Source organism: Oncorhynchus mykiss, chromosome 6 (assembly GCF_057628025.1).
Source record: "Oncorhynchus mykiss isolate SJ-2025 chromosome 6, ASM5762802v1, whole genome shotgun sequence".
Lineage (NCBI taxonomy): Eukaryota > Metazoa > Chordata > Actinopteri > Salmoniformes > Salmonidae > Oncorhynchus > Oncorhynchus mykiss.
In genome coordinates, this window is record NC_143027.1 from 61,389,132 (window position 1) to 61,533,310 (window position 144,179).

A 144,179-nucleotide genomic window follows, 5' to 3' on the forward strand; every position below is an offset into this window, starting at 1 on the left:
AATGAAAGACATACAAGACCACTGATAATCTCCCTCGATCTGGGGCTCCACGCAAGATCTCACCCCGTGGAGTCAAAATGATCACAAGAACGGTGAGCAAAAATCCCAGAACCACACGGGGGGACCTATTGAATGACCTGCAGAGAACTGGGACCAAAGTAACAAAGCCTACCATCAGTAACACACTACGCCACCTGGGACTCAAATCCTGCAGTGCCAGACGTGTCCCCCTGTTTACTTGACCCAACTTTACATGCACACTAGCACGCAATGTGCCCAAGGAGCAGCGCGAGGAGAGACGACGTCACGTCATTCAAAATCATGGCAGACAGTGGATGAATGTAACATTTTTTATTTTTTTTATCAGCCTCAGCAACGATTATATGAATAATATTAGGAATTTCTCAATCGGACTTCTCTGTGGGGCAGTCTATGGGAGATGTCTTTCTGAGCCGGTTGTCGGTTAAGTTGCAGTACCGAAACAAGACTGTAGTCGAAAGCGTGCTTCCAGACCAGAACTCTGGCACCATGGGAGTGGTTTTGCTGAATGGAATCATGGGAGTTTGAACCTTGAACAACAACAAAAATATTGGTGTTAGCTGACTATAAATATCATTATATAGGTTTTTTATTCATTCAAATAAAGATATTATCAGATGAAGACAACCAGAGCAACATACAGTATAGCAGGGAGTTCCAATATGATCAGAAAACGACAGACAGGTTATATAGATTGCTGAAAATGTTCAGAATTAATTTTATTAGTCATCTCAGGGATCCTACTTGAAAACGTCACAGAGAAGCAATTTCCAGTTTTGCACATCACTAAACAGTCAATAGACATGAAATCATGAAATTACACTAAAACTGTGTAGGACATTACTCATTTCTTCTTAACAACAACCCAAAAGTTTAAAGTGGTGGAGTTACCCTTTAATATTCCTCTGGACAGGGACTGACAGAGGAGGCCATTAATTGAATATGTACTATAGTTTTGTGCATGGATAGTATTGTGTATTCATATTGCTTGTATGTATAATTACATATGAATATATGGATTTGTTACTGTAACATCATTGCACAAACAACTAACATTGTTCCACCTGGCATAATAAATGTACAGGAATTAAAAGGACTCAGTCTGTATCATTATATGCGTATAGGTTGTTTTTTCCCCCACTGAAATGCAATGTCACACAAAAGCTCTGTAAATGAGCCAGAAGAGGCTCTTTGACCTCATTGTGCTATCCACTGAAATGTTCATCTGACACCAAAGAGAGGACAAGAAAAACAGGTAAATTCTGGCCTTTTGATCTTACTGTATCCCTCTACAGTGCATGTGTGTTCAAAAGCATCAGGAGTCATTAAAAATCACCAGCATTGCTGTGAGTCTCTGTGCTGTTGAGATGAGAAACCAAGGTTACAGGAGAGCACTGGATTGTCAGGCCCCAGCCTTTACTCAAATGGGCTTTGAGGGCTCAGAAGATGAAGGACCACATCTACCAGGTTGTATGCCATTTTTACAGACCCAAACATTCAACATGCACAAATTGAAGGAAATGTATTGATGTTTATAATATAATGTGGGTATAATAATATAGAAATGCAGTTAATGTAGCAATTAAAAGTAAGTGGATCATCAACATCAAGTGTGTTTGAAACATGAGCCTTTTTGCTTTGCCTTGTTATTCGTTATATGGTTAAATGTCACTAGAATGACCCTTTCTTGGGATCGATCAAAAAGATTGATCGATCCCAAGATCCATTACTTTTTCTACCAGAATTGCATTAATGGTGTGCAAAGGTAATGGGGGTCAATGAGCAATCTAAAAAGCCATAATCTTTCTCATGCATATTTGAATTGTGAACATGTAATACGAGAGTAAAATATTTCCACATTCATTTATTTTCTGACGTGAGAAAAAAGTATATCATTCATCAATGGTGTTACATTAAGATCTCAAAGTGCCATGTAGCCTACAGATGTAGGATCTTAATTTGAGCCAGTTTGCTACAGCAGGAAAATAATTTAGCAGCAACAGGAAATGTGAATTATTATGTGGATTATAATTAATGGACATATTTTTCGTTAGGGCAAATCAAGTCTGACATTTTAAATGGAAATTACAAACTTTAGAAGCCTTTTTAAACTTTAAATAGACAAGTTTGCATTTTCTGCTGGCAGGAACATTCTCAGTAACAAAAAAGCTATCAAATTAAGATCCTACATCTATCTCTATGTTACTGGGTCAACCTTTCAGTTGAATATCAATGTTTTTCCATATACTATGGTTGTTGTTGCTGGCATAATTAGTATTTTAACCACTAAAAGCATACAGTTTCACTCTGAAGAGGAAAAGTAGCTATATGAAAAGTTATTTGAAATATGTAAGTATGAGCCAAATCTCTTGAGCTCTGAAAAGTGTTACAGGTGCCTTGGTGTGTGAGTAACAGCTAGCATTAAAGTGCTTTCCCTCCAAGCAATAACTTTGGAATTGTAGACATAGTTGGATGTTGAATGCTCTATGAATTTCAATCATTGTGCCTTCTGCAAGTCCATCTCTTCTATTACCTTATGTACTGTATGTCTGAAATATAAATCTCATATGAATGGCAGTGGTCTTTTGGTGTAATCGGCATGAAGGGCTGTCCATTTTCAAAGGTTTCCATTCAAAGGTTCTTAAAGGACTTCAAACCTTCACTCTAAAATAAAAATAAAGCTCAGTAAAAAATAAAATAAAAAAAAGACAGTGCAGTCCTATATTCACAATTTACAACGTGGTCTTGAATTATCAACAAAAAAAAATCTGCTATTAACGTTTCACTGAAGAATTAGAGGGTTGGGATGGAGAAAGATGGAAATAGAAGTGCAAAGTGATTAACTCATCAATGTATGTCTGTGAATGTATGTCTTCTTGTACTCACAGACTGCAACACATGCGTTCTACATAGTACACCTGCAAACTTTTAGCAACCTATAGATTGCTCAAAGGATTCAAAGGATTTGAGGCCTGAGGAAACCAAGGGTTGCAACATATACTGCAAAATATAGGCTACCGCCTATAGGTAGGGACAGATTTAACCAATCTCCATGGCATCTTAGTTGACACAACTGCTGCTTTGGCACACTATCTACAGATATCTGCCAAATAAAGGAAACACTTGCGTAAATGAGGGATACAAAGTATATTGAAAGCAGATGTTTCCACACAGGTGTAGATCCTGAGTTAATTTAGCAATTAACATCTCATCATGCTTAGGGTCATGTACAGAAATGCCAAGTTTCCCATTATTTTGGCTACCATGGCTAGAAAAAGAGATCTCAGTGACTTTGAGGTGTCTCAAAGGAGCATGGGTGGTTTAAAGGGTGTGGGTGTGCGCGTGCGTGTGCATGTGCATGTGCGTGTGCGTGTGTGTGTGTGTGTGTTTGTGGTAGTGTGTGTGTGTGCGTTAGCATGCGTGTGTGCATGTGTCTCTCAGTCACCAGATGTCATCCCAATTGAATGCGCATGGGAGATTCTGTAGCGGCGTCTGAGACAGTGCTTTACACCACCATCAACAAAACACCAAATGATGGAATGTCTCATGGAAGAATGGTGTTGCATGCCTCCAATAGAGTTCCAGACACTTGTAGAATCTATGCAAGGCGCATTGAAACTGTTCTGGTGGCCCAATTAAGACACTCTATGTGGCTTTATTTTGTTAGTTACCTGTACATGCTGGCCAAAACACACTGGAACTCCAGAGTAAGGGTATGTTCCAATTCAGCAAAAGGGATCTGCACAGGCCACACGTCACTGATATGCCTTATTCAGGTGTGATCTGATCCGTGGGGACTTCACAATGTTTAGTTAGTATGTAATAACCTGGCTGTTACCACACGGATCAACCAGTATTCCTCACTAGACAGGAAGTCATTTCCCAGTGGTCAGTCTGAATGAGTGGGGCTGGTATATAGATTTGTCTAACTTGTTCTGACTTGTTTAGCCTTTTTGAAGCTATCAGATCAGATATACAGTGGGGCAAAAAAGTATTTAGTCAGTCACCAATTGTGCAAGTTCTCCCACTTAAAAAGATGAGGCCTGTAATTTTCATCATAGTTACACTTCAATTATGACAGACAAAATGAGGAAAAAAAATCCAGAAAACCACATTGTAGGATTTTTTATTAATTTATTTGCAAATTATGATGGAAAATAAGTACTTGGTCACCTACAAACCAGCAAGATTTCTGGCTCTCACAGACCTGTAACTTCTTCTTTAAGAGGCTCCTCTGTCCTCCACTCGTTGCCTGTATTAATGGCACCTGTTTGAACTTGTTATCAGTATAAAAGACACCTGTCCACAACCTCAAACAGTCACACTCCAAACTCCACTATGGCCAAGACCAAAGAGCTGTCAAAGGACACCAGAAACAAAATTGTAGACCTGCACCCAGCTGGGAAGACAGAATCTGCTATAGGTAAGCAGCTTGGTTTGAAGAAATCAACTGTGGGAGCAATTATTAGGAAATGGAAGACATACAAGACCACTGATAATCTCCCTCGATCTGGGGCTCCACGCAAGATCTCACCCCGTGGAGTCAAAATGATCACAAGAACGGTGAGCAAAAATCCCAGAACCACACGGGGGACCTATTGAATGACCTGCAGAGAGCTGGGACCAAAGTAACAAAGCCTACCATCAGTAACACACTACGCCACCTGGGACTCAAATCCTGCAGTGCCAGATGTGTCCCCCTGCTTAAGCCAGTACATGTCCAGGCCCGTCTGAAGTTTGCTAGAGAGCATTTGGATGATCCAGAAGAAGATTGGGAGAATGTCATATGGTCAGATGAAACCAAAATATAACTTTTTGGTAAAAACTCAACTCGTCGTGTTTGGAGGACAAAGAATGCTGAGTTGCATCCAAAGAACACCATACCTACTGTGAAGCATGGGGGTGGAAACATCATGCTTTGGGACTGTTTTTCTGCAAAGGGACCAGGACGACTGATCCGTGTAAAGGAAAGAATGAATGGGGCCATGTATCGTGAGATTTTGAGTGAAAATCTCCTTCCATCAGCAAGGGCATTGAAGATGAAATGTGGCTGGGTCTTTCAGCATGACAATGATCCCAAACACACCGCCCGGGCAACGAAGGAGTGGCTTCGTAAGAAGCATTTCAAGGACTTGGAGTGGCCTAGCCAGTCTCCAGATCTCAACCCCATAGAAAATCTTTGGAGGGAGTTGAAAGTCTGTGATGCCCAGCAACAGCCCCAAAACATCACTACTCTAGAGGAGATCTGCATGGAGGAATGGGCCAAAATACCAGCAACAGTGTGTGAAAACCTTGTGAAGAGTTACAGAGAACGTTTGACCTGTCATTGCCAACAAAGGGTTTAACTTCTCATGACTCTCAAACCCGCATGTGGGAGCGTAACCATAGCCTCAAACTAATTAGCATAACGCATCGGACATAAATCTTCCTAGAAAATCTTCCAATTCATGAAAATCACAAATGAAATATATTAAGACACAGCTTAGCCTTTTGTTAATCACACTGTCATCTCAGATTTTCAAAATATGCTTTACAGCCAATGCTAGACAAGCATTTGTGTAAGTTTATCATGGCATAATGCTATGGCTAGGCTCTGCTACCAGCAGGCAACATTTTCACGAAAATAAGAAAAGCAATCAAATTAAATAATTTACCTTTGAAGAACTTTGGATGTTTTCACTCAGGAGACTCCCAGTTAGATAGCAAATGTTCCTTTTTTCCAAAAAAGATTAATTTTGTAGGCAAAATAGCTCCGTTTGTTCTTCAAGTTTGGCTGAGAAATCGACCGGAAAATGCAGTCACTACAACGCCAAACTTTTTTCCAAATTAGCTCAATAATATCGACAGAAACATGGCAAACGTTGTTTAGAATCAATCCTCAAGGTGTTTTTCACATATCTATTCGATATAATATCCGTTGGGACAATTGGTTTCTCATAAGAAGCGATTGAAAAATGGCTACTTGTGTACTTTAAGCAAGATTTTCTGCTGGAGCCATCACGTGACCACTTGCTAAATGTGGTCCCTTACGGCTATTCTTCAACATAAATGCGTAAAAAGACGTCACAATGCTGTAGACACCTTGGGGAATACGTAGAAAACGTAAGCTCATTCGTAGCTCATTCACAGCCATATAAGGAGTCATTGGCATGAGGTGGTTTAAAAAAATGCGGCACTTCCTGATTGGATTTTTATCTGGGTTTCGCCTGTAACATCAGTTCTGTTGCACTCACAGACAATATCTTTGCAGTTTTGGAAACGTCAGAGTGTTTTCTATCCAAAGCTGTCAATTATATGCATAGTCGAGCATCTTTTCGTGACAAAATGTCTTGTTTAAAACGGGAACGTTTTTTATCCAAAAATAAAAATACTGCCCCTAGAGTCGCAACAGGATATGACAAAGTATTGAGATAACTTTTGTTATTGACCAAATACTTATTTTCCACCATAATTTGCAAATACATTCATTAAAAATCCTACAATGTGATTTTCTGGATTTCTTTTTCTCATTTTGTCTGTCATAGTTGAAGTGTACCTATGATGAAAATTACAGGCCTCTCTCATCTTTTTAAGTGGGAGAACTTGCACAATTGGTGGCTGACTAAATACTTTTTCCCCACTGTAGAAACATAATAATTGCAGTTCCGAATGGTATGCTTATGTGTCACAACTATGAGAATAGAACAGAACCTTTCTAGACATTTATTAATCTTAAAAGCCACTTTTTCCTAATTTGATAAATTGTGTTCTTTTCTCCCTTTGCTGTCTTGGTTGCAGTAATTACTAAAATCAAAGGCATATAGTTGCATCAAACACACATACATTAATATGTGGGGGCTTTGAAGTAAAATTAATCTCATTTCTCCATTATCCTCTACAGTGCCATTTTTGAAATCAAACATGTCTCAGACAGCAACCTTACTGTAAATAATGGCTGCAGAGCAGCACATATCATATCACATTCTAGGATCTGCGAAACAGTGAAACAAACCTCTTCACATTGACAATGAAGAGGAATAACAAGTTGTAATTTGAATAGGACGAGCTATTCCGTTTAAAAACACCCAAGTCATTATACAGTCAAGAAGATTCCATAAAATGGCTTCAGTATTAGTATGAGCTATGGTGAAATGTTTGATTTAATATTTCCTTTTTCAAATTCTCTTTCCCCCGCTATAGACCTTGATGTCCGAAGTACAAAGCCAGTATCTTGAGCAAGTCTAATATCTCACTCTCATTAAATAATTTCAAATCATTCAATTCTATTGAACTGAGGAAGTTTCAAAGTCATATAATGTTCCATTGAAAGGTTTAGGATAAGTAGTTGACCCTTTTGTTGGTCCACAAGGTTGTGGTAATTATATGTTTTCACCAGGGACAGTTATTATTCAGATTTGACTGCCATGAAAAATTGCTTCTAAACCACTCTTGAACTGAATGCAAAATGTAGCAGATATGAATAAGTGCTCTTTAGATCCACTATTCTCAGCTCTCCAGTGACGACCTCTCTTCCAAATACACCAGAAGGTCAACAGCAAACTAAACACAAGCTTGTATTGGAAACTCTTAAAATGTTCTATTTTTTAAGGGGATGTTCAACTACAATATCCATCTGTATCAGTATGTCCTGTGTACTTAAAGCCAAAGATGAACAATCAAACATGTTCTTACATTTCTTTTTTCTTTTTTTTGTCTTTGCTGTCTAAAGGTTCCTAACTCAATAGACGAGGTGGGCCATCATCCACTTATACTCTTGGTGAATGTCATCCAGAAACATTCTTACTCTTCCGTCTGGCTCTCAACACCTTTTCACTGTGATTGAGGTCCCCTTCTTCAGTTTGCAAGTGTCCATAAATCTTACCCTTTTTTCACAAAGTCATCACTCCGTCTTAATGCTACAATAGAGACTATGATTTGAGGACGTTTTAAAGCTTTCACCAGAAAAATGCGTCAATTATCCCTTTTCCCTTTAAACATGTGTGTGTTCGATCCTTGATATATCAATATAATCCACACATGACCTGAAAATAAGCAAATAAAGGCTCGTTGGCAAAAGGGTTTACCTGTTAAAGGGTTTGTAAAGGGTACACATATTTTTCAATGTTTAACAAACTGTTTAGCCTAGTCAGTGGTTTAAAGATGGTTTATGAATCAGTACTATGCAGTACTAAAATAGCATACAGCAGTGGCACATTTATGAGTTACATTTTTCAGAGATCTCTGCATTTAGATGAGGAAAATGGAACCATGATGCTTTACCACCAACGATAGTTCCTCAGTCTAATCAGATTGGAAACCATTTCACAGATGGACTTGGGTGTAGTTTATAATTAAAGTTAGTCATTTGAAGAAACATTTGTCCTGGATACAAAAATTATGTTCAACAATGGCACAACGGAGTCCCCCAGCTGCCTAAGCATTTACTCCGTCACGATCTCTCCGAAACATTGCTGATTATTTGGGCGTGAAAACCATCATAAACCTGGTCTTATTCCTAAATCTCTCCTTTTTTGTATACAATTTCTTATTATGTAGGGATTTGCCATCTGACTAGCATTTCAAAGGGATATACAAAGACCCAACTAATTAGGAATAGATGGCTGAGTTCCAATACAATGGGGGATGAAAGAACCTTGCTAGCCAATGCCTCTGTGTACAAATCATTTTAACCCTGGGAAGAAAAGGACATCTAGCAGCATTAGTGAATAAATTAGGTCGCAGACCCCTCTAATGGGAAACGCTGTTCATATTCAGATGATGGGTGGTGGTGAAAGAAGGGTGTGTCACAATACTCCCCCTGTCACATCAATAAACACAGATTAGCTCAATGGGCTGGTGGGCACTTTGTTTGAAACTGGCATTGTAAAGCTAAACCTTTTATTTTTGCTTCAAAAGATTTTGGATCAGTAAATGCCTACGTACCAAGTCCCTTCAAAGTTCCATTGAGGTGGTTTGATCACCAGACGCTGCTAGATTATACACCCATATTGGAAACACACTAGCACACACAGCAATAGCACAGAAATAGCACAGCAATAGCACAGCTGCTTTTCAATTTCAACAAATGTGTAAAACCTCCATTGCTGTCTCACACTGTAAGATGGCTGAACCCTGGCCCCCCTGGAGAAAGGGATAACACCTTTCTCTTTGACATGTCAGAGGTGAGGAAAGCTTGTCGGACAATGGAAAGTATGGAACTGCTCAGTGTTGAAAATTGCTTTTTACAAAAAAAAAAGACTAATTTCGTCATGTCATACAACAGCTTTGTTTAAGTCATTAGCACCTGGGTCTGTAACGGCTTTCTTCCTGGGAAGGAGAGGCAGACCAAAACGCAGCGTGGTTAGGGTTAAACAGCTTTAATAAAGACGAATACAGAGAAAACACTACAAATATACAAAATAATAAATGTGAAAACCGAAAACAGTCCTGTGTGGTGAAACAAACACAGACTCAGAAATAATCACCCACAAAAAGCCAACACAAAACAGGCTACCTAAATATGGTTCCCAATCAGAGACAATGACTAACACCTGCCTCTGATTGAGAACCATATCAGGCCAAACACAGAAACAGACAAACTGGACACACAACATAGAATGCCCATCCAGCTCACGTCCTGACCAACACTTAAACAAGGAAAACACACAAGAACTATGGTCATAACGTGACATTGTCAGATTAGGTCGCCTGAAATCAATTATGTTGTATCTTAATTCTGCATGCTATTTATGATGGCTGGATTTAGTTCAACTAATGATTTTAAATACATTGCTAGCGCTAATCACAGCAAACTTCATTGTTCCTTTGCTAGTCCCAAAGTCAAATATCATGTCCATAGTTTCAATTGAATTCTGCAATAATGAAAGAGTATTAAAAGGACAAATTAAATCTGTTTTCTGATACTGTAAATTAGGGATTGTTGTCCTGATTCAGCTGATTAGTACCATAAGGCGAATTGGAGTATGGTTGCAACAAAAGTGTGAACACCCAGTAGCTCTCCAAGAGAATAGTCACCCTAGCTAAGAATGTGGAATGTGACCTACATGTCACCAAATTTTGATTAGAACCCCAATGCATTCTTTTGTGAGAACATCTAAGCACAGAATTTTCAAATAATATGTTTTTTTTTTATGGCTGCCCATAGTAAATAATTTCTAATACAGTATCTTGTTTTTGTTTGCAAATCTAATTCCACCTAAGCCCATTGTAGAGACAGCAGCTTAATTTCAGTGCAGACTAGACAAGAATAATAATGGAAGGACTGTGGCGGACTAATCACTAGGGCTTTGCATATAGTGGATTACCACGATGGCTACACTAGTACATTGGGATATTGATAGAAAATGTATCACAATTCTCCAATGGACAGTTTAGTTGGGGCTGGTTGAGGACAAAAGGTTATTCCTGAGGTTATCATATTTGTTAGGGTTGCGGAACTGGTGGCAGTGCAGTCAGACGCAGGAGAGCAGAAATAGGTAATAGCCGGAGCAGTTTAATTTAAAAACCAACGACAATAAACAAAAGAACCTACATGGGTACAAAACTTGACGCACACCAGTAACATAGTGCACAAGCACTTACAAACAAACAATTCCACACAAGGACTTGGGGTGAACATCGGGTTAAATACACAACACTTAATGAGGGAAATGGAAACCAGGTGTGTAGGAAAACAAGACAAAACAAATAGAAAATTAAAAGTGGATCGACGATGGCTAGAAGACCGGTGACGCCGACCGCCGAACACCGCCCGAACAAGGAGAGGAAACAACTTTGGTGGAAGTCGTGACAGTACCCCCCCCCTTGAAGCGCGGCTCCAGCAGCGCGCCGACACCGGCCTCGGGGACGACCCGGAGGGTGAGGTGCAAGGAGAGCCGGACGGAGACGGTGGAACTCCCGCAGCATTCCAGGGTCCAACACGTCCTCCACCAGAACCCAGCATCTCTCCTCCGGACCGTACCCCTCCCAGTCCACGAGGTACTGAAGGCCCCTCGCCCAATGTCTCGAATCCAGTATGGATCGAACGGAGTACGCCGGGGCTCCCTCGAAGTCCAGAGGGGGTGGAGGAACCTCCCGCACTTCAGACTCCTGGAGCGGGCCAGCCACCACTGGCCTGAGGAGAGACACATGGAACGAGGTGTTAATATGGTAATCGGGGGGAAGATGTAACCTGTAACTCATCTCGTTCAGTCTCCTCGGGGCTTTAAATGGCCCCACAAACCGCGGACCCAACTTCTGGCAGGGCAGGTGTGGGGGCAGGTTTCGGGTCGAGAGCCAGACCCGGTCACCTGGTGCAAACACCGGGGCCTCAATGTGGTCTGCGCCGGCGGTCTGCGGTCTGCGCCGGCTTTCTGGCGCAGCACAGCGTGCTGAAGGTGGACATGGGCGGCGTCCCATGTTTTCTCCCCGCACCAGAACCAGTCATCCACCACAGGAGCCTCAGTCTGACACTGATGCCAAGGAGCCAGAACCGGCTGATAACCCAGTACGCACTGGAAGGGGGAGAAGTTAGTGGAGGAGTGGCGGAGCGAGTTCTGGGCCATCTCTGCCCAGGGCACGAACGCTGCCCACTCCCCCGATCGGTCCTGGCCATAAGACCTTAGAAACCTACCCACATCCTGGTTTACTCTCTCCACTTGCCCGTTACTCTAAGGGTGAAAACCCGAGGTAAGGCTGATCAAGACCCCCAGACGTTCCATGAATGCCCTCCAGACCCTCGAAGTGAACTGGGGACCCCGATCAGATACTATGTCTTCAGGCACCCTGTAGTGCTGGAAGATGTGTGTAAACAAGGCCTCCGCAGTCTGTAGGGCCATAGGGAGACCGGGCAGCGGGAGGAGACGGCAGGACTTAGAGAAACGATCCACAATGACCAGGATCGTGGTGTTTCCCTGTGATGGGGGAGATCGGTCAGGAAATTGATCGACAGTTGTGACAATGGCCTGTGGAACGAGTAAGGGGTGTAGCTTACCTCTGGGCAGATGCCTAGGAGCCTTACACTGGGCGCACACCGAGCAGGAGGAAACATAAACCATCACGTCCTTAGCCAAAGTGGAGGCAGGAGGCCGGGAGTATGGGGGTGGGATCCATGGGCTGCTCCTCTGTGTCATACAGCCGGAACAGCGCATCTGCCTTTGCGTTCTGGGAACCTGGTCTGTAAGAAAGAGTGAAAACAAAACAGTGGAAAAACATGGCCCTCCTTGCCTGGCGAGGGTTCAGTATCCTCGCCACCCAGATGTACTCCAGAATGCGGTCGTCTGTCCAGATGAGAAAAGGGTGTTTAGCCCCCTCAACAAAAACATGTGTGCAACAGAGGGCTCTGGGTGACAATGGTGCCTTCTCACCCGGGGTAACACCAGAGGGCCCTGCCTGCTGCCTCGACCCCCAGAGGAACCAACCCGGCACCGACCGGCAGTGAGATGGAACCTCCTCCGGTCTCCCTGAGCGCATCACTTCCCAACTCCATGGGCATCGGAGCGGTGGTGCTGGGGGATGGAACCAACAGACCCCGATCTGGACGTCCACGGGTAGCCAGCAGGTTATCCAGCCGAATGGACAGGTCCACCAGCTGGTCAAAGGTGAGGGTGGTGTCCCTGCAGGCCAACTCTCAACGGATGTCCTCGCGCAAACTTCAGTGATAGTGGTCGATCAGGGCCCTGTCGTTCCATCCCGCTCCGAAGGCCAGGGTCCGAAAGTACAAAGCGAACTCCTGTGCACTCCTCGTCCCCTGCCGTAGGTGGAAAAGACGTTCACCCACCGCTTTGCCCTCTTGTGCTGGGGGAGGCGCTGGAGGAACTCCCTGTCTCTCCCAGCGGTCCATGGTTTGGACAACGCGGTCCATGGCGGCGCCGAAATGGTGGATCATCGCCTCTTGCTCCAGGACGCACTACTCGACCCCTATACTAGGGGCAGCTGCTCCTGCTGACTCCATATGGGTGGTGTGGAATTCTTTAAGGGTTGCGGAACTGATGGCAGTGAAGTCAGACGCAGGAGAGCAGAAATAGGTAATAGCCGGAGCAGTTTAATTTCAAAACCAACGGCAATAAACAAAAGAACCTACATGGGTACAAAACCCGACACGTAAGTGTAACAATTCTCGTTGGTGGAAGAAGGAGTAGACCAAAGCGCAGCGTGGTACAAGTTCATGATGCCTTTAATAAACTGAACACTGAATACCGAAACAGTCCCTTATGGTGAAAAACACTGAAACGGAAAATAATCACCCACAACTCAAAATGGGAAAACAGGTTACCTAAGTATGGCTCTCAATCAGAGACAACGATAGACAGCTGCCTCTGATTGAGAACCATACCACGCCAAACACATATAAAAATAATACCTAGACCTACAACATAGAATACCCACCCACATCACACCCTGACCAAACTAAAAATAGAAACATACAAAGCAATCTACGGTCAGGGCGTGACAGTAAGATAGTGCACAAGCACTTACAAACAAACAATTCCACACAAGGACATGGGGGGAACAGAGGGTTAAATACACAACACTTAATGAGGGAAATGGAAACCAGGTGTGTAGGAAAACAAGACAAATCAAATGGAAAATGAAAAGTGGATTGACGATGGCTAGAAGACCAGTGACGCCGACCACCGAACACCGCCCGAACAAGGAGAGGAAACGTCTTCGGTGGAAGTCGTGACAATATTAGTTGGATACTGTCACGTCCTCGTAATGTATTTTTCTCCAAAATGCACCAAAATCTGTATGCATCAAAATCTGTATGCATCAAAATGCATCAAAATCTTCACATTCTAATTGGAACTTTAATCAGCATAAATGCTCAGCATAAATGCATGGCAAGAAAACCGTAATTTATGAAGAATGCTTGTCAGAGTGACTTTGAATAGCAAAATATGAGTGAAGCATCATGTTATGGACATTAAAGCACAGTTCGTAAACTGTTTCATTTGCGACAAAATTGGCTCCATGCCCTGTTTTGTTGTTCAGTAAATTACCTTGAGTCAGCCGTGTAATGAATTAAACCAGATAAGGGCAGCATTAACCTTTAATGCATTTTTTTACTACATAGAAACTGATGAAATTTGGAAGAGATTGATTATCTACCCTGGACATTAATCATTGTTATTAAACCATGTATGAAATAGGGTGCTCAGAAATCTATTTGGGCACCGATAATTGGCAAGGCACAAATATTAGTACGAAACGGGCAGAGAATCAACTATGAACAGCAAGCTAGAGGAAGTAGTTAGAGATTTGTTGAGTAAGGAGAAGTCATGTTTGAATGCAAACTATGGCCCTTTTTCAATTGAAGGTGAACGTGTTTAGTTGCAAATGCTTGTCGTGGGTGGAGAAAAACAACAAAGTAAATTGTTCAAGCACAAACCATTCACTTAAGGAACACCGTGTCCTTGCATTCCATGGTGCAGCAAGGACTTTGTGAATGCACTCTGTCCATTAATCCTCACTTGTATTCAAAGGAGGATTTTGATGTTTTCAACCCCTCAAGTGCTTTAATCTGACAAAGTGGTTGACCCAGCATTGTTTATGTTAGAATACCTCTGAACTCCTCTTACTGTTCAATCTACAATTATAAACTCAAGAGGTTAAAAACTTAATAGCAATTTTTGTTGTACATTTATTTACAATATATTTATCATTTTGGGATTGCAATTGAATTAAATGCAAATAGTATGGATGGTTCCGTTCTGCTATTGCCTATCGAACTGATACCGCGTCAGTCACAGACGAGTTCATCTAACAAAAAAAGTATGGGGTCAATTTCACGCGATATGTATTGAATTCAAAATAAAATAAATTGTGAACATGAAAAATAAAGTTGAGAATGTAAACATTATATTTTCGAGGACGGGTGAAATAATGGATGTTGAAATCAAAAACCAAACAATTGAAAGCAAAATGTATATAATTGTAAACAAAAATAAGACATCAAAAGCAAAACCCCAAAACTTGTAAGCAAATAATTTTAAAGCGAGAGCAAAACTCTATGACAAATGATTAAAAAAATACATATATTTGAAAACGTATGCAAAAATCGTTTTTGGTTAATTAAACTTTTCCAGCAACCAATCCTATTGAATAGATTTTGCCTATGCTCATGCCTGAAGGTACTACCTTTTGTTTACGCTACTCATATGTTTACAATTCTATACATTTTGCTTTCAATTGTTTGCTTTTTGATTTCAATGTCCATTATTTCACCCGTCCTCGAAAATATAATGTTTACATTCTCAACTTTATTTTTCATGTTAAGGCGATGACCCAGTAATCACAGATGTTCCAGAGGATGGCAAATGGCTACAATGTTCCACCTTTTTCTTCAAGGCAAGACAATAACATTACACAATTGAATATCGGCAATAATTCTGAAAACTACACAAACTTGACCTGGTAAAAGGCTTCTATTCGACTGCACCAAAAACAATATTTGCATATTATGTTTGAGTAGATGGTAGACTATCTCATTAGTTTGAATAACACATCATAATTCTATGATGAGACTGAGTTGATTGTAACGTTCTAATTAAACTTGTGGAGCATGACCATATAATAAATGACTTCAGTCCATTTGTCTGAGATATTGCATTAAGGTAGAGGGGTAGAACCTGAATGCAGATGTAACACCATGAGGGGGGTGAAAAACCCTGGTGATTACCACTAACTGCCTGTAGTGAAGATAGAGGATTTTCTTTTGGTGAAAGGGAGCTTTGATTCTCCACAATGAATCACTGTTGCGTGGCCCCACTCTAAAGTCCTTCCCCACATAAGTCCCTCATCTACCTTTATCTTTGTTGTTATCTACAAGGGTGGGCTTAGCATGATTAAATAGATGTGAACAAAACCTGGTATACAGGGTTCCTGGATCTCCAAATCCTAGAGATAATATATATTGCCTCCTCTAGGCCTCTAGATACACAGCTGCTCCAGGTTTCAATCTGTACTACCAAGATGGCCACTGGCAAATACCAAATGATAAGTTCTAGTCTCTTCTCTCAGCTTTAGAGAGGGAATAAATCTGATTAACCAGAAATTGAGCAAAATTCACATATGCTAACAAGGGACTGTTTACACAGAGGATATTCGCTGAGGAATGGTTGAGATCACTAACATGTCTTTTCATGCCTGTGGATTTTCTTGATCAACATGGTCTAGCTGGCGTTGCATAGCAACATCCGTCATCAAGGAGCACACAGCCCAGTTGTGAACATGACCAATCCTGATATGCATATGTGTGTCTGGTGTTTTGTCAGTATAGATAAATAAGTGGTGATTTGTTACAGTACAGTATATGCTAGTGTATATCTAGTGTTGGTGAGGTGTTTAGTTATATTTCTAAGAGCAATGGTTGAAGTAGTTGTGTTAATTTATATTCAGGTCACAGTTAGGTGGATTTTGCAATAATCCAGTTATTGATTGGGCCCACATCTGTAGAGGAGCCTTCATCTGTACCCAAACTGGGTGCCAGGCCTCTGATGAGTTGCACCCTAGCCAGAGCTGTGACAACCTGGTGCCAATGGGAGAGGGTTCCTTACTGCAGTCCATACAGATGGTGGCTTACTTCACCACGATACCCCACAATGAGCTAGTGTATCACCTGTGGGATAGCTTTGACCAGAGCATGGGCTCCTATTCTGGATCATAATTCCCACCTGGATCATCTATGCTAGATGTGTTGCTCCATATCTCCATCAGGTTATACACACTACAGTTTCATAAAGTGAAGTAATTAATCTACATTATACAATACACTCTGTAAATCATTGCGTCTCGTCCTGGTTACAGAAAACATCTCATAAAAGTGATTTATTTTAATTAACAGCTATTTTATACTCCTACACATAGCAACAATATTTATCCTCAGAAAAAAATAATGGTATGAATTGATTTGTTTCAGAATCAAACCTTCAATTGATTTTTCCTAATTTTACAAGTGGAAGGGAATTTTCCAGATATGATTCGTGTTCCTTCTTGATAGAAAACCTACTCATGCACAGTAGTGGACTTAGAAAAAGCTATGGTTTTCTGCTGTGGGACTGAAAGGTGCAGCCTGGGTCCCCCAACACCCATACCTCCTCTTCAACCACTTTACTGGTACTCTGTTGTCATGCCACATTCTGCAGAGTGCATAGGCTACATACATAAAGCTAAGGGCCTGGTTAAGAAATAGAAAAGGCAACAAAGTGCCTGAATGTGGAATTGGAGACAAGTGGGAGTGGAGTTGCTGTGCGGGAGATAGAATGATGATCAAAGATAAAAGTCAAAAATAAAGTCAAAATTAAACATAATCAAAAGTATGTTTGAATGAAAAAAAGTATGTTTGAATGACACTGGGGGGCAACTAATGCCAGTTTGCCTGAGGCTGATGCCGTGTAGCTGTTTGTACACATGCATATACACACACTCTCATTCAAATAAATGCATACCAGAACACACACACACACGTAATAGTGCCAGACATGCACGCAAACATATACAGTTCGCATTGCTGTTATGATTTTAATTGTCCTTGATGTCCTTTGTTTTCTGTCATTTTCTTTTTTCTCTTTTGGTTCATTTTCTCAGTTGTTGGTGCATTGGGGGGGTTCCTGGGGTTGGGGAATGGAATTAATTGTATTTTCTATTTTCTTTCTGTTTCTTGGGGGGACTGTGGGAGGGGTCTCGAATGGTTGAGCGACAGCTATTGGGGAACTGTGTGGGGGGGGGGGGGGGGGGGGGGGGTTGGGGGGGGGATCTTGGAGGGAGATCTGTCAACGTGCCCTTGAGCAGGGCATTGACCTTGGATGCTTCTGTGTGTCGCTCTGAATGGGAGTCTGTTGGATGACTGGTGTGGTGTAGTTGTTGAGCAGCTTCATTGCAAGTATATTGTAGGTTTCGGATATTCAATAAAAAATAAAAAATAAATTAAAAAAAATTAAAAAAGTGCCTGAATCATACTGGAGAGATAGGCTTAACTGAAGTATAGTTCAAGATTTGTTTATGATCTGCATTCATTTGTCTTGATCTGCATCTACCCACTCTACTTTTGAGCACTGATTCACAACAATCCCAAGCAACCATTTGAGTTGACAATAGGCTATCTACTCTATAAGGATTGGAGAGAGTCGCTTTAACAGACGTGATTACGTTGTACTTGACGTGATTAGTCTTACACTTTAACTACAATGTGATGCACCACTACTTCTTTAATGGATTAGGAGAGGATTTCAGACCATTTTTATTCGATGACAGTGAGCGATCCGATCCTGTCTACTGAGTCGAGAGCACTGCTCCAGCTGCCTGTACTCTCTCTGCACCGCCACCATCACCACCTCAGGGTGTGATTAGATGTCATTTTGGATAAGAGCACTTCCTGAATGCGTCGTGTGCTTGAGCACTTGAGTAAACAGTAGCGGTCTGATTTCCCCTCTCTCCATTGTCAACACATCCTCATGGTAACCTGTAGGCTGTAGTCGTCTCTCACAGACAGTTCTAGTCAATTGTTTTCTAGAAAAGTATAAGAGTCAAAGATGACCACCATGATGGCTTTGTCCAAACGTTTAGTTTGTTGCCTACCTGGATGATCATGCACCAACGATAGAGTGTGAGCATGAGAGGGGTAAGGATACCATTTTGATATATTTGAAAAAGGACCGCATTGTTCATGAAGAAAAGACAGCACTCGAACAGGACAGGATAGGCATACAGGTGTCAGACATCCACAGCTAAAGCTAAGGTTGGGTTATTTTCGTTTCACACACATAGACAGGTACAGATAATGTATCATATTGGCTGTCCTTGAACCACAAAGGTTGTGCCTTTGATATAATTGAAAAGCAGAATGCTGTATCTGTCTTAAAGTTGAAGGAAATAATAGAACTCTTGTTTTAATTAACCTAATTATGTGTGGTAATTTTAAACGGCCATATAGAAATGAGGTTACAAATGGGACTATTGGCCTCCACTTTAGAGACACAAGTTCACAGCAGTAGTATGCAAATGGAGATATCTAGTGGTTTAAAATAAGATATTTACCTTTAGGTTAAATATATGTACATTAAATAGGTTAATGAATACTATTCAAAGATAATCCTGCACATTTTCAAACAAGAAATTCAGGGAGCCTGAGACATTTAAATGTTCACATAAATATTAAATTGTATTTTACACAAGTCTTTAATAAATATATGAAGCATTTCGCTACACCCAATAACATCTGCTAAGCATGTGAATGTGATCAATAAAATTTGATTAGATTTTAATTAATGGCCTAATTCGACAGACTACCATTATTTGATAAATGTTGCGCAATGCACCATAACTACATGAAATGCACTTTATGCACTGGTTAAATCAAGATTATCATACATTCAGCCTTATGAAATTTAAGTGGGTGTTGTTAAACCGTGCCAATGTATCCTCCAAACACCGGCTTTGAGGGCATTATCACTTTAATACAACGGGTTACCAACAAATTCAAATAATGATTTCCATATGTCATGAAAACTGTATTTAATTAATGTATTCATACTATTTCATCCTTCCACAAGATATAGTCCCGACACAAATCTATGGTTGCTACCCAAGCCGGCTGGTCGTTTGTTCTTTCGGTTCGGTTGCCAGAGACGAGACTCAGTCTTTTTGTTCTGAATCTATGGACGTTCCATTGCCATACTGGCTGGCAACATTCTGTTTCCTTGCTTGCTAGCTAGCCAACTACGGCAAATTTACAGTAAACATTACAGCCATAATAAAGTAGCTGCATTTGCATTTGTTTAAGCTGTTTTCTAGTGACATTTATTTGGATACATCCATAGCAATGAGCTAATGAGGTGCGATTTTGCCTCTCATAGAAAATGTGCTCGCTCGTCAGGATACTGTTGTTCAGAGAAGCTAGCCAACAACAAAGCTACAGTATAGCAACACAATCACTTCAAACAGAAGCTGAAGAGACTGCAAACTAGCTGCACTTTGTTTAGTTTTACCTTTTTTCAATTGACCTTTTTTTGTATATATCCATAAAAAATTATGCCAGCATGATTTCAACTGGCTAAGACAACTCCCGGCACGTTCATTACTATGGAACAGCAGGAGATCAAATGTGAATATTGGAACATTGTTGCAAATGTCAGAGACAGACAGCAAGGTTTATACTGTCTGGGCTGAAGAGACAGTAGATTGCGCAGTCAGATGAAACAGAGTAAATAGGCATTTTAAGGTCATAGATTTAGCTGGTGGTAACTTGTGGAATAACCAATCAGCATTAGACAACCCCCCCCCCCCCCCCCCCCCCCCTCCATCACCTTGTATAAAAAGGGTGTAATGGTTGTCTTCGTCGTCTGACGACGAGTATGAAATATCGGACCAATGCGCAGCGTGGTACGTTTTCATGATCAATCAATCAATCAATCAAATTTATTTTATATAGCCCTTCGTACATCAGCTGATATCTCAAAGTGCTGTACAGAAACCCAGCCTAAAACCCCAAACAGCAAGCAATGCAGGTGAAGAAGCACGAGATGATATTTTATTACTGAACACTGAAATACAAAATAACAACGTGAAAAAACCTAAACAGTCCTGTAAGGTGCAGAAAACACTAAACAGAAAACAATCACCCACAAAACACAGGTGGGAAAAGGCTACCTAAGTATGATTCTCAAACAGAGACAACGAACGACACCTGCCTTTGATTGAGAACCATACTGGGCCAAACACGTAGAAAATATAACCTAGAAAAAGAACATAGACAACCCACCCCAACTCACGCCCTGACCAACCTAACACAAAGACATAAAAAATAAACTGAGATCAGAACGTGACAAAGGGATAATAATGAGGAGCTATGCGTTCTATGGAAAATAATGAACAATGTGGAAGGTGTGTTTCACACACTGCATTATTTTCCAGAGAACGCATGTATAATGTAATGGGTGCGTGCTGGTGCCAGGGAAGTCAGGCGCAGGAGAGTGAACTTGGTATAAACGGAGCAGTTAAATAAATATACAAAAAACTTTGGAAAAAAAATATATACAAAATAAAATAAGAGGGTGCAAAACCTGTCGCACACCAGAACATAACTTGCACCAATACATACAACAAACAATCACCGACAAGGACATGAGGGGAAACAGAGGGTTAAATACACAACATGTAATTGATGGGATTGGAACCAGGTGTGATGGAAGACAAGGCAAGGAAAATGAAAAATTCGTCGACCGCCGAACACCTCCCGAACAAGGAGAGGGACCGACTTCGGCGGAAGTAGTCCCGAGTTGATTATCCCTTTTATACCATAGCTATAATTTAACACATTTGCCACTAGAAATGTGTTTATGAATTAGCCTGTAAAAATGTGTTCAACATCCACTGAAGTAGCTAGCTAGCAAGTTTACTAGATAGCTACAGTAGTTACCATGGTAACCAAACAAACAAATTTGTTAATTTAGCTAACCAATCCATCAGACCTAGTTTGCCATTATGGCAATCTAATTCAACAGTGCCGATAATGTTTTAAATTGAACTTTTTCTTTCAAAAGCAGCTCGTTATAGGGAAATAATGCACGCTCTAGAATGCCCTTCAAGCTAATCAGAAACGAGTATATTCAACAATGCCATGGTACAATTTAAATTACCTCACGTTTCAGAGCAGACTCACAAACGTAATTCTCTATTACGTTAAAGTATGTTTTTTGTATTGTTGTAATAGCATTATTTTTCTACTGCCAGGTAGAGTCTACTGCAAGGCACTCTTAAGCAAAAAGGTAAAGTATGTAGGGTCTACTGTGAGGAATTACATAATCGCAAAGTTATCATATTTCTTTTTTAATGAGATGCAGTATCTAAGGAAACTCTAGAGTTAAAGCCAAAACATCTTACTGTGTATACCTGTATCATAAACTTACAACAGTACCTTATTAGCTACTACAGCAAAATCGAGTGAAATCAGATATATGGAACAAGCTCTACTACTTCAGCATGCACAGTGAACCTACTTATTAAGAGTTGAAAAGATATATGTTTTAATTAGCTATACCTCTAGTGAGTTAAGCCTGAGAGACAAAAAAAAGAAGTAAAATGTTAATCAAAGTGGCAAAAGAATCCTAATTGTTTTCCTACAGGCTCTCCTGTGTAGGTACTAAAATAATTCTGAAGCTTTTTTTTTATCTTTTTTTTTTTTTTTACTAATCTTACATACTAGGTATTAGGCTGGCCTACTTACATGCTCCCTTGCCAGTTGCTGCCACATATAGTAGCTTTACCTGCTAGTCCCGAATGTGCATGCTCACATGGAACTGAGCAGAAAGTACTTCAAATATATGTCAGACACAAACTCTCCAACACATTACACAACAGACTTGACAAAATAACAATATCAAGAGCTACCCTTATAACTTTCTGATGCCAACTCAAGTGTTCTTTTTTAGTAATACCAATATCCCTGTATTCTAAAGGCCCACAGGGCAATAATCAATAACAGTGATGGAAACAAGTGGAGGTAATCAATAAACACATGCAGTGCATATTTTTGATCTCATTTTTACCTTAAATGCTAAGCTAGGCAGGTAACTTCAATAGTACATAAGTTAACACACATGATTGATTCTGAATATTCTGAGTTTATTATAAATGTGTAATTAGATTAGGGCGGCAGGTTAAGAGCATTGGGACATTAACCTAAAGGTTGCTGGTTCAAATCCCTGAGCTGACTACGTGAAAACATTTATTGATGTGCCCTTGAGCAAGGCACTTAAGCCTAATTGGTCCTGTAAGTCACTCTGGATAAGAGTGTCTGCTAAATGACTGAAATGTAATTAGAATAGTTTGTATTTTATTTTAAAGAAGTCAGTAGGATTAAGGCAGCAATGCTGGCATGAACACTACCTGCCCTTTCAAGAGTCCCAGGTGTTTGGTATGAAATTGGAAAGGGGGACAAACTGTTGAAGCAAAATATGTATTTATTCCCATTTCCTATTTGGGTGAGGGATATGGACCAGAAAAGCAATATGACCCTGAAGCTTTGTTAGGATCCTGGTGTGAATTATGGAAGCTAAACTATTGCTAGTTTCCTCTGACGTCCAATAAATCACCAGGCATGTCCAGCTTTTATGTATTTGTTTATTTGTTTTTCCTCCCACGTTTTCATGAGGTAACTTTTACAGTACACAACAAAGTTCTACATTTCAAGACCGACACCTGCACGTCAACTGTTGTAGACCAGAAAAGTGTTGGCTGTGGACATACTTTCAAGTCAATCTGCATGCTTAGAAGCTTAATTTGTGGTAGATAATTATTTGCAAAAATATATTTATTGAGTTCATTGACGTATCAAGACGTGACAATTGTTTAACAAGTGGCATAAGAAGGGACATTACTTAACCATTTTTGTTGGAGGATGCAATTTCTGGTAAAAAATAAAATAAGCAGTTAACCTTCCTACGACCGGTTTGGTGATACTGATGGTTTGTAGACAGCTGGAACATTTTAGCTAAGCATAACCCAGCTACGGACAGAAGTGACTTTATGTAGCAGGTTGGGAGAACTAACGCCGCAAGTTAGGGTAATTAATGCCACAGGTTAGGAGAATTAGGAGAATGAGGTTAAGGTTAAGAAAGGGGCTAGGGTTAGGCTTAGTTAAATGCTACAGTTGTCAACAACTGTTATCCCCGACGCGATAACGGCAAACATATGACATGTCACATGCAAAAGAGGGATAGCATAGCTGGAAGCTAACAACAGCACAGTAGGCCTTAGACCCGCTGTGGCGATGTTTTCCATTGACTCTAAAGCAACACACCTTCATTGTAGCAGCACACCTTAATTAACCTAAACGTCCCTTGTCTGAAACAAATGTTGAATAAAATTATATTTGAACTTACTTTGACGATTGTCTGTGGGGTTGGTCTGTCAGGAGATTCTCAATTGGGAAAAAGTCGGTCCTCCGGTTTTGTCTAGGAGTACAGCTACAGGGAGAGGTGGCATGTTAGGAGAACTAAATCAGAAGGTTAGGATAATTCATGTATCAGGTTAGGATAATTAACATATCAGGTAAGGAGAATTAATGAATTCCTCTCCTCGACTCCTCCATCGTGGTCTCCTACGTGACCCAGCAACCGATAAATGATCGCCATATGTATGATAGAGAGAAAACTATGCACATGTTTAAAAACAATATTCTACTTACATTTTATCTCTAAAATGTCTGGCACAACCAGCTACATTTCTTTTGAACCATTTTACAGATATATTTTGTAAATGTGCCTGACGTGTAGAAGGAGAGACTCATTTCATACAAGAGCATTGGTTTCCACATTTCCTCTACTTTGCCTCCTCTCCTCAATTACCTTTGACCTTTTTCAAAAGGAGGAGTGGTACCTTCACAGATGTTTGTTAACTAATTTGTTGGCTAATTAACCAGAGAGTTAGCGTTTTTACTGGAGTACATTTCAAACATCCACACAAATCCAATTGAGAATCTCCCTATGTCATGGCCTATGTCATTCAGAAAACATTGTTTAAACCATAATATCTGCCCCAGCTAATTGCATTTATCCAACAGACCTTAATAAAGACAACATTTTTACGATTAAAAGTACTATATGTATATGCAAATGTACTTAGTTTGTCCATTTGCAACGTTGGCAGCTAGCTAGCTACATAACCTAGCTAACAAGCAAGCAGGCCTCATTTATTTATTTATTTATTTATTTATTTTGGGGGGGGGGAGTATAGCTAACATGAAATGTCATATTTATACACTTTTATCAAATATTTTCGAGCTTCCATTCTATAGTCTGTCGTGGTTGCTTAAAGTTAAAGTAATTTGCTGCACTAGTTGGCGGCCATGCCCCCCCCCCCCCCCCCCCCCTAACTGCAAGGTATAATGTTGAAAACAATTGAAGCTGAAGGTACAGAGGGATTTACTCAAGCACTCCTGTTTCACACAAAAAACACATGATCATGGCACCATGTAATGGCATGGAACACCAAATCAACACAGAGAGGAAAATAATAAAGAGAGACAATATAACAATCAACTGACAGTCAGTGTTATGTTTCAAGTCTAAGGTTACTCAGCTACGGTACAATGCATAATTATCTGTGAGCAATTACACACAGACTGAGTCATTTGCCTTGGTCAGATTTCATGTTGCTGTCATGTTGGTTGTGCATAATTTATAACTCTGATCTGCAGCCAGCGACAACTGTAAAGATGAGACAAACAGGTTTTATTCGTAGTCTGTAATGATGAAACAAGGAGTCCCTCGCCCTCTTGTCTACAATCTCCCACATCTGACCGGATATAAAAGGTAAATTGTGGGACTGCACAGAGCGCTGTCCCCTGACCCCTGTAGTACAGAGTTAGAAGTTGTCTCTAATTCCCCAAACTCAGTGGTTCTTGACACACATTTGGATGTTCTAAACATACAACTACAGACTGTACTTGACAAAGAGGTGTGTTTTCACATTCACCTCCACTGCTTTCAATTGAGAATTCACACACACAGAGGCATGCACGCACACCCCACAAAACAATTGTAGCCACAAAACTAGATAACTAGATAATTGGATGCTTTCCAAACTCCCTTTCCCTCCTATTCTTCCGGCCTCAGGTGGTGTTTGGTACCAACACTTAATGTCTACAGCACCAGTGTCAGAAAGAAACTATTGATTCATGGTTCCAGAGGAAGAATCTGACATTTTTTTGTGGATCCCAGAGATTAGAGAAAACCCTGCAGCCTGCTGGAGTGCATCATCTCCTCCCTCTCTGGCGCGTGGAGGAGAGAGGGAGGTCAAAGCAGCCGCCCAATCCCTGAGAGAGGAATTAGAGAGGCCCTCCAGGGGCTTGGGTGTGCAGGATAATCACCTCAGTGGCTTGGTTAATGGAAAGAGAGTTCAGCTAGGGACTCTCCTCAGCCTAGAGAGATGGGAGAGGGGGCAGACCGTTGGCAGGGCCACCCACAGACCTGTGACAGGTGAGTAAGACCAGCTGCCTACTCTGCCCTGCCACATCCATACACTCTGACACCTGATCCATACACCTCTCTCTCATACATCACATTAAGTTTACGGGCCCCAAGGTGATATGTATATTTATCCAGACATATACATAGTATGCTTAACAGTAGCTGTATCTACCTGTAATGTAGTGTAATCTTGGTACAGCATGCTGACCTGTAGTCTTTCTTCTAAACATGTAATTTCTCAGGTCCAACAGCATTGCAGCTTGAACAGATATGGGACGTTACTCTTCGGATTTAAACAGGGTTGACATCCTGAAACACTGAGGATACACTGGCATCTGCATTTAAAAAAAACAAGGGTTAATCAGTCTCTTTCGTGTAAGGCTAACGCATTATAGGGATAATAAACACAAGAAAGTGATTGACATTCATCCAAGGGTCAGAAGTACACAAATTGTAATTTCATTGAAGATATTGTCGATCAGTAAACCAGGGATGCTGCCTCATGCCGCTTGTACATTTCAGATTACTCTCATGTTATCATCCGCTCTGACAAGATGACTGTGGTTAAGGCTTAAAGCAAACATGAAGAAAGCAATATCACCCTGATTAAATTTACTCTGCTGCTGTCTTCATTCTGGATACAGCTTGAAATGCTGGCCTTGTTTTTGCTCTAAAAAGAAAATGGGTCAAAGGTAATCTTGCACACTTAAAGGTGCAATATGCAGAAATTGTTCTGCCAATAATTTGCCTAATTTCAGTTTATGTGACAAAACAAGCAGTCATTGTATAGAGAATCATTGTACCATCTAAACTGCAGTGAAATATATTTTCCATAACCACAAATATAGTATTTTAAGCTGTTTGACGCTGGTGTACAAAACCAAAAATATAACACTCAAAAACAACATTTTAGAATGGAAACATAGAAATAGTGCACATAGAACAGGTCTACAGCTTCTTAGACCTGGTGTCAACGAGCATGACAGATCTATAACTAACATTTCTATGTGAATTTGGTCAGGTTGCCCAAAAAGTTACATATTGTAGCTTTAAGATTGTAATGCATAGCCCAATGGCAATGATAGCACTGGGGAAATATATATATTTAGCACAAACAACCATGATATTGAAGGACACACCTTAGAGTGTATAACTACAGTAATTCAGAGGTCAAAATGCTCACACAGTGCTTTTCTCACTCACTTTAGCATGGTCCATGTGAGATGAACTGAATGTTTCTCAGTGTGTTGCCCCTCCACCAGAGGCTGATTCCCAGGCTCCCTCCATACTCAAGTAGGGGAGGGGTAGGAGTTTGAGACTCAGGTAGGGGAAGAAGGTTGAGTATCCTTCTGTTTACCTCCAGTTACCTCCCAGGGCAAATTGGTCGTAAGCCTCATACAGGTGGAGGGAAGTTCAATTTTATTCCCTTTCTCTTCGCCATAGTTTTTCAACACTAAATACGCAGAAGCAGTCATTTTGCCTGCCAATGCATTTATAATGGAAATATCTGCCATTTTTAAAGTCATGCCCCCTCTGTCCTTTCCTGAAAAAGTCTATTTAACACACATACAGTACCAGTCAAAAGTTTGGACACACCTACTCATTCAAGGGTTTTTCTTTATTTTTACTATTTTCTACATTGCAGAATAATAGTGAAGACAACAAAACTATGCAATAACACATATGGAATCATGTAGTAACCAAAAACCTTTGAAACAAATCAAAATATATTTTATATTCTTCAAAGTAACCACCCTTTGCCTTGATGATAGCTTTGCACACTCTTGGCATTCTCTCAACCAGCTTCATGGGGAAGGCTTTTCCAACAGTCTTGAAGGAGTTCCCACATATGCTGAGCACTTGTTGGTTGCTTTTCCTTCACTCGGCAGTCAAACTCATCCCAAACTATCTCAATTGGGCTGAGGTTGGGTGATTGTGGAGGCCAGATCATCTGATGCAGCACTCTATCACTCTCCTTCTTAGGCAAATAGCCCTTACACAGCCTGGAGGTGTTTTGGGTCATTGTCCTGTTGAAAAACAAATGATATTTCCACTAAGCACAAACTAGATGGGATGGTGTATTGCTGCGGGATGCTACGAAGGCATGCTGGTTAAGTGCACCTTGAATTCTAAATACATCACTGACAGTAATACTAGCAAAGCACCCCCACACCATCACACCTCCTCCTCCATGCTTCATGGGGGGAACAACACATGCGAAGATCATCCGTTCACCTACTCTGCGTCTCACTAAGACAAGGCGGTTGGAACCAAAAATCTCACACTTGGATTCATCAGACCAAAGGACAGATTTCCACCAGTTTAATGTCCATATCTTGTGTTTCTTGGCCCAAGCAAGTCTCTTCTTCTTATGGTGTCTTTGCAGCAATTCGACTCGATTCACGCAGTCTCTGAGCAATTGATGTTGAGATGTGTCTTTTTTTCTCGAACTCTATGAAGCATTTATTTGGGCTGCAATCTGAGGTTCCGTTAACTCTAATGAAGTTATCCTCTGCAGCAGAGGTAACTCTGGGTCTTCCTTTCCTGTGGTGGTCCTCATGAGAGCCAGTTCCATCATAGCGCCTGATGGTTTTTGTGACTGCACTTGAAGAAACTTTAAAAGTTCTTGAAATGTTCCGTATTGACTGACCTTCATGTCTTAAATTAATGATTGACTTTAATTTATCTTTGCTTATTTGAGCTGTTCTTGACATAATATGGACTTTGTCTTTTACCAAATAGGGCTATCTTCTGTATAACACCCTACCTTGTCACAACACAACTGATTGGCTCAAATGCATTAAGAAGGGAAGAAATTCCACAATTAACTTTTAACAAGGCACACCTGTTAATTGAAATGCATTCCAGGTGACTACCTCAAGCTGGTTGAGAGAATGCCAAGAGTGTGCAAAGTTGTCTATAAGGCAATGGGTGCTTTTTTGAAGAACTCTAAATGTATAATATATTTAGATTTATTTAACACTGTTTTTGGTTACTGTACGATTCCATATGTGTTATCTCACAGTTTTGATGTCTTCACTATTATTCTACAATGTAGAAAATTATTAAAATAAAGAAAAACTCAGACAGAGATGGACACACTTTTACACCTGATACATTAGGTTAGATACACAAAGACCGCATAGACGGAATGTACACAACTACGAGAGGGATAGTGAACGTTTGTGAAAGTACGTCTTATCTACTTTGAAGAACTAGTCAAATGATTTTTTCAGACAACTCTACTGTATGCTTACGCTTGGCTATCCTAGCTAAATAGGATGACTAAAGGAAAGAAAAATAATAAGTAATAAAATAAAAACTAAGTAACATACACCACTGAAAATGTTTATTATTTCATAGACAATGGATATTTTAAATGTTTTGGCAATTGAATGTTCACTATGTTTGGCTTTGGAATTTTCAATAAAAAGCTCTAAAATCATTTTAATGTCATTATTTCATAATGATTTTAATGTTAAAAAATAATTATCGGAACCGAAATCACAAACCAGAATATTTTTTTAATTAACGACCTCAAAAAGCACTAATCAAAGCAAAATATATTTCCAAGAACAACTGCTGTTCCTTGCACTCCACACATGGTAATATAAACTAATGGGGAAAAAATTGTGTTCTAATGTTACCCAAGACCTTCATAAACACAACCAAAGGATTATTTGTGTTTGTCACCCCAGCCTTAGCTTTCGCTTCCCCTCCTGTTCAGCTCAGGCGTTCAGCGTCGCCGGCCTTCTAACTGCTTCCGAACCTATTGCTGGCAAACGCCCTTCACTCATCAACCCCGGACTTGTCTCGTCATCATTACACACACCTGGTTCCAATCCCCACTCTGTCACTGTATTTATACTCACTCTGCCATTTGTCTTTGTCGGTCATTGTAAATGTTACTTGTTTTCCTGAGAGGAATCTCTCCTACTATTCCCTGAGTACTTTATATTTTGTACTTTGGGTTCGCTCTGTGCCTTTTTGTTTACGAAGATATATTTTGAGGACAACAGCATTGGGTTTCGTCCTGCTTTGATATATGGTGCTTAAATAAATTCAGTAGTTCTAAAACTACAACTGCCTCCTGCCTACTCCTCTCTACACCAGGACATTGTTCTACAGTGCTTTCAGAAAGTATTCACACCCCTTGACTTTTTCCACATTTGGTGTGTTACAAAGTGGGATAAAGATTGACTTAATTGTCCTTTTTTGTGAACAATCTACGCAAAATACTGTAATTTCAAAGTGGAATAAAAATGTAACTCTTGTAAAACAATTATAAAAAATATAACACTAATATATTTTGATTTAATAATTATTCAACCCCCTGAGTTAATACATGTTAGAAACACCTTTGGCAGGGATTAGATATCTAACTCTTTCTGGGTAAGTCTCGAAGAGTTTTGCACACCTGGATTGTACAATATTTGCATTATTATTAAAAAAATCTTCAAGCTCTGTCAAGTTGGTTGTTGATCATTGCTAGACAGCCATTTTAAAGTCTTGCCATAGATTTTCCAGACAATTTAAGTAAAAACGGTAACTAGGCACTCAGAAAAATTCAATGTCGTCTTGGTATGCAACTCCAGTGTATATTTGGCCTTGGTTTTAGGTTATTGTCCTAATGAAAGGTAAATTTGTCTTCCAGTGTCTGTTGGAAAGAAGACTGAACCAGGTTTTCCTCTAGGATTTTGCCTGTGCTTAGCTCTATTCCATTTATTTTTATAATTAAAAAAAACCTCCCTCATCCTTGCCATTGACAAGCATACCCATGACATGATGCAGTTACCACCATGCTTGAAAATTTGAAGAGTGTTACTCAGTGATGTGTTGTCTTGGATTTGCCCCAAACATAACACTTTGTATTCAGGACATAAAATATAGATAGATGCCCTTCTTTGCAAGGCATTGGAAAACCTCTTTGGTCTTTGTGGTTGAATCTGTGTTAGAAATTCACTGCTCGACTGAGGGACCTTACATATAATTAATTATATGTGTGGGGTACAGTCATGAGGTACAGTAGTCATTAAAAAAACATTTTAAACAGTATTGTACTGTATACAGAGTCCATGCAACTCATGTGATTTGTTAGGACATGTTTTACCCCTAAACATATTTAGGCTTGCCATAACAAAGGGGTTGATACTTATTGACTCAAGACATTTCAGCTTTTCATTTGCAATTAATTTCTAAACATAAAAAAATGTAATTCCACGTTGATGTTAAGGTATATAATGTAGGCCAGTGACAAATAATCTACATTTAATACATTTTAAATTTAGACTGTAACACAACAACATTTGGAAAAGTCAAGAGGTGTGAATAATTTCTGAAGGCACTGTATATGAAATGTACTTATTAGACAGTTAGAATGTTGCTGTCAAAATGGCTCAAAGTGGAGTCCCTCCAGGCCTGGCTTTTCTAGTGTTAAAGTGCACATTGACCTTTAGCTGGGAAGCATCCCTTGGAGAGGTTGAATAAGTTTGCTATGGAGCATCCCTGGGAGAGATACGTTAATCTCAGGAAATGGTCAATGGGAACACTGACATCCTGGGTCCATACCAGTGAAAAGCTCCATACATGAATGTGCAGTGTGTGTGTGTGTGGGCAGTGTGTGTGTAGTGTGTGTGCGTGTGTGTGCATATTCATGGTGTCCCTGGTTGTTCTGTGGCACCATTTGTGACTGTATATTGAACTCCTTTATTACTCTAAGTCCTCCCAGCATCATCCAGTAGACACCGTTCAATATCATAACATAGATCACCTCTAGGGAAAGAACAGATTGCTCTTTTGCTCTTACAGATTTATTAACACCATCAATCATTTTATAAAAAGCATTTATTTCAAAGTTTTTCGCTTCTTAGATAGAAGCACATAATAAAGCAACAGTACAATGTTCATAAAATATAAGTGTGATGCTGTAACGTTTTCTTACATGTTGAAATACTGATATCTGCATGTGTACTAAAATAAGAACTTTTAAAATTGTACAAATAGGTACCATAAATTCGACATAGAAATTAGGCGTCATTCACTACAACAGGACAGATTGCTATTTTCTCAACAAGGGAGAAAAACATACGCCCCCAAAAAATGTTTAAAAAATGAAGAGAACAAAAAAATCATAATAATCATAATAACATTATCATAAAAAAATGAGATTTACAAGAACCAATCGGCGCACGTTTGATCCTCAAGAGACATATTTGCACATTGTACTGTACATACGTTATATGTACTTTAGCTTGCTTTAGGATATATTTTTCAAGTTGCAAAAAATGCACTGTGATGCAAGAGTGTCCATTACTTAAGGCGATTTTTGAGCTCACAGGTCTTTCCTTGTGATTTATCATTGGTGAAATTGGGCTGAAAGGGGGGATTTTTCACTGGATTTGTGAAAAAACACTGTCTCTGTTTTTTGTTGAATTCATCTTCCTCAGGAAGATGGAGGTGCTACACGAGCGACCAGTCTCAGTTTGCTGTTGTGGTTTTCTCATCGTTTTTTTCATTGATATAAGGCAACAATTTTTTATTCTCCTCTTTGTGAGCTCATTCACAGTATCAACAATTACATGTCTCTCTGTGACCCACATTCCAACCCCAAACCGTAGTAACCTACAAAATGAATAAAAAATTGAAATACCGAGTGTTATTTGATCTCTCACCACAAACATTAAGCATGTCTTAATTTTCCATACACACCAGTACATCCCACAGAGGTGTTTTTATTAAATGTTTTTAATGTGTTTTATAATTCTCTCTCTCTCTCTCTCTTGCTCTTTTGTTTCCACCTCCTCAATTCCCTCTGTCCTTCCTTACCAAACATCCCCAACAGGTATCTAGTATACTGCAAGTATACTTTACACGTACAAATAACAAAGTTTACTATAAATAAAAATGCTTGTGGTATACTTATAGTAAACTTCAAGCACCACACAAAGTCAGTGGAAGGTTGGAGAAAGGGTGCAAGGAGATGGTCAGGGAAATGGGTGAACGTTAAGAGTTGTCATCGGCAGAGTCTTTGGTGCCGTAAAGGTCTGCCAGCTTCTTGAAGCGCGGGCCCCAGCTTTGGAGGTAGTCGTAGTCTAGGTCGGAATCTGTGGTCACCGACTCCAAGGAGCTGAGGGATCCAGCGATGGAGCCCCGGCCCTCGTAGCCATAGATCTGGATGGAGTCATAGGGAGGGGCCGTGGGGTCGTTGTCCGCGTCGTTAATGCGGGTCTTGATGAAATCATCCACATCCACACTGTTGGCCACGGGGTGCCCGCCAGGCCTCATTGGGTACTGGAGCTCAGGCTTGATGTCCTTACGGGGTAGGAAGCCGTTGGCACCGTCAGGGTTCTGTAGCGTAGCAATGTCGAAGGCCTCTGTGTCCTCCTCTCCGCCACCTTCATCGTCATAGGTGATGATGTTCTCACGGATGTCTTCCTCCTCAAAGACAATGAGCGGCTCCTTCTTCTGACGACGCAGGGCCACAAACAGCACCACGATCGCTGCCATGAGAAACATATGTCAGCCAATCATACAAGCTCTAGCTCTTATAGCTCTTAAAATACCTTTAGCATTTCATATTGCCTAATTAGACAGGCTTTAACAGATCATTTGTATTAGAAGTGCAAAAATATACAGTATTACAGGTGGTATGAATCTGTCTGACATTTTTTTAAACAGTGTTAATTGCAAGCTAAATAATTAATTGAGCCTGTGTAAATAATCAAAACGCACACTATTAATATTCTGTCAAGCATCTGTTCCATAAATACATTAAACTATTCTGAAAACATTAAGGATAAGCACCACTCAGGATGGAAAAAAAGATCAAACATGAGTAAATATTAGATCAACAACAAAGTTGATGTTTTCTTTAGTGCTGATGCTCACCCAGGAGAATGACGATACAGGCTAGTATGGCGATGAGAGCTCCGGTGCTGAGGCCTGCAGGCAGGATGTAAGGCTCCACGTTACAGGACAGGATGGTGTCCTTACTGTCACAGCTGCACACTCGTATGGTCAGCGTGTTGGTGCTGCTCATGGGAGGAATGCCGTTGTCGTTGATCTCAATGGGAAGGAAGTAGACATCCTGGGTCATCCGGCTGAAGCCCCTCCGGGTCACATATATGCTGGCTGTGCTGTCTGTGGGGAACAAGAGAGGAGCCGAAGTAGAATAAGTACAGAGAAAAGAGGGTCCTTTAAATATCTCCTCTTGGGAGGGGGGTATTTCCGGTAGTGTACAGACTGCTTAACACAATCATAGTTATAACCGAAGAGTTTTACTTATCCAACGAGTTCAGAAGGCAGACGTATAGCCGCGGGGGAAAGCAATGAGCTGTGAATTTCCAGATATTAAATTATTGAAATATTGTGAACATTTATTAGCTTTTGGAAGTGTAATCAAAGCTCTAGCGGAGGTAGCTGTATTGGTTTTATTTGGGGCTGGGTGAGGGTGGAAGGATGCCAAGTGCACTCTCCTGACGCAGTGCAAGGTCGCTCTCAGAACAGAGATGGAGCGAGTTCATTTAGGTGCTTGTGGCTTAGTCATTTTCCCTCCCTCTCTCACAGCGGTGTCCTCAGCCCACTACACCTTTTTCAGAAAAGGTTTCTCATGACAAGGCTATTGTGCATACAGAATGGAAGGGTGAATGGGCTTTATGAATCCTGCGCTATTCATTATAGGTCTACATCATACTAAGAAAGGTTATCATTGCCTTGGTAGAGCATCTTTTAAGGGTTGAGGTAGAACACAGTCTAAAGCCATGAGAACTTAAATATCCTACAAGGTAGTATGGCTGAAAGAAGCACTTCATAAGAAGCCACTTTTGAGGAACATTTTCTTCATAAAATTAAACTTAGCAAATGTTCTTATATCTGCAGATATGATAGCGCAAGAAAAAACTAAATAGCCCCTGCTGTCTCAGACCGACACCGAAAATACATAGATACATTTAGATTGGAAAGCTGTCCATTTCAAAGGATGCTTTGGATTCTTTAAACCCAACAAATCGGAGGGGCTGTAATCTGTTCTGCTCATATTGTGGGCTTTTTGAAAACACTGCTAAAAAGCACAAATTTTGATTCTCATTAAAGCAGATCAAACGGGTAGAGAGCCATCCCTTGCCATGCTGGCTGCTATATAGTCACTGAAGCACTGCTTGGAACAGTCTGATATGACTTTATCTGGGGATTAAAAAAAATATCCCATTAAACTGCAATTAACACATTCATTCCCCCTCATTCATTCTCCTCCATCACAGAAGGAGAGATGCTTGGAAGTAGCTTGTGATTACGGCACGGTCGGGACGAGTATTAAAGCAATGGCAGAGGATGAAAAAAGAGCTTAAGTTGGCTTAAGTTTGTAGAAGAGAATATTGATGGATGCATGTCATTAAGAGAAGTGTCATGTAATTGCTTGTTCAAAGATGGCAATGCTGACTGAACTACTCGCAGCAGCTGTTGAATGTCTCCATCATAGTCATTACAATAGCTTTGTCACATGGTCCTGAGCAATCTCTATGGATATAAGCAAGTCTAATCAAGTATTTTTATGGCGTCAAAACTCTGTGATTAACTTTTGCTTCTCATTATCTTTAATCCAGGAGTTTATAAACAAGGCTGATGAACGCTATCCCCATGATGAGTAATTCTCCTCTGATGAGAGATGGCATCCTCTGGGGATAAATACCACTGTGCCTCATCTGTTGAAATGGAATGTAACAGGTACTCTCTCTGATCAGCTCGCCTAAGCAGCCGCTCCATCACTGTGACTGGCAGGGGCTTTGAGCTTAAGGACAGCTGGGATGAGTCACCAGCCAGCCAGGCCCCCAAACACCTCTCTCTCTCTCTCTCTCTCGCTCTCTCTGTCTCTCTCTCTCTCTCTGTCTCTCTCTCTCTCTCTCACACCTCTCCACTCCTCTGGCTGATCAGTCAGAGTGTGATGTAGGGATAGCTAATGCAATCGCAAACTCTGCAAACTGATCCAACAGGCTCAGTCTCCTACATGCAGCAGTTCACCGATGCAGAGGCTAGGACGCCAGAGAGACACCCGTGGTAATTAATAAGTGGGGAGCTCTATTGGATCTAGCTTCAAATCAAACTTCAGTCTACAAAGATCTGTTGAATCACTTCCCATCTGGATGTTGATGTAAAGAAGGAAAAATACCCAGTGGTTTTCTATCTCACTGACTGGAGTCCTGGAGTGCCGACTAGCCACTATAAAGACAGTAAAAGTGTCCAAACAGAAGTCGCTCTTCTCATTGATGGAAATAGAATGCTTGAGCCACCCACCTCTGTTGTCTTTCAGGGAGAAATTCTGGTTGTTGACAGCCTCTGGGGCGATGCTGAAGTGGAAGTACTGTCGGTGGACCATCTCATCCTTGTCCACTGCACTGACTGTCTCTATGAGCTGAGTTGAACAACAACCACAAGAGTTAGTACAGACAGAGTCCACCAAAACACTGAACATATTCAATAAAATATAAATATATTTTTGCACATGATGGTTACTAGTATGCATAAAGATCTGTCTTTTCTAAATGTGACTTGGGAAAAAGTACAATATACATTGTAAATGATTAGACTTACTTTGCCAGGGGAGACATTTTCACACACAAGGATTTCGTTCTGTGTGGCAAACTCAGGGGCGTTGTCATTCATATCTTTGACTTTGATGTTGACACGTACTTTTGTATCTTGGTGATGTCCCCCTGTGCAGAATGACAAAAATGAATAACAAACAAGTTAGTGATTCAGTGCGCATTCATGGGATTTGGCTTGCTAGGAAAACAAAACCAGCTCCCTCTGAAATTCACTGCAAACACAATGAGAAGACAGCACAGTATGACCCTATTTATTGTATAAGAAATGATGTAGATTGTTGAATGCTTGGAAATGATGCTGTCAGACCAGTGTTGTGCATAATACAACAGAACTGCTTGATCTCTAAAGTTCCAGACATACATTTTTGATGCATCAAATTATCCCTGATAGGAGAGATGGAAATATTTGAGACAGATATACTTCAAAACCAGACATAATAATGTGGAGTAGAATCACACAGACAGAGAACAGCAACTTCAAGATGTTTATTTCTGATTTGGGGGATGTGGATGTTTTGCAGTAGTCTCTAGCTACTCATTTCACTTTTTGAAAGGCACTTTGTGGTAATCTTCTCTAAAAACATCTTGAGGGGTGGCGACTCTAGGACGACATAAGAGCCGAGGGGGAACACAACATTTCCTGGATTGGGAGGCATGGCGTCTCTGGTATTCACAGCTACTCTCTAATTTGAAACCCGAGGTGGATGGTGGAGGGTGGCGTACCAATCTCAGTGGCGCTGACAGAGATGTTGTGCCAGGGTAGTGTCTCCCGGTCCAACGGTCTGGTGGTCTTGATGATGCCATCCTCTGGGCCGACACTGAAGAACTGCTCCACGTCCGTGTAGCGGGGAATCATGTACCTGCAGTGAACAGTAGTGATATGTAAACACGTACTGTATTCAATTAGGGCCTGGTTCCTTAGATAAAACAAAAGCCCAATTATTATTGTGCTGTAAGAATGCATGTTTTGCACTGTTTGGGTTAATGTATTCGATGGAACAATATTTATAGTTTGAAATTGCATATTAATTTAAACATTTGTTCTTGCAGAGCAGGAAATAATATAGGATATTTATTTTGTTTACTGATTGAGTTGGGCCCTGCAGTATTTTATGGTGACAAGGTGAGGCCTTTGAAACTGATATCATCTACGTATCAACATAAAATGGTCAATTTAAAACAGAAAGGATGTATTATAACACTATGAGACGGAGTGGGGTTGATAATCAGACAACGGCGCTAAAAACAAACACAAATGTGTAACAAAGAGAGTGAGACAGAGTATTCCAAGTAGCCTACCTGACAGGGTTGTTGGCCACGTCTGTGTCTTTAGCGTGTACACGGCCCACCACGGTCCCATCACGGGCATTCTCCTCCACCTCGAAGCTGTAGCTAGTTGCCATGAAAGCAGGTGGCTCGTCTGCGTCCTCCACCATAACCTTAACCGTGGCTGTGTCTTTGTAGGGGCCCCAGGCGATGAAACGGGGGTCCAAGTGTGTGTTGGATGCCTCTACTCTCAGGGTGTAAGCCCTCTTAGTCTCAAAGTCCACAGGCTGGAAAGAGGGAACAGCGTGGATTTAGTAATAATACATTTAAACTATATGACCATTAAAATCATGGGCCAATAAGGAGAAGGTTGTCTCAATGTAGTTCTTTCTATAATACTATTACTGCATCATAAAAATAATTTACTGTAGCTGTACACTGCTATCTAGAACCTTAGAGGGTTCTTCAGTTGTCCCCATAGGAGAACCCTTTGAAGAATCCTTTTTGGTTGCAGGTAGAACAATTTTGGTTCCAGGTTCCAGGTTCCTTTCTACTGCAAAAGGGTTCTACCTGGAACCAAAAAGGGTTCTAAACTGCAACCAAAAAGGGTTATTCTATGGAGACAGCCGAAGAACCCATTTGGATGCCTTTTTTATAAGAGTGTCAAATCAAATATCAGTATGAAGTTGAGATGCTAGCTAGAGTGTGCTGTTGTAAAATAAGACAGTGGTTGTGGTCAACATCAGCACGAGACAACACAAAGACATTCTTTGCTCAGTCCTTATACGTAAGATGGCCCTTATTTCAGTTCAATGGCGTATCTAAGTCATAGCCTCAATCACCACCAGTTCATTTAATTGCAAGAAATTGGAAAGACACTCCCAAATCAATTATGCTCAAATATAGTTAATGGCCATTTAGTGTGAACAACCCTCATCCTTCTACACCCTGCCTCCTACTGCTTTCACATATCCACCTGTTTTCTTGTTACCCTGTCTCACTCGGCAGCCATCATTCCCACAAATTACCAAGTGAGACTTTAAAGTACCGACCGGAGCTGAGGGGGCAGCATACCAGAATGTGCACACACACACACACACACACACACACACACACACACACACACTTTATCTCTCTCTGCCTGTGTGGTGATTGATTTGAAGTTGTTTTCCTATCTCAGTTTTTTTGTTCATCCTTCAGTATTTTTTGCATGTCTTTAATGAAGCTGCCAACGGTGGGAACAGTCATGACCCAGTTCTTTCCTTTAACAGGTCGGTGAATGTTCCTCACTGACGTTGTCTCCTGAAGCTGTGGTCTTCTCTGTCTCACTCTTTTCCTCCCCCTCTATCTCTCTCTGTCTCCCTCTCTCTCTTTCTCCCTCCTCTCTCCTTTTCTTTCTGTCTTTTCTTTTCTTTTCCTCCGTCCTCTCAATCTCTGCCCCTCTCTCTCTCTCTCTTTCTCTCTCTCTCTCTCTCTCGGTTCTTTTATTTTGGCACTTAATAATTTGCAGCTGAAACTAATCAGCGGTAGATAATATTCACAATAATGCCAGACTTCCTCTTAGCATTCAGCCTGTGCCTGGTAGCCCACAGTTGAAACAGAATACTTGATTAAAACTCTGGCAATTCCGACAGTAATTTCGACTTTAATTTTCTACATGCTTTGAAGAGCAAAAGGTGATGATTTCCCGAGAGGTGTATAGTGGAGGCATTATGTTATTGAGAAGAGCAGGGCTACATCAAACTGATTGTTGTCGGCACGCTGTATTGTCGTCGCCCCCCCCCAACTCCTAACCACCCACCCACCTCCACACACACACACCACACCCAGCCTAATCAGCAGGCAGAATGTCCTCATTTGGGACCTGGGTCCTGGTATTTGTGATAGTCAAACACTGTTAAGAATTACAACCCACCCACCACCACCCTCTCTACTCAGCGTCAAGCCATTATTTCCTCTGATTCAATTCTTCCACTTTCCCCAGCTACAATTTGTATTATCCGGTGTTCATAAGACTTATTATGATTGGTGCCCCTCTCTGTTATGGAAATGAAGGGGATCTGCACTGAGCAGCGATGTCTGATCCCACTTGGGTTCATCCGGCCATAGAGGAAGTTGTTTACATGTCCGTTTTCCACATTTCAATGGCCGCTGTCGTGGCTTACCTGGTATAATCCTCAGGCATGATTAATAGAACAGCGCCATTTTTCAGCACATAGACTACACACTGGTACTCACACTCCACTGAACTGACAAAATTACCCAGCTTGCGTAAACCCTTGAGAAAATATGATTACTTCTCAGACACGCATGCAAAGGCCTCCCTCTCTCAGAGTTGTGTTAGTTTTGGAGAGGAGTAGAGAGGAGTGTGAGTGAGATTGCTGCTGATCTCTGAGTGTGAGGGAGCCTGTGCTGTGAAAGACAGTTGAGGGATTTTAAATAATGAAGCACCACCAGGTGGCAATGTTCCATCTAGGCTGCTGCTACTGCTGCGTAGGGACTAGGGAGGGAAGCAATGCCTCTCTCTCTCTCCTCTGGAGGCCCGGCTAAGCCTAACCATGGCAGGCAGGCGGCTCCAGGCGCAATGGTGCCAGTGATCACCCAGAGGCAGCCCAGGCGCGGTGCAGTGCAAGGCTGACCTCCCCAGGTTGGTAAACGTCGGCATAATCCCAGCCCTGGAGCACAGCAGAGCTGCAGCGCCACGCTAGCAGCCGACCCACAGTCAGACTGCATAGATTCCTCTCCCAGAGAACCAACCATGAAAGTCAATGCTCGTAATAAGAAACTGAGGCGGTGTCATTGCAATCACAGAGTGGAACGGTGAAAAATCACTCCCCACTCTCTCTCTCTCTCTCTCTCTCTCTCTCTCTCTCTCTCTCTCTCTCTCTCTCTCTCCTGCTCAGTGTGTGCTTCAGTCTCACACACAGGCACACGCTCTCTTTCTATTTGTCCCTCTCTTTCTCTCTCTACCACACAGAAATTGCATATAGCCACCTTTACATATTCAAACACGCACAGACACACACAGGTGTATCAAGTAATGTCAAGTATTGAGGCTATCATTTTAGTCCTCAGAATGTTAGTGAAAGGGCAGTAACAAAAAGGGTGATTCAATGCAGATGACTCTATAGACTGTCTCACACATTCCTTTCATTCCTCCATCATTTTTATGGAATAGTAAATCCCCTTCAGTCCCTTCTCACCTTTCTCAGTTTGATAACACCCTCACGGGTGTCAGTGTCGGTGGTAATCTCAAACACAGTCATCCCATCGCCCTCGATGAAACGATATGACACAAGTCCATTCTCCCCCAGATCTGGATCTTTAGCCTTCAGGCGGCCTACCTCCTCACCCGAAACCTTGTCCTCTGAAACGGACATGGCGTATACACCTGTGGGGAGAAACAATAGAAACTGTTACAAATTTAAAAATATATAATTCACACTTGTAGTCGATGCCTGATGCCTGATGCCTGCTTTGACTTACTCCGAGGTACAGAATAGCATTCACCCAACTTTCCACTGCATTCATGTAATCTTGTTTTAAATGAGCCCCTGTCTATTCTTGTCACCGTGGGGGCAGCTGTATATAGTTAGATACAGTACATAGCTAGGTACTAGTAAAGAGGCTCCTAGTCTTCACCAAGTAGCTCAGATTGTCACTGGTCAATCCCCTTCTCTTCCTGTATTAGGCTATAGGCTTGGGGATGTATGTTAGAAGAAATTGAAGTTGGAAAAGCCAATTATTGTTATTATATGCCTTATTCTTGAAACATTTTATAATTCCAGTAAAATTTTGATGAACACATTTTACAATAACCCTGGGCCCTCTTATTTTACCATAACCCTGGGCAAACTCTCCCCTAACCAGGACGACGCTGGACCAATTGTGCGCCGCCCTATGGGACTCCCAATCATGGCCGGTTGTGATACAGCCTGGGATTGAACCAGGGTCTGTAGCGGTGCCTCTAGCACTGAGATGCCTATCTATATCACTGAAATGAATGTTATATATATATATAATGTTATGGTTCTGATAGCATGATGTAACTTGCACTTTGTTTTTAGGGTTGAGACAATGTAATTCCCCCCAACCTTATTCTTTCAATAATGTTTTTTTTTTATATTATATTGTGTATGTCTTTCCTTATCAAATGTAAGACTAAATGTCATTTGTAATATGTTTTGGTGCATTTACAGTGAGCTCCAAAAGTATTGGGACAGAGAAAATGTTTTGTTCATAACACTTATCATTGACATTTGTTTGGTAAAAACAGTAGGATAAATACACACGTAGGTAAAGACCATTCTGGGGTTTTTTTTTCAAATTTTCTTTTAAGAGCTTTGTCACAATGGACCAGTCAAAATACAAAGTGCTGGAGTACAGAGTCAAAACAACAAAAACATTTTCACTGTCCCAATACTTGTGAAGCTCACTGTATGTATTTAAAATACAATCCAGATAAGAAAGTGTCTGGTCATTGAACATTCCATAGAATACTAGAAAAATACTACTAGTCAAGAAAACGGCTGTAACTCATTCACAGTAAAGTATATTACTATTCTGATTTCAGATAATCAATCTTTACAAAATATAAGAACGACTAAACATGCTCAGTTTTTCTCTATCTTCAATGGCAGTTGTTTGAGGGGAAAAGCATATATAAGATTGTCACGTTCGTCGTAATAATAGTCGGACCAAGCTGCAGCGCGATATGGTTTCCACATAATTTATTAAAGTGAAAACTTGGAACAAAACAAATAACGAAACAAACAACGAACCGTGACTAACGATATGCTACGTGCACTAATTCAAAACAATATCCCATAACACACAGGTGGAAAAATGCTACTTAAGTATGATCCCCAATTAGAGACAACGATAGCCAGCTGCCTCTAATTGGGAATCATACCAAAACACCAACATAGAAAAAACAAACTAGAACCCCACATAGAAAATATAAACTAGACTAAACCCCTAGTCACGCCCTGACCTACTCTACCATAGAAAATAAAGGCTTTCTATGGTCAGGACGTGACAAAGATACACATTTTCACAGGTGTTTTTTCTTGACTGATTACCATTTCATTGATGTGGTCCTATCACAGGGCTGTTTCTCAGCTTTCAAAATCTGTATCATGTTTTCATATATGGTTTGACACCAGAAAAGTATGCTCATTAATGCACGCTGAGGTCATCGTCTCAGTAAATTCAGGAATTCCTAAACTCTCCAAACGATGATGCAACAATACCAATATGGCGATTTACAGTTTTTTATTTTATTTTACCTTTATTTAACTAGGCAAGTTGGAGTTAGCTGCTGTTTCCATTCACTTTTAATGCTGTAAAACACATTTGTGGTCCATCTTTGAAAAACAGTGTGTCTTTAACTGTTCTGCATTTACACTTAATGAGACAGAGACAGAGACAGAGACAGAGAGAGAGAGAGAGAGAGAGAGAGAGAGAGAGAGAGAGAGAGAGAGAGAGAGAGAGAGAGAGAGAGAGAGAGAGAGAGAGAGAGAGAGAGAGAGAGAGAGAGAGAGAGAGAGAGAGAGAGAGAGAGAGAGAGAGAGAGAGAGAGAGAGAGAGAGAGAGAGAGAGAGAGAGAGAGAGCTATTAATGGAGCACAAGAGATAACTGTGGAGGTCAGCTGGCCAGCACCTGAAGGCCACAGCCAATGAGCAGTCAGTGTTTTGTGTTTGTATTTGCATGTGTGAGTGTGTGTCTACAGGGGTGCATGCACCTGCCTGTGGCCGAGCCAGAGCAGTAGGGCCATATGCCCTCTCTGCCCTATCTGCTCCACCTATTGAAGTGTTCAGAGCCAAACGCTTCAGCTGCATTTAAAAATAACTCTGGCATGTGAAGGAGCCTTTTAAAAATGGCCTGATGATATAAAGGGCTGCTACTTCAATCAGACTACATAGAAAACTATGGGATATTTTCATGAGAACGTTACTGAATCCTCCCAGTCTAAAATGGCTCTGACCTGGAATAAATATGAAAATAATATCATAGGCTGAACAATATGACAATACTGATCTGTATGCCATCTCAAAAAGTATGTCATTACTTATTGAACAATGTTCCAGTTTTCATCATCTGGGAAATAGTTGACATTATGACACGTGGTTGAGTCAGCCCAATGACTCAACCAGTTTCTCACCCTACCCAGGACTAGTTTACCCCAAATATGTAGCTAATTTTCCATCCAAGAGTCACTGTTAGCAGGGCTACATCCGAGCCGGAGTCCTGATAGTAGGGGAAAGAGTGGGGCTCTCTGGGACAAATCTTCAGGCTCTACTCTCAAGAAGTAGGGGGAAATTGATGTAGGCCATTTCTACTATATGAGACATAAATCTGTGTTTAGCTCGCGCTTTAGAGCTACAAAAATTTCCCTCCATTCCCCCCCCTGTCGAACAGAAATACTGACACAAACACTGTTAATATTTCACAACTCTTTATCGGCTTAAGATACTTGCTGTCATCACATCTCCTATGAGCGCAATGAAACCGTTTAATAATTAAGCTTCAATATTTCCCCTTTAACATCTACACCCTGTATAAACCGTGTGTTGCATGGCCTCTGGGGCCAGCAGCGATCCATATTTTCAAGTGTCAATCCTAATATGTCAGCTGAGGCTTGAGGGACTGGGAGAGCGCTAGACTGGCTAAAAGCAGACCTGTCCCTCTTGGATGATGCTGCTCGTACCTCAGCAGAGAGGGACAGTGACGGCGGGAAGAGAGACCATCTCAGGGTCTCAGTCAGCTTAAGAAAACAGAAAAGAAAAGAAAAAAACAGAAAAGTGAAAGAAAGAGAGACAGGACTCTTCACTTACTCTGAGGGAACTTTGGTGGGTTGTCGTTGACGTCCGTCAGGGTGATTTTCACTTCTGTTGTCCCTGACAGTCCCCCCATGTGTCCCCCCATGTCCTTGGCTTGTATGACGACGTCATATTCCTGCCGCGCTTCCCTGTCCATGTTGGGCAGAGCTGTCCGGATTATCCCTGGGGACAGGAGAGGAGGAAAATGGCTTTAATTCAAGAAGGAGCTGCCTGTGACCTTTCAACAGCCTACTACTCTGCAAGGCCTACTGGGAGGAGCAGGGCATGTTGGGTCATCACTGAAACGTGAGATCACATTGTGACAAGTGCCATCGCCATCTCATTCATCAGGCTCCTTTTCTAATATTGGGGTAATTAGTGTGATATATAAAAGGGAAAAAGAAGTGACTTGTTTCATTGGAAACTGCAGAACAATGCTCAGAACAACAGTGAGGAATTGTTTTTTTTAAGCCAGTTGTTTATTTATTTATTTTTCTGTGAGGAAACTGGCGCTTCTCACATCACAGGAGAATATGATGGGGATGGTTGTTCTCTGGTGATATTTAGATGAGCCTGTGCATGAAACGCAGATAAGCCAAAAACAAATTAGAAATGTGAGCATTGGACAGGATCCAGTGAAATATCCAGCTTTGGTTTATTAGCAGGATTTTCTCTCTCCGATCTCTCTCTCACTCTGAGATCTCCCTGTTTGGCTGGGGGTACTTTGGCTACCAGGATATTTAGAGTTCAACCAGGATATTGCTTGCCTAATCTGGCCGTGAGTTAATTCTGTTTGGCAAAGGACAGGTACACTCAGACTTTGCCTTGGAGAAATCCCAAAGCACGACAGGGCTGATCCTCAACGCCCCTTACTTGGCACGGTTACAAAATCAGAGAATTGACAGATTATCATAAGATACATTTAAATACATGCCCGTTTTGATACGAGACATACAGTCGTGGCCAAAAGTTTTGAGAATGACACAGATATTCATTTTCACGAAGTCTGCTGCCTCAGTTTGTATGATGGCAATTTGCTTATACTCCAGAATGTTATGAAGAGTGATCAGATGAGCTGCAATTAATTGCAAAGTCCCTCTTTGCCATGCAAATTAACTGAATCCGCAAAAAACATTTCCACTGCATTTCAGCCCTGCCACAAAAGGACCAGCTGACATCATTGTCAGTTATTCTCTCATTAACACAGGTGTGAGTGTTGACGAGGACAAGGCAGGAGATCACTCTGTCATGCTGATTGAGTTCAAATAACAGACTGGAAGCTTCAAAAGGAATCATTGCTTGGAATCATTGTTCTTCCTCTGTCAACCATGGTTACCTGCACGGAAACATGTACCGTCATCATTGCTTTGCACAAAAAGGGCTTAACAGGGAAGGATATTGCTGCCAGTAAGATTGCACCTAAATCAACCATTTATTGGATCATCAAGAACTTCAAGGAGAGCGGTTCAATTGTTGTGAAGAAGGCTTCAAAGCGCCCAAGAAAGTCCAGCAAGCGACAGGACCGATTCAGCTGGGGGTTGATTCAGCTGCATGATCGGGGCACCACCAGTACAGAGCTAGCTCAGGAATAGCAGTAGGCAGGTGTGAGTGAAGACTTTTGGAGGATGGCTTGGTGTCAAGAAGGGCAGCAAAGAAGTCACTTCTCTCCAGGAAAAACATCAGGGGCAGAATGATATTCTGCAAAAGGTACAAGGATTGGACTGCTGAGGACTGGGGTAAAGTAATTTTCTCTGATGAATCCCCTTTCCGATTGTTTGGGGCATCCGGAAAAAAGCTTGTCCGGAGAAGACAAGGTGAGCGCTACCATCAGTCCTGTGTCATGCCAACAGTAAAGCATCCTGAGACCATTCATGTGTGGGGTTGCTTCTCAGCCAAGGGAGTGGGCTCACTCACAATTTTGCCTAAGAACACAGCCATGAAAAAAGAATGGTACCAACACATCCTCCGAGAGCAATTTCACCCAACCATCCAGGAACAGTTTGGTGACAAACAATGCCTTTTCCAGCATGATGGAGCACCTTGCCATAAGGCAAAAGTGATAGCTAAGTGGCTCGGGGAACAAAACATCGATATTTTGGGTCCATGGCGAGAAAACTCCCCAGACCTTAATCCCATTGAGAACTTGTGGTCAATCCTCAAGAGGCGGGTGGACAAACAAAAACCCACAAATTCTGACAAACCCCAAGCATTGATTATGCAAGAATGGGCTGCCATCAGTCAGGATGTGGCCCAGAAGTTAATTGACAGCATGCCAGGGCGGATTGCAGAGGTCTTGAAAAAGAAGGGTCAACACTACAAATATTAACTCTTTACATCAACTTCATGTAATTGTCAATAAAAGCCTTTGACACTTATGAAATGCTTGTAATATTACTTCAGTACTCCTTAGTATCATGTGACAAAAATATCTAAAGACACTGAAGCAGCAAACTTTGCGGAAATTAATATTTGAGTCATTCTCAAAACTTTTCTATGTATCTATCTATCTATCTATCTATCTATCTATCTATCTATCTAGCTAGCTAGATGAAGTCGGAAGTTTACATACACCTTAGCCAAATACATTTAAACTCAGTTTTTCACAATTCTTGACATTTAATCCTAGTAAAAATTCCCTGTCTTAGGTCAGTTAAGATCACCACTTTATTTTAAGAATGTGAAATGTCAGAATAATAGTAGAGAGAATGATTTATTACAGCTTCTATTTCTTTCATCACATTCCCAGTTGGTCAGAAGTTTACATACACTCAATTAGTATTTGGTAGCAATGTCTTTAAATTGTTTAACTTGGGTCAAACGTTTCGGGTACCCTTCCACAAGCTTCCCACAATAAGTTGGGTGAATTTTGTCCCATTGCTCCTGACAGAGCTGGTGTAACTGAGTCAAATTTGTAGGTCTCCTTGCTCGCACACGCTTTTTCAGTTCTGCCCACAAATGTTCGATAAGACTGAGGTCAGGGCTTTGTGATGTCCACTCCAATACCTTGACTTTGTAGTCCTTAAGCCATTTTGCCACAACTTTGGAATTATGCTTGGGGTAATTGTCCATTTGGAAGACCCATTTGCGACCAAGCTTTAACTTCCTGACTGATGTCTTGAGATGTTGCTTCAATATATCCACATAGTTTTCCATCCACATGATGCCATCTATTTTGTGAAGTGTACAAGTCCATCTTGCAGCAAAGCACCCTCACAACATGATGCTACCACCCCCATGCTTCAAGGTTGGGATGCTGTTCTTCGACTTGCAAGCCTCCCCTTTATCCTCCAAACATAACGATGGCCATTATGCCCAGACTGTTCTATTTGTGTTTCATCAGACCAGAGGACATGTCTCCAAAAAGTACAATCTTTGTCCCCATGTGCAGTTGCAAACCATAGTCTGGCTTTTTTATGGCGGTTTTGGAGCAGTGGCTTCTTCCTTTGTGAGTGGCCTTTCAGGTTGTTTCGATATAGGACTCGTTTTACTGTGGATATAGATACTTTTGTACCAATTTCTGCAAACAATTGTTGGAAAAAAGTATTCTGTCATGCACAAAGTAGGGCCAAAACTATAGTTTGTTAATTAACAAGACATTTGTGGAGTGGTTGAAAAACTAGTTTTAATGACTCCAACCTAAGCGTAAGTAAACTTCCGACTTCAACTGTATATAATGTTATGCTACCTGGATGAATATGGAACAAGGCAGGACAGAGAGGTTGGGTACCTGTTTGTGGTTCCACTGAGAAGTAGGGTTGGCCTTGGAGAATGCTGTACACCAGTCTGGCACTATTCCCGTAGGTGGGATCATCAGCATCTGTGGCCGTTACCTGCATCACTGAGGTACCTGGAGGACACAAGAAACGCAGGTGTTATTATTTTCAACACCATTTATTTACCCAACATAATAGTAGACCTGCAATTTGTAAATCATTATGGCATTTAGCTTGAGACAATCCTATGTTTCTCAAATGAAATTCCTGCTATATAGCTCCTGATGCTGGAAGTTTTTGCCATTCTAGAAATCACTTAATCTTAACCGGAATGGTGGTGCAGTCAGCATCCCTCCTCTGGTTATAATGTCCTTAAGTGTTCATGGTTTTGGGATTCACACAAAGCCTAGCCGTTTCACCAGTACTTGAAATGAATTTGCCATCACAATGGTTTCTGAACATATTTGAAGCTGGGCTGGTTTAAACTGCCAAGTCTGAGCCCCAGAAGCACCATTTGGGTTGTCAGCGGGTGGAATCACAGGGTAACAGATTGTTACTCTGTGACAGGCCAGCATAAAGGATGTTGTATTACAAGGTGTGATCCCCCCCCCCCCACAGACACACACACACACACACAAAACACTCACAAGGAAGAGGGAAATTGCAAAGCCACAACAACAACAGGAACACTTCCAACTTTGCCTCCCCCGGTCAGATTTCAGTAATTTTGAATAATGCATGGGAAACAAGCTGTTCACTGGCAAACAGTCTGAGGAAGGGAGAATTAGACAGAGGGTAGGGAATCCTTCACGGTCCATTCCCCAGCCAGACTCACCGACGTTGGACATTTCAGGCACCCTGGCATAGTATGGTCCATGTAGGAACTCAGGTGGGTTGTCATTGATGTCCTGGACCTTGACTATGAACTCAGACGGAGGCTCCAGAGGCTTGTTGGTGGCCCTGTCCACAGCCTGGGCTGTGAGGGTGTACTGGGCCTGCTCTTCCCTGTCCAGTGTCTTGGTGGCATGGATGTTGCCTGTCTTGTCATCAATGACGAAAATGGTGCCTGCACCCTCCCCTGAGAGAATGTACTTGCAATTGCCATCTCCAGCGTCAACGTCTGAGTGGAGCTGGAAACAAATGGACAGCAGAACATTTTAGCAAAATTACTTGGGGAAAATATGTTAAAAACCATTTAAAAATACTACATTCCAACATGTAGTGTGATCACTAGGAGGAACATGGATAAGGAGAAGCACATTCAGCCCAGGCAATCATGTAAATGTGATTATGCTAAACTGCCTTGAAACCAATATGTTTCAACACAGAGAATCAATCTATATTTACTCTGATGATAAACATTAGGTGCAACACAGCAACATTACAATTAGTGGTCTGTCACCTTATCAGGTAGTTAGTCACTTAGTTGATTGGTTCATTTCTGCAATTCAAAACACGTAGAACTATATTCCCACAAACGCATATATGAATGACATTTTAATTTTGCAATATCTACCAACTTTCATTATATTCTATATATTAGTATTCTTCATAGAAGCCTGTTCTGCATGCATGTTGTTTTTGTTGTTGATTGATGTCATGATTGATATTCCAATCCAATAATAACAAGGTACCATCTCTGTCACTGCTGGAATTAGAGGCAAATTTAGGTCCCCATTTGTAATCATCATTTCTGTGGACCCATAAATCGCTTGTTTCCCAGATGTCAGTGTCTTTGGGGGATGCTTTGATATTAAAAATGAAATCCAATTCATAACCTTTAATCAAGTGGGCCACTGATTGCTTTTGTGTAACAAATTGAGGATATTGCAAGGTCTCTGCTGGTAATGAAAACCCCTTGTGACTCTAATTCAGCAGTCAACAGATAGAGAGAGGGAAAGAATGGGAGAGAAAAGAGAGGTGGGAAGGTGATGATTAAGAATTTAAAACAGTGACCTTACCCTGCCCACTAACACTGGGTCTGGCCCTGTGTACTCCTCAATGACAAAGAACTGGTTCCAGACCCAGCCTCTCTTGGAGCGGTGTAGGACCTGTCCCTCTTTGCCTGTCCTCTCCCGGTGCCTGTGTAGGGAGAGGCGGTGGCGGTGGCTGTGCTCCAGGGGTGCCGAGGCGGCCACAGTGCTGCACAGCACGGCGCCCAGGCACATCAGAAACACCTGCAGTCCTAGTCCCTCCCACATCCTGCTGCCTGCTGCCTGCTGCCTGCTGACCAACGTTACTCCGACCTTCCTCTGGGCCTTCCTGCACGTGTGCTTGTGTCCCCTGAGAGGCACAACCCAGAGATAATCCTGGGAAAACCTTCCTCTGAGGTCCTTCCTGGACGGTGGCTTCACTCCACTCACTCACTAGCCTGGGGACTTGGACCCTAAGCCTCACCGGATCCTTTGGTTTTGCTTTATGCAGTTACTCATCACAACCCCCTTCTTCTTCTTCTCTCTCTTCCTCCTTCTTCTCCTCCCGACGTAGGCCCTGAAATGAAAATACACAGTCAGTCACAGGGGACAAAACAGTTTTGTTCAAGAGTAGTTATCGTCAGCCCACACTCCAACCAAAGTTTTAATTGACTCCTCTCTAAATCTCGACATATTAATTCATTTTGTGCCTCTGTATCTCGCTCTAATTAAGTGACAGAGGTTGTAAACTCATTTGCTCTTATTTAATTAGACATCAAGCCACTGGTGTTCTCAAATTGAAACGTTGCCTATGTTTTGTCCCTTGTAGTATTACATTAGGTGATTAGAGCAAAACTGAAATTGTTTGGATTATTTGGATAAAATGCATCACTTCATTTTCATTCCCTGACCATGCACCGATGGTCAACAACGTGACAATGGAGCTAAAAAGAGAATAGTCACAACTGCAACCAAAAGCAGGCTTTATCACATGCCAATAGGTTATGTTACACATCCGACAATTACCCAGATGAGGTGTTGTTGTCAGTCCCATGATTGGCTTTCATCACTTCTTACTTGGCTGCTCATGGATGGACAGAGGAACAAATGGCCCTGCGGGGGATTTTCCCATTCAGTGAGCCACTAAGAACCTTCAGCCTCAGCACTTCAGCAACGATGCTAGCTGGAAGCCCAAACACAACAATAATGCTTTAACACACTGCTTAAAGCTGCCTCTCACTGGAACCAGTTAAACACACAGTCCAGCAGGGAAGAGAGGGAGGGAGAGAAGAGAAAAAAACAGAACAAATCTCCAGCTTGTGTGACAGAGCTCATAAATAAAGTCCAAATAAAGCGCATCCACCAGTGAAGTAGGGAAATGGCACTCTAACTCAGCTGGACCTCTCCACTGTCAGCCCCCATAATGAACGCCTGATAACGCTTCATGCTTTCCAGTGTCTCAGCTGTAAATTGGCAGCTACTCTGGAAAAATAATACATTTTATGCTTTCTTTCATTATTGACTGGCCACCAAAATGTCAGCAAACTGTGTGTGTAGGAGCAGTTTTATTGCCTCCGAAGCCCCATCATCTCAAGGGGAGTGTTTCCCATTTAAATGCTTCGGGAATCACAGGCATTCATTCCTTTCCAGTAAATCCAGATAGCTCCTATAGGCCCACTCTGCAGAGGTACATAAAAAAAAATAGACAACTAATGCAGCTCTATGCTATCATGTCGGAAATTCCTATGCAGAAGCAGTTATTTTCAATCTGTGTCATATCAAAGGAAATGAGTTGAGATTCAAACAGCCGACTCAGAAGTCTGAGCCACAAGTCTCCTACTTGTTTGATGATGAAATTACGTGACTAGGATCTAATCAACGCTGGATATTCCATTACATTCCACAGGATTTAAGCTTGACTCACACACCTTTCGCAGGTCTACAATGGGTGAAATGAAACCCACTCCATGTTTTTATTGTATTTTTGAAGTATTTCTCTTGGTATGTCCTCTAAAGAGGTACTTGAAAGAGTGAGCTTCCACCCACAACATGTTGCAACAATATCCATGTGGTACATAGGGGCGGCAAGTAGCCTAGCATTGGGCCAGTGGCCGAAAGGCTACTGGTTCAAATCCCAGGGCCGACTAGGTGAATAATCTGCTGATGTGCCTTTGAGCAAGGCACTTAACCATAATTGCTCCTGTAAGTCGCTCCTCTGGATAAGAGCGTCTGCTCAATGACTGAAATGTAAATGTAAAAAAATTGCAGTCCTATAACTTTGCCTACATTTGATTTAAAATGCATCCCCACTCCAAGACGAATCAAGAGGGTTCTAATACATGATTCACCTCCAGATCGATCTCTATTTGCTTCCGTCTTGGCTAAGACAGATGTGCTGAATAAGTGTTCTGGTCCAAAGTCACTAATTGATGGTAAGTGATTCACCAGTGATGCAAAATCTCTCATCTGTTACAGTAATACAGGGATTGTGATTCATGTATTAAGTATTCCAGTGGATGGCTAGACAGCTAAATGTTTCAATGCAGCACCACTATGGAATGGTGAGAATGGTGAGAATTTGTGAATCTGGAAAAATACACTGAATATACCAAACATCAGGAACACCTTCCTAATATTGAGTAGCACCCCCTACCACCACCTTTTGCCCTCAGAAAAGCCTCAATTCGTCGGGCATGGACTCTGCAAGGTGTCGAAAGCATAACACAGGGATGCTGGCCCATGTTGACTCCAACGCTTCCCACAGTTGTGTCAAGTTAGCTGGATGTTCTTTGAATGATGGACCATTCTTGATACAAATTAGTAACTGTTGAGCATGAAAAACGCAGCAGCCTTCCAGTTCTTGACACAAACCTAACTTTTGTCTTGCCTATTCACCCTCTGAATGGTACACATACACAATCCATGTCTCACTTGTCTCAAGGCTTACAAATCCTTCTTTAACCTGACTCCTCCCCTTCATCTACACTGATTGAAGTGGATTTAACAGGTGACATCAATAAGGGATCAAATCTTTCAACTGGATTCACCTGGTCAGTCTATGTCATGGAAAGAAAAGGTGTTCTTAATGTTTTTATACTCACGTGTATATCAACACGCTATAGCATCTTGTAAATATTGTAAAAGGAGGGATAGGCCATAGCTGCAGACTGTAATATATGCAGGTTTACTGTCATGAGTCTTGCCCTGGAGGCAGGACTTAGCGACTGCAGCAAAATTGACCAGCTGCAAAGTGAACATTGGCTATATTGTAAAAAATGTATGAACTAAAATTTGCTTTTTGGTCTTAATTTAAGGTTAGGGTTAGCAGTTGTGGTCAAGGTTAGGGTTAAGGTTAGGTTTAAAATCAGATGTTATGACTTTGTAGCTGTGCCAGCTAGTGACCACTCTGCAGAGCTGCCTCCAGAACAAGATTCATGAAGAAAAACGCTAAAGAAGAGTATCATGTTCCTCTTGAATAAATAACTTAATGAGGGGTAAGAAAATGCCACAGCTGCTTGTAAGTGCAAAATTATTACTGAGACGTAGAGACAATAATTATGGGAAAAAGGGAAAAAAAATAGCTTGTGCTCCAGAAGATACTAAATTGCCAGCTACAAATATCCTTGTTTCTTAATTGTAGTGTGTGACTCCGGCTCTATTTCTACTGTTCAAGCCCAGCCATGGACAGTGGTGGAGAGGGGATGTCTGAGGAGAAATGGAGAGACCTGACAGTGAGGGACAATTAAAACAATCCCTCTAGTCTTTCTCCAAGTCTCCGCTATTCTAAAAGTAGCCAGTAACTTCACACTATCACAGCCATGAAAAGAGAAGATCAGGAGAGAGGCACTGGGCAGAAAAATCCTCCCTCTCTTTCAGCGCAGTCTTTTTGACATTAAGCAAGTGACTTCAGTATCTCATAGAGGTGCTGTAACAGCACGTCTTAGTGCACTGCCAATAGGACTATTTTAAATGGAACCAAGGGGAAAGTGGAATGCTTGAGTTCGTTCCATGCTGATGTTTCATATTGAGTACCAACACATCAATAGACTCTAAAAGGCATACGATCCCACACCATTTGATTGGGGGGAACCCCAAAAAGCACTTATCAGCTCAGTGGGGTTCTTACATAATTGAACTCTAACCAGCTAGTATAGTCCTCAAAGGAAATATCATTAAGCAGTGCATACAAAAAATATTTTACTCGTTCAATGCAGGGCTTCATTAGGGTTATAATAAGAATCAAATATCTCATGATTTTCACACAGTAGAAAGAGGGCCTGTCAAATGATGTCCTCAATAAGTAAAGCATTTCTTCAGCCTCTGAAGGTGCATGTGGGGGTTGGGGTTTGGTTTTTACAGCTGGGAGATGTGTTCTTCTTTTTTTAAGTAGAAGGACAATCGCTCCCCAATGGTTATTGGAGCTCTAATTTTTTAATCGCAAGCAAAACAAATGCATTTTAACAGAAGACAGGATGGAATTGTATGCTCAAACCCGAACCTCCCGGTGCAGAGAGCTTACCTACCATTAAAATTGTACAAGGGGGTTTTCTTCTCTCTCTCTCTCCCTCTCCCTCTGCCACTCCCTCTCTCTCTCTCTCTCTCTCTTTCTCTCTTATTCTCTAGTGCCAGTTTAATTCTGTAAGTCCAGTCACACATAGGCATAGATGGAATTGGTTTAAAGCAATAAAGGTGATTCATGTCTGTGTAGATTTGATATATGCCCCTGTCTTCCAGAACCCTGGAGGCTCCACCGTCTGTTCTCACAAGTGTTTAGGACTGTATTGTCATACTATTGTGTGTGTGTGTGTGTGTGTGTGTGTGTGTGTGTGTGTGTGCACAAAGTATGTATATTGAGTGTGCACATGTACTGATTGTGTGAATGGTGTGGGCAAACAGTTTATTTATTGGCAATGAATTGCCTATGCTAAACTTTACTAGGCAAGTCAGTTAAAAACACATTCTTATTTACAATGACGGCCTACCAAAAGGTGAAAGGCCTCCTGCGGAGACAGGGGCTGGGATTAAAAATACAAATATAGGACAAAGCACACATCATGACAAGAGATACACCACAACACTACATAAAGAGAGACCTACGACAACAACACAACATGGTAGAGAGAGAGAGAGAGAGAGAGAGAGAGAGAGAGAGAGAGAGAGAGAGAGGGAGACAGAGAGAGAGAGAGTAGAGAGAAATACAGAGAGAGAGGGTGGAGAGAAATACAGAGAGAGAGAGAGAAATACAAGAGAGAGAGGGTAGAGAGAAATACAGAGAGAGAGAGAGAAATACAGAGAGAGAGGGTGGAGAGAAATACAGAGAGAGAGAGAGAAATACAAGAGAGAGAAAGCGAGGGAGAAAAAGAGAGGTAGAGACTCCAGTCTAGCGTTACAAATGGGGTTGCTGAGAGGGATGCAAGCCGCTTTGGAATTAATTCTCCATGTGCTGCCTGCATCCTGGCCTTCCCTTTTCGTGACCAGCTTTGAAGCACTTACTGGAGCAGTGGAGGAGGGTTTAGTGCTTGGTTTACTGTGCAGCTTGAGGGGATGTAAAAGAGTGGAGGTATTTCTGCTCTAAGAATGGCATGTGTGACATACCTTTGCACTGCTCGAATGCGATATTGAATCATTTCTCATCATAATTACCTAATCTATATGGAATCAAATAATGAACATTACAACAATAACAAATACCATTAAATATACAGCCAAATGTATTTTCATTCAAGTTCCAAGAAATGTTAAATACAGGGAATAAGATTGCACCTCTAAACAGTAGACTATGCATCCGTTAAAGATACAAGCACGGTACTGTACAGGTTATACGGATAAGAAAATGCTTGCACTCAACACAAAGTGGCCATATGATCACGGCAGATTGTTAGACAGACCATGTCATAATGAAAATCAACCACCCCTCTAAGCCAACCACATGCTCTGCAATACGCCACTTTCATGGAAAAACAAGGTGCACTGCAGTCTGTATATTACACCATAGGTGCTGAGTGTTATCCTTTAACAATGCTGTATTTTGGAGCATGACCCCTGTATCCGCCTGAGTGGTGGTTCTATTCCTAGGACTCGAGCTTTCTCGGAATCTTAACCCCTTGCACACATAAAATCTTTGTTTGGATAAAAAAAAATTGAGAAATAACACCACTGTCACCACCTATTCTTACAGTGTTGAAATAAGCAGATCAGGGTCAAGTGATCAGGACTGTAGTCTTGTGTAGTCCTCAGAGCTTCATCATGCTGCTTCTCACTCTGACAGGTAATTGCTCCAAAACTATTACCATAGAGGACTCTAGAGATCAGGAGGTTCTCTGCTATTCTCCTATTCATTTTAGAGAGAGAAAAATGTTTTCTTTTAAAGTTAATTTCCTGGAATTCTACACATTTTGCTATGGGAGGCAGAGAACATGTTGCCGTTTTAAAGCAAGCTTTCTGCAATTCTACACATTTTGCCATGGGGGAGCAAACATTTTGCAATCTTATAACACATTTCACACAATTCTACCCATTTTTCCATGGAGTATAGAGAACACTTTTGCCAAAATGTAGGCCATGTTAATGATAGCTGAGTGAGAGTGACTAACAAAATCAATGGGGGGTCCCCTGGCAGACAGGACCCCTGGGCACCTGCCCTGCATGCCCAGTCTCAATTCGGACATGATAACTAGAAGTGTAGTTAGCTGGCTAGACTAACTTACCAAGCAAATTTTTTTTAGCTGACATTCAAATTTAGTGACTGACAAAAAAAGAGAGAAACTGCTGAAAGCGCAACCAAATTTAGAAATTGCACCTTTTGTATTCTACTATTCTAAATTGCAACAGTAAGTTGAGACACTGACTGAATCCCTATCGGCCAGGGGCCCTAAGCAACCACTTGTGTCACATATACCCTGCTGACAAGTTTATCAACTTTGAAAATACTGTCCTGTTTTTACCTTTTGTATACGACATGGCTTCTGTAAATCAATGCCTCACAACAAAGACATGCTAGTATATCTACAAAGATATCATAGCATTCATGGCCTTGACGGACTAAACTCTTTAAAAGAAGACATAAGAGGATAAACAACAACAACAAAAAAACGATTTTCTACTCAATACGACTGCATGGAAAGAGGCTTTGAAGCCGCACTGCAAGGAGGAAAAGTGGTCTTTGGTTTCTGGTTACTGTGGGCTGCTTCCTGTGGCTTTTATAAGCAACAAAATAGAGAAAAGAAACCAACGATTGTGCTCCCAGGACATATCCTGACTCTTAATTGCCATTCAATTACACAGACTAATCAGTGTAGGTGTTTCACAAACAAAATACCCCAGTCTGGCTTTCTGCACTTCAGAAACAAAGAGGTCATTAGTATTCTAACAGGTGAGTGATGCACCCGCTTTTTTTTCCCTCTGAGCTGACAGAGTCAGAATAATATGCTAAAGCCATCATCCACAATGTGGCGTCACAGCTACAGGTGAAGGAAGAGTGCATGTACAGAAGATACTGTTACTGCTGCTACAGCCTTTGCATGCTGCTGTTCGTGTTGCTGCCGATGCTGTTGTTCAGAGGGATGTCAAGAGCGGTGGAAAACGACTGATTCCACGGATAGCAGCCAGTAATTTGCACTATGGGAGTAAGGGGAAGCAACCAAAAAAAAGAGTGAGGGAGAGGATGCAGAGGATGCAGCTGAGCTTGAAGCGATGGTGGGAGTCTCGTTACCGAGACGGCTGGCTGTGGGATGGAGATGGAAATGGCGGAGGAGGTATGTATCACAGAGGAGCTGCACTCAAAGTGATGATATTTCAGATCAGCCCTAGGCTTCTTTCCTCTCTGGTGTGCTCAGGAAGGCAGTGCATGCCCTTGGAGTTGAAAGGTTTATGACTGGGTATCATTTTACTGTGGCAAACAAGGCTCAGCACTCAGGTTAAGTTACCTTGAAATATCTGAAGGTTAGAAGCCCTGCACAAGTCAACCACAGTGCTTCTTCTGTATACCTGGCTACAGGAGTGTGGGTGGGAAGGGGTTTGATAGAGCACTGTGAAGGTAGGATGCACCTGTCACTCATGACTACAACAAACTGGAAGGAAAACAAGATGGAGAGTAAGAGAAGGACAAGAAGCTACAGCTGAAACAGTACAGTCCATACACAGCCTGAACAAAGGGCAGTCACAAACAAACCACAAAGGGAATGATAAGGTTCAGCGAGACAAACATGATTGTTCCACTTCACAGGAGCTTCTGACTATGTGTGTTCATGTGTGTTGCATGTATCTGGTGGAGTAGGGGGTATCGGATCTCTCTTAAGCCACTACATAAAGTTAAGGAGTAATTATTAACTACAAGTACCCACATCAGTTTGTTCATAGACTAGTAATCCTAGTCTCAGAGGACATGAGTACACTGTATTATGTCTATGAACACAAACAGCATTAATAATAGGCCTATCTAGGAAGTCTGAAATTTAACTTATTCATGCCAGTATCCCCAAACTCTGTCATTTAGTAAATGTATCTTCAACTTAAAATGAATAAAGCAGAGGAAAGACTATTTTTGTAAATGACGAAAATGGTTAGGTGCACACAGAAGTTATGCATCTTCTTAATGAACATTTACTTCAGTCAGCAAAACTGAATTGATGTTGCAATTGCACAACAATACCATTAACCAAAGAGTTGCATCATTAAGAAAATGCTGAATAACTATTCAGCTCAAAAATATACTTTCTAAACAGCTGAGAATACAATTAAAGAAACAAAAAAGCAGTAAGACATTTGAATCGGAAATAGCTAAATAGACTGTAATTGCAAGCACCAATCTGAAATCTCTCCACTGAATGTGAAACCAAATGGCATGTACTCAAAACCTTTACAAAGGGTCTCCACTACTGACAACCAGCAGACGTCAGAAGGCAACGCATGCTATGGTGGTGCCTCCAATTAGTAAGAACCAGGGTTTCTCTTTTTGTGTCACATCCATAACATAATAATTATGTATTCGGTTATTATGCAAGTCTAATTGCTATGCCTCATTGCTGTGTATCCAAGAATGTTAATGACTGGATATATAGAAAAAGTAAGAAAAAAAATAATTGAAGACATCTGCATCTCTTCCGCTATTCAATCACCCACAAGACAATTTAACCATAATTAAAATGTGTGAGGTTTATAAAAAATCCTGTCTTTTCCCTTTTGTCTAGCAACGAGATGCTAGTATTTTAGTCACAAAAAGAGGAATTGCCAGCATAATGTCTTTTTACAGCTACACTCAAACTGTGGAACAGTGGAACTGTCAGTTTCCAAAGCCCCAAACTCCCCAGCCTTCTCCTATTCCTGGAAATGAAGGAGTAGCTGGAGTTTCAGATGGCCCAGTCCAGCCAGCCTGATCTAGGGAGCAGGAAACTGCGGTGTCTGGAAGTGATTTGAGGCAAAGGGAAAATAAAATACTTCAGATTCTTAAGGATAGGGGACAGGAGACAAAGCCCCAGATCCCAACCATTATGGCTGGGGGATGACACACGAGAAGGACGGAGCAAAGTGAGAAACTGTGATAGAGTGGGGGTTTTGTTAGTTAATTCTGTGTTGAAATGCCCAGAATGAAAATGGAGACCAGAAATGTTTGGTGAAAAGCCTCATACACAAAGTGTGTGCACAGAAGGAAAAAAATACCTAAATATTTTTTTGGGGGAGGGAGAGCACCTTTTCACCAGACTGTATGACCAGACTTTACTTTTCATAACTGTCATACTTGAACTTAACTAATTTGAATTAATATATATATTATATATATATATATATATATATATATATATATATATATATATATTTTATCTTCTGTGCAATGTATTTCCTTGATGAACAAATTGATTGACAGCTTTCCAACTTGGATTTTCTATAATGATTGAAAATCTCATCTCCTATTAAAGAGGTAATCCGCATTTGAAACAATAACAAAGCATCTCCCCACCACTTTTTTTCGGGTAAAAGCTGAGGGCTGGGGCTTGAAAAATGTAACCACTCAAATGTATTGACAGAGTTATGGATGCAAGGACTGACCATCCAGGATATCAAAAGTATCGTTTTAATGTCATAGCCAGCATAATAAGTCATTTTAGCCATTGCTAAAAGTAAGTAATTCGTCAGTGGTAATGAATCTGCCAGGTTGAATAATGATATAGGAGATAGTCTACACTGTGGGTTATGTATCAATATATTGTATCAGTAGAATCCATAAAGAATCTCAGAAACCATCTAGCGACCACTGGCTGGTAATCTGCCTTTGCAGCAGCTGAAGAGAAAAAAACATTACTAAACTCACAATTTCATAGCCACTGAACTGATTTCTTTCATGGACAAGAGCAGCAGACCTGAAACAGTCTCTATGGTTGTTAAACAAACAAAGAAGACGTCAAGGTGATGAGCGAGAGAGAGAAAGGAAAGTGATCAAGATGAGCAAAGAGAAATCAAAGGGAAAGCACACAGAATGTCAGGGACAACTTCAGTGCTTCAAAGTTCCCCTTATTGATGATGAAGACAACAATGTCAATTCACAGAAAGAGATTTCAAATTGAATGCATACCACTAGTTTCCGGATCAGATTTCAGTTGACCCATAAAATACACTGACCTTGTTGGCTTTTTCCATAAGCAGTTGTCACAACCCACTCGACACAAAGTGGTTGAATCAACGTTGTTTCCACGTCATTTCAACCAATACAAATGTATGTGATGACGTTGAATCAAAGTGGAAAACTGATTGGACTTGAAAAAAGTCATCAGCGTAATGGCATTTAGTCTTTTTCTCACCCAAATTTTTACCTAAATCCAATGACATGGTGATTTCACATTGAATACACATTAGTTGACAACTCAACCAAATGTAAATCAAAAAATCTAATTTATTTGTCACATACAGTGAGGGGAAAAAGTATTTGATCCCCTGCTGATTTTGTACATTTGCCCACTGACAAAGAAATAATCAGTCTATAATTTTAATGGTAGGCTTATTTTAACATTGAGGGACAGAATAACAACAAATAAATCCAGAAAATGCATGTCAAAAATGTTATAAATTGATTTGCATTTTAATGAGGGAAATAAGTATTTGACCCCCTCTCAATCAGAAAGATTTCTGGCTCCCAGGTGTCTTTTATACAGGTACCGAGCTGAGATTAGGAATACACTCTTAAAGGGAGTGCTCCTAATCTCAGTTTGTTACCTGTATCAAAGACACCTGTCCACAGAAGCAATCAATCAATCAGATTCTAAACTCTCCACCATGGCCAAGACCAAAGAGCTCTCCAAGGATGTCAGGGACAAGATTGTAGACCTACACAAGGCTGGAATGGGCTAGAAGACCATCGCCAAGCAGCTTGGTGAGAAGGTGACAACAGTTGGTGCGATTATTCGCAAATGGAAGAAACACAAAATAACTGTCAATCTCCCTTGGCCTGGGGCTCCATGCAAGATCTCACCTCGTGGAGTTGCAATGATCATGAGAACGGTAAGGAATCAGCCCAGATCTACATGGGAGGATCTGGTCAATGATCACAAGGCAGCTGGGACCATAGTCACCAAGAAAACAATTGGTAACACACTACGCCGTGAAGGACTGAAATCCTGCAGCGCCCGCAAGGTCCCCCTGCTCAAGAAAGCACATATACATGCCCGTCTGAAGTTGGCCAATGAACATCTGAATGATTCAGAGGACAACTGGGTGAAAGTGTTGTGGTCAGATGAGACCAAAATAGAGCTCTTTGGCATCAACTCAATTCGCCGTGTTTGGAGGAGGAGGAATGCTGCCTATGACCCCAAGAACACCATCCCAACCGTCAAACATGGAGGTGGAAACATTATGCTTTGGGGGTGTTTTTCTGCTAAGGAGACAGGACAACTTCACCACATCAAAGGGACGATGGATGTGCCATGGGTGAAAATGGGTCGTGGATGGGTATTCCAGAATGACAATGACCCAAAACACACGGCCAAGGCAACAAAGGAGTGGCTCAAGAAGAAGCACATTAAGGTCCTGGAGTGGCCTAGCCAGTCTCCAGACCTTAATCCCATAGAAAATCTGTGGAGGGAGCTGAAGGTTCGAGTTGCCAAACGTCAGCCTCGAAACCTTAATGACTTAGAGAAGATCTGCAAAGCGAAGTGGGACAAAATCCCTCCTGAGATGTGTGCAAAACTGGTGGCCAACTACAAGAAACGTCTGATCTCTGTGATTGCCAACAAGGGTTTTGCCACCAAGTACCAAGTAGTCATGTTTTGCAGAGGGGTCAAATACTTATTTCCCTCATTAAAATGCAAATCAATTTATACAATTTTTGACATACGTTTTTCTGGATATCGATACCAATTAATCGGCCAAGCTTTTATTTTTTTATTTATCCTAATGACAATTACAACAATACTGAATGAACACTTATTTTAACTTAATATAATACATCAATAAAATCAATTTAGCCTCAAGTAAATAATGAAACATGTTCAATTTGGTTTAAATAATGGAAAAACAAAGTGTTGGAGAAAAAAGTTAAAGTGCAATATGTGCTATTTAAGAAAGCTAACGTTTCAGTTCCTTGCTCAGAACATGAGAACATATGAACGCTGGTGGTTCCTTTTAAAATGAGTCTTCAATATTCCCAGGTAAGAAGTTTTAGGTTGTAGTTATTATAGGAATTATAGGACTATTTCCCTCTAAACCACATATGTCAGAGTCAAGGCCCGCGGGCCACATCCGGCCCGCAAGAAGGTTTTTTACGGCCCCTGGGATGATCTTGATTTATTATTAGAACCGGCCCGCAGCAAGCCGGCAGCCCGCAGATCTTTTACACGCACCAATACTACATTTCCCACAATGCAAAGGTGACGCACCGAGCAGTAGGCTGCTTCATTTCAATATTTATTGGCACAGCAGTCGTCAGCATCACAGTAAAATTAACTTTCAGATACCCATCAAAAATGGCAAAACGGAAGGTGGATACTGAGAACCGGGGGTTTCAAACAAGGTGGGAGTCGGAGTATATGTTCACGAAGGTAGCTGGAAAACCTGTGTGTCTTCTGTGTGGAGAAAGTGTGGCGGTACTGAAAGAGTATAATCTGAGACGACATTATGAAACGAAACACGCGGACAAAAACAAGAATATGGACATGGAACAAAGGCTACAAAAGGCAGAGGAATTAAAACGAGGCCTCAAATCTCGACAGGCTCTGTTCAAAAAAGCCAAATCACAAGGCCAGGCTGCTGTCAAGGCCAGTTTTATTTTGGCAGAAGAGATCGCTAAATCAGCCCGGCCATTTACGGAGGGGGATTTCATCAAAAACTGCATGATTAAAGTTTGTGACGAAGTTTGCCCAGAAAAAAGGCAACTCTTTTTAAATGTGAGTCTGAGCAGAAACACCATTGCCGAGAGAGTAGACCAGTTGTCCATCAATCTAAAAGAGCAGCTTGTGAAAAAGGGAAAATATTTTATTGCATATTCCTTGGCTGTGGATGAGAGCACCGACATTTCTGACATTGCCCAGTTGTCAATTTTCATCCGCGGAGTGGACTCCAACCTAAGCGTGACAGAGGAGTTTTTGGCTTTACGTCCTATGCATGGCACAACTACGGGGCATGATTTGTATGAAGAGGTGTCAAGATGTGTAAATGAGATGGAGCTGCCTTGGGAAAAACTCGTGGGTTTGACAACCGACGGAGCACCTGCGATGTGTGGACACAGGAGCGGACTGGTGGCGAAGATACGGGAAAAGATGCAAGAGGAAAACGCGACAGGTGAGCTGACAGCTTATCATTGTATCATACACCAGGAAGCGTTGTGCGGTAAAGCCTTGAAAATGGAGCATGTAATGAGCATCATCACGCGCACAGTTAACTTTATCAGAGCCAAAGGTTTGAATCACCGCCAGTTCAAGGCATTTCTGACGGAGTTAGAAACGGAGCATGGTGATTTGCCTTATCACACAGAGGTGCGATGGCTAAGCCAGGGAAAGGTGCTTCAAAGATGTTTCGAGCTTCGTGAGGAGATTTGTCTGTTCTTGGACAGCAAAGGGAAAGACACAACACAACTCCGAGACGAAATGTTTCTGTGTGAAATGGCTTTTCTGTGTGACATTACGAGTCATCTGAATGCAATAAACTTGCAGCTGCAGGGTCGGGATCGTGTCATCTCTGATATGTACAGTACAGTGAAGGCATTTAAAACCAAACTGACTCTGTGGGAGACGCAGATGCGGAAAGAAAATTTGAGCCACTTTCCCAGCTGCCAGACCATGAAAGAGAAGCTCTCTACCAGTGCGTTCCCGAGCACACAGTTGGCTGATAAAATAGGTATGCTTGCCGCTGACTTTCGACGCCGATTTGCTGACTTTGAAGCACAAAAAAGCAGGTTGGAACTGCTCGGTAACCCATTTGCTGTTGACGTGGAAAGCTCACCACCAAACCTCCAAATGGAGTTGATTGACCTCCAATGCAATGATGCACTGAGGGCAAAATATGCGGCAGTGGGTGCTGCGGAGTTCGCCCGTTTCCTCCCCGGCACAATGCCCCAGCTGCGCATCCAGGCTGCTCAAACGTTGTCTATGTTTGGCAGCACATACCTGTGTGAACAACTGTTTTCTTTGATGAACCTGAACAAAACATCACACAGAAGTCGACTTACTGCTGAACACCTCCACTCAATTCTGAGGATTTCTTCAGCTCAGAGCCTTACCCCGAACATTGATGAACTTGTGGAAAAGATGGGACACCACCAAGTATCACCCTCAACCTCAAACAAGTGAACATTACTGTGCAATCACATATTTAGAGTTTTTACTCAGTTCAAGTTTAAAAGTTAAAATTTAATATTTGTTTTCACTGCATGTTACTTCTCCTTAAACAAAGTGTTGTTTTTGATTAATAGATTTTTGCACTTTATTTTTTTGTATTTCAATCCAATTATATTTTAAAAATATTTCAGTTGAGTGGATGATAGAAAATTGCTATTATTGTTTTTTCTTTGAAGTAAATTTAGCCCACTTTTGCTAAAATAGAAAATATAGTCTACTGATGGTGCCTTGAATACCGGTTTCTTTCATTTAATGTTCATGTTATGGGGATATTTATATAAAGGAAATTTGTCTTTTGTGTCTGTTGAAAATTAAAGATTACTGACAGAGCCATAAGAAAATATTGCTTTATTTATCTGATCATATTGTAATATATTTGTTAGGTTTTCAGTAGGTTCAATTAGGTTCACTAGACTATATGCGTCATTTAAAAATTTTTCAATGAACATTCGAACAGTCCGGCCCTCGTCTTGTAGCTGATTTTTTTATTTGGCCCTCCGTCCATTTGACTTTGACACCCCTGCTCTAAACCATTTGTATTTCATTAACATTTGACTATTGGATGTTCTTATAGGCACTTTAGTATTGCCAGTGTAACAGTATAGCTTCCGTCCCTCTCCTCGCTCCTCCCTGGGCTCGAACCAGGAACACAACGACAATAGCCACCCTTGAAGCAGCGTTACCCATGAGCAAGGGAAACAACTACTTTGAAGGCTCAGAGCGAGTGATGTTTGAAATGTTATTAGCCCGCGCTAACTAGCTAGCAGTTTCACTTCGGTTACACCAGCCTCATCTCGGGAGTTGATAGGCTTGAAGTCATAAACAGCGCAATGCTTGACATACAACGAAGAGCTGCTGGCACGAAAGTGCTGTTTGAATGAATGTTTACGCACCTGCTTCTGCCTACCACCGCTCAGTCAGATACTTAGATACTTGTATGCTTGTATGCTCAGTCACATTATATGCAATGCGGGACAAACTAGATAATAAATATCTAGTAATATCATCAACCATGTGTAGTTAACTAGTGATTATGATTGATTGTTTTTTTTAAGATAAGTTTAATGCTAGCTAGCAACTTACCTTGGCTTACTGCATTCGCATAACAGGCAGTCTCCTTGTGGAGTGCAACGAGAGGGAGGCAGGTCGTTATTGCGTTGGACTAGTTAACTGTAAGGTTGCAAGATTGGATCCCCCGAGCAGACAAGGTGAAAATCTGTCGTTCTGCCCCTGAACGAGGCAGTTAACCCACCGTTCTTAGGCCGTCATTGAAAATAAGAATGTGTTCTTAACTCTCTTGCCTAGTTAAATAAAGGTATAAAAATACAAATAAATCTGCAAATCGGCGCCCAAAAATATCGATTTCCGATTGTTATGAAAACTTGAAAACTTGAAACTAGACTCTAGTTTCTAGCTCCAACAGTGCAGTAATATCTAACAAGTAATATCTAACAATTGCACAACAATACACACAAATCTAAAGTAAGAAATGGAATTAAGAATATATAAATATTTGGACGAGCAATGTCAGAGCGGCATAGAATAAGATACAGTAGAATAGGACAGAATTCAGTATATACATATGAGATGAGTAATGCAAAATATGTAAACATCATTAAAGTGACTAGTGTTCCATTATTAAAGTGGCCAGTGATTTCAAGTCTATGTATATAGGGCAGCAGCCTCTAATGTATTAGTGATGGTTGTTTAACAGTCTGATGGCTTTGAGATAGAAGCTGTTTTTCAGTCTCTCGGTCCCAGCTTTGATGCACTTGTACTGACCTCACCTTCTGGATGATAGTGGGGTGAACAGGCAGTAGCTCGGGTGGTTGTTGTCCTTGATTATTTTTGGGGGCCTTCCTGTGACATCGGGTGCTGTAGGTGTCCTGGAAGGAAGGTAGTTTGCCCCAGGTGATGAGTTGGGCAGACCTCACCACGCTCTGGCGAGACCTGCGGTTGCGGGCGGAGCAGTTGCCGTAGCAGGCGGTGATACAGCCAGAGAATGTTGCTGTAAAAGTTTGTGAGGATTATAGATGCCAAGCCAAATTTCTTCAGCCTCCTGAGCTTGAAACATTTCAGTTTGTCAGTGATGTGTACTACGAGGAACTTGAAGCTTTCCAACTTTTCCACTGCGGTCCCGTTGATGTGGAGAGAGGGATGCTCCCTCTGCTGTTTTCTGAAGTCCATGATCAGCTCCTTTGTTTTGTTGACGTTAGGTGAGAGGTTATTTTCCTGGCACCACACTCCGAGGGCCCTCACCTCCTTCCTGTAGGCTGTCTCGTCATTGTTGGTAATCAGGCCTACTACTGTTGTGTCATCTGCAAACTTGTTGATTGAGTTGGAGGTGTGCATGGCCACACAGTCATAGGTGAACAGGGAGTACAAGAGGGGGCTGAGCATGCAACCTCGCTGGGGCCCCAGTGTTGAGGATAAGCGAAGTGGAGCCGTTGTTTCCTACCTTCACCACCTGGGGGCGGCCCGTCAAGAAGTCCAGGACCCAGTTGCACAGGGCGGGGCTCAGACCATGGACCTCGAGCTTAGTGATGAGCTTGGAGGGTGCTATGGTGTTGAATACTGAGCTATGGTCAATGAACAGCATTCTTACATATGTATTCCTCTTGTCCAGATGGGATAGGGCAGTGTGCAGTACGATGGCGATTGCATTGTTTGTGGATCTATTGGGGCAGTAAGCAAATTGAAGTGGGTCTAGGTTGTCAGGTAAGGTAGAGGTGATATGATCCTTAACTAGTCTCTCAAAGCACTTCAAGATGACAGAAGTGGGTGCTATGGGGCGATAGTCATTTAGTTCAGTTGTCTTTGCTGGACATCTTGAGGCATGTGGGGAGAGTGGACTGGGTGAGGCAGAGATTGAATATGTCCGTAAACACTCCAGCCAGCTTGTCTGCGCATGCTCTGAGGATGCGGCTAGGGATGCCATCTGGGCCGACAGACTTGCGAGGGTTAACACGCTTAAATGTCTTACTCACGTCGGCCACGGAAAACTAGACGTTGAACTGACGTCTGTGCCCAGTGGGAAAGTGCTTTACAGATACCAAGCCTAAAACCACAAAGAGCAAGCAATGCAGATGCCGAAGCAAAGTGTCTTGGAAAAACTCCATAGAAGGCAAGAACCTAGGAAGAAACCTAGAGGCTCCGAGAGGTGGCCAGTCCTCTTCTGGCTGTACCATGGTGGTCATTTAAAAGTACATGGGTGAATTTTTTTGTCATTATTCTGAAGATAAATGTAGGCTATTTACCGGAGGTTATACCATCAAAACCCCATACAAAGTAGGGCTGGGAATTGCCAGGGACCTCACAATATGATATTATCAGGTGCCGATACGATGTTTATTGCGATTCTCACGATTCTCACAATTCTATATGTATTGCGATTCTCACGATTCTCACAATTCTATATGTATTGCGATTCAATACTGCGATTTCATTACGATTGAATGTTCCAAACATATTGCTCACTATATCTGCTGTAGCTTTAGCTGACTCTACCTAAAGTAGCAAAAAAATAAAATGCATGTTTTTATTTTATGTTACATATCGATACTTGGAGTCAAATATTGATGTAATATTGTAATAAAAATAATGTTGTGATATGTTACTGTATCAATTTTTTCTGTCCAAACAGAGATGGGACTGTTCAAGTGCTACTACAACTGCTAACACACTGCTGACTAAACTGACCATATCCGCCTTAAGAAACATTAGTATGACAACAACAGTTGATAGGCTTAATCCCTTCTTCTGATTCAGTGAAAGTGATTAAAAATGAGCAAAGCAAGAGGATCATAACTCTTAGACACAACAGAGTGGCCAACAGGGGAAATAAACAAGGGAAGGAAGATAAGAGACAGGAAATGTGATCCCACGTGTTATCAATCTTACCGGGTCTTGGCGGTTCAGTCCAGCCACCATTAATTAGCAATATCCTTTACGTCTGGGACTGATATGTCTATTTGTGAATAAAAATCCCATATATCATCTATTCCACAGACGCAGGTTAATGAGTCACATTCTAAAGTCAATTATATCCAACTCAAGCCTGTGGGAGTCACCATTGAGGAAATTACCCATCACCCTCTCCTCTCATAGCACATGATTGTGAGACTAATTGGAGAGAAAATGAACGATGGTGTGTTATGACCTGTCTCTAAAGATCCTGTGAAGATTGAGCACTGGCAGGATATCTGCTCATTTAAAATGAGATATTGACAGAGATGTTCAACTCCATCAAGGTCCTCAAAAGATAATTGTGTCAATTCAGAGCAGAGGTATGAAAAGGGGGCATTTAAACTATAACACATAGACCAATAATGGATGAGGGGCTCTCATCTTCTCAGGATCAGCACAATGTGCTGGGCCTAAATCAACACACATGCTCTACTTTTGAATACGGGCACAGGGAGGAAAAGTGAATATACTGTATTTTACACAGTACAGCGTGCTACAAAAAACCCAAAGCATGAATGGACACATTGATAACACAACAATGACAATGATCTGTATGCACCCTTAACCCCTGTCTCTAAAGAAGTCGGCCATGGCTAATAAAATCCCAGTTCTCTGCAGCCTGTGACAGCAGTGACCTTTGGCAGTGTTGTGAGGCGGAAGGCGATATAGCGTTATCATCAGGTCTGTCTCCCGGAGCCCCAGAGCCCTAGGCTAGGTATTCTCTGGGTTTAATCCAACATTTAATGCAGCATTACTGTATCTGTATCTTGGCCTTTGCTTTATCCTTTTCCCTTTATATAAAGTGATATTATTTTCTGCAGGCAATGGAAGGAGGGGGGAAAACATGCCTGACAGGGAATTCACCCTCTACACACAATCCGCCATTTCAGGTAACGCACAAAGGAGACAAAAAAGAAATGTAGCCCTGCCTCGCTTTGACCGGAGCTGTCTAGGCTCTGATGCACAGGGCTATGCTTTATCCCATAAATTGCAGAAATTAATACATTATTAATATGACACATATCAAAGGAGGAATAGAAATCCTCTTTTCATTCTTGCAAGCAGAGAAATTAGATTGTTAATCCTCAAGGGCTTACATTTGTTTTCTGTATCTCTGAGTTTGATTCCTTTGGGATTTATGAACCATGGTAATCCCACAGGAAGTGAGTTCAGCTTCTTTTTTTCCCTTTGCACTGGGACAGCATCAATATTGCTTTGATCTGTGTCACTGGAGCCTGGCAAACATTTGGTTTGATTTGGGCACCCAGACAGAATTCTAATTCTTCCAGGTGACCTTGATGCCCAGTCGATCAGAGTATCGAGGCATAATTTCACCGTTTGACCTTGCTGTCAGGTTTGGATTTAGATGATGGATTGTTGCAAGTATTGCAATGCCCTAACTCCCAAGAAATACGGAAACTTGTAATGAATTGTAAAAAAGAAATAAGGAAAACTGGTTACATCATGTCACTCAATGTTTAGCTAATTCAATTAATTTGCACAGTGAAATAAATATCCGGCTGCTACTTTAACTGTACCGTTTGTTCTGATTTGTCAGTTTTCTACCATACATTTGTTCAAACCTCCTGGTAACAATCAATAGTGTTACTGGGTATAAAACACAGCAGTGGCACAGGAAAGATCCCAGCAAATCCGCACCAACAAGGAGATGGGATTTAGCAACGCCAGTCAGAACCAGGTATTCAGACAGAGGGAGGCTGTTTATCTATTTATAGTGACAAACTAAACACTAAAAGAAAATCAGTCTTCTACCATGGCAACTAGACAACAAGTAATTGTGTAGCGTGGCTGAAGCAGTAATCTGCAGCTGAAAGCCCTGACGCTAAGCGCTTTTGTCCCTGTGCGGGATGTGCACAGAGCTGATGCCCTAAATGTGTCTGCGAAGAATATAAATAATCTGCATATTCAAAAGAGTTAAGGCTGAAATAAAAGTCCCTATATCGCTGATGGATCTGGCTTTAGGACCAGGGGTCAGGGGGTAGAGCTAAGAGGGGAGGCCTTCTGCTGGAGATATTGACATCCTACTGCCTTGCCTTGTAGTTAAAACAGCTGCCATGCTGTCTGTCTTTTTCTCACATTGCAGGACTTTTCTAAGATTAGAGACTCTGGTACTCTCTGACATAAGGTCACCCAGGGACACAATCCTAATAACTACATCTCATTTAGATAAATATTTCTAAATCATACATTATTTAAAAGATATATATAATACACGTTTCTCAAATTAGTGTTGCTCACAGAGGGGGTGGGCGGCAACAACATGTCTCCTCCGATTCTTTTCAGTGTGGAAAAAGTGACTTTGAATAATTCTATACCGCTATCTGAGTAGTGGGTGTCACAGACAATTTACACGCTTTTTGATTTCAAAACACCAAGGGATGTTATGAAGCGCAGTTTCTACATAATTCCAGTCAGTTATAATCAAACCATGTTTATTCTGTGGCGGCCATGCTTTCTATTTATCGATGTAGCATGAATTCCATATGACAAGAAAATCACATAGCATAAGTCAACCAACCTAATGAAATTGTCATGAAGTCCATAAAAAATCTGGAAAATTAATAAATGTACCCTCAAACATGTTACAGTGCTGCAGCGAATCCACAAAGTTGTATATTTTAATAAGGTCAAATCAATTGCCTTTTTGTAGAAGTGAACTCACTCTCTTTTAGAAATGGGCATTTCCATGTAAAAAGCCCCATGAGCACTAACATGTGAAGTTCATAGGAGCGCATACTATTTGGTGTAAAATGAAAGCTAAGAGTCAATTTATTTATTTTTATTAAGGCATATATACACTGAACAAAAGTATAAACGCAATAAGTGTTGGTCCCATGTTTCATGAGCTAAAATTAAAGATTCCAGAAATGTTCCATGTTCACAAAAAGCGTATTTTTCTCTAATGTTCGGCACAAATTTGTTTACATCACTATTAGTGAGCATTTCTCCTTTTCCAAGATAATCTACCCACCTGACAGGCTTGGCAGATCAAGAAGCTGATTAAACAGCATGATTACACAGGTGCACCTTGAGCTGGGGACAATAAAAGGCCACTCTAAAATGTGCAGTATTGTCACACAACACAATGCCACAGATGACTCAAGTTCAGAGGGAGCGTGCAATTGGCATGCTGACTGCAGGAACGTCCACCAGAGCTGTTTCCAGAGAATTGAATGTTAATTTCTCAAGCATAAACGTCATTTTAGAGAATTTGGCAGTATGTCCAACCAGCCTCACAACAGCAGACCACGTGTATGGCATTGTGTGGGCGAGCAGTTTGCTGATGTCAATGTTATGGTAGGGTTATGGTATGGACAACAAACACAATTGCATTTTATCCATGGCAATTTGAATGCACAGAGATACCGTGACGAGGTCATGAGGCCCATTGCTGTGCCATTCATCTGCCGCCATCACCTCATGTTTCAGCATAGTAATGCACGGCCCCATGTCGCAAGGATCTGTACACAACTTCTGGAAGCTGAAAATGTCCCAGTCTATGATTTATTAAGTGTCATTCTGTTACCAAATCTGTAACAGATTGACCAAAAAACCTGTAACAGATTGACTGCAACTGAATTGGCAACAATGGGAATTCATAGTAGTCACAAACCACAGTTGGGTCACCTGCTTCTGTCCTCCCTTCCAGTGGCATATGGTTGTGTTCAGCTCATAACTGATTTCTTTCTATTTCTGTCAAAGCAAGAGTGTGAAAACTGTCTGGACAACCCGTCCCTCTCTCTGTGGTCTTGTTTGGGGGTGGAACTCAGAATAATAATACCCCAAAATTCAAAGGAACATGTTCTACCTTTGTGTACCTTTCAGGATGCATCACCATGAAGATAATGGCATTCACAATTATGCATTTCTGTATAGTACAGATCAGGGACTCGTGATGATATTATCTTACCAACATTCTGTTACCGACTTTACTTACCGTAGTTCGATAACCAAAATATATATTTTTTCAAACCCGTGTCTTATCATAGCTGACACCCCATTATTTCTGCAGACATCTTTGAATCTTAATTCCGAGTAGATATTTAACCGAGTTCAGGGGAAAATATAGTCACATACAAAACTGAGGAAGATTATACCGCCATTCCGTTGCCAAACTTTACATCTGCACTGTTCGAGTAAACATATTTTTGTAAAATGTTCTATGGAAATTCGAATAAATAGTTATTGTGCATAGAGCTGTATGCTTTGTTTAACTTTGCAATCAATGGGTTTTGTTTGCCATACTTTTAAAGTGAAAAAGCAGTTTCAGCGTCATTCTGTTACCATTGAATTTGCCCACATATGAAAATCCTCTAGTTTTTGATTCTCTGTAATGAGTTATCATCAACTGTTCTCTCTAAGCTATACAAAATTAAGATGTTTAATAAAAGTATTCCCGTGATTGAGCGTACAGTAACTACACACTCCAACAGTCTACATTACATTATCAGGTTGAATACCAGAAAGTTTTGCTTATACATTCTTACAATTAATTTTATTAGCCACATAAAACCTCTCACTCACATACTTGATTTATTTCACTGTAATGTTGTAAAACTGCCATATACTACTTACGTATAAGACAGCAGTGAGGGAGGAATACTTTTTGTAAATACTGTAGCAATGAAATAAATTGCATCAAGCTGCAAGGACATTTGGAAGGGATTTGAGTAGATCTCCATTTTTCTTCCCAAGGAACAGTTACACAACACCGACTTCACCCTACAGCAATCATCATTTCTTGCTTTGTCTTTTAAACGCTGCAAAGTCAGATTATTTACACACGATGACACACAGAACTATCAAATCCATAACGAGTTCATTTCCCCCTTGATGACAACATCATCAGCCTTACAGACGACATCAATCAGACACAAATCTCTAAGGTGCACCGTTAGTATGTCCATAGACATTCACTCTCATCTAAGAGACCACAATAGAGCTTTCCACATTGAAATGCAGTACAATTCGATCAGCTACGCACCTCCATCTGAGGAAACTGTGATAAAAATTGAAACCTTATATTTCACATCTCAGTCCTTCTTTGAGACCCTGCAATGACAATGGTCTGCATACAAACACTGGTACCATTTCCATAATGTGGTTTTCACTCTTGATTAAGATACAGTATATTGGACCACATTTGTGGTGATCGTCCACCTCTTTTCTCTCCATATTAAATTATATACAGTGCCTTCATACCCCTTGACTTATTTCACAATTGTTTGTGTTACAGCCTGAATTCAAAATTGATTGAATATTATTATTTATTTTTTACCCATCTACACACAATACCCCATAACGACAAAGTGAAAACAGGTTAACATTTTTGGGGGCAAATGTATTGAAAATGAAATACGGAAATACAGTATCTTATTTACATAACTATTCACACCCCTGAGTCAATACATTGTCATTGATACGCCCTCAGTTTTCTCCTATCACATCCATCCAAACTCTGTAGTTGTTTTGAAGTCACCATTGGCCCCCTTCCTCTCTGGAAACAAGGACGCCTGTATCGTTGCAGTGACTGGGTGTATTGATACACCATCCAAAGTGTAATTCAGAAACTCACCATGCTCAAAGGGATATTCAATGTCTGTTTTTAAAAAAAAAAATTTACACATCTTCCAATAGGTGCCCTTCTTCGCGACGCTTTGGAAAACCTTCCTGGTTTTTGTGATTGAATCTGTTTGAACTACACTGCTCGACTGATGTGTGGGGTACAGAGATGAGATAGTCATTCAAAAATCATGTTAAACGCTATTATTGCACACAAAGTGAGTCCATGAAACGTATTGTGACTTGTTAAGCACATTTTAACTCCTGAACATATTCAGGCTTGCCATAAGAAAAGGGTTGAATACACATTGACTAGCTTTTCCTTTTTAATTCATTGGTGCAAATTTCAAAAAACATAATTCCTCTTTTACATTATGGGGTATTATGTGTACGCCAATGACAAAGTCTAAATGTAATACATTTTTAATTCAGGCTATAACACAACAAAATGTGGAAAAAGTCAAGGGGTGTGAATACCTTCTGAAGGCACTGTATCTGCATACAGCACATCATCGTACTGATCATCTTCAACATAAGAATATTATTGCTAGTCGATCTCTGGTATCTAATTCACTCTGACAATACAATGCCAATGACAGATGGTCATGGATGGTGCGATATAGGCTCTTTTGGAAAAACATTCACACAACACAGTGAAAGTAGGTGTATGTCTCTAAATGTTTGTGCCACTGAGGCCTCCTGAGGTCAACTCACCCTGGTCTGTGATTCTAGAAATCCTCTACTGTGAGATAGGGATTACCAGCAAACAGCAGTCTGTCAGAGCAATTATTATAAGAAGGAACAAGATATTGTTGAAATAAGGTTTGTTTTTGGTCAGATCTGTTATGGGTGACTGCTCGGACATAGGAGAGGGCACACAAATGAAATTGAGAGCTATGTCCCTAGAATTATGTGTTGTAACAGCAGCTTCCTTTCAGACCTTGGTATTCAATCTCAACAGAACCTTGACTTCTGATACTGCGAGAGCAGGAGCAGTGCTTTTGGACCCAACCTATACTCTACTATGCTCTTACCTGTGATGCATGGCTGCATGAGCAGAATCAACGAGAGGGCTTTCAGGCAGAAACAGAATTATACCAGCTTTCGGGAGGATTTTGCAGGCCACAGCTGTGTGGAGTTGACAGGTGGCAACGATGCCAATGTTTCGAAGTCACTTACACACACACACACACACACACACACACACACACACACACACACACACACACACACACACACACACACACACACACACACACACACACGACCAACGTAGCTGAACAAGGCCACAACCACACCAAAAAAAAATGTCTGTGCAGAAAGACTGAGTTCATCTATTCTGCAAGTCTGATTAAGAGGACTGTCAAATGATGCCAGGCAGAGATGTTCGAAGGACACGTCTTCCTCCTGGCGCACTAGGGCCAGTATTTACCCCAGATAACAGTTTCCCACTTCCTCTACATTAGATGTTAGTCATTCTAGTCACACACACGCACGCACACACACACACACGCACACACACACGCACACACACACACACACACACACACACACACACACACACACACACACACACACACACACACACACACACACACACACACACACACACACACACACACACACACACACACACACACACACACACACTGAGCACACACAATCACCACTGAGCACCTCTGGACACATTCCTGGTTTACTCACATATAAATCATTGGCTATTCGGAAATGTCCTTCAACTTCTCACATTTACCACAGTTCCTTTGGTTAAAACCATTGTAAGAGAAGCTCATAGAAAAGCCTAAGGATGGCTTGCTGAACATAACATAAGCAGATATTTCACAGCTTATTGCATTACAACAGGGAAGTCAAACTCATTCCATGGAGGGCCTATTGTCTGCTGGTTTTTGCTTTTTATTTTCAATTAAAACCTAGACAACCAGGTGAGGGGAGTTCCTTACTAATTAGTGACCTTAATTCATCAAGTACAAGAGATAAGCGAGAACCTGCAGACACTCAGCCTAATGTGGAATGAGTTTGACACATGCTCTATAAGAACCCCTGCCCACACGATGTGTTCTGCAAGCAAAATGTAAATTTAGACATAAAATATATATAGAAAAATAACGAATTGCCAAAGTCAATATAAATGCAAAGTAACGTAACAATAACCACCTTAAAGAAACCCAGTACTACAAACCTGCTGCAATCCCCCGGAGATGTGTTCATGGTGCCATCACTGACAGCTCTGTATAGGCTTGATTTCACCCACTTCAAATGAAACGTGGGAGAACAAACTGAATGAATAAGTAACCACAAAACAACATGTGCCACCCTACACAGCAAGTGCAAAAGGTAATTGAACGGAATCAGAGTAAATCTCCACAGAAGAGACTAGCATTATCCATGACACATTGATTTAGTGAACCAAGAACAACAACCCAAATCCTTCTAGCCATCTGACAGGACTATCGAGTAAAGGAGGGCCAGAGGGGGTTGTCCAATACAGAATCAAAATAAGCAACATTTTACATTTTATAATACGCATTGCAGCGCTGGACTAAGGAATATGGTGGCTCAAAACAGCTTGGATGAAATCCAGTATTCAGAGTGGATCGGCTTAATATCAGTCCCCAACAGAATACATCAATGCCATCCTAGCAAGGGAACAAAAATAAGGTCATTGGAGTAGAAAAGCCTATCAGAACATCAGCTTTGACAAGCATCATTCACCCACTCTTCCTTTCAGAGCCACTAGGCTTTGATAACAGACTACCCTTTGTGTGGCCCCTTATTTGACACACCCATTGAGCTGTTGATAATGACAAATGACATTATTCAAGTCAACTCTCCTGTCACTCTTTTCAGCAGCTGTATTTTCTTTCCAGTCCTTTAAAAACAATAAATATGTGAGACGGAGGGAAAGGGAGATGAAAACACCCCGGCAGTATTTATTTTTGCATTTTGTATGAATTATACAATAGGAGCACACCCTCGTAATGAGTTTCAGGGCCATTTATTTGACCTTCCCCCTTCTTTATCAACAATACTCAGCATTTTTCCATGGTTGGAGAGAAGATTACCTAGCCAAGGTGAGTGAGCCTGTGTGTGTAATGACAGCAGGAGAGCCAGAGTGAAATTGCACAGGTAATACATTTAGAGTTGAGAGTGGTGGGAGTGGGAGTAGGGAGAAGGGGACATAAAGTAGGCCTGGACAGTTAGGAGATAAAACGCTCAATCCCAGAGCCTGAATCTTTTCCCCTGTATGTTGATATTCAGAGTAGTGCTCACCTCTTGTGGATGATGTTTATGGATAAGCTGATGAATATGTATTTGCCAGATTATGAGCTTTTGCCACCAAACGACCGTCCTTTATTTATCCAGATAGAGGTCGCTGACCTCCTCTGTTTACGCGCACCCTACTTGTGCCCGAATTAAATCCCTCCACTTTGCCTCCTTGACTGGTGATTCATTCTGAAGGAGATGCCGCCACTGCATCGTATTACCTGTGTAGAAAACCTGCAATTGAGGGAAATTCAATATGCTTTTAACATACATTTAGCCTCACCAGCATGGGTGTCAGATTCAAAATCTATGTTTCACCCAGGAGAACAAAAATTAACATCAAATCATTTAAGTCCGTCTTTCAGTTTATAAACCATACTATTTTACTTCACAACCGAAAGCAAATGATTTTGTCTCTCACCAGTGCTGACTAATAGGATGTGTAGCGGCTGATATTAGATCGCATCAATTTATCTCCATACATCTTCAAACTGCATAGGAGTAGAGTACATGCTGTGAAAATGATAAAGTGCTATTTAGACATTGGTACTTCTTTGTTTATGATATTGCAGTTCTCTCTGTGGGGGAGATTAATTTGTGTAAAAAATAGCATAGAATTGAATAGCCATGCAATACATAATAGATAAATTAGTGTGGTGGTGGACGTTTGAAGAACTCGCCCTATTTAAGATAAAGCAACTGCATTTAATGAGATAAGCCCTTGGGTAATCTGCCATACTCTAAATTCCTGAACTTTGCCTCACACCATTTCAATAGTCAATATAAATGTTGAGCATGATTTGCATTAATATTTCCACCATTCTCTCCACTTGTATCGAGCCTGTATCTAATGGCAGGCTGGAACCATCAGTCCTAAAGGATAAGACAGCAATCTTCCTCTTCTAATGATAAGTAAGTGCAATTTCTCTTCTTTGCTTTTTTGTTGTCATTGGTAAGTAACCTATAGTATCTCTTTTTTTTATTTCCTGGAGTAGTCAAAAGAGCTGGGCCACCGAATGGTTATCTTGATAGGAGTAAGCCCTGAGCTAGTCGCGCTGAGACAGCCTCCAATGAATATCAAGTGACATGAGTCAGAGTGGGAGCAGCTCCGGAAAAAAATGCTCTTCCATTAGAGTCGCCTTCTTCATTTAAACAGCCATTTCTTCACAGCACACTGGCCAGAGGTGAGGCGGGGGGCGCTGACATACACCCGCTGTCGCTTGCCAAATTAAAAGAGGCTCCGGCCTACTTTGGTGAATACTAAACATCGCTTGGCTCGCTCTCTATGCCACTAATTCATTCCCTCCGATTGGACTTTCACAATTTGCCCACACACTGCAAACTCCCCACAAACCCTGTTACATGGGTGGGAGAAATCGATAACTTTGAATCATTTGATGAATAAGGCTTTGGCATGGGCTTATTTACAGGTGTTAAGAGTCATTGGTGCGGACGAAATTGGCTGCAGCAGTGGCAAGGATGCTAAAGGACTCTCTCCTCCAACCACCCCTCCCTCCCTCCCCCTACCTCTCCCTCCTTCCCCCAACCTCTCCTTCTCTCCCTCTGTGCCAGCCTGTACGCTGTATAATCGGACCCAGTTGGGGCTCATTCATCAATGCTGGCTAGTCTCCTCCCCCCACACACGCCCACTCACTGAGTGGACCAGGAGATGTAGGTTTCCCACTGTACGCTCCGCTCTGCCACTAATGACTAAATCTGTCATTTTCAATGTTATGAGGATTTCTGTGCATTCTGCCTACAACTCCATCATGGCTGATTAGTTCCGGTGAGCTAGATCCAGTGTGAAATAAGCTCCTCGCTTTCAGACTCGACCTCCCTCACTCTCTGTCCCCTCTCTCTTCCTTTAGAGTATCTTCTCACGCTCTATCTCTCACTCTTTCACCATGGCCCTTGATTATTGCACAGACTACAATGTGAAATAATTCATACCATAATGAAAATGGTTTGAGCCAGCCAGCTCGACTCCTCACTATTTAAATAATGCATCATTCAATCACTTCCATTCTACGTGCCCTGCTCTCCAGCTTCTGATGGTTAATGGTTGCATATTAACTTTTTCTTGCAACAAAATAGTATAAGTTCAATTGGACAACAGCTGAAGTAAACACAACACATTATCTATTTGGAAGGGGGGGGACAATGGGACAAGTTTGTATTATTACTAGTACAAAATATATGCCAGCTGGGTAGACCCTCATTACCACTTGAATTGAATGATTTACCTTGTAAATAATGGAAGCACTTGAGCAAATGAGAGATACAAATGAAATCCTCACAGGTGTGGTTCCTAAGTTAATTGAGCATTGAACATCCCATCACGATTAGGGTCATGTATAAAAATGCTGACCGTGAACTTAAGCATGAGAATAGCGTGCTATTCACCTGCTATTCGTTTTGATCGTGTGGAGATCTAATCATTGAAGGTGTGGCAGAGGTGTGTTTACAGATACGCTGTATTCTGACCTTTCCTAATAATTCCACAACCTTTACGCAGGAGAAAACCATGAATGAGGTCTCGCGAACCTACCAGTTCCAAGTGGAAAAAATATAGACTTCATTTTTCCCAATAGAAATAACACCATTCTCCACGCAATGTAATTTACAACTTGATAAGATATATTGAGTAATCTGTTCGGATAAGGGATTTGTAAATATGAATTGTTTTAGATATATTTTATTTTATATTCGCTTACAGACAAATGTGAAACCAGTCATATGGCAGTAAACTGAAGCATATCAATATATATATATATATATATATATATATAGAGAGAGAGAGAATTTGAATTGTACAGCCTTTTAACTTGCAGGAATGGGCACTCTTGAATGTCTTAATTATAGGCTACCCCGACTTTCTCTGTTTCCTGTTTCTATCATGTAAAATATTAGCCACTATCTGTACCAACCGTCAGTAGGCCTAATAACAACATATATTCAACTTCCAATTTACTGTCAGTTCCCTTCAGTTGGTATGGCCTACATTATCATGCCATTTAATTACATTGTTTTGTTTACCTTAATTTGCTTCCTCTGTAAACAATGTCACAGCCATGTGGTTGTTGCGGAGGATCATTAGTAACCGTTGTAAATATTAAAAAAAGACAAGTAGGCAAATTAAATCGTTACGGAGCAAATCGCAGACCAAGCGTATCAGTTTGAACCCAACTCATGGCGCAATACTTGGCTGTGTCAGTACACAGTTCCATGGTTACTGCAGGCAATAGACAAGGGTATATCCTACTATTGTAGACTTTTCTCCCTATGATAATGTTATGTACACTAATCTTCCAACATCACAATGGGTTAAATAACGAAATATACAGAATGAATCAAACCAACGTTTTCTTTCTTTCGCGCATAAAGGCTCTCCAAACCTGATTTTTATGATTTATAAATACATTCCTAACCCTAAATAATCTACAAGATCAGAGTATTTTCAAATATAGCAAAAGGTGCTGAAACGGCTTGCTTTCATTGATCCCTAATATTCTGAAACCATTCTCTCGATATATTCAAACTAAAGTGTACACAATTCTTTAAAGGAAAGGCTTAAGATACATGTACTGAAAACCATATTGAATGAAAACTCCATGAGAAAATCTGTTGGTCAGCAAGAGGGAGGGTTTTCAGCGGTTGAATTACAATTATTCAGCACATGCAAAGGAACCATGCCTGCAATGCCCGTTACGCACCTTCATAAGGTAAGTCTGAATACCAAGTGCGTAGGAAAGGTGTGCGTAAGAAAGGCGTAATTTCCAATGTCTGAATGAATGCCCGATATGCTTTGGCATGTGTGAACAAAAATGTGAATGGAAGTATAGGATCTCTATGGGCACAGACACATACTCTAAATGTTTGTAAGAGATCGTCCAGAGAGAACCCAGACAGCACAAAGCCGCTCTCACCATGTTTAATCTAACAATAATTAATTAGAGAAAAAAACACTCAATTTGTTTCATTGTAATTCCACTTGGTAACCACTTAGAATCAATGAAAAGTCTGACCTTAAAATAAGGGTCAAGACAATCAATTATGCAGTTATCTTAGACCTAAGTCACACACAGTCTCTGACTCTCTCTCTCTCTCTCTCTCTCCCTCTCTCTCACACACACACACACACACACACACACACACACACACACACACACACACACACACACACACACACACACACACACACACACACACACACACACACACACACACACACACACACACACACAGTCTTGTACAGCTAACCTTGTGTGGATGCAATGCAGTCCCATTCAAAATCCTATTACCCTAACCTGTACGCTTATGTAACCATAACCCTAACCTTAACCTTAACCCTAACACAGTCTCTGACTTTCTCTCTCTCCCTCTCTCTCTCACACACACACACACACACACACACACACACACACACACACACACACACACACACACACACACACATACACACACACACAGTCTTGTACAGCTAATCCTATTACCCTAACCTGTACTCTTACGTAACCATAACCCTAACCTTAACCTTAACCTTAACCCTAAACCTAACCCTAAACAATTTTTGTTTGTTTACTAATAGTTAAACAGGTCCACACACACACACACACACACACACACATTATGCTCTGTCTGCCTAGCAATACTGGAAAGTCCCAGTCTCAACCATACTCCCACAGTGACTAAACTTTCCATTTATTTATTTTTTTCTTCTCAATCTTAGTTTTTTCAAGTCAAACCCTCAACTTCGAGAACTGCCACTGGCCAGTCATAATCTGTTATTGTTTCCCTGAAACCATGTGCGATTATACTTTTTTTTAAATTCTTCTAAATTAACTATCCAGGCTGATTTGACATTGGGCGGTATGATGGAGCTGCACTATAAATGGTTTATGTCATAGGTTTTGTCAAGTTCCTTTCCCTTGCAGCTCCACTTTGTAATTGAAAAGCCATTTCAGAATAAGATGAGTTAAGGGGGTTGACCGGCTATGTTTGCTGCATTCTGAACACTGACGCTTGGGGAAAATGGGCGATGAGCGGCACTGGTCAACTTTATTTGACACATTATCAAAGCAGGGGCTCGCAAAACCCAGATACCAACTGAACCCAGCAAGTCTCTCTGGATGCATGTATGCTTGTGTATCAGCTAAGTTAGAATAAGATGAAGTAGCTGCATTTTTACATTGGCTCTTTTGAAAACGCCTGTTAATAGCCTGCCAGACAGAATTGAAAGGTGCAGGAGAAAAAAATGAAGTCAATTTAGTATCAATGTCATATCTGTGCAAATCCATTCAGAAATCTCAGTCGAGGCCGAGCAGATTCACTTTCTAATGGCTTCGGCAGACATGCACATTCCTGTCTGACCCTCGATCTCTCTCTCTCCCTCTTCCTCCATCTCTCTTTCTTCCTTTACCTCAGTTTGTCTCCCTCCTGCAGAGGCCCCCAGGTGCTGCTTTGCTTGCAGAGCGAAGGCTGGTGATAAATGGCCACATCTGCCTGTCTTTAATGCCAAGTGCAGCTCCAGCTTCAGTCCCTAATGTGACACACAGTATCACAGGGCCACTTATCAACCCATACAAACACCCAAGAGACTCAACTAAATCCCCAAAACTAAGATCTCACATTCTAGTCAGGCATGTAATTGCTCATATTAAGTGCAGGTGGTAGTGCAAGTGCTGTACTGTTTAGTGGCTTGTGAATGGGAAAAATAAGTCAATCTGTATGCCCACCTCAGCATAACCCCTGATCATTTACACCCACACTTTTCAAGGATTTAAAAAATATACAGCCATCAGTATGAGCTACTATACACCTGCCATATTTATGGGCCTAACAGGTGAGCCTTTACATTTTTTTATCAAGTAGTGTCTGACAGATCAAGGCACCAAGGACGAGGGAACAAATAACGTCAGCGTTTCCGCCATACACAAATCTAACTGTGAGGCATGCAAGCGCCTCCTTCTTCAAAGCCACGTTGGCAAATTGTTTTTGAAATGCTTTATTCAGGTGGATGTGCTGAGACCAAGGCTGCTGCACCTCTCTCGAAACAACAGCAGACACTGGCTGCGTCTGAATATCCATACTAGCGTACTACATACTTAAACTGCATACCATGTACTCATTGTCGCATACTTTTTTAGCACGTACTGTTTTAGTAAAAAGTATGCAGTGTGCCACAGCCACAACGCAGTAGCAGCTCCTGACTGGCTGAGTAGGTGGGGCGGGACCAAGTGCGGGTGGATTTTTCCAAATTCAACAGACAGCATAGTATTAATCAGCCTGATAATAGCTTGTTTCCTATTCAATTAATTTCTCTAAACTATGAATAGAATAGGAATGGAGTTATAGGCCTACTCAGGCTGGTTATAGGCAGACTATCAAATTAGACATATACCGTAGCCAATATAGCCAATCTATCCTATTGAAAAAGGACAGAAGACAGAAACAGATCATTGAGTTCCATTTCAACATACAGTATTCATCCGTGAAACCAAAGTGCTGTAACATACAGTACCAGTCAAAAGTTTGGACACACTTGCTCATTCAAGGGTATTTCTCGGTTTTTACTATTTTCTACATTGTAGAATAATAGTGAAGACATAAAAACTAGGAAATAACACATATGGAATCATGTAGTAACTAAAAAAGTATTTTAAAAAATCAAAATAGATTTTAGATTTTAGATTCTTCAAAGGAGCCACGCTTTGCCTAAGATGAAATCTTAAGTTTACAGTATATCGTATAGGCATCACCTAGGAAGCCATTGAATAAACCAGCGCTCTGCTGTAACTAAGGAGAGTAGTTCAAATGGAAGCAGCTGTCAGGCCTGCAATAATGCATCTGGCCTTCAAAAGTAAAGTAGGTTTCCTCCCAGTGTAAAATAAATAAAAGGCGAATGGTTTGATTGCTGGGAAGGGATGGCTAAGTACTAACGTGAACGAGCCTTTTGGGCAGCAGATGAAAAGACTACCATTTTACATGACAGAAAATAGAAGCTGGGGATTGTTTGCTCTCTTGTGTGTATTGGTGGGAGTGTCGGGGGTGACAGGGTTATGGTATGGTAAGGGGCCTGGTGTTCTGGTAGAAGGCACAGCAGGAGACATGTCTTCCCATCTCCCACTCCTGCCCTCCATTACGATCAGGCCCTCGTTTACTACACCCATCTGAGTGTCATGTTAATGACAGCCCTCGTGGAGTTTACAGCCCCAATGTCCTTGCGGGAGTGACAGGCATCTTTCAGCCCACAGCCGTTTCCATTGAGCAGGCCATGACATTCCTGGTCCTTCACTGGTTGTGCTGCTCATGCTCAACTGCCTCAATTATAAAGGGAGAAAAAATGATTTCCTTAAAGGGATATTTCAGGATTTTGTCAATGAAGCCCTTTATCTACAGTACCGGTCAAAAGTTTGGACACATGTACTCATTCCAGGGTTTTTCTTTATTTTTACTATTTTCTACATTGTAGAATAATAGTGAAGACATCAAAACTATGAAATAACACACTAACTAACTTTGCACACTAACAGGTGTGCCTTGTTAAAAGTTCATTTGTGGGCCTCCCGGGTTAAGGTTAAGTGGTTAAGGGTGCTGTACTGCAGCGCCAACAGAGACTATGGGTTCGCGCCCAGGCAACCTCCCGGCCGTGACCCGGGAGGTCCGTGGGGCGACGCACAATTGGCCTAGCGTCGTCCCGGTTAGAGAGGGTTTGGCTGGTAGTGATATCCTTGTCTCATCGCGGTGGGCCGGGCACAGTGCACACTAACCAAGGTTGCCAGGTGCATGGTGTTTCCTCCGACACATTGGTGTGGCTGGCTGTGCGCTGTGTTAAGAAGCAGTGCGGCTTGGCTTGGGTTGTGTATCGGAGGACACATGACTTTCAACCTTAGTCTCTCCCGAGCCCGTACACCATAGTTGTATCGATGAGACAAGATAGTAGCTAATTGGGGAGAAAAAAGGGGTAGAATTCAACAACAACAACAAAAAATTTACTTGTGGAATTTATTTCCTTCTTAATGTGTTTAAGCCAATCGGTTGTGTTGTGACAAGGTAAGGGTGGTATACAGAAGACAGCCCTATTTGGTAAAAGACCAAGTCCATATTATTGCAAGAACAGCTCAAATAAGCAAAGAGAAACGACAGTCCATCATTACTTTAAAACATGGTAAGTCAATACGGAAAACTTAAAAAACCATCAAGCGCTATGATGAAACCGGCTCTCATGAGGACCGCCACATGAAAAAAAGAACCAGAATTACCTCTGCTGCAGAGGATAAGTTCATTAGTGTTACCAGCCTCAGAAATTACAGCCCCAGAAAATGCTTCACAGAGTTCAAGTAACCGACACATCTCAACATCAACTTTTCAGAGGAGACTGGGTGAATCAGGCCTTCATGGTCAAACTGCTACAAAGAAACCACTACTAAAGGTCACCAATAAGAAGAAGAGACATGTTTGCGCCAAGAAACACAAGCAATGTCCTTAATATGTCCTTAGTCTGATGAGTCCAAATTTGAGATTTTTGGTTCCAACAGCCGTGTCTTTGTGAGACGCTGAGTAGGTGAACGGATGATCTCTGCATGTGTGGTTCCCACTGTGAAGCATGGAGGAGGACGCGTGGTGGTGTGGGGGTGCTTTTCTGGTGACACTGTCAGTGATTTATTTACAATTCAAGGCAAAATTAACCAGCATGGCTACCACAACATTCTGCAGCAATATGCCATCCCATCTGGTTTGCGCTTAGTGGGACTATCATTTGTTTTACAACAAGATAATGACCCAACACACACAGGCTGTGTAAGGGCTATTTGTCCAAGAATGGGAGTGATGGAGTGCTGCATCAGATGACCTGGCCTCCACAATCACCCGACCTCAACCCAATTGGAATGGTTTGGAAAAGTTGGACCGCAGAGTGAAGGTAAAGAGGCCAACAAGTGCTCAGCATATGTGGGGACTCATTCAAGACTGTTGGAAAAGCATTCCAGGTGAAGCTGGTTGAGAGAATGCCAAGAGAGTGCAAAGCTATCAACAAGGCAAAGGGTGGCTATATATTTTGATTGGTTAAAATTTGTTGTTGGTTACTATCTGTTATTTCATTGTTTTGATGTCTTCACTATTATTCTACAATGTAGAAAATAGGAAAAATAAAGAAAGACCCTTGAATGAGTAGGTGTGTCCAAACGTTGCTTATGTTTTATGTTTCTGCATGCAGTTTGAAGGAAGTTGCTAACTAGTGTTAGCACAATGACTGGAATTCTATGGTAACTGCTAGCATGCTAGTAGAGACCATAGATGTCCAGTCATTGTGCTAATGCTTGTTAGCATTGGCACGTGAAACTTCCTCTAACTTCCTTCATACTGGATGCAGAGACATAAAACTGGTAACTGGTATCCAGGAGTTCATCTGACTCTGGGGAAGTAGACGGCCAAAATACCAAAGTATCCCTTTAATGGGTACCTACCCCTGGGCCACCCACAATGTCAGCCACTTAACCCATGTAGTAACAATTTCTGCCCTGCTGTAAAACTCATCCCAAGAAACAAAGGCCATGGAAAGATTATCAAACTGCTTCAATTACCTACAATATAATCTCAAGCCTTTAAATTATTCTCAGAAGAAAAGTTTTAAAGTAACAGTTATAAAGAAATCCCTAGATATGAGGGAGTTAAAACAGAGGTAGGAAATTAGCTGAAACTTGGCCTCATACCAATCAGTGAGGCCTAAAATACTTTAATGCACTTTCCAAAAACACAGAATGAGAAATGACCCAGAGGGGTTTCCAGTCACGGAAAAGCCATCTCATTGGAGGCTGACAAACAGCTCTGGGACAGAAATCAAAATGGCTTCCCTGCAGACACAGTGGAGGAGCTGGTGGGGTCTAATAGGTGCCAATTCCAGAGTGGTGAATGGGTGCACTGATGCAAAGCTACCCTGACAGTTTGAAACAACCCAAGCGAACAACACATAATAGATGCAAACTTTTTTCTTTCTTTTCTCTCTCTTTTTTCCCTATTTTGGTTTTAGCATTGTCTGCCATATTACCCATGGAGTCAAATGGAAAGTGACAACATACTTCAAACTCTTACAGACAGTGCTGAGTCTGCTGCTGTCCAGGGGAAGAGTGTGGTCAGTATTGACTATTCCCCTTTCCAGTGTCCTGAATCAAGGGGTCTGGCTCAGGAGAAGAGAGGGGGGGGGGGGGGGGGGGGGGGGCTCAATCCTTCATTGTTGCGAGCTGATAAAGAGATTAGGGCACTGTGAAAAGAGGCAGGACTGAATATCCCAGCATCTGAGTCGCCTGTATGAAAGGGCCCCGGTACACATCCTGCCTTCCCTAAACACTTGACAACCTAAACAGTGGACAAGAGAATTCCTGTGTCAGACAAAACTCTGCACCAAAAGTTTATCAGTCTCATTTACAAATGTATGCCTTTGTGACCAAATAATTCCCCATTAGCAAAAATACTAGAAGCAGAACTAAATAAATTATTCAAAGATTCACTGTTCTTAATGGTTAAAAAAGAAATACAACCGTCTTCATGACCACATGACTGAGTAAAGAAAAATAAGTTGATTAAAAAGTGCCATGCATCAGTTTGAAAACATGTGGTGGTAAGGTTTTTCTCTAGCATTTGTGTGTCACTGAGTTTGACTGGTTTGTGTGGTTAGAATCTGCACGTCAAAAGCAGAGAAACCATTTGAGTGGGCCACCAGATGTACCATCACAATGGGATTCACATGAATACAGCCTCTCCCCCTAACCTATTGATTCCCATACAATTTCCCCTGGAGGAAATTAGAACTTTAGATGTGCAAAATGAAAGAAACAAATGTAATCAATGACACTCCATTTCTTATTATAATGACAAATAAAATCTAAAATGAGAAATGGGAGAAAATAATTTGCATACCTATACAATTTTAATGCATCCAGGATGGAAGCAAAGACCACATTATACCACAGTACATAGCCTGCATCCCTCTTCCACAAGAAGTAAACAAACTACTGATGATGATCCGCGGGGGGTATTTTTGTTTCATAATTCATATGAGACATATTTCCTTCCATGGGTAATTCTGAAGCTCGGAAGATCGCTGGAACAAAGCTGTGAATGCCAAAGACCACATAAAGGTTTTCAATGAGTCAACAGACTATGAGTGCAGCATCTGGTCTCCTTGTTTCACGTATGATGCCCTAACAGCTTCTACAGTATGTGCTGACTGCACTTCCCCTTACATGTGTGCTAACTTCCCGATGAATTCAAAAACCTTTGTCTCGCCAACTCCCTCTCCTGTGAAATATAGGTTGACTTAATCGTTTTTTTCTATCAATAAAACGATATTACATTCTCCAGACAATTCCTAATTGGCCTCTGGTTGGAGCATTTTATTTAAACTTGTTTAAACTTTTATTTAAACCTTATGACCCCTTCTGAGGAAGAGGGTGACCAAAGGATTGAAACAACTGGGAGCAGACCCTGATTATTCCCTCTCCATGGAATTGTCTAACGGTAGGATTGACAGTATTAGTATACATTGCCAAAGCTTTTAAGACCACATATATCCCAGTTATAGCATGGAGGCCTTAGGGCTCTGTTTTGTCTTACTGTCCTCCAGCTGTGACTGATAAGATGACACCTGGTCTAGTGTAGCTTGTGTTTGGCCTATCTCAAAGTGATCTTGGATTCCCCAAGGAAGACAGGCCTACATCACACAGACACATTAAATCCAGTATTTTTTTGTTAAAGGTGCTGAGAGGGGAGCCTGGCTGACTGGCAGGGTGCTAACAGACTGATGAGGGATAATACCAAGTGAAGAAGCCTCAGCTCAGACAGAACAGGCTGATAGGGCTGCGGCTGAGCTCAGAGAGGAAGGGAGGCCTGAGATTAAGAGTGAAGAAAAAGCAGGAAAAGCAGCCAACATGTGCTCAGCATATGTGGGAACTCCTTCAAGACTGTTGGAAAAGCATTCCAGGTGAAGCTAGTTGAACGAATGCCAAGAGTGTGCAAAGCAGTCATGGAGGCATAGGGTGGCTTCTTTGAAGAATCTACAATCTAAAATATAATTAGATTTGTTTAACACTTTTTTGGTTACTACGTGATTACATATGTGTCATTTCATAGTTTTGATGACTTCACTACTTTTCTACAATGTAGAAAATAGTACAAATAAAGAAAAGCCCTTGAATGAGTAGGTATGTCCACATTTTTGACTGGTACTGTACTTCCCCAGAGTAAGATGAACTCATTGATACCATTTTATGTTTCTGTGTGCAATATGAAGAAAGTTTCTAACAAGTGTTAGCACAATGAATGGAAGTCTAGGGTAACTCCAAGCATGCTAGTAGAGACCATAGATTTCTAAGGCTAGTTAGCATTGGCTTGTGAAACTACCTCTAACTTCCTTCATACTGGATGCAGAGACATAAAAATGCTATCCAGGACTCTGGGGAAGTAGAGGGCCAAAATCCCCAAGTATCCCTTTAATGGGTACCTATCTCTGGGCCACCCACGTCAGCCACTTAACCCATGTAGTAACCATTTCTGTCCTGCTGTAAAACCCTCAAGAAACAAAGTCCATGGAAAGATTGCCAAACAGCTTTCAATTACCTACAATATAATCTCAATACTTAAAATTATTCTCAGAAGAAAAGTTTTAAAGTAGCAGTTATAAAGAAATCCCTAGAATTGTGACTGAAGTTTGCAGAAAGGTAGAGGTAGTGAGGTAGCAGGTGGACAACACTAAGTAGAGCCAGGCAGCCTGAGATACAATGGGATAAGTTTCACAATCCTTTATTACAGACAGTGTGACATTTACAGTCCTACTCTGAGTGGGGAAGAGGCCGGACACAGCTCTTGGCCTTCACTTTATTACAAGCAGCATCTCCACAATATACACTCACCGGAGAGTTTATTAGACACATCATCCCGTTCACAAATACGAATCACTCCTACAGACAGTGAGTCGCGTGGCCATGGCTTGCTTTATCAAGCAGGCAGACAGGCATCGAGGCATTCAGTTACTGTTCAATTGAAAATTAGAATGGGGACAACAAGTGACCTAAGTGACTTTGAGCATGGTATGATTGTCGGTGCCAGGTGCGTAAGGATCCAGTATTTTAGAAACAACCGCCCTCCTGAGCATTCATGCAAGACAGTGTCTAGGGATTACAGAGAATGGTGCGACAAACAAAAAACATCCAATAAGCGGCAGTCCTGCGGGCGAAAACAGCTTGTTGATGACAGAGGTCGAAGAATAATGGAAAGAATCACGCAAGCGGGCTACAAACAGACAAATAACAGCGCAGTACAACAGTGGTGTGCAGAAGGGCATCTCGGAACGTACAACTCGTAGGACCTTGTCACAGATGGACAATTTCAGCAGACGACCACACCGGGTTCCACTCCTATCAGCTTTAAAACAAGAAGAAGCGGCTCCAGTGGGCACGCGATCACCAACACTGGACAATTGAGGAGTGGAAAAACATAGCCTGGAACAAGACAGTGAGTTCAGTTTACTTGAGTGGCCAGCGCAGGACCCAGACCTCAACCCAGTAGAGCATCTTTGGGATGAGATCGAATGGGCTGTTCGCACCATGAATGTACCGCCATCCAATCTGCAGCAACTGTGTGATGCCATCACGTCATCATGGACCAACATCCCTACGGATCGTTTGCGACACCTTGTAGAATGCCTGTTCTGGAGGCAAAGGGGGGTCCGACCTAGTACGATGGATGTACCTAATAAACTGGCACAATGCAGAAAATAAGGACAGCGAAAATGAAAAGGCCTATTGAAATATGTTGCCGCTTACAGTCTTGATCTATCAAGCTTCCAATCAATTTCATATATTTTATTGTGGCAGCGTAGCCTAGTGGATCGAGTGTTGGACTAGTAAGCGAAAGGTTGCAAGTTCAGATCTCTGAGCTAACAAGGTAAACATCTGTCGTTCTGCCCCTGAACAAGGCAGTTAACCCACTGTACCTAGGCTGTCAATGAAAATAAGAATGTATGGGAGTACTTGTCCAAATATAAGCCAGCAAGTATTTTGCTCTTTGCATCTCATTCCAAATTACATACAAACGGATGCAAAAGAACCAGACACTGTGAAACACTGTTATTTCCACCTGCCATTTTCTGTTACTTTGCTAAATTCAGCTAATTTCACAGGCTGCTGAAGCAACTGATACACATTCAAAGATGGAATATGCATCCGTGATTAACATGGGCTCTTTTCATATCTACAGACACAACTTTCAAATAGCTACACATCAACAGAAAATTTAACAACAAGCAGGTTGTGATTCTCAGTTCGCTTTCATTCTTTCTTTCAGGATCGTCTAAGACGTATAATTAGACTATTTAACGAAGAGTGCACATCACTGAGAAGTTGAATTGCCCTGAATCTCACACTGCCAATAGGCACAGCAAATGATAAAAGGAAGAGAGCTAGAGTAAGCATTAGCTGATTATGCAAATGTATCACCATATGCCAGCAAATAATGAATGAACCTAGTGCACTTAGCACTCTGATTGCAGACTACAGGTGATTTATAAATCAAAAAGATGTTATCTTAGCATTAGAGCAAGGGGGAGGATGGGCTGCACATTTAGTGCCTGTGTATTCCATCTTAGTGGTTCCTTTAAACAGAAACGCTTTCCCCTTGTCCTCTTTATGTTTAGGTGCTTTCTGTTGTTGACTGGGTTGGTGTGTGGGCAACCAGCAAATAGGGTTATTGCAGATGTAGTGTGGGTGTAATGGAGCCTGTCATTGCTAATCAATTCCTCCTCCACCCCTTACAGGGCTAAAAAGGAAAGTAAATGTTGAGGTTGATTACAAGGTGCACCTCCGAGATGCTTAAGATTATTGTTTTCAACCAGGGGTCTGCATTTATACTTCGGTCTTAGGTCAACGCAACAGTGTTTTCTGTATATGTTTATCCGTAAGCATTTCCATAGTAAACCGAGATCATAATCCTCTGAGTAATAGTATCTTATTAAAAAGGTCAAAAGCAAGCTAATTGCTTTTGTTCAGCAAGCTAATTTATGTGCCCCTTCCATCACTCCCCTCAGTGCCCTTGCTTATTGAACCTACAGTACAATGGCATTAGATGTCAAGTGCAAAGTCCTATCAGAAATACTCATAACACATCTGCTAATGCCTTGGAGCAACAGTGAAGAAAAGCACCATGCAGTGACTGTCAGTTGTCCGTGAAAAACAAACAAAGACAATACCCAACAAACAGCATATAAACTTTTTTCGTCTTTGAAATGGAAAAGATATGCACCTCTCAGGAAAGTAGGGCTAAGAAGGTCTCCTAAGGCCTGGGAGAGAACTCAGCCATATTACCATACATACAGTATATTGAAGCCAAATCCCTTATGGACTGTGTTTTATTTTTAAAGGTCAGCTTGGCCATAGCTCTTATCAAAGCAGTTTCTTTCGATTATGCCATGAAAAATCTAATTTAGGAATCAAGTTTGCACAGACAATACAGGACTTATTGCATACATTCATATATTTGAATTTTTATTCAAGGACTAGCGGTGGTATGCAAGCAGAGTAAAATAAGCAAAAAAAAGAAACATCATTTTTCAGGACCCTGTCTTTCAAAGATAATCCAAATAACTTCACAGATCTTCATTGTAAAGGGTCACTGTTTCCCATGCTTGTTCAATGAACCATAAACTAATAATGAACATGCACCTGTGGAACGGTCGTTAAGACGCTAACAGCTGACAGATGGTAGACAATTAAGGTCACAGTTATGAAAACTTAGGACACTAAAGAGGCCTTTCTACTGACTCTGAAATACACAAAAATAAATATATTTATTTATTTATTTATTTAACCTTTATTTAACCAGGTAGGCTAGTTGAGAACAAGTTCTCATTTGCAACTGCGACCTGGCCAAGATAAAGCGTAGCAATTCGACACATACAACAACACAGAGTTACACATGGAATAAACAAAACATACAGTCAATAATACAGTAGAACAAAAGAAAACAAAAAGTCTATATACAATGAGTGCAAATGAGGTAAGTTAAGGAAATAAATAGGCCATGGTGGCGAAGTAATTACAATATAGCAATTAAACACTGGAATGGTAGATCGGCTGAAGATGAATGTGCAGGTAGAGATACTGGGGTGCAAAGGAGCAAAATAATTAAATAAACAAATACCAGTATGGGGATGAGGTAGTTAGATAGATGGGCTGTTTACAGATGGGCTATGTACAGGTGCAGTGTGAGCTGCTCTGACAGCTGGTGTTTAAAGCTAGTGAGGGAGATGTGAGTCTCCAGCTTCAGAGATTTTTGCAATTTGTTCCAGTCATGGGCAACAGAGAACTGGAAGGAAAGACGACCAAAGGAGGAATTGGCTTTGGGGGTGACCAGTGAGATATACCTGCTGGGGCACGTGCTACGAGTGGGTGCTGCTATGGTGACCAGTGAGCTGAGTTAAGGCGGGGCTTTACCTAGCAGAGACTTGTAGATAACCTGAAGCCAGTGGGTTTGACGACGAGTATGAAGCGAGGGCCAACCAACGAGAGCGTACAGGTCACAATGGTGGGTAGTATATGGGGCTTTGGTGACAAAACGGATGGCACTGTGATAGACTGCATCCAGTTTGCCCAGGGTCCCTGCTCATCTGCTTGAACGTGCCTTAGGCATGCTGCAAGGAGGCATGAGGACTGCAGATGTGGCCAGGTCAATAAATTGCAATGTCCGTACTGTGAGATGCCTAAGACAGCGCTACAGGGAGACAGGACAGACAGCTGATCGCCCTCGCAGTGGCAGACCATGTGTGACAACACCTGCACAGGATCGGTACATCTGAACATCACACCTGCGAGACAGATACAGGATGGCAACAACAACTGCCCGAGTTACACCAGGAACGCACAGTCCCTACATCAGTGCTCAGCCTGTCCACAATAGGCTGAGAGAGGCTGGACTGTAAGCTTGTAGGCCTGTTGTAAGGCAGGTCCTCGCCAGACATCACAGGCAACAACGTCGCTTATGGGCACAAACCCACCGTCGCTGGACCAGACAGAACTGGCAAAAAGTGTTCTTCACTGACGAGTCATGGTTTTGTCTCACCAGGGGTGATGGTTGGATTCGCGTTCATCGTCAAAGGAATAAGCATTACACCGAGGTCTGTACTCTGGAGCAGGATCGATTTGGAGGTGGAGGGTCTGGTCATGGTCTAGGGCGCTGTGTCACAGCATCATCGGACTGAGCTTGTTGTCATTGCAGGCAATCTCAACGTTGTGCGTTACAGGGAAGACATCCTCCTCCCTCATGTGGAATCCTTCCTGCAGAACGAGCAGCCATACTGCTCGTTCTGTGCGTGATTTCCTGCAAGTCAAGAATGTCAGTGTTCTGCCATGGCCAACGAAGAGCCCGAATCTCAATCCCATTGAGCACGCCTGGGACCTGTTGGATCGATGCGTGAGGGAAGGGGCCATTCCCCCCCAGAAATGTCCGGGAACTTGCAGGTGCCTTGGTGGAAGAGTGGGGTAACATCTCACAGCAAGAACTGGCAAATCTGGTGCAGTCAATGAGGAGGAGATGTACTACAGTTCTTAATGCAGCTGGTGGCCACACCAGATACTGACTGTTACTTTTTATTTTGACTCCCCCCCCCCCCCCCCCCCCCACCCCCCTTGGTTAAGGGACACAGTATTTTATTTCTGTTAGTCACATGTCTGTGGAACTTGTTGAATCAGTTGTTGAATCTTGTTATGTTCATACAAATATTTACAAATGTTGAGTTTGCTGAAAATAAACACAGTTGACACAGTGAGAGGACAATTATTTTTTTGCTGAGTTTATATAAGAGAATATTGTCACTGTCTATTGTTTGTTTCTTGAAAGACAAAAAATAGCTGTAGGGACTTCAGCTGTGGTACAGATGTACATACAGTGCATTCGGAAAGTATTCAGACTCCCTCCTTTTTCCACATTTTGTTATGGTACAGCCTTGTTCTAAATTAAATTAAATTACATTTTTTCCTAATGAATCTGCACACAATACCCCAAAATGACAAAGTGAAAACTTTGATTTTTATGCACATAAAAAAATTAGAATACAGAATTACCTTATTTACACAAGTATTCAGACCTTTTGCTATGAGACTCGAAATTGAGCTCAGGTTCATCCTGTTTCCATTGATCATCCTTGATATGTTTCTACAACTTGATTGGAGTCCACCTATTGTACATGCAATTGATTGGACATGATTTGGAAAGACCTGTCTATATAAGGTCCCACAGTTGACAGTGCATGTAAGAGCAAATACCAAGCCATGAGGTTGAAGGAATTGTACGTAGAGCTCTGAGACAGGATTGGGTTGAGGCACAGATCTGGGGAAAAGTACAAAACATGTCTGCAGCATCGAAGGTCCCCAAGAACACAGTGGCCTCAATCATTCTTAAATGGAAGAAGTTTGGAACCACCAATACTCTTCCTAGAGCTGGCCACCCTCCAAAACTGAGTAATCGGGGGAGAAGAGCCTTGGTCAGGGAGGTGACCAAGAACCCGATGGTCACTCTGATTGAGCTCCAGAGGTCCTCTGTGGAGATGGGAGGACTCTGCAGCACTACACTACACCAATCTCTGCAGCACTACACCAATCAGGCCTTGATGGTAAAGTGGCCAGACGGAAGCCACTCCTCAGTAAAAGGCACATGACAGCCTGCTTGGAGTTTGCTAAATGGCACCTAAAGAACTCTCAGACCATGATAAACAAGATTGTCTGGTCTGATGAAAACAAGATTGAACTATTTGGATTGAATGCCAAGCACACAGCCAAGACAATGCAGGAGTGGCTTCGGGACAAGTCTCTGAATTTCCTTGAGTGGCCCAGCCAGAACATAGACTTGAATCTGATCGAACATCTCTGGATAGACCTGAAAACAGCTGTGCAGCGACACTCCCCATCCAACCTGATAGAGCTTGAGAGGATCTGCAGAGAAGAATGGGAGAAACTCCCCAAATACAGGTGTGCCAAGCTTGTAGCGTCATACCCAAGAAGACTCGAGGCTGTAATCACTGCCAAAGGTGCTTCAACAAAGTGCTGAGTAAAGGGTCTGAATATTTAATTATATTTTTTAAAAACCTGTTTTTGCTTTTTCGTTATGGGGTATTGTGTGTAGATTCATTTTAGAATAAGTCTGTAACGTAACAAAATGTGTAAAAAGTCAAAGGGTCTGAATAGTTTCCGAAAGCACTGTATATCCCATTACAGTATCTCCATGAGCACACTCATTCTTATGCAACAAAGAGCCTGCCAGAAATTCACATTCAGTGGGTCCTTACATGAAAGAGGGAAGATAGATGCAGCTCCAAAGAATGTTAAAAGAATGCTGATATGTTGTGGAGGATACGCTGATTGCAATGGGAGTGATACGTTAGTAGCCTTAGCCTGCCAACCGCTAGGATGTTATAGATAGATACTGTCTTCACTACTGTATGTCTATATCTATACTATATCTATCATATCCTCACCTAGCTATCGTAAGATGAATGCGCTAACTGTAAGTCTCTCTGGATAAAAGAGTCTTCTAAATGACTAGAATGTGAATGTAATCGGAGAGTCTGTTATTCGTTTTTTGAAAGTCAGGGTGAAATTCAGCCAAACCCTCTCATGACAAAAAATCTTTCCAGTTCACAAAATGTACTCAGAGCAAATGTGCAGTGCACAACTTGCCATTCTCAAAAGTTATGGAATTGTTTAACTTTGTGTGACTTCGACCCTTTTTTCCCAAGTGCATGTGATCCAAAAATGTATACACACAAAAGTTACGAGGGGAAATTTGTTAGAACATCACGACAAGCACCAAGCTTAAAGAAAAGCAATGGGGTAATGCGTAATTTGATCAAAGTGTGAATTTGACATCAGAGAAAGACTATGCATGCTGCTGCCAGACATCAAATCCAGTTCAGCCAACATGTCCCCTCCAGGAAACAGTGGAAGAAAGGTTGATAAAGGCATTAGAATGTTCCTGAGAGGTCTGTTTTAATGAGTGGATAATTCAGACTGCAACGCTGGTAGTGTAAATGAGGCCCTACCTAAATCAACCCCATAATCAGTTAAGCTTCATGCAGCATTTGGCATGTTGGCCGTCAGTATGTTAAGCTTGTGCTTTTGACACGCATATGGACACAGTTTGAGCATGTGTCCGCATATCCACACTCACATAGACACTGATGCTCATACAGTATCATATACACAGCTTGTGCACAGCTTCAGAGTTGATCACCAGCAATAAGATGCTGACATATTCCCTTCTCAAAGCTACCCTTCTATACACAAGCTCTAGAGAGTATTAGAACCCCTAAAGTATGTTAATCAGAAGCATTACATTCAAATACCATGTCAGAAAGCAAAACGTTATTCTGCGCAAGTTACTGTCTTGAAAAGGTAGCCCAAGGAGAAGGGGGACTACATGGCCTCAATGTTGACACCTTTTGAAATAGACATTGACTCACACATGGCCTTGCACTTATGGGTGAAGAGAGAAAATAAACACTTCATATGGCCTTCAACGAAGAGTCCTTTCAGATTACAACGTTGTACACTATAGGTGGCATGGAAGGAACATGGTGTTCTGGTCTTGTAGTGTCTTAACACACTCAGGGTCAAGTCTACCAGCCCAAGTGTTCCTGTTGTTTTCAGACTGAAGAATAAGCATGTATTTTACTTGGACATTCCTACATGTGTTATGATTGTCTTATTCAGCAAGTATGTACATAAGTTGAAATGACTTGTGTTTAAATTGCTGGAACATGGAATCATTATCAATGATGCTCTTGAGGGTAAGTGACAGTGTTCTGTGCACCCACATAGTGATTTACCCATCAATAAGTAGAGTGCAACAATAAGAACAGCTTTGAATAAACTGAGCCATGGTCATACTTTCATCAGTGTCAAGCAATATTAGTACTGCATAATTCTCTAACTATTCATTAAATCTCTATAATTGTCCACCCACTATCAATGCCGCAATTAGTGAATGAAAATAGATTCAAACACCACTAATCAAGATTATTTCTGTCCAGAATGCTTCATTAAATGAGACTTGCTGGTTATTCTACTACCTGACTATTACTATCTTCATTCGTCCTCAAAGTCACTGTAAATATCCATCTGAAGAAAAGTCCAAGGCTAAGGTTCAACCAGCAATGCCGTAATACCTTCCTTTCATGTCCCATTGCTTGTGAGATAGATGGCGTGGGCATGTCACGGGACTGCCTAAAAACCACCTCGCCTGACCTTAATGTCTGTCACATGACCTGAATGACATGTAAACAACAGAGATGCACAGAGAATGAAAAGAAGCCTAGTGGTAACCAAGCAGTAGACACGGAATATCTACTGTCTTGGATTGTGAAATGGTACCCCACCATTTGTCCCACGACATGAGGATAATGATTCAATCCAATCTCTCACCCTATTAGCTGCTGATGGAGAGACACAGACGTCCCATTTTAGCATACTATCGAACAGTGACATGTAAGCACGGTTAAGAAGAAGTGTCACATATTCAGATAACTTGATGCCTTAACTAGGCTGCCATGCGCCCCCAGGAGGACCAAGGCCTAGGTGGCATCCACTAATAATTATCCAGGTACTGTGTGTTTAAAAGTTGTAATATTGTTATGTCAAGTCATTTGTAGAGTACCTTACGATTAGAATCCATACCTAAGGACACATGGCCAAACAAGAACGTCTTGCTTTACTTCCAAAATCGATGACAATATTCAGATATTTTTTCAGCTCAAAATCAGCAAACTGCGAGCTGTTTATTTCTATTAAGCTGACGGATGTGCATTTAGTCTACATTTTAAAAAGGGCACACTTTGGCGTCTTTCCTTTTTTTTTCCGAAGTAGAAAAATAACTCCTTGAAAAGCTCTAGCTGGCAGTCAAAATAACAAATGCCTTTATTCGTTGAAAATGATGGAGCCTCTTCCTCTATCGTCTCACAGTAATGTGGAATTGGAATTGCACAGCGTGGAGCAGAGCAGGAAACCGGGTCCTCGTTTTTCTCCCCTCCCCAGAACTCCAAGGTGGTAACGTGACACCGAAGGTAACAGAAGCTACTGACTAGAAAGATGTTAATCCTGACAAAGTGCCACAGCATTAGCCAGAGCCTCTGTTAGATTGAATTCTCCGTCCCCTGGGACCATGGGCAACACCGGTGGTGGCGCTCCATCTTTTCGAGTGTCCCTCAGAGACTAGTGCCCGAGGTAAGCAAACTGGGCCAGCTGTCCACAGACCAACAGCACCCTCTATTGATTCCTTGAATACATGTATTTTCTTCCTCAGAGGGGTTTCAAGACTGTTGCCTGTAACTGTAGTTATAGAGGTCTATTCAGTTTTGTCATTCAACTATTTAAGTATGGTCAGTCAGTCAGAAACTAAACTGATATTTCAGTTAACTATGATTCTGAAATGTTTTTTGTTGTTGTTGTTCAAAACTGATTTTAAAACGTTTGAGTAAATTTGAAATAGGCTATGGAATAAGCGATGAAACAATCTATGCAATTCTTTGATATATGTATATCTCAACTATTTTCAGCAGTCATGTCACACACCAATGCCTCAGTTGTGACTGGAGCTAAGCCTTCTCTGATGTGTCATTCACTTCTGGTTATGCTGCTGAAAAGATTTCACCATCAAGCATTATTACACTTTCATTTTTAATTCATGAATTATTGTTTCATCAAATTAAGCATTGGGAATTAATTTTGAGGGGTAAAATCACCATTAAATACAATCGATTAAATGATAAACCCTTTGATGTGCATTATTTCATTTCAATACCTTGTTAGGGCATAACACAGACCAATAATATCAGTAAAAGCATGTTCAATAAGGAGAACGTTAAATTATTATATGAATGGTTCCCACAAGAGCACATGAAGGGAAGCAGAGGAGACATTTCGCTGAGCAACAGTGCGGTGGGGGTATAGAGGAGTAGCGGGTGGGAGGGGGAGATTATTTTCTTCTCGCAAGCAGCAATCATGAGCTGTGGACATGAATACTGAGGGTTATGTGAATACACACAGTCAATGCAATGAACCAGTTACGCACGCTGTCTTCTTTAGGCTTCCTTCTCCCTATGAATAAAACCTATTGAAAACATGTTAGAATGCCTGTGAATTCTGAAATTCACATTTCACATGAATTGTTGAGTAGTTTAGCCTAATAAGATGTCCATGATCAATGCAACAAAAATGTACACTAGGCTATATCGCCTTGGTTAGAGACGCAACAAGGGGGAAAATATGTTTTGCCCCATTCAGTTTGTATTCAGTTGTAAATGATACACCAACCTGTTATCACTATAAAACTGTGACTCAGAAGTAGGCTAAACAAAAATATTCAAACGACAGCTATCAAATAGCAACAAATACAAAACATACACATTTGAAGAAAATTAAACTGACTTTAAAAGATAATATAATAAATTATATTATGAATGCAGGACGGAGAGAAAGTGGAATATCGTCCGCATTACAATGAATACAATATACATATGATTTGGCTATTCATCCCATTCAGTTCAATTAGCTATTTAAAGACAAACACTTTCAAGGAAATGTATCCCCGTATACCCTACACTTGCAGAGAAAGTTACCGTGTAGAATATTCGTCACAAAAACCTGAAACTGGATCGATGGGCTCAAATATGTAGTATAGCCAACCCGTGTGTCAAACAAGCCGTGAATAGATGTAATTGGACCGCCAGGCTTCCGATTAGAAACAGAGGATATATGAAAAAATTAACGTCAACAGATAATTCGATATAGGCTATGTTTACCGTCCTGATGACAATCAAAATATCCCCCCAAAATAAGTCGCCTATAGCCCTAATTTACTACATTTAAAGTGCTGGACATACAATGGACACAGTCCACTCAGACTGCGTATTAAATGTATCAAAAATGTCGCTTCTGAGAGATAGGTTTTATCATTTGGAAAAGCAATTTCGGTCCAATCGCAGGACTATCACATTTTCCAGTTCAAATGACTCCAGAAATTGCACAACACAACTGTACTAAAATAAATTGACAGGACAATAACTATGGGCTAAATCCTTTACCTTGCTTGAAGTAAAACAAGACTCAATGTTGTCAGTCCACTGCTTGTCCCATTAGCAGCTCCAGACTATGACCACTTCTGTATGGCTATGAACATCCAACTCGACCGGTCCTTGCGTTATCACTCCTGGTCCAAGCGCCTCTCCTCTTGTGAGTTCCGCTGGATAAGAGAAATACCGTGGACCGTTTGAGAAGACAGTGGAACTAGACGCCTAGGGCGAGTATAGTATCATGAGAAAATGAGAATGAGTGAAGGATTAAAACCGTAGCATCCCCAACGATCAATCCGGTGTAGACGCTTAGGAGCGCACGTCCTCTCCAGCTTTCTAGTGAAACGTAACGAAGCTTGCAGATCTTAGTAGCAATGCAAACAGGATGTCTTGCCGAGGGCGGCTAAGTAGAATCACCCCCTTTTCCCTGCGATACCAGATGGAAGCAGTTTCTCATCTGTCGCACGTTCCCAGATCCAGACAGTGCAAGAGAACAGCGCGAACGGTTAGACTAGGTTAAGAAATCTTCGTCCAATCAAAACAGGCGGGTGGAAGTAAAGCCCTCACTGGGAACCGAGAGCACTCAAGGGAGATGGAAACAAAACTCATCTTCAAAATAAATGTACATCACATGAAAATAAAAACTTTCCATGAGTAAAGTGATATAGTTACAAAGTATTCAATTTCATGACAACATAGTTTTGCTTCCAATTACAGGTTAGCTTCCCTTCATTATTACCCCTACTGACCTTAACAGCCTACTGTAGGCCTATGTTGCAATGGTTGAGCCACTGTTTAATTAGGCTGTAGGGAAATACATTTTTTTTAAAGTGAAAAACATAAACCTATAGCTGTAGCGTATGGTAACACATAATATTACATTGCTATTAGGTAATAAACCTGTAATTGCATACCATTTTAGTATTAGCTTTGTAACTGCATAGCAACATTGAGAGCTGTGGTGAAGTACACTAACATGGTGTCTCACGGCCAACGGGGTGGCATGTAGGTGCTGGACAAGTCTTTCAGATTTTATTTAAAGCCAGGTGATCGGTGTTTAGCAGTCAAATTGTATATACACAAATGGATCCAGAAAATATAAGCTATTTTTAGCAGTCCACCACCTAACTCTAACCCTAAGGTCTGAAACAGACTGTCATAAATAGGCCATCAGTTGGCAACCCTTGTACCTGGATTTGGTCATACCAACACACTTCTCCAGAGAGGTGATGTTATCGCTCTAAAATCAAATCAAATTGTATTTGTCACATGCTTCGTATAACAACAGGTGTAAACTAACAGTGAAATGCTGGGTCCTTTTCCAACAATGGAGAGTTCAAGATAAGATTTTTTTTTTTTTAAAAGACCATTTTCAAATAGCGACACGATATACATCATCGTAGGCTTATTACACTCATAACCATGGCATGACATTCCAAGATGAATCAGCATAGAACAAATTGTGCAAAGCAGAAATAATGAAGAGCTCATACATTTATATTCTCAGAATAACAAACAGGGAGAAATTGAACCCCTGTGCCAGTGGTACCTCCAAACTGGGCATGAATGGGCATTGGGCACCCAATCCGGAACGTCCCCTCCGCCTAGGACCAGGAAGTCAACGTCGGACGCGCGGGAAACATTGTAACAAATTACATAAACGTTACTAAAGTGAGTAATATATTACTTTTAATTACTGAAAAATGTATAATAGTTAGCGGACCATGTAAACTAAGTGCTGACTGTGTATAAAAATCGAAAGCTAGGCCTACTAACATGAAGGGGAAATCAAACAAACACCGAAACAAGATGAATGAAGCTATGCATATCTCCAACCACAATAGGCCTATGACTGAAAGTGGTTAAAATGACTTTAATAGTGTTGCTGTTGCAAATAGCTACTGGCATAGCCACGGGAAGTAGAGGGGATTGGAGTGGCCATCACAAAGCCCTGACCTCCATCCTACAGAACATTTGTGGGCAGAAATTAAAAAGCGTGTGCGAGCAAGGAGGGTTGTGCAGCACCCCCTGAAAAAAACAAACATATTAATACTCAGTGACTTTCAACGTGGCACCGTCATAGGATGTCATCTTTCCAACAAGTCAGTTTGTCATATGTATGCCTTGCTAGAGCTGCCCCAGCATTGTCCTGCTGGAAAAACCAATCCTCAGAGTTGGGGAACATTGTCAGAGCAGAAGGAAGAAAGTTTTCTTCCAGGACAACCTTGTATGAAGCTTGATTCATGCGAGACCTGGAGAGGCCTACAAGCCACATTGTCTCGCACCCACTGTAAAATTTGGTGGAGGATCGGTGATGATCAGGAGGTGCTTCAGCAAGGCTGGAATCGGGCAGATTCGTCTTTGTGAAGGACGCATGAGCTCCAGAATTTGTCTGTGGAGATGGGAGAACCTTCCAGAAGGACAACCATCTCTGCAGCTCTCCAACAGTCAGGCCTTGATGGTAGAGTGGCCAGATGTAATCCAGTCCTCATTAAAAGGCACATGACAGCCCGCTTGGAGTTTGCTAAGGGGCACCTAAAGGACTCTCAGACCATGAGAAACAAGATTCTCTCGTCTGATGAAACCAAGACTGAACTCTTTTACCTGAATGTCAAGCATCATGTCTGGACGAAACGTGGCACCAAAGCTACGGTGAAGCATGGTGGTGGCAGCATCATGCTGTGGGGATGTTTTTAAGAGACAGGGACTGGGAGACTTGCCAGGATCGAGGGAAAGATGAAAGGAGCCAAGTAGGAAGAGATCCTTGATGAAAACCTGCTTCAGAGTGCTCCGAACTCTCAGTGGGACGAAGGTTCACCTTCCAACAGGACAACAACCCTAAGCACACAGCCAAGACAAAGCAGGAGTGGTTTTGGGACATGTCGCTGAATGTCCTTGAGTGACCCAGCCAGAGCCCTGACTTGAACCTGATTTAACATCTCTGGAGAGACCTGAAAATAGCTGTGCAGCAATGCTCCCCATCCAACCTGACAGAGCTTGAGAGGATCTGCAGAGAAGAATGGGAGAAACTCCCCAAATACAGGAGAGTCAAGTTGTAGCGTCATATCCAAGAGGCTGTAATCACTGCTAAATGTGCTTCAACAAAGTGTTGAGTAAAGGGTCATGTTATTTTTTTTATATATATACATTTGCACAATGTATACAAATGTGTTTTTACTCTGTCATTATGGGTTATTTTGTGTAGATCGATGAGGAATCAAAACAACTTAATATATTTTAGAATAAGGCTGTAACGTGGAAGGAGTCTGCATACTTTCTGAATGCACTGTACATGTTTTATTATTTAACTAGGAAAGTCAGTTAAGAACAAATTCTTACTTACAATGACAGACCAGGAACAATGGGTTAACTGCCTTGTTCAGGGGTCGAACAACAGGTTTTCAACTTGACAGCTCGGGGATTCGATCTAGCAACTGTTTGGTTACCGGCCCAATGTTCTAACCACTAGGCTACCTGCCACCCCTACATATAGGATATATTTCTTATTTTGTAGCATTATGTGGTGATTTCCATCTGGCCATGTTGAGATTAGCATAGCAGGGCTGCCGTTAAACGCGTGGGGAGCTTGCATTTGTCACCACACTTTTGATTCACGTTTGATATTTTCTACATTGTAGAATAATAGTGAAGACATCAAAACTATAAAATAACACATGGAATCATGTAGTCCATCAGACATGAAGGTCAGTCAATCCGGAAAATGTCAAGAACTTTGAAAGTTTCTTAAAGTACAGTCGCAAAAACAATCAAGCACTATGATGAAACTGGCTCTCATGAGGACCGCCACAGGAAAGAAACACAGAGGATAAGTTCATTAGAGTTACCAGTCTCAGAAATTGCAGCCCAAATAAATGCTTCTCAGAGTTCAAGTAACAGACACATCTCAACATCAACTGTTCAGAGGAGGCTGAGTGAATCAGGCCCTGCTGCAAAGAAACCATTACTTAAGGAAACCAATGAGAAGAAGAGACTTGTTTGGGCCAAAAAACATGAGCAATTGACATTAGACCGGGGTAAAGCTGTCCTTTGTCGGATGAGTCCAAATTTGAGATTTTTGGTTCCAACAGCCATGTCTTCGTGAGACGCAGAGTAAGTGAACAGATGATCTCCGCATGTGTGGTTCCCACCGTGAAGTATGGTTGAGGAGGTGTGATGGTGTGGGGGTGCTTTGCTGGTGATACTGTCAGTGATTTATTTAGAATTCAAGGCACACTTTTGAGTTGGACTGCAGGATGAAGGAAAAGCAGCCAACAAGTACTCAGCATATGTGGGAACTCCTTCGAGACTGTTGGAAAAGCATTCCAGGTGAAGCTGGTTGAGAGAATGCCAAGAGTGTGCAAAGCTGTCATCAAAGCAAAAGGTTGGCTTCTTTGAAGAATCTCACATATAATATATATATATATTTTTATTTACAGTTTATATTTACACCTTTTTTGGTCACTACATGATTCCAAATGTGTTATTTCATCGTTTGGATGTCTTCTCTATCATTCTACAATGTAGAAAATAGTACAAATAAAGAAAAACCCTTGAATGAGTGGGTGTGTCCAAACTTTTGACTGGTACTGTATATTCAAACTTCAGTTGGCTAGGCTATTGAGACCTTATCAATCCAAAATTACTGACTGGAATAAATTAATCAACACAATAGTGATGACATACTGTGTGAGTAACTTTTTAATCACAGATGCAAATGTCACTATGCAACCCTGCATAAAGCAAGCCCAGCCCTGTTAGTTCTATTGTTCAATCACAGTTGTTGTCTAGTTTTTAAAAGGCTTTTTGTGCGAATACAGGTTCTGCGCATGTGTTATTTTACACACACATTTCTTCTACGTAGATGCTGTTCACACTGCCCTTCCCTTTACGTTTTCCTCTTTACTCACCCTCTTCTGAACCATGATGATGTAACCTATGTCTCTGCCTCACATTTCCATATATCTGCTAGCCAGAGTTGCTGAAAAAGAACACTATTACTTTGACTGCCTGTCTGCCTCCTGCTTAGCCAATGTTTGCAATGATGATAGAAAAAATAACATTAAATCACTAATTAGACTGTGTGTCTGTGTCTTGCTAGTGTTTGAAATGCTGCCTAGATAGCTGTAAGTATGCTGAGTGTATAAAACATTAGGAACACCTTGGTAATATTGAGTGGCACCCCCTTTTGCCCTCAGAACAGCCTAAATTCATTGGGGCATGGACTTAACAATGTCTCAAAGGAATTCCACAGGAATGCTGGCCAAAGTTGACTCCAATGCTTCCCACAGTTGTGTGAAGTTGGCTGGATGTCCTTTGGGTGGTGAACCATTCTTGATACACACGGGAACCTGTTGAGCAGGAAAAACCCAGCAGCAGCTTTGCAGTTCTTGACACACTCAAACCGGTGCGCCTGTCACCTACTGCCATACCCGTTCAAAGGCACTTAAATATGTCTTGTCTTGCCCATTCACCCTCTGAATGACACACGTACACAATCCATGTCTCAATTATCTCAAGGCTCAAAAATCCTTCTTTAACCTGACTCCTCCCCTTCATCTACACTGATTGAAGTGGATTTAGCAAGTGACATCAATAAGGGATCATACATTTTACCTGGATTCACCTGGTCAGTCTATATCATGGAAAGACCAGGTGTTCCTAACGTTTTGTACACTTTAGTGTAACTCCCCACTTGAGTTTTGCATTGGGAAAAAAAAACTACAATATCTGCGAGTTTGTACGAACATGTTGATTATGTCTTTTGTTGACAACATGTAAAAAGATGCATGTAGCCTTACTCGCCTCCCGAAAAAAGTGCATGAAATCGAGTTTATGCTTAATGACCTACTGAGGAATGGAACGCAGTAGGTGGAATATTTCGATCATGTCCTTTGTGTACACCATGAAGATTGTAGGCTACAGCAGACAAAGCCGTTCATCACTGATCAAGAAATCTCTCTCTTTTTTTGCCACGGCAAATCAGGTTTCCAGAAAATCTGGAACCGTAGCCATCATAGCCCACATAAACCATTTTACAGCTGATTTATTACTAGGATCCAGAGTTTTACCTGGTTACATTAGCTTACCAAATCAGGAAAAACTTTGGGCCCCCATTGGTGGCAGGAATGGGCTTTCATAGGAACAATTATATTTTCTGCATGCATATATTTACCTGGCATTGAAGCAAAGACTCAGATTTGTATTTTTAATTTTTTTACATTGGACATACAATGTAATAAACATAGCCTAATCAAACAATGTGTTTGATTATCAGTATTCCATTTTCTCCGATTACAAGTAGAACAGTGGCCCCTCCACTCTGGGCGGTGAAAGCTCATTTTCAGCCACAGAGTCCTATTCCTGTCCTACCGCAGGGAATATCAAACATGATCCTTCCTGCATTGGCCATTTGTCTGGGAATATAGTGAACAATCAATTCCGTCAGATTATTAGCCCGTCTAATAATTGAATGTGGCTGTCGCTGGGGTAATGGATTCACTGTTCACACAGCCGCATTTAGCAGACTAAAGCAGGGAGAGGGAAGGAAAAACAGATACCATGTCTGAGGTGACACTGGTGGATGGCATAGCAATCAGCAAGTGTGGCAGGTTTTAATCAGTTCTCTAAAAGCACAAATTAGTCATTGGGTGAGAACAACACCTTCCTTCTCTCCTTTTATTGGCTGCGATGTGAACCACCATTTTGCTTCTCTTTTGAGTCTGGTAGGAACTGGGCCAGTGATCTAAGTAAAATAACACACATCAGACATTGCTCTATATATAGAACCAATTACAGTTTCAACAAATAAGGTATGGGGCAAATAACTTTGGACTAACACTTATTCCGTATGACAAACAAAACGCCTTTATTTTCAGGTATGCATTGATACATTCATATGGTTACTTGAAGAATACTGAATGGCTTATGTAGGCTAACCATCTTTGTGACTCCCAAAGATCAGGAATCCAATGTAGAACCAAATCGGCCTACAATCAGAATTCTGAAGAATATAGCTATTTATTATAGCTATGAATATAGCTTCTGAAGAATATGGCTACCCCATGTTGACTTTTTTATTATATAAATATGGTTTGTTCTGTCTGGTCCCATTTAAAAGTCTCCCATCCACAAAGATAGATTTCTGCTGCAAGGTCTGATGCATCAGCAGGCAGCCCACAGAGCATGTTAAAGAGGATGATTCAAATGTTTTTATGCTGTGGGAGTTCAGATTAAACAAAAACAGAGCAGCTCCCATCATATGGAGAGAGCAAGATATCTGACACCTTATCAGTCGATGGGCATTGGAGCATGGACTGATTTTCCTCTCAGAGAGAGAGAGAGAGGGAGAGAGAGAGAGAGAGAGAGAGAGAGAGATGGAGGGTACCCCACTGTGCTTAGTGACAGTAAAAACACAAACTGTACTGCATCATTGACCTAATCGCACCAGGGCGTAATTGCTAAAGAAACAGAGGGATTTCACAGGCAGTGTAGGCAACTAAGATTGTGGTTTATTAAAAAGTCAACCAATATCACTTTCTTCTCACATTATTTTGTCACTTAGGTCATTTGAGTTTTTCATGGTCAGGTCACATGGCCAGAAAAAAAAACTGTTATTCTTGGTTATAACTGCTTTGTTCATTTTGAAGTTATTACACAATTATTCACAGAGGTAAAGGGGGATACCTAGTCAGTTGTACAACTGAATGTATTCAACTGAAATGTGTCTTCCGCATTTAACCCAACCCCTCTGAATCAGAGAGGTGCAGGGTGCTGCCATTATCGACATCCACGTCTTCGGCGCCCTGGGGAAAGTGGGTTAACTGCCTTGCTCAGGGTTAGAACCACAGATTTTTACCTTGTCAGCTCGGGGATTCGATCTAGTAACCTTTCGGTAACCTCTCCCGTGAAGAGCAATGCCTCTCCACGGGAACACCAATAAATGTTCGACTCTAAAATAATTTCTATGTGAAGGAGTGCACAAAATACAGGTTATATGAATAATTAAATGCAAACATTAAAAGCAGGGCTGATCATGTTGGTGTCTATGATGTTCTTTCTCTGATGATGTCAACCTTTTTTGAGGCTAATTTAGGCTAATTAGTGTCTGAGTTGTTAAATAGATGCAGTGTTTGACAGATGTATTAGGACAAGCTCTTCTTAGATATTGTCAGTGGAAGAAAGACATTGTATTTCTAAATATATGAACGTCTGCCAAGAATGCTTTAATTAGAGTTAATGCAACTGGCATCCTTACAATAAAAAGTAGACTAAATGTTTGCATTCAAAGAAGTCCACATACACAAAAAAGGTTTGATTTAATCTGATGTTTAATTTAGTATAACTACTGACTACTCCTTGAAAGAAGAATCATGTTTGATCATAATGACTAGGGCAGCATCAATGTTAAACTTGAATAAAAGTAAAGTATTGGTGGTAAGAGTGCCTTTGTCTCTTGTTCTTTATTCTCTTTATTCTTATAGGTGACAGATCCTGCATTTGAATGGGGATACTCAGCGGTGCCATGGACAGTTGGCTTGATAAGGTAGCGGCGATGGATGGTCTGGCTGGCGGTGCATTGCTGGGGAGCAGGGGAGCCATTGGCAGGTACAGCAGATGTAATTGAATGAACGTGGGGCCTGTGCTGCGCCAGCTAATGGAAAGGAAACAAGCTGCTGGGCAGAAATGAGAATCTCACAGACCAAACAGGGGGTGTGGGCCAGGCGGGCGGCGGGGGCTGCTGCGTTGGTGATATCCAGTACATAGGATAGATCCTTTCAGGGATCTGCCTGCTGGATCAGGGGCAGGGGGCAGGACCCTTAGATGGACCTTTTAGAGGGAAACCCATTCCAGTCCATCTACCATCTATCTACTATCTCCTCCTCCTTTTGACATGTGTGGCCTGCTAATCTGATCTCCTGTGGTGTGATAGCCCAAACATAACCTCCATTTATTGACAGAGATGGATGGTCACTGAAATACATTCAGGACTGTATTTCATTTAATTAATTATTTTGACTTGGCTCATATGATATGCATACTGTAAAAAAAAGTTGGATATGTCAGTAAGCTGTCGGTCTATACTACACTCTTGTGTATTAACACATGCAGAATATTATAAAACCAGAATCATTTGCATTCTCACCTCTCTCTGAACCCCATGATAAGAGGCAAACATTCCCCACTTCAGTAAACAAAGTTTTGAAGCATCTCCACACAAGGGACAAACAAAGCTGCACACATTATTTGTTTTAGTCAGTGACAGATCTTATTTAGGTTGATGAAATCCAGACCTGGAGGTACAGCTTAAACACAACAAAGACACACGGAAAGCTGTTCTGCCCTCTCCCACCAAGAGTTTTATAACTGGTTCCAAGGGCACATTCATGAATTCATTAATTCCTATATTTATTCATATCTCCACATATGTGGTGGTGGGCTTCCTGACACAAAATGGACACAGTCGCAGTAGCATCATGAGGATGAGGTTAGTTCCCCCTTGGCCAAGTGTTATATAAATCCTGTCTGTTTAAAATGTGGTACTTTAGTAGTTATGTAATGTGACTAAAGTAGCTTTCAGTCGTTGATATGCTAAGTAAAACAAAGAAACCATCATTCCATGGTTTCTCAATGTATTTCAACCTTGGAGAATAGTTTTCTCGCTCTGCTGGAAGCCATCTCAATCAGCCCAAATATCACCTGAGCCATACCTGTCAATTACTGGTCCTGTGTTTAGACAGAGAGGCAGAAGCATTATCCTGCCCAGTTGGGGACCCTGGACGGGACCACATTAGGCCCTTTCATTGCCCCTCACCCTAACCCATCCATCACACTCACAATAATGTGCCACACATATTGTAACACGATACATCCTCCACATTGTTACAAGAACAAATGCTACTCCAGGCCGACAACAAACAGCCTTTTTCTTTCTCATTCATACCCAAGCTGGCCAAGTAATCTGACACATCCATCATGACCTCTGCAGCTCTGTTTAATATAAACCTCACTGGAGACAGTGTCCAAGCCCCATGCATCATTAAGGTCTCTGTAAATATTTACACTGCAATTTCTGAAGACTTTTCACAATGGATCCTTTTCAGTGTTGAAATGGGCTCTTGTTTAGGGTTCTGAAGGGGGGTGATGGGGTATGACTATAGCTTCCTTTATATTTATTTTTCTGCCTTTAGTTATTCTTAGGTAACAATAAAATATCCTTGTGGGTTCCCTGGAATTAATTTACACTCCTTATGACTCAGAGTCCTGTATTAGTTTTGCAGAATAATCTAAACTCTTCATGTCAAATTAAGCAAGGCTATTCAGAGAATTCCTCCTCTTTCCCTCTATACTGTTTTTTTTTGCATAAGGAATTTATAAGAGGCGTTTGTGCTGTAATGTGAAATGGCATTAACAGTAGACAATGGTTTAGGGTGATTTTTACCATTGAGACATGAGCCTATGCAACAACAATGCTGGATTTGCACACATCACTTCTCTTTGGTGAGATAGGGAAGAGGTGGGGAAGGAAATGTCAAATGTCAAGCCCAAAGAGATTAAACAGCTCGTGAACAGGGACCACACTCCACTCCGCACTGCATATTTTAATATAGATGTAGTAGGATTTCGTGGGCCCCAATTGTTTGTTTTTTTTATGATAAATTCCAGATAAAATTAGCTTGGAAATACATTTCAAATTTTGCTACATAGTCACATACAGTATGATGTTTATTATTATGCATGAAATATTTCCTTCACTTATCAAGAATGCTGGACTGGATTAAAAAAAAATACATATACAGACTGTTTAACCCTTCCTATTAGCTATAAGGGAACAAACCTACAAAATAATACAAATTGCAACAGATTATGAAATGTGGACAATTGCCAAACACAGTACACACAATTTCAGTACACATAATCAGGACAATCATTTAATAATTCATAAATGAATATCATTGCCTGGGAGCTACGAGCCAGATACAGGAAGTTTGTTTTGCTGGGTCTTACTAAAATAATTTGAGGAACACTATTTGGCTGATGACAAAATGTATTTTGCTTTTGTGACCACATTTTTAAGGGATAGCCATTTCATGGATTAGACTTGAGAAACCGTCTCCAAGACATGTTAGTCATATCCCTCTGTCTCCCCAACCAACCCCTTTAGTCACTGACTAAGTTGGAATGGACTGATGTTCTATATTTAGGGTTAGTGTGTGTAATGATTTTATGTGCATCATTCAAACAGTGAAGAAAATGTCATATATTTTATCCCATTGCTCCTTCTCAGTTCTCCTTTGTGATTTGTAACACCTGCATTGTGCTCTTAACTTCCACAGCTGGAGGCATCAGTGGAAAAAGCATGCTACTGAGCTATGCTTTTATTGGTGGCAGTTTAAGACATTTGGTAGAAATGAAAGCCACACAAAATGGCATGGGTGTAACTAAGCATATGTGGAGTGAAACAGACTGGAAATTCTAACAGTGAACCAAAGCTTCAACTGTGTAATTGTTCACTTGTGTGTGTGACTGTTCATGTGTCGTGAGAATAGCTGTTTCATCTGTGCTCAAGATGGATGTGTTTATGTTGCTGCCAAGTTTGTTGTTTGATCGTTGTGTATTTTTTGAAAGAGCATCTTGATCTCTTCTGGTCACCTACTTCCCTAATCTCTCAATCACCATAATTAGGGGTCAAAGACTCAGATGTCAATTTTTGATTGCTCACAGGCAATTATTGCTACAACAGATGTGTGTAACTGGGGCTTTGAAGTGTGCATGGGTTTTCATTAGAAACTGTCCATTAAGATTCTAAACCAGGGATGGGCAACTTTTAATGGGGGTGGGGGCCACCCAAAATCATGGGGGGCCGCAGCATCTCACATCCATTCTTTTTTAAATGTAACCTTTATTTAACTAGGCAAGTCAGTTTAGAACAAATTCTTATTTACAATGATAGGCTGCCCCGGCGCTGGGCCAATTGTGCGCCGCCCTATGGGACTCCCAATCACAGCCGGATGTGATGCAGCCTGGATTCAAACCAGGTACTGCAGTGACGCCTCTTGCACTGAGATGCAGTATCTTTGACCACTGCCCCACTCAGGAGCCCATACCCACACATGCAGTCAGAGCCGGCCCTAAGCAACATTTTGTTGACACAGGGTGGATAGAAATGTTTGCAGTTTTCAATATAATATCTAAGGGACTAACAAAATAAATGCCCCCCCCCCCAGTCGGTAATTCGACCATGATCACTACATGTTTATATAGCTGGCCGCTAGACTAATTTAACAATCTAAAATAAATTGCTGACATTGGCTAATTGAGTGACTGTCATTGATTGACATAACAACAGAAAAACTGCTGATGCACAGCCACATTTCGAAATTGCGCATTGTGTATTCGACGATTCTGAGTTCCAAATCTGGAAAGCCTACAAAAGGGGGTCATGCAGCCTGCAGGCCACTAGTTGCCTATCCCTGTTCTAAACAAACCCAAATAATATCAATGTTGCCAAGGATTACAAATTATAAATATGCTACATGGAAACTTAAATCTTTTAAACTCTGTGATATACTGTAGCTTCTACTGTATATCACATTTTGCAGCAGTGAGTGAGACAGCCACTGTGTCCTTCGGCTTGTAGCCCCAGCACACAAAGGAAGTCTCTGAAGAGCCCTTTCAAAAATAAATATGTTCAACCCCTTTCAATATGTCCAATGGCAGGTACAGAGATGCACAGTGCCCCAGGGACTGTGGCCATCTGAGTGGAGAGAGGACACTAATGTCACAGATGTCTGCCTGTTTGTTTGAGAGGCAAGTTGAGTCTAATGTCATTGCATGGAGACAGGGCTCCGTCTCCACTGTGGTCTCTGGTGGGCTTCTATCAGCCTTCACCACCGGGGAAGGGTCAAGTAGATGATTTCTTCACACAGAAGATCATACCAGAGACAGAGAGGAAGAGCAGAGATTTTCTTGTAGTAGATTGTGTGTTACATTTGAGAACTTTCTGCATTTGACTCAAAGGGGATTGGGTTGATGTTCTGAAATGTACGTCTACATGTGTGCAGCAAATGTTTTGTTACCCTGAAGCTGCATTTTGGTTTTCCTTTAAACAGGCTCCAAAACAAGACAATTGGATAATTTAATTACTTTCAGGGACACTAAAATGAGTCCAATCGATCAATGTCTATGGACCTCGTTGACTGGCCTTTTTGTTTCATTCTGTCTTACTGGAATGCCAGGTGACTTGACATGCACATGGCTAAGTGACACAAAAACAAACTATTTCAGTCTCCTGCAGTGAATGCACGCAGCAAATCCAGGGTATTCCGGAAAAATATCCTTGCAAAAAAAGTATACAAATTATTTTAAGAAAGTATATGTAAAGAAGAGAGCTTTTAAGAATTACTGTGCAACTGTTGACGATAGACAGGAAGTCCAATGAGGGGAGACAGAAATGGGCTATACCAGCGGAGAGGGAGGAGTTCTGATCCTGACATCTGCTGACTAAGGTTAATAACTTAGCATTTTTCAATCCCCCAAACTGTCATAACCACATAGCAGCAAACCTTCAATTCAGAGCCATTTACTAGACTTATTCAGCCTGCTGTCTGCACACACTGGCGTGAATAAGAGTCTCACTGTCTCAAAAGGCTGAATACAGCATCAGTATATATAACAATTATGATAATTCCTACATCTGGGTTTAGGCGAAGCAGCAGATTCTCAATCAGAGTTGCTGTCTGGTCCAAATGTTAAAGCCTGGTTTGCCTGGGGCCCTATCCTGTAGGAACATATCTGATCATAGGGTCTATCTTCTGGGAGATACCTCAGTTACAAAACATGAAGCTCTGAAGTCCCATTCACTTATCCGTGGCTCTCTGGTCTTAATCAAAGTAAAATGATCATTTTCCATTTGGCCCCCTCTTCCGCTATGCTTTGGTAAATTGTCATGAGAATTTTTATCCCAATGTTGTAAACTCAACTATCACTTAAGCTTTGAATAATTCCCAGGGGTTGTAAATCCCTGGTTAATGAAGAATTAGACAAAGTTCCAGTCTGCAATAGGTCAAAAGTTTATTCAGAGAATGTTCAAAAAAAAAATCATACAACGCAAACCTGAACCTATAGGGGAGGGTCCAGTTGGGCATCTACCCTCGGGGCGGCTCCGGTTCTGGACACAGCCACCCCTCCTTACTCTGATCCTTCCGACTTTGTAGAACCGGACCGTGGATCATCGCCGGAGGCCCCAGGCTGCGGATCGTCGCCGGAGGCCCCGGACTGCTGATTGTCGCCGGAGGCTCCGGACTGGGGATCGCCGCCGGAGGTTCCGGACTGTGGCCCGTCGTTGGAGGTTCCGGACTGTGGCCCGTCGTTGGAGGTTCCGGACTGTGGCCCGTCGTTGGAGGTTCCGGACTGTGGCCCGTCGTTGGAGGTTCCGGACTGTGGCCCGTCGTTCCGGACTGGGTACTGTCGCCGGAAGCTCTGGACTGGGTACTGTCGCCGGAAGCTCTGGACTGGGTACTGTCGCCGGAATCTTTGGACTGTGGAGGCGCACTGGATACCTGGTGCGTGGTGCCGGCACTGGTGGTACCGGGCTGGTGACACGCACCTCAGGGCGAGTGCGGGGAGGAGACACAGGACGTACTGGACCGTGGAGGCGCACTGGTGATCTGGAACATAGAGCTGGCTCAATGTGTCCGGGCTGGATGCCCATTCTAGCCCAGCAAATGCGAGGAGCTGGAATAGAGAGCACCGGGCTATGAATGCGAACTGGTGACACCGTGCGCATCTCTGCATAACACGGTGACCAGTCACACGCTCCCGACGGTAAACATGAGGAGTTGGCTCAGGTCTCCAACCTGACTCAGCCAATCTCCTCGTGTGCCTCCCCCAAAAAAGTGTTTTTTATTGGGGCTGCCTCTCATGCTTGCCTCGTTTGTATTTCTCCTCGTAATATTGCCGTTCCGCTTTCGCTGCCTCTATCTCCTCCCTGCCTCTACTCCCCCGCTCCATCCAAAATCTCTTCCATTGTCCATTCCTCCTGAACGTTCGTCGTATGAATCGGACCAAGGCGCAGCGTGGTATGCGTACATTCTTCTTTATTTAATAGAATGAACACTGAACAAACTAGCAAAACGAACCGTGACGATAATACGAATAGTGCAGACAGGCAACCAAACATAGAATAAGAACCCACAAACACAAAAGGGAAAATGGCCACCTAAATATAATCACCAATCAGAGACAACGATAAACAGCTGCCTCTAATTGGGAACCATATCAGGCCACCATAGACATATAAATACCTAGACCTACAAAACCCCTAGACATACAAAAACCCTAGACAATACAAAAACTAGCATACCCACCCTCGTCACACCCTGACCAAACCAAACTATAAAGAAAACAGAGATATTAAAGGTCAGAGCATGACACAAGTTGTCTGCCACAGTTCCTTGTCTGTTAACAGTTCCTCTTTTCCTATGCACATACATATAAGAATTCTAGTCTTATGATTCAAACACATTTCACTCCATTATACAGTGACAGGGTGGAATACTGTTAGTTATTGCCTTATCATTAATTTGAACATATAAATCATTTAGTCATTATCTTACCATTACCTTAAACATATAAATCATATGATTTTCTATAACATTAATGGACGTCTCTGTAATAATTCTGAATGTCTACTCACCAGTGTACTACTGAAGGTAGACATCTTCAGTAGTAGGATCTTGTTAGTGGGGCAGGAAGTGAGGGCTGCTTGCTATTATAAGGACATTATATTTAGGAATAGAACAGAGAAACAGATAGCATTACAAATATTGCTACTATTGCAGCCTGATACTCCACTACAGTATGGGTACCATCATGTTCTTAGTACATTTGTAAACACTGTATATTGATTTTTCTATTGTGTTACTGACTGTACGTTTGTTTATCCCATGTGTAACTCTGTGTTGTTTTTGTCTCACTGCTTTGCTTTATCATGGCCAGGTCGCAGTTGTAAATGGGAACTGGACTACCTGGTTAAATAAAGGTGAAATAAAATCAATTCAAATGTTGTATCTACCATTACATTGACTTTTACTACAACTACCACCATAGGTGCTCCTGCTACAACCACCAGTATAGCCATCATCTTTGAGGTTGATGTAACACAGACACCTTCTTCATAATTACATTTTGAAATCAATTCAAGATCTAAACGGTCGCTACTCTGGCAGGTGATGGTGTCATCCAATCCCAAAGCATGAGAGGGTTAGAGAGCGTGAGTCATACCTCATATTGGCTCTGCCTGAGAGACAATAAAAATCGGTAAGCCATGACTCAGACAGCAGGACACCAGTCTTGCAGTTGACATGTTGCATTTCCAGGGGACATTTACAAGACAGACTAAATAAATTGTGCATAAGGTTGGCCTTCTATTTCATTTTACAGACAAGGCCATTGACGGGAGTATTTGTTTCTCATTTACTCCTTGTTCTCTCCTTAAATAAGAATGAGCCTCCCTCATTCTTATTTAAGAGGCAAAGGCAAAACACCGCTTGTGGCCCACAGCACTTTGAAGCGAATGGATGGTTCAAAACAAATGATGCAATGTCAATGTGGGAAATAGGCCGGCAGAGATGATTAGTGTTCTACTACAGTCTGATAAGGTTTGACCTTTCAGGGCTGCCATAATAATTCCCTGCCCAAGTCATAGTGAGTGAAGATACCTAGTTGAGAACGAAACAATACAATACACACTAATCACAGTAGATAACACACAATTATGTTGTTTAGGTAGTTTAGGTAGGGAAATATTCCCATTCAAGGATTGGACATCAGAAGACACTGTTAGGAATATCAGACATATGGTACACTAGTATAAATCATGTTTGTTTCACAGTGTCCACATTATGAATAAGTATAACCCATGTGATAATTATATCTATATTGTACTTGGGTTAGGCCTATTTGTCAAATACACAACCAAGGTAAACAATTGTATAGTAACATGGTTAGAGAGGTGGTTTTAGGCCCAGGATCATCATTTAGATTCAGCCGCGGGCCAATTTATTTATTGAGCGGATGGTCAGGGTTCCGGAACATACAGTATATTTGACTTAAACATCATTTCAAATCTTACTTACATGATATTGTGATCACGTCTCTATAATGCTTGTGAATATTTGGGAACAGATTTACTAAATTTAAATCACTTGGAGCCGATTTCCTGGTGCTGTCACAGACTTTTACAGGATGTCTAACAATGAAAATGCAAAAAAAAAAAAAATTCAAATAAATAAATACAAAATTGAAATACAAAATCAGCCCGTAGGCCACTAGTTGGGGAACCATGTTTTAGGCCATGCTAAAATAAAACGTATTCATGCAAACGTGTGTCAATTGAGCAAAAATGAATGCCATCTGAGGCATGTCTTTTATCATGGTGGCTCTGATAAACACAGGCCCCCTGCCAGCATCCATTTACTGAGCCTGGTAACGTGGGCTCTGATATTACTCATTCGCCGCCTCGCGGCCAGCTGCGAGTGCTGGGGAAACAGAGATTCTTATGTGACACAAACAGCAGCACACTCAGTGGAAGATGGACGCTGCAGGCCTCGGCCTTTGCCAGCGTTAATTGCTTTAAATTATTCAATTGCATCCGATGCCGACGAGGGCACAGAGCACTTCTCTAGTGTGCGCTTGCTGGGCACACAGCTGCTAAGGAGATGTCACGTGCATGCGTGGCCCCATTCACATTCAAAGACCGACCACACTCTTCATTACTCTACGAAGTGGGTTAATGTGAGTGGGCAGCATGGCTGATCTGGTCAAATCCCACAGTAAGAACAAGCATCACTCAAGCCATCATAAGTCTTATGTTATTGATTTGCTTTTCTCATGTGTTTGTCCTTGATGCTCTCTCTCATAGCTTACATTTCACATATATCAAACCCATATGTATGAAGGGACATGTATTGCATCTTCCGATACCACATACTACTAGGGATGTCTAGGGATAAAATAATGCAAGATGCATCTTGTTTTTGCCCTGCAACCTAGAGGCACAATAATGTCTTCTCATGAGGATGTCATATTGCATAAACAGTCAGCTCTTTCAGGGCAGACAAACACACACACACACACGCACACACGCACACACGCACACACGCACACACGCACACACGCACACACGCACACACGCACACACACACACACACACACACACACACACACACACACACACACACACAAAGAGCACTTAAGAAACTCTTCAAATGTAATATCTGGATCTAAAGCCTTCTTTCACTCTCAAACAGAGGAATTTAGTGGGATAGAGGCACAGGACTTTTATAATAAGAATTGTATGTACAGTATTACAAGCCCATTTCAAATGTATGTGTGATATTTTTTCCAGCAGTATAAATACGGTAAGAGAAAATGGAAATGTTATATCACTCGTCCCATTATGTGAGCATGCTAGGAGATACAAACTGAGTCATACATGATTCATTGGATGGGTTTGGGACTGAATGTTGGGGTTGTGTTGGCCCATTGTGTACAATGTCTTCCTCTGTTCTCGGAACATCAGACAGCCTCCTTTGATGATTTAATGCCATGGAAGCTAGAGTCTTCCCCCTGACAGGCTTTCAGGACACATCGAAAACAGCTCCAGATAGGCAGCATCTCCAAACCAGCAAGGGAAGAAAAATGGGGAAGAGAGTAATGGGTTAGGGTGGGTTGGAGTGGTGAGCTGAGGTGATCCAGATGGTGGCTATGACAGGGGTGATATGACTGTTGATTACCATAGTAAAACCTTTATCAGAAGTTTAAAGAAATACTTGGCCTCCTTGCACAGATTTCACATCCTGTTGCCTTAGAGCCTGTTATTTTGATGCATTCAAGTAGAATTTTCTTTCACAGCTTGTGCAAATTGCACATTTGGCAGCTGAATCAGAGGTAGTGTAGAGTACAGCCAGCCTTTCAGGCTGCCCATTTCAGTGCTGCTCCCTTGCTTTTAAAAGCCTGTTATGCAGCAGTTCACGACGGCCTTACGAAAGGTACTGCTTGTTGGTTGTCACATCTCTCCTCTTCTCCTTATCTGTTTTTTTTTGTTTGTTTTTTAGCTAGACAGCTGAGTGGAAGGGGGAGGTGGGGTGTCAGAGGGAAGTGGGGAGTCTTCCGATGAGACTACAGGCACCCTGTGTCCAGTGTGAAGCCCCCACCTCTTTACTAAGAAAAAGCTTTTTGCGACCTGTCACCAGATATGTCACAGCTTTCCTGTTCCACGTTTTTTTTTATGTGTTGTTAAAAGAAACAACTCTCCCACTGTCGAGCATCAACATGTCATGGCTGTTGGGAGTTCTCCCTCTCCCCCCTCCCTTCCTCCAGCCTCCCCCTCCCCCCTCTCTCTCTTTCCATAATATCTTTGAATTTATATTTACTCAAGGGACATGATGGATGTAAAATATACATACTGTGTTATATTTTGTGCATGTGTAGCTGAAGTAGGCCGACTTTTTTCTACGTGAAAGTACTTATAAATGTTATCGGTATGCAAATCCATAAAGAGCCAATGAATAACTCAACTAGCATGAGACTGAATGATCACTGTCAGCTTGAGTTGAGTCTTCTGGGTTGACATGGCTTTCCTTGCATCTTGTATAGGGACTGCCGCTGTCTGCCAGCGTGATGAAACGGGTTACAGAGCGCCAAAGACATATCCAACAACGGGCGCCAAATATGTATCCAACAGAAGCCTGGCAATCCTACAACAAGGTATTCGTCACTCACCAGGGACTATTTGTCGTGCGTCTGAAAGCGAGAGGATACCTCTGGAGAAGCTACGGTGGCACATCATCAAGTTGAGTAAAATAAATAGTGACAGTAAGGTATATCCAGAAAGTCACTTGAAAAAGTCAGATCTGATTCTGTCAAGCTGGAACACTTACCATCAGAGCGGGGCAAGCACCAGATGATCTCCTTCCTAACTGCAGAAGACAATGATGATTTTCTCATTCCTCTAAAGACTTTAGGGTGTAACAGACAAACACCTGTAAATTCCCAATTGTCACGTTCTGACCTTAGTTCTTTTGTTATGTCTTTGTTTTAGTATGGTCAGGGCGTGAGTTGGGTGAGTGGTCTATGTTCCGTTTTCTGTGTTGTGTTTGCGTTTGGCCTGGTATGGTTCTCAATCAGAGGCAGGTGTCGTTAGTTGTCTCTGATTGAGAATCATACTTAGGTGGCCTTATCCCACTTGTGTTTCGTGGGTGTTTATTTTCTGTTCTGTGTTTGTATTTCCCCGTTCAGGACTGTTTTCATTTCGTTCTCGTGTTTTGTTGTTTTTGTTGGAGTATTCGTTTTCATTAAAAGAGAATATGAATACTTACCACGCTGCACCTTGGTCCTCCTCTCTATCTCCCAACGACGAGCGTTACACCAATGGGTTGCAGAATTATTCAATCTGATCGTTGCCTCCGTCTATGCCCCGCAGTTAAAAGAAGAGCCAGATTCAAGCAACACATTAACTTAACAGGAAGAATATTTCGAAAACCAAACAGACCAAAAGGTTTTGAATGTAAGAACAACAAAAATTGTTTTTTCCACAAATATTTTACAATGACAAGCTAGTTGGTTAATGATCCTCCTCCCCCCAAGCACACAAGCAAACTTGCACACACATACATACATACAGTTAAAGTCGGAAGTTTACATACACTTAGGTTGGAGTCATTAAAACTAGTTTTTCAACCACTCCACAAATGTCTTGTTAACAAACTATAGTTTTGGCAATTCGGTTAGGACATCTACTTTGTGCATGACATGACATGACCCGAAACGTTTGACTCAAGTTAAACAATTTAAAGGCAATGCTACCAAATACTAATTGAGTGTATGTTAACTTCTGACCCACTGGGAATGTGATGAAAGAAATTAAAGTTGAAATAAATCATTCTCTCTACTATTATTCAGACATTTCACTTTTAAATTAAAGTGGTGATCCTAACTGACCTAAGACAGGGAATTTTTACTAGGATTAAATGTCAGGAATTGTGAAAACTGAGTTTAAATGTATTTGGCTAAGGTGTATGTAAACTTCCGACTTCAACTGTACACAAATACACACACACACACACACACACACACACACACACACACACACACACACACACACACACATAGCATATCATGTTCTCTAAACATCTTTCTCTGCTGATTTTTTGCCTTTATCGCCATCTGTGTCTGACAGATTTTGAGGCAACACTGTGGGGCCATTCGTTCTACACAACCTGTTAATTAGAAACAATCCTATTTAGTTGCTTTATCCCAGATGCATTACTCAAGCTTTCAGGAATGTCATTTTAAGTCAAAGGTATATAGTGTTGATAATAATGGTTGATAACAATGGTTGATAATAATATGTTCTCCATTGAAATCTCTAATAGACCCGCATCGGATGATTTTTGATCATAATGGCTTAATCAAGAATGTATTGGTCTGGTCGATATACACTACATATACATACAGTGAGGGAAAAAAGTATTTGATCCCCTGCTGATTTTGTACGTTTGTAACGGCTCTCCTCTTCGTCTGATGATGAGGAATAGGAATCATCGGACCAACACGCAGCGTGGTAAGTGTTCATAGTAAATTTAATTAAATAAACTGAACACTGAATGACCAAAAAACAACAAAGAGAGTGAACGACACGAAACAGTAAGGTGAAAAAACACAAATCAGGAAACAACTACCCACAAACAAGTGGGGAAAAACAGGCTACCTAAGTATGATTCTCAATCATTGACAACCATACCAGGCACAACACATAGAAAACTAGAACACATAGAATGCCCACCCCAACTCACGCCCTGACCAACCTAAACAAGAAACATAACAAAGGAACTAAGGTCAGGACGTGACAATGTTTGCCCACTGACAAAGAAATGATCAGTCTATAATTTTAATGGTAGGTTTATTTGAACAGTGAGAGACAGAATAACAACAAAGAAATTCAGAAAAACGCATGTCAAAAATTGTATAAATTGATTTGCATTTTAATTTAATGAGGGAAATTATAGACTGATCATTTCTTTGTCAGTGGGAAAAAGTACAAAATCAGCAGGGGATCAAATACTTTTTTCCCTCACTGTAAGTATGTGGACACCCATGCAAATTAGTGGATTTGGCTATTTCAGCCACAACCATTGCTGACAGGTGTATACAATTGAGCACGCATCCATGCAATCTCCATAGACAAACATTGGCAGTAGAATGGCCTTACTGAGGAGCTCAATGACATTCAACATAGCACTGTCATAGGATGCCACCTTTCCAACAAGTCAGTTCATAAAATATCTGCCCTGCTAGAGCTGCCATGGTCAACTGTAAGTGCTGTTATTGTAAAGTGGAAACGTCTAAGAGCAACAATGGCTCAGCCGTGAAGTGGTAGACCACACAAGCTCACAGAACGTGACCGCCGAGTGCAGAAGCACGTAGCGTGTAAAAATCGTCTGTCCTCGGTTGCAACACTCACTACCGAATTCCAAACAACCTCTGAAAGCAACGTCAGCACAACAACTGTTTGTCAGGAGCTTCATGAAATGGGTTTCCATGGCCGAGCAGCCGCACACAAGCCTAAGATCACCATGCGCAATGCCAAGCGTCAACTGGAGGGGTGTAAAGCTCTCCGCCATTGGATTCTGGAGGAGAGGAAACGCATTCTCTGGAGTGATGAATCACACTTCACCATGTGGCAGTCCTATGGACAAATCTGTGTTTGCCAGGTGCCAGGAGAATGCTACCTGCCCCGATGCATAGTGGCAACTGTAAAGTTTGGTGGAGGAGGATTAATGGTCTGGGGCTGTTTTTCATGGTTCGGGCTCCTTAGCTCCAGTGAAGGGAAATCTTAACACTGCAGCATGCAATGACATTATTTTTTTTTGTGGTAACAGTTTGGGGAAGGGCCTTTGCTGTTTTCAGCATGACAATGCCCCCGTGCACAAAGCAAGGTCCATACAGAAATTGTTTGTTGAGATTGGTGTGGAAGAACTTGACTGGCTTGCACAGAGCCCTGACCTCAACCCCATTGAACACCATTGGGATGAATTGGAACGCCAACTGCGAGCCAGACCTAATCGCCCAACATCAGTGACCGACCTCACTATGTTCCAACATCGAGTGGAAAGCCTTCCCAGAAGAGTGGTCTGTTATAGCAGCAAAGGGGGGACCAACTCCATATTAATGCCCATGACTTTGGAAGGAGATGACATGCAGGTGTCCACATACTTTTGGTCATGTCACGAATCGGCTCGAAGTTCGTAACAAAAAGGGAGACAACGTGGAGATAAGGAATACAAAATATATTTATTAACTGAAGTAAACAAAATACAATTAACAATGGTGTGTGTAGTCAGTAATCAGCAGTGTAAGTGAGTGTTTGCGTGTATAAATGTGATAATGAGGGGTGTTGAATGGTGCCAAGGCAAACAAACAAAACGGGCACAAAAATGCCACAACCAAAATCTATCAGTGTGTCTGCATGGAGAGTGTCTCCTCAGTTAATTGGGAAAAGGTGTATTTATCCCGGGATACACCCGGGCCCAGGTGTGTCCCATGTCATGTAATGTATCTTGTGATTACTGTAATCTTTAAATAGTAATCCCACCATTCTCCCAATGCCACAATCCATCAGTGATCAGAAGCACCAATTCTCATTTGTAATGTACATGTCCTCTTCCCACCACTCACTCTACCAATGGGGCCTAGGTGGCTGAGTAATCTTGGACTCATCTATCGATTTTAGTTCTCCAATGTAAAGTGAACCAGTTGGTTGACCATGGGGCACAGTATTGATTCACAATGTCTGGTATTGAACCTAGGCACTGGTGTCCTATATGAATTACATGTATTGGGATCCATCAACCATGTGCAAAGCTCTTTCTGCTGAGGCTAAGAAAACACTCTGTAATCTCATCCCCCATTGCCTACCTTTGCGATGGTCTCAGGCTTTGTATTTGAAACCTGTGCATAAGGATATTTAATAATTTATTGTCTGGACACTGTTACTACCCTATGTAACACAGTACATCTAATTGTGCATTCGAAGAATCTCTTTGATAAGAAGATCAGGGTGCTAACACCACTAGCCATCACACCCGCTCTGCCTTTCGTGGTGGGTGCATGACCATCGGTTAGGGGTGCAAAGGTAAGTGATGGGAGGCTGACAAAGATGTCATGATGCACAGCAGCAGGCCAGCAGGCCAGGGGAGCCAGGGTAGAGCGGAGCACATCAGCATATCCCTACTGGGCTCAGGGGATCAGCAGCAGGGGACAGGAGACAAATGGAGAGGCGCCCAGGTGGAACTACCGCAAGGTGATCAATGGCCACGCTCGAAAGATTCACATGTGATGCCAAGGCGATCATGACGTGCATACTAAGTGCCTGAGACAAAGACCACATTTAGAAGCTAAACATATTTACCGACTGTGATTTGTCAAATCAAATCAAATGTATTGGTCACATACTGTACACATGTTTAGCAGATGTTATTGCGGGTGTAGCGAAATGCTTGTGTTTCAAGCTCCAACAGTGCGGTAATATCTAACAAGTAATATCTCACAATTTCACAACAATACACACAAATCTAAAGTAAAGGAATAGACATAGATAAATATAAATATTTGGATGATCGGAATTAAGATTATATAAATATTTGGATTGTGCCACGTGTTCATGTCTCACTGTCATGTAAGAAAACAGCAAAATTAGCTTATGACCCATAAGAAGTGATATAATAGTTATTGGTAATATAATAGGTACGTGATGTGTTACACATGTCCATCTTACATGTCCTTAATCAAACACGTATCAGAAGAACCATGAACACAATGAAGAACACAATGAAGTAGAGCCATTTGATTCTACCTGCAGGGGCTGGCTGGCTATTGTCGATGGTCGAAATTGTAGCTACTGTAGGATGTCCAGATATCTTTTTTTTGTAAAACAGAATAATCCAAGGCAATATACTAGTTTAGAAATGTGTTATTGTCAAGAGTGAAATTGGGATTTTGTAGAAATGTCTCCAAATCGGATTGTTTTGCCATGGTCATTTAACAGCAATCGGCTTAATTCCCTCTGTAACGCACACTGCCTAACAACAGCTTCGTCGTTTGAAATGGGATCCTTTTTATGAGGCTGTCAAGCTTCTGAGGGAGGACCTTGCCACGCAATTTCAACAATTAGTGTGTCATGATTGAAATACGTTTCATGATGTAGCCAGGCCTTTGGCAAAGAGAGAGAGAGAGGTACAAGCTCTAGGGGCATAAAATCAAAACAAGCGTGTAATCGGAAGATTTCTACCAAGGGAAGGCTTCCTGCCCCATGCAGCTCCTTCTGCAGCCTTGTCCACGAATGGCTGTGCACACTTGGATAAATAAACAGAGATGGAAGGAGATGGACTTAATCTGCACTCATCCTCTCTTGTTGGTTTTCCACTTTGAAAGCAAATATCACTTTTAAAGGATCCGTTTTAATGGACCACAGGCTCCCTCGTGTCCAGATAGGAAGAGGAATTGTCCTGCCATTTTATTCTGGCATGTAAAAAATGCATGTTGAAATCTGATACAAAGCATATGTCATATATACAGCGTTGAATTAATCATTGGTTTTTAAACCACTCACAAAAGTCAATGGCTTTCTAAATAATAGGCATTTTGGGTATGCAAATAAAATAACATTTAACAGTATTTGAAATGTTGTATCAAATCAAATTGTATTTGTCACATGCGCCGAATACAACAGGTGAAACCTTACAGTGAAATGTTTACTTACAAGCCCTTAACCAACAATGCAGTTATGAGAAAAATACCTGAAGAAAAATAAAGATAATTAAAGAGCAGCAGTAAACTAACAATAGCGAGGCTATATGCAGGGGGTGCCGGTACAGAGTCAACGTGCGGGGGTACCGGTTAGTCGAGGTAATTGAGGTAATATATACATGTAGGTAGAGTTATTAAAGTGACTTATGCATAGATAATAACAGAGAGTAGTAGCAGCGTAAAAGAGGGGGGGGGGGGGGGCAATGCAAGTAGTCTGGGTAGCCATTTAATTAGATGTTCAGTAGTCGTATGGTTTGGGGGTAGAAGCTGTTGAGAAGCCTCTTGGACCTAGACTTGACGCTCCGGTACCGCTTGCCGTGTGGTAGCAGAGAGAACAGTCTATGACTAGGGTGGCTGGAGTCTTTTAGGGCCTTCCTCTGACACCGCCTGGTACAGAGGTCTTGGATGACAGGAAGCTTTGGCCCAGTGATGTACTGGACCATACGCACTACCCTCTGTAGTGCATTGCAGTTGGAGGCCGAGCAGTTGCCATACCAGGCAGTCATGCAACCGGTCAGGATGCTCTCAATGGTGCAGCTGTAGAACCTTTTGAGGATCTGACCACCCATGCCAAATCTTTTCAGTCTCCTGAGAGGGAATAGGCTTTGTCATGCCCTGTTCACGACTGTCTTAGTGTGTTTGGACCATGATAGTTTGTTGGTGATGTGGACACCAAGGAACTTGAAGCTCTCATCCTGCTCCACCGCTGCCCGATAAGAATTGGGGAGTGCTCGGGCCTCCTTTTCCTGTAGTTCACAATCATCTCCTTTGTCTTGATCACATTGAGGGAGAGGTTGTTGTCCTGCCACCACATGGCATGGTCTCTAACCTCCTCCCTATAGGCTGCCTCATCATTGTTAGTGACCTGGCCTACCACTGTTGTGTCATCGGCAAACTTGATGATGGTGGTGGAGTCGTGCCTAGCCATGCAGTCATGCCATGCTGTGTAATGACTCAACAATAACCTGCAAGAGATATTGTTTCGATGTATGGTATAATCTATTTATTTTCTTTCTTAGTTGCTTGGTGCAGGCCGGCATTGTAAATTGTAAATAAGAATTTGTTCTTAACTGGCTTGGCTGGTTAAAAAAAGGTTACATACTAAAAACAATAATAATAATTTTGAAAATGCAATATACACAGGACCTTCAAATCAGCAGATTTTGCATGGGTGGAGTTTTGGCTTGACTGGTGACATCACCAGGCTGTGTAAGTTAACAGACCAACAACAAAGAGTTCAAAACCTCACTGACAATAAACAGTTTGTTTTCAGGTTACATATCCCTCCCACTGGGCCCCTTCACTCTGGTGATGAACTTCGGTTAATCCACTTCTTTGATTACTTTTTACCATTTGAATAGAATAAGATTACAGTAAGTTACTTAATTATTACCCACACACTGGCCCTTTAAGACATACCACAGAAAATAAGCTTAAAAGTTAGTTCACTTTCTAGACAATTGCATATTTAAGAATAAATCACTGGGGAAAGTATTTTCTACCTGACCAATTTCTGTTCACTTACATAACTGTGAGGTGAAATAACAGCACGTTCGTCCATGCACTCTCACAGACCCAATTGGGGGAAATATATTTGTTGTTGTTCAGAAGTCACAAAAATCTGCCGTCTTGAATAATTCACCACAGTTGAGCAGTGATTTTATACCCCCTTTCTATCTTTAAGTGTTATCTCTGTGGCCAACCGAGTTTGAAAGAATGACTCTGGCCTTGAGTGTATTACTTAGGTGATCACAACGAACAGTGCCCTTATAAATTGAACATAAGCAGCAAACTTTGACGTGACATAATTAAGTTTAGGTCTGGATGTTCCCTTGCCTGGCATGACCTACATCCATTTATCAATGTAGAGAATTCATCATCAAGTCACAAGTTAACTCAGTGTTGCCACTTACCAGTGTTTTCTGAAGGCAGAAAAAGTTATAATAAATAACAAAGGCAATTCCTGGGAGGTGTTATCTTGTGCACTTTCATTATTTACCTACAGCAATTTGCTCAAAAACAGGCACAATGTGTGAACAACCAAAGTGGACAAAATTGTTTTCTAGGGAGAGACAATTTGCTTGTCGTTGAAGGGCCTTACCCAGCCTCAAAGGTGAGCTGGAGCGCTTGCCGTCATACAGTACAGTACTTTCTCATTGTAGGAACTTCAGTCTTTGCTTTTAGTTTTTTTTATCAGTGACCTTTCTACCTTTTAATCACCGATTCCTGCTTGCCTGTACTTTCAATAGAAAAAATCTCCTGGTCTGTAGTTTTCAAAGAACATGTTGGATAAACTGTATGACAGTGTGAAGATTGACCTTTGTGATGTGTTTGATGATGTATAAATGCAACATGGACACATGAGTCGAAGATGGTGAAAGTGATTGTATGCTAATATAATCTAGTTGGGTCTAACTTGAATACTGCCTGCAGCCTCACAAAATGTGAGATTGGCACAGACCAGTGAATCATCATCCACTGTAATTGAATCAAGTGGCCCTCTTCCTGAGTTATATTTAGGGCAGCCAGTTGGAGACACAGGCCATGTTATCCAATCAGAACACTTGAAAGGCTCATTTTTCCACACTTGGAGTAAAAAGTACATATTTTCTTTCGGAATGTATTGTAGTAAAAGTAAATGTTGTCAAAAATATCAATAGTAAAGTACAGATACCCCAAAAAGTAATTTAAAGTATTTTTACTTATGTACTTTACAGCACTGTCTGAGTCTAACATAAAACATACAAGTTTATATAGGCCTAGTCATCTAAAATCAAGATTCATAGGCTACAAAAATATAGATAACCTGTGGCACTGAGACATAAAAGGGAAATACATTTACACTGAAACATCAGGTCAGTGATACTGATAAACCTGAAAGAAACAGATGGTTCGGCCTCCTCTGATGCATTCCTCATATTCATTCCTCATATCTTATCTCTGTAATGTACAGATAGCTCCTGGTCTCATGACAAAGTTATTTGTTACTAAACATGGTCCATAGATGAAATCCTTACAAACCTGGGAATTCCTGAGAAAATGTAGAATCGTTTCAGGCCCATCCGTATATTATGATCAAATCAAATCAAAGTTTATTTGTCACGTGCGCCGAATACAACAGGTGTAGTGAAATGCTTACTTACAGGCTCTAACCAATCGTGCAAAAAAGGTATTAGGTGAACAATAGGTAAGTAAAGAAATTAAACAACGGTAAAAAGACAGGCCATATACAGTAGCGAGGCTATAAAAGTAGCGAGGCTACATACAGACACCGGTTAGTCAGGCTGATTGAGGTAGTATGTACATGTATATATGGTTAAAGTTACTATGCATATATGATGAACAGAGAGTAGCTGTAGCGTAAAAAATAGGGGTTGGCGGGTGGTGGGTGGCAGGTGGCGGCACACAATACAGATAGCCCGGTCAGCCAATGTGCGGGAGCACTGATTGGTCGGCCCAATTGTTGGATATATGTTGGGGGGTGAGAGTCCTCTCTAACTTCCTCACAGTAAGAGCTCTTTCTGAGAAATGACTCCTCTACCATGTCATCCTTTAGAGTGGGCAGCATGGCAACATTTATCACTCAGATCAGTGTGACATCTGCCATGACTGATAAAGTGAGAGAGAGCGGGAGTACACTTTTTCCAAAAGTGTCTTCTTTTCTATCCTTGTTTGGTGAATAGTGTCAGTAAAAAAAATCGATTAATACCTAAAGGTGAAGTCCGAGATGAAGTCCTATTATCCCATCTTATATGTTTGACTCCTATTGGTGTACCACAAAGTCACATCACTTTATCTGAGTTGTAATCAAACTTGTATGCAAGTCACATGCTACAGTATGTAACGAACACAAATCAAACACACAAACAAGTCTTGTCTTTAAAAGAGGACTTGTACGCATAGCAGACGATGTGACATTCCACAAATGTTAGGTTTAGTCAGCCTCTATGTCTTGAGTTAGCATTGATTACAGTTGTAAAATGTGTATACTTCATATTTAGACATTCTGTAGTCTCTGATTTGTAGGCCTTAAATCCCTGGCAGGGATGTTTTTTTGTGGTTGCAGGGCAGAATCTGTAGCTCAGGTGCAGTCCCCAAATCAGTAGGGGAAACCAGCTGAAAGCCTTCTGAGGCATGGCCATCAATAACTCTCAGGGACTGGGCTCAGAATGGAGGGGGGTGGCCGAACATCCGCATGTGGAGCGATTAAAACTATGTTGTGAAAAACTTCCATTAATAAGATATGTGCATTATGGACAAGAGCATCCGCTCAGCTTGAAATAAAAAATTCATACCGAGGAGAGATAGCTTGCAGAAAAGCGCCTCCTGAAATAAAACATGGACCCTTGGAGGCACATTAGCGGTATCAATAAATCAGGAAATAAAAGGCAAGTTTCAAATGAATAAAGGGCAGTTCTGTCGCTTATCCCCTGCAGGTACAGTAGAAAAGTATGAAAATGTATGCACTCAATACTGAGCGTCTGCTAAACGACTAAAATATAAATTGAAAAATGTTGATGTACTCTGAGCTATGAGATTTTCAATTAAATCCGATAGAGGCCGACACTTCTTTTTCCGTACACCCTGTATCAGGCTTACAGGAGAAAACTGGATGTACAGTATATATTTTACTTCCTACTCAGACACTTCCTTTGTTTCTCTTTAGTTGTAGGCACATTATGCTAGATAAACTCATCCAACAATGAGTATTTCTTTCACAAGCTTTGCAATAGGTATTTAATATCAAACAAAAACATTTTAAAGAGTAACAATTATGAAACTGCTCTCAACTGCTGCTATTATGTGCTAGACATCACTAAATGGTTTACTAAGTGCCTAGTATTTGCAGAGAACATTATAATCTCTGAACAATTATGCTTTAGAATAATGAAGACACTCATAATTGTTCAGTGATTGCAAAGTAATCAATACTTATTATTGCCATTATCCATTTTCATGTGCTTATATTACTAATACGCAAAATAGCTGAGGCTTCCAGTAGCATTTACATAAATCAGAGAAGGAAAAAATGCAATTCAAAGTATAAATTGTCCAAGCCAAAGTATGTCCAGAGGGTATGACTACAGCTAAGAGTCTTAAAAGACGAGAGAGAAGTAAAGATGCGTTGGTAGCTCTTAATGGCACTGTTCCACTGCAGGGCCACGCCGGGCCTTGAATATCAGCGTTTCCATTTCATTTCCATGTGCCCATGGCCAGCTTGAATCCTGGAACCAAGCAGGATACTGACCTTAAACCAAGTAGGCCGGTGGGTGGGGTTACAAATGGCAGTACTCAATGATAGGTCCCGCACAATAATGTTGTTATTAGGTACAGTACAAAAACGGTACAGCCACAGACAGAACTTGGTACAGCTACTGTACACTAATGAACAACTCCAAAGCTAAAACTGAATAATGGAAGCAGCAAATTGGTCAGTTGGAGACGCTTATGCGCACCTGGGCAGACTCCAGCATCCAGAGGTAACTGGATTCTTCCACCAGGGATGAAAAGGTATTCAAAAGAAATTGAGAAACTCAAACAAGAATATAAAAATATAAGACCACACAACAACAAAAGTGTATCAGATAGAGATATTTGAAACCATGATGACGCCGAGCAGCAATGATCAGCATGGTAATACATTGTTTTTAGCCAAATTACTATCTAGCTAGCAACCAATGTCTTCAGCATAGCTAGCTGTAGCGTGTGAGAGTGAGAGTGAGCACTGCGCGAGACCTGAACCAGGGTTGACAACTTGTCATATAAACATCAGTGGAGGCTGGTGACTTGAAACATTGAGGAGGATGGGAGACCCACGGTATAGGCATGGAATGCATAGACACTAAGAAAACTCTGGACCCTATAAGGTATGGCAGTGATTAAAAGTTTATAAAATGTTTTTGTATGGGCGGGAATGATGGGAACAGTTTTTTCTAATCACATCGTTTAAAAAACTCCTGGCCCTGGGGGGGCCTTATATTTTCTACCTTATATTTGCTCATATAAATGATATTTAGACTAGATCAGGAGGGTGATTTCCTCCACCCAGACACATAGACAACAACTGATAGACAATAGAACTCAGTACCCCCACCCCCGGGGCGCCACCTGGCGTCCTACACAGGCGCATACCTGGTTGACCAGGGTGCCGGCGGTGGAAGTCAATGATGAGTTAGCTGGGTCCAGGATGTCTCTAGCGGGGACCCAGCACCTCTCCTCATGGGCCATAACCCTCCCAGTCAACCAGGTACTGGAACCCCTGCCCTGCAGTCGAACACTCAGGGGGTGTCTTACCGTTTACATCGGATGGCCATCGATGACACGTGGCAGAGGGATGGGCCTGGAAACAGAAGACAAAGGGCTGTGAGACACAGGCTTAAACCTAGACACATGGAACGTAGGGTGAATATGGAGGGTACAGGGTAACAAAAGACAAACTCCTTCAGTGCCATCTTGACCGCCAGGAGTTCTCGGTTACCCATGTCGTAGTTTCTTTCTGCAGAGTTGAGACGATGGGACAGGAAGGCACAAGGATGAAGCCTTTGGTCCTGAATTGATCACTGGGACAGGATAGCCCCCACTCCAACGTCAGAAGCATCGACCTCAACCACGAACTGACGGAACAAGTCCGGATGGACAAGGATGGGGGCCGTAGTGAACCAGCGCTTCAGGTCCACAAAGGCTCTGTCAACCGCTGGGGACCATGTGAATGGTACCTTGGGAGAGGTGAATACCGAGAGGGGGGCCGCCAGGGTGCTGTAGCCGTGAATGAAACACTGAACATTTCTTTCAGTGATGACATATCCCAGAAAGGAGAGGGTAGAACGGTGGAACTCGCATTTCTCCACTCCACAAATAACTGGTTCTCTAGGAGGCGCTGAAGGACTTGTCGAACATGGAGGATGTGTTCTTGGGCAGAACGGGAAAAAAACAGAATGCCGTCAAGGTAGACGAACATGTCCCAGAGCACATCGTTTACAAGGCCTGGAAGACCGCGGGGGCGTTGGTGAATCCAAATGGCATGACCAGGTACTCATAATGTCCGCTGGCAGTGTTGACGGCTGTCTTCCACTCATCCTCTTTGCGTATCCGAACCAGGTGGTAGACATTCCGAAGGTCCAAGAAGATGGTAGCCCCCTGGAGAGGTTTGAAAGCCGAGGAGAGGAGTGGTAGGGGGTAACCATTCTTGATCATTATGTCATTAAGGCCCTGGTAGTCAATGCACGGACACAGGGTCTTGTCCTTCTTTTACACAAAGTTAAACCCTTCACCGTCAGGGGATGCAGAAGGACGGATGCCTCCAGCAGCCAGAGAGTCCTCAATATACTTCTCCATGGCTTTGGTTTCTGGGCCGGATAGGGAATATAGCTGACCACGAGGCGGTGTGGTGCCTGGGAGAAGGTCAAATGCACAATCGTAGTGGCAATGCGGGGGAAGAGAAGTAGTCCGTGCCTTGCTGAAGACCTCCAAGAGGTCATGGTACTCTGCGGCAGAGAAATGCGCGTCTTGACTTAAGCCCTGAGGAGGCCATCTCGGGGAAGTCTGCACTGCTTTGAGGCAATGGGAAGGGCAGAACGGACTCCAACAAAGGATTGAACTTATGGTCCAGTCAATAACGGGGTTGTGTTTTTGGAGCCAAGAAAATCCCAACACAACAGGAACATGGGGGAACTCAATGAGTAGAAGCTGTATAGCCTCACTGTGATTTCCTGAAAACCGCAGATTAACAGGAACAGTGGGTAACTCTGCCAATGGAGCGGCCTTCCAGTGCTCTAGCTTCCATGGGAACAGAGAGGAGTTGAGTGGGGATACCTAATTCAGAAACTAGGGTAGCGTCCATAAAACTCTTATCAGCCCCAGAGTCAATGAGCACCCGGAGAGACTTAGACTGGGCTCCCCACAGCAGTATCGCGAAAAAAGGAGTGCGGTTGATGGGAATTAGAGGATTCCCAGTCTGGCTCACCAGAGTGCTTGTACCTAATAACGAAATAGGTCTCTTAACCGAAATGGGTCTCTGAAGCCATGAATGAGTGAGTTACTAAGTTTATGTAGGTGCCGAGGCTATATGACTGTGCCGTCAACTTGATTATTTAGCAGACATCACCTGCTTATATTCGGTCAAAACATATATCTTTAGAAATCATGGAATATAATTGGACATTTTTGTTTCTCCATGCTTGTCTCAGAGTATCACGAAACGATGCTGAAATAGCGGGTAGGCTATATATAACGATATTTTGGAGATTATATAATTCTCCAAAAAATGTAACTGAGTGATTGTAATCTGAAAAAATAACAAAATTATATTTATAAAGGCCAAAATATTGATTTATGTTTTTAGAGGGAGAGAAACCAAGGACATCCCGACCAGCCAAACCCTCCCCTTAACCAGATGACGGTGGGCCAATTGTGCATCACCCTATGGGACTCCCAATCATGGGCAGATGTGATACAGCCTGGATTCAAACCAGGTACTGTAGTGATGCCTCTTACACTGAGATGCAGTGCCTTAGACCACTGCACCACTTGGGAGCCATGACCAATATGTCCAATATATATTGTCCTGCTAATAGCCCATCCTAGAAATGTTATATGCAGAATTCCCAGCCTGCTACGCTTGTGAAAAACACTGTTAATAATAATAATAATAATTTTCCCCCTACCGCATGTAAACGTTTCTGTTTTTTAAATTAAATTAGTATATTTGAGTTTAACCACAATATTTGATGTATTATTTGTTTTGTGTTTTCTGGTGCATTAAACTGAAATTGCAACCAATCACGGCCGGTTGTGATACAGCCAACCTAACTAAGAAATACATTTGACGATAGAATTCTCCCCCTACCCTCCTTCTAGGCATGTCTATTGTCCTGGTAATAGCCCTGCTAATAGCCATAATGGCGATGTACAAGGTGACCGTGTGTTTGAAAGAGGATTTTCCAGTAAGCAACAATTTGTTACCTTCATTAGCCTACTTTGTCCCAATATTTCTGTCATTCAGTGATATTTATTTCCATAGTAATTTGATATGGATCCATACCTAAATAAACATCTGCATTTTGAAACAGTATTTTATCATTATTTTATGAACGAAAGCATAAAGATGCTGATGAATAAATATAGTACTGTACTGTATATGCTTATCCAACAGTTTGGGGTTAGATGAGGTCACCCACACGTACTTTAAACATTTGGATAATAAAGCATTTAAAGCATTTTGAAGATAGAAGTCGCCTGCATTTGTTTATTAGGCTACTGTGTAGTCTGACAAGTAAACATAGCCTACAGTACATACTGTAGTAAACATGGTAAAATGCCTAATTCCTGACATAACGGTGAGCAGGCCATGTCCAGAATTTCTCGTGACCTCAAATACTCATTAACTCTGTCTTTAATGCTTTTTCAGATTGCATCAGTCATGGATATTAACACCCGGAGGTTCAATGGCAAGCCACATTTGCCTCGGGATCCATCCCAGTTGGTATTCTGTGTCCACTCGTGGTATCTCTCTTCGGTTACACATCCTTGGAATAGTAGAACAGCATAACGGTCCGGACGGCCCTTGCTGTGCCTGGTGAGCAGTTGGTCAAGTTCTGTTGTCAGAAGAGGAATGGAAATGTCAGGATGAACCGACGACCTGATGAACCCGCCACGTATGTTGAGTTCCAGAGCTCACAGGTGTACCTGGCATGGATTGTGACTCCATCTCATTCCTCGCCCTCTTCAACACGTCATTCTCTGCTTGACTCTCCGCCAATAGCGCCTGACTCTGGACCAATGCATCAGCTGTCGCCCGTATCTCTGCCTTCAGACAATGTTTCTCTTTCTGCTGGTCTGCCTTCAATGACTCGAACTCGGTCTTCAAAGTTTGAATCTGATCCATGTGCATCTTCATCAAATGAGCAGAATGGTACTGCCCTGAGCCGCCATCGATTACAGTGGCCTATGATAGAAATGGTAGATCAATTAAGAATTTAAAGTGACTCCAACACACAAATGCTGCGTACACATGATAAGGATATAGCAAAACTAACCTCTTTCTTAGCAACCATGTATGCTCTGCAAAAACACATGAATGTTTTTAGTACACAATTATTATTATTTATTTTTATTTAAATTGAACCTTTATTTAATTATTTGATTTTATTATACAGTATGCCTACACATTGATAGTCTATTTACATTTTTGTTTAAGAAAATGCACTGAAACCAAAATACATTCAGTTTTGGTGATCCTCTCAGCTCCGGCTCATTTTCAAGTCCTCCTAAAAATCCTAACCCTGGAAAGGGTAGCACCATAGAAAGAAGCTGGCTTGATGAAAACGATGTCCATTTCAACCGTAGGCCTTCTAAAAAATGTGTTCACATCTGTTATCACTATTATTTTTTTGATTGATTAATTCCAGTGAATAATTTCTTATTAAAAATGTATATGTAACATGTACCCTGGGAGTCGGGAAGCAAGTACAGAAAGTGACTTTAATAAAAAATAACACAAGGAATAAAACAAGAAAGACGAGTAGTGTACATACATGAAACACTGAAAGAGAAACAGTAATGACTCGGGAAATAACCAAAGGGAGTGACATATAGTTGAAGTCAGAAGTTTATACACACTTAGGTTGGAGTCATTAAAGCTAGTTTTTCAACCACTCCACAAATTTCTTGTTAACTAACTATAGTTTTGGCAAGTCGGTTAGGACATCTACTTTGTGCATGACACAATTAAGTTTTCCAACAATTGTTAACAGACAGATTATTTCACTTTTAACTCGCTGTATCACAATTCCAGTTGGTTAGAAGTTTACATACACAAAGTTGACTGTGCCTTTAACAGCTTGGAAAATTCCAGAAAATGATGTTGTGGTTTTAGAAGCTTCTGATAGGCTAATTGACATCATTTGAGTCGATTGGAGGTGTACCTGTGGACGTATTTCAAGGCCAACCTTCAAACTCAGTGCCTCTTTGCTTGACATCATGGGAAAATAACAAAATAAATCAGACAAAACCTCAGAAAATAAATTGTAGACCTCCACAAATCTGGTTCATCCTTGGGAGCTATTTCCAAGCACCTGAAGGTACCACATTCATCAGTACAAACAATAGTACGCAAGTATAAACACCATGGGACCACGCAGTCGTCATACCGCTCAGGAAGGAGACACGTTCTGTCTCCTAGAGATGAACGTACTTTGGTGTGAAAAGTGCAAATCAATCCCAGAACAACAGCAAAGCACATTGTGAAGATATCCACAGTAAAACGAGTCCTATATCGACATAACCTGAAAGGCCACTCAGCAAGGAAGAAGCCACTGCTTCAAAACCGCCCTAAAAAAAGCCAGACTATGGTTTGCATCCGCACATGGGGACAAAGATTGTACTTTTTGGAGAAATGTCCTCTGGTCTGATGAAACAAAAATATAACTGTTTGGCCAAAATGATACTTGTTTTGATGGGAGGAAAATAGGGGAGACTTGCAAGCTGAAGAACATCATCCCAACCGTGAAGCACAGGGGTGGCTGCATCATGTTGTGGGGATGCTTTGCTGCAGGAGGGACTGGTGCACTTCACAAAATAGATGGCATCATGAGGATGGAAAATTTGGTGGCTATATTGAAGCAACATCTCAAGACATCAGTCAGGCTGTTAAAGCTTGGTCGCAAATGGGTCTTCCAAATGGACAATGACCCCAAGCATACATCCAAAGTTGTGGCAAAATGGCTTAAGGACAACAAAGTCAAGGTATTGGAGTGGCCATCACAAAGCTCAATCCTATAGAACATTTGTGGCCAGAACTGAAAAAATGTGTGCAAGCAGGGAGGCCTACAAACCTGACTCCGTTACACCAGCACTGTCAGGAGGAATGGAGGGGTACCCGAAAAGTTTCACCCAAGTAAACAATTTAAAAACAATTCTACCAAATTCTAATTGAGTGTATGTAAACTTCTGACCAACTGCGAATGTGATGAAAGAAATAAAAGCTGAAATAAATCATTATGCGATGGAAGCTATCAAATCATTCAGAATTGTTTTCAACATCCAGAAAAGACAGTCGAAAGTTAGAAATATTCAGCAAGTAAAGCATCGTAACGTGCAATTACCTCTGCAACCTCCTTGTAGTTGCCCTTGTTGGCGGGACTTTCCCTCTCGTTGTGTCCTCTGAAAGCAAATTCTTGAATGCTCAAAAATGCAGTAGTGTTGATCAGCCACTTGAGAACATTCACGTTTCTTCTTACTTTCTCGTGGTTTTGCAGTTTGAATACGCAGACCTTCGTCATAATCAATGCAGCTTTTTCCCAGAAGCTTGAATCTGATGTGGGCATTTATATGCTCCCTGCTTTTGTTTTGCCATTTAGCTGAATAATCAATGTTCTTCAGGTCACTATGCCCACCTTTCGACCAAGGCTTTCCAAAAATCAGGCAAGGCCAGCAATACAAGCGGCTTGATGAAAGGCTCCCTGTTAACCAGCTATACTTTTGAACCCACTTGGTAGTGAACACCCTCCCCTTTTCATCCTCCTTCATGAAACTGATCTCAGGCAGAGGTTGACCCTCACTTTTCATTCTCACCTTTTCCGTGTACCCCAGAGAATGAAAGGGGTTCTTCAACAACAAGTCCATAACATTCTCAGCAGAGTTGGCCATTCTACCATTCTGGTGGAGAAAACTCACACTCACGCAAGTCTACTAACTGGACACAAAATAAAGTTCTAAAACCAAGAAAACAATTTAGAATATACCTTTATAATATATCTCATGTAATTTGAAAAAACTAATTTAATAGTAAAATCCAAAAAATGCTCAACTATCACGCTGCATCTCTAGCCAACAATGTCACCAAGCTTCTCAACACATAGAACCCCCATAATGCTCTGTGGCACAATCTCCATCTCCATCTCCAGTTCATTCTCTGATCCTAATTCTGTGATTGGATGGACAACATGTCAGTTCATACTGCAAAAGTTTTGATTGTTTGGAGGACATCCCCTGGAAGTGGTCGTTATGTCTATGGAAGGAGGTGAGGCCTACTAGCCTCCTAGGTTTTGTATTGAAGTCAATGTAGCCAGATGAGGACGGAAGCTAGCTGTCCTCCGGCTACACCATGGTGCTACCCCAGACAGTGCTGTTGAAGTTACTGTAGACCTTCATTGAAAAACAGCGTATTTCAATCAATTATTTGGTGACATATGAATATATTTAGTATAGTGTTATCTAAAAAGGATAACTTCTTTCACGATTTCTATTAACTTCCACTGAGGATATAGGAATTTACATATAAAACTGTTACATTGATTCTGTCACACTCTGATCTGTTTCACCTGTCTTTGTGATTGTCTCCACCCACCTCCAGGTGTCACCCATCTTCCCCATTATCCCCTGTGTATTTATACCTGTGTTCTCTGTTTGTCCGATGCCAGTTTGTCTTGTTTGTTCAAGTCAACCAGCGTTTTGTGTCTCAACTTCTGCTTTCCCAGTCTCTCTTTTCTCGCCCTCCTGGTTTTGACCCTTGCCTGTCCTGACTCCGAGCCCGCCTGCCTGACCACTCTACCTGCCCCTGACCCTGCCTGCCGACCTGTACCTTTGCCCCCCTCTGGATTACCAACCTCTGCCCCACCCTGACCCTGCCTGCTGCCCGGTACCATTGCCCCACCTCTGGTTTACTGACCCCTGCCTGCAGTTGGGATATTAAACTATTGTTTATTCGACATGGTCTGCATCTGGGTCTTACCTTCATACCTGATCAATTCAATGAATCATATTCTGACCCAAGACCTTTATTATTTGCATAACTGGTGTATCTAGTTGGTAGATCTGGTTGGCCCCGCACTGGCCTTTGCAGGATAATATTTAATACATTTGACGAGACAATACATGGTTGGAGAAAAAAACTGCACTCACACTGGCTGCCCTCAGGTTTGCTTTGGAGTCTGTATGTAACGATTTTCTTATTCATCTGACGAGGAGTATGAAATATCGGACCAATGCACAGCGTGGTAAGTGTCCATAATGTATTTATTAAACTGAACACAGAATACAAATAAAAACAGAGAAATAAATGAAAACTGAAACAGTTCTGTATGGAAAACACAGACACAGAAAACAACTGCCCACAACCCATAGACTGAAAACAGGCTGCCTAAGTATGGTTCTCAATCAGAGATAACGATTGTCAGCTGCCTCTGATTGGGAACCATACCAGGCCAAACACATAGAAATAAAAAACATAGAACACAAAACATAGAATGCCCACCCCAACTCACGCCCTGACCAAACTAAAATAGAGACATAAAAAAGGAACTAAGGTCAGGACGTGACACTGTAACTTATCATTCCTGTACTGTACATGCAATTACTTCTGCCTATATATTTTCCTAAGGAAGAGAAAACACACTGCAAGCACAACCAGCAAATACCTGAATTTCATGAGGGAGACTGAGGCCTCATACCTGGAGACACTTGTGGTCCAGCGTCAGCAGCAGGATCAGCACTTCAATCATCTATGTGAAGATGAGGCAGCAGCCAGCGCAGCAGACAGGACAGCCAGGGTGGCTACGTGGGACTCACAGTGTCGTTTAACAACAGCTTCATAGCTGTATTTGGAAAGTTTGTCCAAGCCATAAAACAACATAAGACACCAGCAGCAGACATTTCAATATTTTAAACATAATGTTCTTATGTAAAATGCTTTGTTTTTATTCACTTAAATTTGCACTACACCAAAAGCATTGTGAATTTGGTTTTCAATTATTGTTAATTGAATTTAGCCTATTGTTAAAAAATGAAAATAATGTACATTTAGCTAATTTTGTGGATTTTAAATGTAGGAAATAAAGACTAGATATACTATGATTTACACACTTTTATTGAACTACAATCACACATTGGTTGAAGATAGAATATACAATAGTGTCGTAGGGTATTCCCAGCGGATAAAAACTAAAAACTTAAAAGACGGTGCACTACCATTCAAAAGTTTGGGGTCACTTAGAAATAACCTTGTTTTTGAAAGAAAGCTAATTTTTTGGTCATTAAAATAACATAAAATTGAAATACAGTGTAGATATTGTTAATGTTGTAAATGACTATTGTAGCTGGAAATGGCAGATTTTTAAATGGAATATCTACATAGGCGTACAGAGGCCCATTATCAGCAACCGTCATTCCTGTGTTCCAATGGCTCGTTGAGTTAGCTAATCCAAGTTTATAATTTTAAAAGGCTAATTGATCATTAGAAAACCCTTTTGCAATTATGTTAGCACAGCTGAAAAACTGTTGTTCTGATTAGAGAAGCAATACAACTGGCCTTCTTTAGATTAGATGAGATTAGTTGAGTATCTTGAGCATCAGCATTTGTGGGTTCGACCTGTCGACCTATCCCTCAATGTAACCAAGACTAAGGAGTTAATTGTGGACTACAGGAAAAAGAGGACCGAGCACGCCCCCATTCTCATCGACGGGACTGTAGTAGATGTGTACTGGAGGCGAAGTCAGGTGCAGGAGAGCAGAGTGAAGTGAACAGGCGCACACTTTATTCCGGTAAAATATAATAAGCACAAACAACGTGCCCAAAACACGGAACATAGACAAATGTCTGGCGCGTAACAAACACACCAATAGACAAAATACACGTAACACAAACAATCTTACACAAAGACATGATGGGTAACAGAGGAATAAATACATGTCAATTGATTGTGGAATGAAAACCAGGTGTGCAGGGAACAAGACAAAACAAATGGATACATGAAAAATGTAGCGGCGATGGCTAGAAAGCCGGTGACGTCGACCGCCGAATGACGCCGAACAAGGAGAGGAGCCGACTTCGGAGGAAGTCGTGACAGGTTGAGAGCTTCAAGTTCCTTGGTGTCCACATCAACAACAAACTAGAATGGTCCAAACACACCAAGACAGTTATGAAGAGGGCACGACAAAGCCTATCCCCCCTCAGGAAACTAAAATGATTTGGCATGGGTCCTGGGATCCTCAAAAGGTTCTACAGCTGCAACATCGAGAGCATGGATGCATCACTGCTTGCTAGGGCAATTGCTCTGCCTCTGACCGCAAGGCACTACAGAGGGTAGTGTGTGCGGCCCAGTACATCACTGGGGCTAAGCTGCCTGCCATCCAGGACCTCTACACCAGGCGGTGTCAGAGGAAGGCACTAAAAATTGTCAAAGACCCCAGCAACCCCAGTCATAGACTGTTCTCTCTACTACCGCATGGCAAGCTGTACCGGAGTGCCAAGTCTAGGACAAAA

The 144,179-nt window shown here is 41.5% G+C and overlaps 1 protein-coding gene across 1 annotated transcript; it reads right to left on the bottom strand.

The window, feature by feature from the left end:
• Nucleotides 1–31,811: 31,811 nt before the first annotated feature.
• Nucleotides 31,812–102,559, bottom strand: LOC110526276 (cadherin-11). Its single transcript, XM_021607096.3, has 13 exons — nucleotides 102,330–102,559; nucleotides 102,068–102,225; nucleotides 50,345–50,873; nucleotides 49,219–49,513; nucleotides 48,398–48,517; nucleotides 44,686–44,853; nucleotides 41,053–41,240; nucleotides 37,883–38,136; nucleotides 37,307–37,443; nucleotides 36,570–36,691; nucleotides 36,273–36,390; nucleotides 33,873–34,124; nucleotides 31,812–33,484 (listed from the first exon to the last, which is right to left on the bottom strand). Exons 3-13 carry the CDS (start codon nucleotides 50,582–50,584, stop codon nucleotides 32,988–32,990), a joined length of 2,391 nt encoding a protein of 796 aa, XP_021462771.1. The 5' UTR covers nucleotides 50,585–50,873; nucleotides 102,068–102,225; nucleotides 102,330–102,559; the 3' UTR covers nucleotides 31,812–32,987.
• Between the last annotated feature and the right edge of the window lie 41,620 nt (nucleotides 102,560–144,179).

Excerpts from the sequence above, each read along its gene's own strand:
- LOC110526276 (XM_021607096.3), bottom strand. The coding sequence starts at position 50,584 with ATGTGGGAGGGACTAGGACTGCAGGTGTTTCTGATGTGCCTGGGCGCC. Across the intron at positions 41,241-44,685 it reads CCCACCAAAGTTCCCTCAGA|GTGTATACGCCATGTCCGTT; the intron begins GTAAGTGAAGAG and ends TTCTCCCCACAG. Across the intron at positions 34,125-36,272 it reads CTCCCTGAAAGACAACAGAG|ACAGCACAGCCAGCATATAT; the intron begins GTGGGTGGCTCA and ends TGTTCCCCACAG.